At 38.3% G+C, this 127,996-nt stretch overlaps 6 protein-coding genes across 9 annotated transcripts; 2 read left to right on the top strand and 4 right to left on the bottom strand.

The window, feature by feature from the left end:
• Positions 1–2,191: 2,191 nt before the first annotated feature.
• On the bottom strand, positions 2,192–9,060 carry uckl1a (uridine-cytidine kinase 1-like 1a). The gene is given in 13 exon segments (XM_056773523.1): positions 2,192–2,256; positions 2,994–3,150; positions 3,299–3,406; positions 3,979–4,013; positions 4,364–4,436; positions 4,529–4,622; positions 5,522–5,597; positions 7,418–7,610; positions 7,729–7,800; positions 7,931–7,971; positions 7,974–8,094; positions 8,736–8,838; positions 8,969–9,060. Coding segments are annotated over 13 exon segments (1,230 nt in total).
• A 3,467-nt stretch (positions 9,061–12,527) lies between these two features.
• samd10a (sterile alpha motif domain containing 10a) lies at positions 12,528–22,919 on the bottom strand. The gene is made up of 5 exons (XM_056773402.1): positions 22,783–22,919; positions 19,640–19,813; positions 15,225–15,401; positions 14,622–14,762; positions 12,528–14,214 (listed from the first exon to the last, which is right to left on the bottom strand). The coding sequence occupies exons 1-5, from the start codon at positions 22,793–22,795 to the stop codon at positions 14,192–14,194; spliced, it is 528 nt and encodes a 175-aa protein (XP_056629380.1). The 5' UTR covers positions 22,796–22,919; the 3' UTR covers positions 12,528–14,191.
• A 15,409-nt stretch (positions 22,920–38,328) lies between these two features.
• Positions 38,329–42,137, top strand: emilin3a (elastin microfibril interfacer 3a). The gene is made up of 4 exons (XM_056773242.1): positions 38,329–38,754; positions 38,912–39,028; positions 39,146–39,951; positions 40,153–42,137. The coding sequence occupies exons 1-4, from the start codon at positions 38,624–38,626 to the stop codon at positions 42,078–42,080; spliced, it is 2,982 nt and encodes a 993-aa protein (XP_056629220.1). The 5' UTR covers positions 38,329–38,623; the 3' UTR covers positions 42,081–42,137.
• Positions 42,138–44,333: 2,196 nt separating this feature from the next.
• sypa (synaptophysin a) lies at positions 44,334–51,683 on the bottom strand. Its single transcript, XM_056773371.1, has 7 exons — positions 51,550–51,683; positions 50,053–50,118; positions 48,469–48,593; positions 47,264–47,462; positions 46,979–47,170; positions 46,462–46,772; positions 44,334–46,243 (listed from the first exon to the last, which is right to left on the bottom strand). The coding sequence occupies exons 1-6, from the start codon at positions 51,565–51,567 to the stop codon at positions 46,497–46,499; spliced, it is 876 nt and encodes a 291-aa protein (XP_056629349.1). The 5' UTR covers positions 51,568–51,683; the 3' UTR covers positions 44,334–46,243; positions 46,462–46,496.
• A 3,593-nt stretch (positions 51,684–55,276) lies between these two features.
• Positions 55,277–86,964, bottom strand: cacna1fb (calcium channel, voltage-dependent, L type, alpha 1F subunit). Its single transcript, XM_056773522.1, has 48 exons — positions 86,943–86,964; positions 83,439–83,751; positions 82,616–82,721; positions 78,075–78,214; positions 76,617–76,762; positions 74,912–75,064; positions 74,627–74,823; positions 74,230–74,333; positions 73,601–73,752; positions 72,768–72,842; positions 72,398–72,479; positions 71,158–71,184; positions 70,399–70,559; positions 69,939–70,164; positions 69,489–69,696; positions 69,114–69,234; positions 68,816–68,891; positions 68,502–68,556; positions 68,370–68,424; positions 67,950–68,052; positions 67,473–67,602; positions 67,229–67,288; positions 66,787–66,893; positions 66,133–66,220; positions 65,743–65,850; positions 65,549–65,601; positions 65,276–65,422; positions 64,989–65,190; positions 64,249–64,407; positions 63,861–63,971; positions 63,611–63,694; positions 63,035–63,163; positions 62,867–62,932; positions 62,681–62,772; positions 62,444–62,603; positions 62,194–62,321; positions 62,018–62,114; positions 61,787–61,889; positions 61,365–61,466; positions 60,526–60,653; positions 59,754–59,867; positions 58,539–58,798; positions 58,330–58,353; positions 58,000–58,122; positions 57,693–57,850; positions 57,471–57,583; positions 56,483–56,809; positions 55,277–56,016 (listed from the first exon to the last, which is right to left on the bottom strand). Exons 1-48 carry the CDS (start codon positions 86,962–86,964, stop codon positions 55,750–55,752), a joined length of 6,162 nt encoding a protein of 2,053 aa, XP_056629500.1. The 3' UTR covers positions 55,277–55,749.
• A 3,688-nt stretch (positions 86,965–90,652) lies between these two features.
• On the top strand, positions 90,653–126,877 carry magixa (MAGI family member, X-linked a). Of its 4 annotated transcripts, XM_056773149.1 has the most exons (18): positions 90,653–90,963; positions 95,352–95,641; positions 97,534–97,650; positions 100,068–100,187; positions 103,226–103,399; positions 104,256–104,433; positions 105,272–105,342; positions 106,729–106,896; positions 109,040–109,532; positions 109,622–110,135; positions 110,230–110,293; positions 110,404–110,802; positions 117,964–118,164; positions 119,236–119,309; positions 119,558–119,701; positions 120,108–120,246; positions 120,466–120,553; positions 121,636–121,778. In XM_056773149.1, the coding sequence occupies exons 2-18, from the start codon at positions 95,362–95,364 to the stop codon at positions 121,640–121,642; spliced, it is 3,231 nt and encodes a 1,076-aa protein (XP_056629127.1). In that variant the 5' UTR covers positions 90,653–90,963; positions 95,352–95,361; the 3' UTR covers positions 121,643–121,778. The 4 variants fall into 4 exon arrangements, with proteins under 4 accessions (XP_056629127.1, XP_056629124.1, XP_056629123.1 ...); XM_056773146.1 differs by lacking the exon at positions 120,466–120,553 and having other exon boundaries at positions 110,422–110,802; positions 121,636–126,877; XM_056773145.1 differs by lacking the exon at positions 120,466–120,553 and having other exon boundaries at positions 121,636–126,877.
• Positions 126,878–127,996: the final 1,119 nt, after the last annotated feature.

The following is a 127,996-nucleotide window of genomic DNA, read 5'->3' as shown; positions in this document are numbered from 1 at the left end:
AAAGAGAATTAAAAGGATAGTTCACCCAAAAATGAACATTTTGTCATTGTTTATACACACTTGTAAATTTCAGAAACACTTGTTTCTTGTATATGACTCTTGTGTGTAACACAAAAGAAGGAATTTTTAGAAATGTCTCAGTGGTTTTGCCTCCATACAATGGAAGTCAATAAGGGCCAATATTGTTTTGTCAAGTTCTTCCAAATTTCTTCTTTTGTGTTCTGCAGACAAAAAAGAAAATCACAGAGGTTTAGACTGACATGAGGGTGAGAAATGTTGAGAATTTTCTTTTTGGGCGAACTATCCCTTAAGAAATACCTTTACGAAATGACAAAAAACGTTCTATCTTTTAAAGTACTTAAGTAAAAATAGGGGTTTTAACACAACAAAACACTCAAAGGTCGAAACTCAAATATACCTTTAAAACATGATCCCATCACCCCACCAACGCACAAAAGTGTCGATTCTCTGACTTCCAAAAGAACCAGATGTGCATCTGTGTTAAATTTACATCTTGGATGTCTCAATGCAAAAGGGGACATTCCTCCTTCTAAATCTGGATGTGATTAAGCTCTGACTAAACCAGCTTTGATTGGTTATACGCTCAGGTAGATGAAGGATTGCATTAGAGTTCTTTGTTTACTCTAATAAGCCATTGAAGTTGCAGTCACATAAGCCTTTTCACTGTGGTACATGCAGTTCCTATGACAACTGCCTCACTGTCATGGTATGGTTTTGAAGAACTCCCCTCCATTGAGACAAAATCTCTTCGCATTTCACACACTACCATACAAACATATGAAGGAGGTAAGATGGGTTTCATTTCATTCAAATCCTCCACTTGAACTTGTTTACAAAAGCGTAGCCTGTTTTTTAACCTCTCGCTGTGTGTCACAATCTTGTATCTGACTTACTCTGAAAAAAAATAGGTCATCCTTAAAACAAAAAGGGCGCAGTCAACATAGCAACCGTCTGCTGTTTTTTTATTGGCTGACGTGTTTCCATGGCAACAGGTTAACCTTGAGGCTGCAGTGGCAGACCAGTTTGTTGTCTAGGCGAATCCATACAAGGAGCTTTGCTAAGTCGAGATGTCACCCACGCTTTAGAGCCACACTGACACTGGAGGAGGGTTTGACTCCTTAAATATTTTGGAAGTGACAACCCATTGAAGGTTATCAAAGCCTTTAGAAAGTACTCACCCTATATAAATTGGTCGGTATGTTGTTACATATTGTTGGGAAAATTATGTTAAAACCACAATGAAATAAGTCGTTTGATAAAGCAAAACATCATCTATTCGGTTTATGGTGCAAATATTAACCTTAAAGTGGTGGTTCACCTAAAAATGAAAATTCTGTCATCACTCATGCTCTTGTCATTTCAAACCTGTATGACTTCATTTCTTGTTGGTAGACCGAATATTGCCAGCAAGCATTATCTTCTACTGTATGGACACAAATCCAATGCAGGTCAATGGGTGGAAGTTAACAACATTTTTCAAAATAGCTTCTTTTGTGCACGAACGCTGGGGAAGTGTATCGAACACAGAAATACTACGTCCTACGTCCATCTCGTTTTTTGCGGAATCAAGAAAGTCATACATGTTTGAAATGAGAAGAAGGTGAGGAAATGATGACAGAATATAAATTTTTAGTTGAACTATCCCTTTAAATGAGTTTTTGCCAGATATCCAAAATGCAGAACTTCAGATTTTTGCATGTTAATTTGTGCCAAATAGGTAAAATATGTAAAGTACTTTTAAAGAAAAGAGTACTTTTTATGTCTGGACATTTTATTATTACAATTCAATGCTGGTACTTATGCCCATTCTATTCCAGTTGCTCAATTTGCCATGATCTTAAAAATAACCTTTTTACAGCAAGTTTTCCCCCATTGTTTATACTGGCTGCCACATCCGTCTTTGATAACCTTCCACTGCTCTTTCCTCCGAACAACTGTTATAACTAAATTTCCTCATCTCTTTCTCAGCACCTCTGCTGTTCATTATTTCATCTCAATAGAGCTTTTTTACTAAATGCAACTTGTTCCATCTACAGCCTCTCAATGAGGACTTCACCTTCACTCAGAGCTATGAACAAGTCCTTGAGCCATGAACCTGTGAAGGCTAATTTACTCTCATCTATTCTACTTCCACAATGGAACAATTCGAGATTAATCGTGTTTCCATACGTCAGTTCATGGCTAGGTCGAATTTGTCTTTGCTTAGATTGTAGAAACAGCTTGATTTCCCCTTTCCTGTTAAGAACCACATATGTGATCATGTAACATAATATTTTTTCGTTCTTAAGTTGTGTTCGATATGCTCTTATCCAACCTGCAAAAGGTGCAATTGAACAGTAGGTGTGATACACTGCCCCCTGGTGCTTGGGATATGCCAACACATATTTTATGCAAAAAATATCTTGTTTAAAGTGTATATTAAGCCATTGTAAGGGGTTTAAAGTGTTTATTTCTCACCTTATTTCAATCTGATTCATAAAGAGAAAAAAATGCATTAATAAACACATTTATAGTTTTATGTCTATATATCATATCATGGATCTTTGTTTGAATAACTGTCATAAAACTGAAGTGCTAGAGACTAGCACAATAATTTTTGTGCCTGACTGGGTTTTTTCAAGGAAATGTTGATACCTCGCCTACCACTATGTAGTACACATTTTAGTTTATGACCTTGAAATATGTTTCAAACCTCTGACCAACAGCTGAGCTCTTGCTGCAGTGCTTAGTCTTTGTCATCACTCCCAGGTCATTTTTAGATTTTGCAACAAAAATATTTAAGTTTCTGCACTGTTTTTATGTTGCAAAGTAAGAAAATGATAAAGTTTCTGACTGATAACGTTGATCCTATATCAATGTAAGGTTCAGCTTATCTGCCTTTTATTGAACCACTCAAGACATTGTAATATATCCACATTGTCTTTAACTCCTCAGTACCTCAAGCACAATAACTCTATGTCAGGATAACTCACCTATCCCTGGAATGACATGAAGGAGATCATCTAAGCTCTTGTCTACAGTAGTTGTGACGATTTTGACACGAGGGAAGGCTTAAGCTACTGAGTGAACTCACAATTCTGCCATCAAGAGATACACCAACACAATATTGTCCTCCTGGACATCATGATCCTGTTCATATACAAACAAAACATACATGCATGGAACAAATTCAGATAATATGTCATGATTACTTTTTTCCTGAGAAGAGTATCCAATGCATTTTGTGTAAAAAAGGACAGAGAATTCACTAACTGTAAAGAGGTTAGAAGCCAAATACCAGCAACACCCTTACGGCCATCATGGCTGCCGCTTCCGTGGAAATGTTGCTGTCCATCAAAATTACATGATCCTCACTGATGTCTCTGGGCAGTCGCAGGTAATGCAGCTAAATGGAACGGGAAGCAAAAGCTTCAGTTACCACGGAAACACAGTGAGGAACCACAGCCAAAAGAATTACATCGAGGAGATTGCTGTTACCACGGAGACAGAGACCAAAAGGCAAAGTGGACAAACAGAGGGGTGAGGCCGAGAGAGAAAACTGACATTGGTATTATTCAACAACAAATTTAACCGCACTATGAGTAAATCCATAAACACACGTTCATCCCTTTTTGCCAAATCCACCGTCAAAGATCACACTAAAATGTATTTAAATAGTCAAAGATTGTGCTGAACGAATTAACAAATGATTAAATGCATGAAAATCAATGTTGTCCCACTCTTATAAAATATTCTTCTTTTACACGTAACACTAAACTGGATTAACCTTTAAGCGTAGTTCTCTAATAAATTTGAGGTGGGTCATTAATCACCCTAAAACTTGTTTCATGGTTATTGATGCTGACAAATTAGTGATGCTCCTGTGGGCAACCTTACTTCAGATCTCGTTTGTGACATATCCCGTTCCTCTCACTGTCTTCCATTACTGTCCTCATTTATTTTTGTGCACTGAATTACCTCTGGTTCCGCTGAATCCAAATCCATCCCCTGATCTAAAATAAATTATATGCAGTGTTCAATAAAATAATAAGTCATTGTTGGAAATTACAATTTTTTCATAATTTACTCACCTTCGAGATGTTTCAAATCTGTTTTCAACTCTTTGTTCTGATGAAAACAGAAAAAGATATTTGAAGAATGATTGTAACCAAACGGCCACCAAAACCCAAAAGAAGATATTTTGTAGAATGTAGGGAAGCAAACAGTTCTGGGGCTTTTTTGACTACCATGGTCATGTTTCCTATTATGGTTGTCAATGGTTTGGTCTTCCAAATATCTTTCACTGTGTTCACCAGAACAAAGAAATTGACCAATTATGAACAACTTAAAGGTGAACTCTCACATGGATTTACCCCTTTCCTGCTAAATCCGCATCCTTCATACACTTGGCCCTGTGGTGTCTGTACATTGCAGGTCTGTAAAATAGACAGACCACAAATTCAGCTTTGATCTCACATTACAAATTCAAATTACACATTTCACTTACAGAGTAATATCCCGCTCACACCTCAGAGGGCAAGAAAGACAGAGCATGTTCGATATGCAACCTTATCAATCTCTTTGAATAAAAGATGAACTCATCAGGGCTGGTGTCTATGTTTCTAAAACCGAGAAAGGTACTAAAGGTGCTATGTGGACAGCTTATCTTCATTTAAAATTGTGTCTCTGTATGTCAGTTTTTTATTTAAGGGGAAGAGTGCAGTTTTCTGCTCCACGGTTCTCTGAAGGTTTTAATGGAATACAGAGACTTAGATAGAGAGATGAAAACATTGCCTGACTATCACCATATCATCAACTGGGATGAACAGCCAATGAAAAAGATATAAAGAAAAAGATAATAGCAAGAGAGATAGATATCATGCAAATAAAAAGAAATCTCTATCTGACACCAAGTTCACGCTGCCAAGAGAATGTATGGTGAAAGACAGAGATGAGTAATACAATTTATGAAAGATAAAACTGTGTAAAAGAAAGTGTAACCACGGTGAAAGAGTGAGAGAATAATAGATGTTTATCTGTTGTTGACTAAATTAAGATCAACTATATACGAGAAAAGCTGCACAACAGTTTTTCACAGCCAGAGGGCGCTGTGTTTATGCCTGAAAACGTGAAGGTGGCAGGAAGAATTGATTAGGTTAAAACACAGTTCATCAAGAAAAAAAGTAAATTCTGTCAATATTTATGACTCCAAACATAACTGTCCCTTTTTCATCAAGCACAAACAGAAAGGTTGAGTTGAATGTAAAAGAAAGGACAGCTTCAGTCACATTTAAATTTGCATTATTTGACTTACAAGTACGAGAGCATATAAACATGTTGCCATAGATAGTGAATGACAGTAACCATTCCCCTAATCTATATAGTGACAGCGTACGCTGACTAAGGCTGACTGGATACATTGTGTCAATCTCAAATTCTCTCTTTCTGTGTTACACAGAAGAAAACATGTTATTCAGGTTCATTATTCTACCTTCAATTCACTGAATACATTTTTTCTTACAAACTTTTGCTCATCTCTTCTAGTTGGCTGTGAAGATGCTGTACAATCAGGTCAATGGCTACCATGTTACCTCCACCTGTGTGTTTATTTAAAATAGAGAAAAAGAACAACATCAGTAATCATATTACAAATGCATATCATCGATTACGTTCTCAAGTACCACCTTGGTTCAAATTAGACATCCCAATTACCACTTACTTGACACCACATAAAATCACATACATACATTTATTTTTTTGTTGCTGTTATTGTATATTGTATATGTTTTGTAAAGTAAGGGAAATAATAATTTGATCCCCTGCTTTTGTAAATTTGCCTGCTTACACAGTAATTAAGGGTTTATCATTTTTATGGTAGGTTCATTTTAACTGCTAGAAACAGAATATCAACCAAAAAATCAGGGGGAAAAATGATATAAAGGTTATAAATTGATTTGAATTTCAGTCAGTGAAATAACTATTTGATTCCCTACAAACAAGAAATAATTCTGGCTCCACAGATTGGTTATGTGCCTATATGGTCAACAGATTAGTCCTGTTACTTTTTTAAGAAAGTAATCATAAATCAGCTTGTTATGTATATAAAAGAATCATATATAATCTGTATCTTCCATTTCAAACTCTCCACCACCATAGTCAATATCAAATAGGTTTCAAAGGATGTCAGGGACAAGATTGGAGAACTGCCAAACCTTGATTAGTCAACAGACAGAAGCTTGGTGAGAATGAGACAACTGTTGGCGCGATTATGTTGAAATAGAAGAAATACTTCATAACTTTCAAATGCCCTTGGTCTGGAGTTCCCTGCAAGATATCCCCAATGGGGTAAAGATGGTCATGAGAAAGGTTAAAGATCAGCCCAGAACTACACAGAAGATTGTTAATGATTTTAAGACAGTTGGGACCACAGTTGGCAAGCAAACCATTGGCAACACGCTATACCACAATATGCTGAAATCCTGAAGCACCCGCAAGGTCCTCCTGCCCGAGAAGGCCCGTCTGGCTCGTCTGAAGTTTGATCAAAATGATAAAAAAAAGTCTTTGGAGAAAGTGCTGTGAGACCAAAATTGACTCCTGTTTTTGGAGGGATAGAATTGCTGACTATGACCCCCAGAACACCATCCCTACAGAGAAGCACAGTGTTGGATACATTATGCTTTAGGGCTTTTTCTTTCCCATACTGGTGCAGGATAACTTCACCGCATTGAGGCGTACTGTAAAATCTTGGACGAGAACCTCCTTCCCTAGATCACTGAAGATGGGTCATGGATGTTCCTTTAACATGACAAAGACCCAAAACATATTGCCAAGACAACCAAAGAGTGGCTTAAGGAGAAGCACATTAAATGTCAAAGCCAGTCTCTAGACCCAAGTCCCAGAACATCTGTGAAGGAGGCTAAAACTCCAATTTGCTGAACGACAGCCAAGAAACCTTAAAGATTTACAGAGGAGTGGACTAAATTGTATCCTCCTGACATATGTGCAAATCTGGTGACCAACTATCAGAAATGTCTTACCTCTGTGCTTTCCAGCAAGGGTTTCTTCACCAAGTACAAAGTTATGTTTTGGGATAAATTACTAATTTCACTGACTAAAATGCTTATCAATTTATAACCTTTATCTAATACCCTTTCCCTGATTCTATTTTGATATTCCGTGATCGTCTCTATCAGTTAAAACAAACCTACCATAAAAATGATAGACCCTTCAATTCTTTGTAAGCAGGCAAACTTACAAAACTGGTGATCAATAAATATTTCCCTTACTTTATTTTTATACCTGACCTATTGATAACTGGGAATGCATTTGTGCTGATTTTTAATTAAACAGCCACCACCAGGTGGTGCTACATGAACCACCATTTAGGCTTCCTAAATAAATTCAATCTAAAACTCACCTCGTGGCACTACAATGTCTGCCAGTCTTATGGTGCGTTCAATGTACTGCTCAAAGGCTGGCTTAACAAACTTATCGTACTGTTTAATAATGACACCCTCAATGTCCCGGCCCCTCTCTGTGATGCCCCTCCTCAGCCTCCGTACCAGTCGACTATCCAAATCAGTATCTTCAAAAATCTTCATGTCCATGAGCTGCAGGTAAAACAAAATACTGCTTATCAACAAAAAGTTAAGTTAAAGACTAAATTCGCTTCTGTGAGCATATAATAACCATTCAGAACTTCAGAAGATGAACAGTTCACCATCATACCTGCAACAGCTCTTAGTCTGCAAACTACAGGATAGACTCAAAGATAATGACAATGGCACCATAGACGTTTTTCTGGAGGCGTTTGGAAGCGTGCGGTGAAGAGTTTTTTTTAATCTTTATTGCAAAACATGAGTGGTGTACCTGCATTCTACATATTTGTGGTAAATTTTTGACAAGTATGTGATACATCCTTCACTCTCACCCAGTCTCTTAGTCATTCATGTGAGGTGAAGTCATATACCATATACTTTTTCCTTGTTTAAGTTTCCGCAGCGTGGTCAGAAGCAGCTCAAAGTCAAACGCTCCTGGATGATCAAAGTTATAGTCATTACTGGCTGCCCGAGCTTGTTCCTCCGGAGACAGAACCTGCAGATGGGTAAAATAAAAGTGTTTGCTGATGTGGGCGACCAAAGCCCTGGAAAAATCGTGATCCTGCCCTATTATTACCATATGTGCTGTGACGGTGATGAAAAGGACTGTATGTGCTCAGCGGATGCTCACACAGGATGCATTTTTGTGTTTGATTGTGTTATTGTTAAGTTGTTTTGATCATTAACATCAGTTATTTTATTTGTCTGTATAGGAAAAAAAACTGCATAATGATTTTCCTTTTTTTAAGTGAACCGTTTCTTTAAATAATACAAACAAATAAGACAGCAGTGGAAACACCCTTACTAAACATTGAACAAACTAATCTTCTCATCAGCCATTTTGTAGTTATATGTGCAGATTGAATTTGATTAGCTGAACCATTTAGTGTGTTGATATGTGTGTGTGTGTGTGTGTGTGCGTGTGTGTGTGTGTGTGTGTGTGAGTGTGTGTGGTCATGTTTTCAAACAGGTTAATTCATACAGAGATACAGTATGTGTGGTCATGTTTTCATACAGACTGATCCATCCACACTGATAAAAGAAGGTAAGGGAGGGATTACGAAGACATTCATATTAATTTACCAGATTAACTCCACATGGTGAACTCATTCAGACATTCACCAACACACATCGCACCTTATAGAACGAGTCCATAGACAGAAGTACCACCCAGGGAACATCCGAAGCTTCAATGAATTTATTAGCTACAGTAGTTTTTCCAGAAGCACTGCCACCACAGTCCTGTAACAACATCATTGTATTAGTCATTCACTTACAACTATGCCTGTGTTTTTAAATTCAATACAATTTTAAATTTTAATATAGAGACCGAATGTTTGAGCCACTTGATGTTCTGTTTTCTATTACTCATACCGATAACAATGGCCTCTTTTAACTGGGCTCCATGTTCATTGAACCAGGGTGGTCTGCCAGCTGTGTAGATGGTCCGTGTGTGGTGCATTTACTTTTACTCAATTACTTTTTTAACACCAGTACTTTTACTTGTAATTGTTTACAAAATGGACAAACTGCCTCACAGAGTGCGTTTCGTAAATACATTATCTCCATCGGGAAAGAAGTAAAAACGTGACGACATCTATGTCACTTTGTGTGTATACACACACACAAACACACACATACACGAGAGTTGGGGGGGCTCTGATTGTCATGTATGTACGATGGGGGGGAACCAGGGATAGTTAGATAAAAAACACTTATCCTCTCTCTTTCTCTCGACAGGTATTGTTCAGGCTTTTGTTGAAACTAGTAACTTGGTATTAGCACCTATTGTATTATTTATCCTGTATGATATATCGCTTTATTGCTCCATGAACTCTCTGTAAGTGGTTTTGGCTAAAAGCATCTGCTAAATGACTAAATGTAAATGTAGTTCACTCAAAAATATAAATAATGTTGTTTATTCACTTTCCTGTTTTTAATGTCTTTTGTGTCTGTCCATACACAAAAAATATGAGATTCAATGTTTAGTGACCAACGTATATAATTTTGTTCTGTGGATAACAGGAAGTCATACAGGTTTGAAATGATATAAGCGTGAATAACTGATGAAAGAATTCATTTTTGGGTGAATCAAATTTCTTTAAAATGACTAAATTAGACTGATGTAGAAGAAAACCAATTTTGAGTGTTATATCAGCTCCCCTAAGGAAACATCTGCACATTCTACCACGTTAAAATGCATGACATTACTTGACAAACCGTTTTCTTCTCTTTTTTCTGATATATTCTTTTAAAGTCATACAGCCCGACATACAGTGTGGAAGACTTTTTCAGTTCTGATGCTAAAAGACAAGAGTTTTGTCACAGCAATGAACCATGATTGATTCCTGCTAGTCAGGCGATATTAAGGGGAGGATCTTACGTTCAACCGAGAACGTGATTGGACACAAACAAATACTTTGGTTTTATATCTGTCACCTCAACAACAAAGCGGGTGTCACAGGACTAAATAAAGGTTCCTGATTCAGTTATATTTCAACAATAGCTTTTTATTTAAGAAACAAGATTAATTCAGTAATACAACAGTTTTTTGTGTTGTTCTGTTCAAAGCAATACAATGTATTTCCTGTGTGACCTGTTTTATCCAGGATGTACTGCAAATGCCGAAGGCAAATTATTTCTGAAGCTTCACAAAACTGACTGGTTAGTCCGTGTGTACGTGCGTGTGTTTGTGTGTCAATGTCTCAGCTGTCTTCTGCATTATGTCACAAGATTGATGATCGACTGACGCAGCACCAAACTGAGACAAACAAGCTTTCAGCCCTTAAATAAATCCCTAACTGAGCTCATTTATAAACTACAAACGGCAACAACAACATCTTTCCACCATCAAATCAATGTCATGCACATCAAATGTCTCCTATCACCCTTTTAACCTAAGGCAACTAGTCACAGTACTGCAAAAGCCAGCGAGCAACATTCAAAACAGCAAAACGACACTCAAGACACAACACCTTACAAATGAAAGGCACATTAGCACCAGAAAACCAAATTAGCTCTTATCCGGTTTTAAATAATTTACTCTTTAGTTGTTCTGTTCAGATTACACTCAAAGTACTAGTGGAGAAATGGCATTAATTTAATCTTCTAGGTACTAAACATGGCATTAATAACTTACCCTCCCTCCGTCTTTGTGAAGAGCCCAGCAACCTGATACTCGGGCTCCGGAATATCCAGGCAGTGAGCTCACATCAGCCCGAGAGATAGCCTGACGACTGTCATCCATATTCACCAATAAAGGTCGCATTCTCAAACAGCCCAACACCGATAAAACAGCTAATAATCACAAGGAAATGCAAAAGGCCTGGGTCACGGAAAGGGCGGACATTGTGGCGCTGGAAAAGACCACACCTGCTTTAACCACACCAGCCTAACAGATGTGCTGTTTCATCGGCTTTAAAGTCTTAAAGTTAGATGACCACTTACATCTTCAAGAAACCTTCAATGAATAGAAACATGAGTGTCCGGTAAGTCCTCTGTCCAATGTGTGGGCTTGTTCAAGTAAGCTACAATAAGAAGATCAGATCAACAGTGGTGGTCGGCAGGGGTCTTGAGAAGGGGTGCCATAAAAACACCACACACTTTTATTTCATTACAATTCCAATACAAACCATCAACTGTTTACCATTAACACCATCACTATGTATTGTGGATTTAAGGATGTTCTACTGGTTCCAATCCACCATGTAAAATAAACAACAGTACATTCCCAGCTGGACCCACATTAAAGCCAATAAAATTTCCATTATGACCATTAAATAAAAAGAATTACTGTTGTACTGTTTTTCAGCAGATTTAACCTCAGGAAGGAGACTGTGTAACTGGGACACAAGGGTAGGGAAATTAAGCAGCGTATATTTTGTTGGGTTTTGTAAGGATTCTTTAACTTTCCATCATCGGGAATAGTGTTATAACAGCATGTTAAACAACCTACATCATGTATTAATCGCATCAATGATAAATAAACTCAAGTGGGACATTCAAAGGGGACATTCAATAACGCTTAACGTACCTAAACAGCGATCAAGGAAAACCAAATTTCTTTCAAACCTTCCTTGTACTAGACACTTGCTGCTGTCAAAAGAACGAGCTCTTGGACCGCGGATAAAGTGTATAATATCACGTTAAGCGTTTTCTCCCCCATTGAAGTCCATTGTAAGCAAACAGCTAAACTTGGCTTAACACAACGCAATTAACAGTGACCAGGGAAAATCTAATCATTAAAAAACATTTTCTTCACTGATGTCAAATATCAACCTGTTCCATGTTCTCAGCTTGTTGCTTTTAAGCCAGGTTCAGCCGTTTTCATATAATTGTTTTGTTTTTGCATTCATTTTAAAGGGCTCATCAGATCACATGTACATGTGCATCGTTTATAATGTGTGTAGTAAAATCTGTCTTTTAATATCACTAAATTCATCCATTAAACCATGTTAAGCATTTTTCTTAAAAGAATATACTTCACATAAAACTTTGCATATTGCCTTTCAACTCAGGGCTTAAAAGTTTGATTATTTAAAGAATGCCTTATTTATAAGTTATATAGTAAATTTCATCTTTTAATATCACTTCTTGTTGAAATAAGCCACATTAAGCTGTTTCCTCATAATGGACTTCTATAGGGGAGAAAACGCTTAACGGATTATTCACTTTATCCCCGGACCAAGAGCTCGTTCTTTTGTCAGCTCTAGCCGTATGAAGTCGCCGAGAACGGGATTGTGGGAAATGTCAGCGGTTGCTAGCACTCAAATTGTTCGGATTCTTGATTAACACACTCTTATTTACACATAAACAAATAGACGAAAAGCATACAATAAAGCATTTTTAGTACCTGTTTTTTATTTTTATGCTTTAAATGTAAAAAGTAAAGTAATTTAGATAAAATACAACATCAAAATCAATGAAACGTATCATTTGCAGTCTATCAGAACATATGTATTTGAATATGTATTTGAAGTGACTTTTAGTATGCCAATGCGAAAACGTGACAAAAAGCAGTCAGGGAATGTTTTATTCAAATATAACAGGACCAATGCAAAACCTCAGGTAAAACCACATTCTGTAATCCGAGCAGCGGCTGAAAAGAATTTGCATGTCACCTGAAAGCTGTGAACTGCCCGCCCCTTGAACTAGAAGAATGTACCTTTAGCATGACAGAAAACTCATCTTCAAGTCTAATTATATCCCAAACTGAGTTACAGAATTACAGTAATCCACGATAGCGTGAGAAATCGGACTCATATCATTACTTGAATCATCATGACATAATACACACTCACAAAAGTAAACATATGAAAACAGTTCTTGCATGTCTAAAACAGCTTTCAGAGTTCTCACGATGTATCATCTTAATGTTTGAAGTGGGCTATTTGAAAAGTCCCTCGGGCAAGCCCACACCTGATTCTTTTTTAAACCACAATGACGCAGCATGTCATCTGTATGTCTTGACTCAACATCTGTCATCTGCGATTCTCTGAGGCTTACAGAGCTTTGTAATTTACATGCTTTTTCTGTGGCTGAAGATACTAATCATTTCAATGTCAATGCTTTCATCCACGATTTTGCAGTGTAAGGCATGTGCCTGCGTCAAAATCTTTTGTTGGTCCTAAAAACAGCAGTCATGGCAAAATGTTCAACACAAGTTCTAACCTCATTTCTACCCCTAATTGAAACTACAGAAATATGATTTTGATTGATTGTGGATCAGAATGTTTTACTGTACAAGAGCTTAATTTTGACTTGAACATAATAGTTTCCAAAATATGATTTATGTTGACCCAGGAACATGCAGTTTCATCCTCTGTGAGCAATTGGGAACCAGTTTTGACTCATTTCAGCACTTTCGCATAAATTTTTCTGTTTCTATCCAGAGACAGAATTAAATAAATTATATTAGATTAAGGTAACTAATTGTTTAAAAAAATATCTTCAACTAACTACAACATAGCCTGTAGTCAGATACAGCCTCCCCAAGTAACGTTTTGAAATATTTTATGTGCAAATCTCTTACATAGCACAATTTCTGGAACACCTGCAGGAATTCAACAGAGAACATTTTGCTTAAGCCACTGTCTTCCGTTTGAGGCCACGTCTGGCAAGGTCACATTCCAGCATAAAAGTCAGCAAACCTGTTTTCTGTGGACAAGCGTTCAGTGTCGCTCCCATGAAACTTGTGTGATCCATAAAGATTATCAGTCACTGAGCTCATCAGAATATTCAAATTCAATTCTACTCTATCAGTCAGGTCGTTGCATCAAATTTAGGAAGCTTTGGTACATCACACTGGGTCCACTATTAGATATCTGAATTCAGGATTCCAAATGTTGAAGCAGAGTAGGGTTGATAAATCGACAGGCATATGTGAAATCTTTCTCAAGTCTCATCTGGTCCAAGTCTCTTGAAGCATAGTAAGAATGTGGGAGTTAAGCAGCATAACTGAAGGCTGTCCCCATGTCTTTTTGTCCCAGCGCATGACAGCTTCAGTCAAATGTCTTTGGCCTCAAACCCCAGACACTCTGATGCCCCTCCTAAGTGCAACCAGCCTGGAAGAACTGCCCCACGCATGGCTGAAGCTATGACGGGTTTCCAGATAGCCCTGGAGAAAGGGAGTGTGAAAAGATTGAGAGATGGATTGCATCAATGAATGAATGTAAATTCTCTGAATAGTTCTCCAATGGTTGCATACATACATGCACGCACTTCCATAAAACACAAATTTTATGTTGACAGCGCCTTGTTTTTCATCTTAATCCTTCATTTCTGTTTTACAAACTGAACACACACACAATTTAGACCATCATGAATTTCCCATCTGGTTTATGTTGGTTGTTTTCAGTTTGGTGAAAGTCTAGCTTGTTGACCAGCATGACCATGTTGTTTAGAATGGTCTTTCTAAAGAAGCTTGCTGGTTAAGCTAGGTCAACCGGATTAACTAGTTAATAAGCCTGATAAAACACTGCATTTGGTACATAGGGTTTCCTCCATTCTTAGAGACACACACACCTCGGCTAAGAAGCTGTAAGTTGCGTCCTTCCTCTTGTACTTGTAGTTGTAGAACCTGCTGGAGAAGCTCTTGTCTCAGGGTCTCTTGAACCAAACCCATCCTCTCTAACTTCTCGCCATTCAGTCTCAACAGAGCACGACCTGAGAGAGATGGAAAATGACAAGGACAGATATTTAAATAAACAGGTGCTCTTTGCCAACACGCAAGCTCTGTACCCTCTCTCTACATTATGTATGTCACAGCAATAAAGAAGTTACAACATCGCAAGTTTCCTAAATGTTGTCATCATTTTTTTAAGTGATCTCTGCATGGAGGACTTAATGTGTGTCTATTGTAACACGATTGGTGGAACTGATGCCCAGAGGCCAAAGCCACTAGGAGTTTATTTGCTCAGCCTGTGCACAAGTGCCATTCACATACTAAATACTTCAATCAAATACTTCAGTCTACAGTCGGAAAAAAACACTCTCAACTATTTACTGTGTTAATTCACTGCCTCACTGAGCCTCTCTCTGGCTCAAACTCAATGTGTTTGTGATCTTGATTTAGAGTTTTTCATGTTTCGAGAAAAGAGATGAACAGGCATTTGCATCCTTACATACCTGTAATGGCGTGGTGAGAAAACGCCTCCACGTAGGTCAAGTAGTTGTGCGGACAGTGTTTCTTTAGCCATCTGCAAACATCCTGCTGAGACCACAGAACCACCGGCCTGGAGAGACACGGCAAGGTGGGGCTGGTGTGGTAAGCGGAGTAAGATTCACCTGAACGTATCTGAAAAAAAAAGCATGAAAAAAGATGAAGAAAAACAATAGCATTGAGGAATCTGACAAAAATATAAATTCGTATTTACAAAGATGTTGAATAAAATTGTGACTGACTGCAAAATTAATGGGGTCCTCCCATGCATAAACAGTCATTCAGAAACAAATCTCTAGCATCACAAAAAGGCGGTACACATATAAACAGCACGCCTATCTCTTTACTCTTTACTCAGTCTCCCACTAGGACCTGCGGGAATTTTTTTTTTTTTTAAATAACGGCATTCCACATCATGCACTAGCTGTGATTAAGATGGATAGTTTCATCTCACACAGCTATCTGATTGGCTGGCAAACTGACACGCCCCTGATTCCCAAACTGAGCTATATAAATGAAGGCCATTCTGGAGTGATTAGTATTCGTTACATTCGCTGAGCTGGTGAAACTCAGCCCAATACCACCTGACTGACCCTCATCACACACTCTTACATATGAGCACAAATTAATAATGCGTACGTAAATCAAATTAAGAGCCATTTAGTGTAGAGTTTTGATAAGAGATAATGAAACCGAACTAAATGTGTCTGTGACCTACAATCTAATGATGTTCACAGCGACACCAAAAAGCATAAATATTTACATGGTTTAAAAGGATATCATTAAACGGGCACACAAACAGCTTTTCAAGAAGATTTCAGTTTTCCTACGTGACATCTTTAAAACAGAAAGTATGACTTTAATATTTATAGTAGTCTATGATTAAATCCATTTTTGTGGCAGAAACATAAAACAACAGTTTTCTTCTGAATTAAGCATAATAAAATTTATAGATACATAAATATCTAAAGACACCACATGGATGCAGACATTTCACTCGTCTCACACGTTTCTATTTACACCATACACACCACACACTATACAATTGCCCTTGTGAAAGACAAACAAATTCTGGTGTCTAATTAAATGGAGAAGATACTTAATAAGTCTGTTTTCACCCACAGTATTGATTTTGGTATTGATGAAGACGAGTCAGTTGAGTCTGCGGTGGTACTAGGACAAAAAAAAGACTCACAAAACATCAGCTCAGCTTTGATGTCTGTGCTATGCATATTTTCTTTACTGTTCAGATTCATCACCACAGTCATCCATCCTCGCAGAATCCCAGCCCTTCATTTTCTCTCTTCTCCCTCTATTTGTTTAGCTTTTCCAAAACATTGCCACCATCTGTACCCCATCCCTCAAGTTCATCTTCAATTTTCTTTCTCCTTCACAGTTTCGTCCCCAACTGCCTTTCTCCCTCCCTCAGGCAACTTTTCTACTTTATTTCTCTGCTGCGTTTGCCCTTGAGGGCTCGGGGGAATTCTTCCGTCTGCAACTGCAAAGAATCTCACAATACATTCTTGCACATGCACATACATGTATGCATGCATGCACACATACTGAATCGATGAACGCTCCACTCAGGACTATGTTGGAAGCACATCATCTCTTTGTTTCTGAATCTCTCTGGAGGGCATAACTGCACTGAGGTCTCTTCATGACCAGCTCTTGATGAGAACATTAAGCTATCAGGCATTGCACTGACAGCAACTCTATCTGAACTGTTAGTGCCAACCGTTGAAGATTTTTATCTACCTGCTTCCTTTAAAAACCTGAACTCAATATCGTTTGTGGATAATAAAAGGTTTTGAACAATGAGCTTTGAAGTTTATATACTTCAACAACCAGACAGACTTTTATTTAAGATTTCTCATAATTTGAGCACTGTACAACAGAGGATGGAATCACATACATGGAATGTCCCTACAGGGAGTGGTACAGACAGAGACTAGACATGGGGGAGGAAATAAATCACACCCATTGAACTAACAATATAAATTATTTATAGTGAAGTTACATTCACAATGTGAGTCAGTGTGAGTCCAAAAAAGAAAACATAAAACCCAATCCATCAAAAGTGTTCTTCAACACACAAAGGACTACAAAAAAAAGACAATAGAATAGAATAGACAAACTCTTCATATTTTTAATGGTAATTTTACTTTTCTTTTTGTCGTTTCACAGCTGTCCGCAGTGGTGCGTCTTGGCAAATTGTACAAGCAATAACACTAATGATGAAAGCGAGAAAAGATTTGTGATAAAAGTGATCCGTTTTCTTATTCTTTATCTCCTTTATTCTGGAAAGAGCGCATTGTCTGACAGGATCTCAGTGACTCTTTTATGTATAGTAGAGACAATAACTTTGTACAAACCTACATTGTTAGGGAAAATACTAACAACCGTGGACGGTATAAACAAAGGATTTGAGGATGAAACCATTAGGGGAAGATAAAACAGAGCTTAGCTGTTTCTCTTTCCTGTCACTGTGGGCTAACAAGGTTCCCCATTCATTACCGACGATTTTAATGAAGGCCAAACAGAGGGGCAGAGGTTAGCCAGAATCTCATCAACTCCCGATTGGGGTTCTTATAAGAACAAAATATTAAATAGATGTCGGATCACGGCAAGCTTTTGATCATCAATTTACTTTTAGTTCAAATCAAAGCCAAACAGTCTGTACCTTTATCAGTCTGGGGTTTAGAAAACCCCAATGATTTTAACAAGCTAAAAAGGTTTTGTGTTCTTTCTCCATTTACTTAAAAAAGCTAACATTTATTTAAGATTTTTAATTAAGGTTTTAGATAACAAAACAGTTGTCTTTTTTTTCTTTCCTTAATAATAATTAATGTTTGGTATTTAACCTTTCAAAGGGATAAATCACCCAAAAATGAAAATTCTGTTATCATTTTCTGATCCTCTTATCATTTCAATCCTTAGGCAGAATACACAAGAATATATTTTGAAGAATGTTGAATATCAAAAAACAATGTGTGTTTTGTCTTTCCATTCAATAGAATTAAATGGGTACCGCCTTTGTTTGGTTACCAGTATTCTTCAAAACATCTTCTTTTGAGTTCTGCAGAAGAAAGTCATAGGTTTCAAACAACAAGAGGGTGAACATACTAAATACTGATAGTTTTTAGAAGAAAACAAAAACAAAGCATTATGTTCAAGAAAATCTCCTTATCCTCCTAATAATCTACTAGACTAGTAACATTTTGGTATAGTAAATGAAAAATCATATTTTCCAAATGAAAAGCATCTCTTCTTATTTCATTGAGATTAAAATCTACTAATTCAAAGACCGAAAATGAAAAGGCCAGATATATTACAAACAATTACTTTTAAGTAACATTCATTTAAGACTGAACACAAACTCATTAAGATAATATTATCTATCTCAGTTTAGATAAATCAGGTTTGGGACTAATTAGCATGTGCCATCCTTTTATAAATTGTACAATGAGGTTGACTGTCGAGGCAAGTCTGACTTTGACCCACAAAGCTCCACAGACCAGCCTGGCGCTCACTTCATTAATATGCTAATGTAGATCAAATGAAGTTCAACCACACCTTACAGCCCATATCTCTGCTCTCAGAGCTCGAATCAACAAGCAGTCAGTGCTCATGTGACCGTAAGGCCGACCAAAGCTTTTTAAAGCCACTCTGTAGATCGTGGCCTCTCTTTGCTCTTCCCTCTGGCCTAACAGCATTCTGCCTATTCTTTACAAACCGTGCACCCTTTTAAATGGATTGATGGATAGATGGCTGGAGAGAGAAAGCTAGCTTTCACAGCTTTGTTTCCTCATCCGCACACTTTTAATGGATTGTGGATTGCTGAAAGGTGAGATGCATCCCAATATTAATAAAGCAACAATGGAGATCTATATAGATGACATCTACACAAACACAAATTCTCTATTGACACTTTATTATGAATAGGCTATGGAACTGAGAGCCCCCTTTGCATTCGGAGACTATAGTTTCCACAGCCTAAAAACGATTTTTCCTAGCTGAATTTCAATGTCAAGGTCTTTCTCTATTCTACCTTTTGATACATTTTAAAGTAATGTGCAAAATACTCTAAAAGAAGAAAGAAAGTTCTGCACTCAGTTTTGGGACTTTGCTTCAGTTTAATAACAAGATGGTATGAAACGTTCATCATGTGAAGCTCATGCAAGCAATACATAATAAACCACTTGGGTTCATTCTTATCTATTTATTTAAAGGAAGAGTGTGGATGTTTTCTCACACTGCAGATGTGAATTTTACTCCCATTCGACCATTTGATAAAAAGAGATTTCAATTAAATAGACTGTACGGTTGTCATGATGTTAAGACTCTGGAGTCTTCATTGGGCTATATTCTTACCTGTGGTCCTCAGTTCCGGGTTGCTGAAGCAGTTTGACCGTTCGGCCGCCTGCTGTTTTGCGGCTGTACCCCTCATGCCAGGTGAGGTTCCCACCTGTGCAGCGGCTCAGCTGGTATTTAAAGTCATCTGGAAGGGCCCTGTACTCCACCGCAGGGCGACAGAACGTAAAACTGGAGGCCGCTAACACAAAAAAAGAGAAAGACCAAGAGGTTGAGCATTTATGCATGTAGACATATTCTTTAACTACATGTTTGCCTTCATACCCCCCTTCAGAAACACACAGACCTCTGAGATGTACAGCAGTCCTGTCTTATGAGTCAGCAACCTGGGCTCTAGAGGGACTTATGAATTGTTGTGGAAGATTCAGCACATACTTAGTGTGCACTGTGCAAACATTTAAATGCCGGTCAAATATTTTTAAGATGTATACTTAAAATACTTTGCATACAAGCTTTGCATAAGAGCATGAGCCAAGTGCATAAATGTAAATTGTTTATTTGGTGGTTAAAATTAGGGTCGACTAGTTCACACATCAAATGTCTTAACAAAGCAAAACAACATTATTTATTATTTCATTGGAAACGAGTTATGTATAACAGAATGCTTTTCTTTTTCCACACAATGGTACAACACAAAGGTGAGCAGTCGAGAAAAAAGTCATTTTCGTGCGAACTACATCTCTGCAAGGATAGTTAAAAGCTAAGCCCTATCATAAAGAAATGTATGAATGACCCACAACTCCAGCGGGTGATAGGTTGGCTTGGATTCCTCCCAGAATAATATTTAAAGATGCTAGTCAGCAAAGTTAACAGGGAGAATTATGCATTAGCGTGTCAGAGGGTGATAAAACAGCAGAGCATTGGTAGCCCGTGGGGTACTCTAATGAAAAGCATATGAGGCTCCAGTTTTCCAGCAAGGAAACATTAAGTGCTGCTAAAGAGCGAACCACTTGAAAAACATCTTACAGCAACATTCTTGCTGAGCTAGACAGACAGACTTTGCAGATACGTAACAGAAAATGTAATTAACCAAGAGACCTGCGAGACCTTTATTACCTGTCTGGTAGTTACAAAACATCTGCTTGAACACACAGTAAACTGAGACTATATGCACATATAATTGTGTAAGATTCATGTGCATATTTCTAGAAGCAACGAAGCAGACCAGCTGAGTGGTTCCACATAGGGTGAGCTGATGCCACGAGGTGAGAGAAGAAAGTGCATTAACAAAGACCGTATCCTACATGCTCATTAAAACCTCAGCCAACCACCAAAGGGTTCGGCACAAAAGAGCATATTTGTGATATCTACGTATACCCCTTTTTTTTCATGTATTTTTAATGTCTACATACAAGATGTGCCTGTTGGAAGGTGCCGGGCTGGATGAGATAAAAGGATGTATTTTGCTCATTCCCTGTAGACCCACAGGCGGCTACAAAGACTGTCCTCATCAAGAGCGCATGGGGGGTGCCTGTCTGTATGAATGTATTTGGGATGGAGTTACAGATGAACAAAGTCTTTCATCACAGCGCCTATGAAGCAGACATTAGAGAGATGTCGCGCTGCTCTGGCTGGAGGGCGAAATCACGTCAACGCCTGTTAGTCCTGGATAGACATTGGCCTTCTCTTCTGTGTTCGGGCACAAAAAGACTAAATCTAGAAATAGCATCTAGGAATGGCAAACAGAAGTTTTGGAAATTCAGATATCACGGATAAATGTGGATGGTGCAATCGTGATGCACCATCCACCTATCATTTGCTGTAAGCTGATAAATCCTCATGCCTTTATCTTTTACTTGTGATAATATAAAAAGGAGGTCTTTATATTCAAAAAATCGAACCTGATCTTTTTTATAAAACAAAAATGCTTATCGATGACTGTCAAGTTCACTTGTAATTTTACTTGGTTTCATGAAAAATAAATTTGTTCAGGATTTAAAAATGTGCATTGTAAATGAATATTGCATCATCAGACTGATATGTTTTACAGTATGACCAAAACATTTTGTTCACAAATGAACACAACTCTAAAATAACATTTTATGTAAAGATTTGTCATCCACAAACCACAAATGAGATGAAATCGTATTTCTTACAGATAATTAAATCGCGGCCATGATCTCTTTCTCACCTGCTGCACCCAATGGACTTACGATGTGTTCTCTTGGGAGAACCAAGCAAGTGTGCCAGAGATCTCTGAGCAGCACGAGGGGTTTGAACTTAAGCTAGAGAGAGAAACACAACATCTGTGCAGGGTAATGAGCTACAGACAGAGAGAGCAAGAAGGAGAGAAATCTGGAGCTATCTGCCCGGACTCATTATCAATGCAGATGAATGCAAAAATGAATATGGAAACCTTCAATGAAGCAGTGTAATGACATGAACCACACAGCAGGTAACTGGTTCACTAATAAAGTGGAAATCAAAAGTTTTTCATTATGTTCTGTGATGTCACGACACAATAGGTTTAAAAGTCGCCAGAAGAGTAAAAAGCTAAGATTGGGGTTTTCTTTTGGTGTTTTTTGAAGGACATGAGTTTCGTGGGGGGTATTTGGTGTCAATGAGAAGCCACAAGTCAGCACTTTACAATTAATAGAGCTCAACCATGAGCACTAAATGTACACAGAGACAAATAGTTTCACTTTAACGGTTGGTGGGCTATTTACTGTTATATTGGCCAGCAAGAAACATAAACACACACCAACAATTCGACAATTCCTCATTACCTCCCTAACAGAACTGCTGTCGAGTCACTTTTTTGTAAGAAGATGCATTAACAGTAAATTCAAAACTCATTTAAATATATGGCATTGTACACAATGTACAAACTGTACCATTAATCCTGAAAAAAATCAATGAGCCGTCATACACACATCACACTGCATTCCCAGCTTCTCAAAAATAACCATGTTGCTGAATACAAGGCTATTTCATGCTTAAAAATGTGTAAAACACAAACTTGATGTTGCTTGATGTTTTTCAGTCAAATATGAGAAATGCGAGCACATGAATGTCAAGTGCAATTTTAACAAACAAAATACATATTATGTACATACATTTAAAACAAGCGAGTCATCGGTATAGTTCGCAATGTCTCATCTAGTTACCAATGTGAGTACGATCATCTTTGTAAATAAGTAAAACAATTACCGTCCACTGCCATGTCAACAGATTTAACAAGCTACAGGCAACAAAGCTCCTGTCAAATGAAAAGTTGTGCGTTGAAGTGCTCCATTTCCCACCGTGAGCCCCGGTAAAGATGTCGCGTTTGCAGGTACATCCAGTGTACTGATGTTTTCACACGCTTCCCAGTGTACAATGATAGTACACACAGCCTTCATTCTGAGACCTCCCCACGCGCACTCTTCACCACAACCAGATCTCATTCTTAACAGAGCTGTTACGAAGATTTTTAAACATTAAAACATTAATGATATATTAATCCCACTCTGTATAAAAAGAGCACGAATGCTTTTATCCAGCTATTTTAGTACATAATTCATATAACAGATATCTTAAACTGAATATACATTATGGCATGTGTTTATAGGCTATCTCTCTCAATCTATATTCTAAAGCACGGTTTTATTGACTAAAGCACGTGCTTTTTATCTATTTATTTTTCCAAAACGTCGACTAATAGCTTCGTGTATTAAAAGTGGTCTTTTTGTTTTCCCCTTTGGATGTTTCGTGAGAAACTCACGCTCGATTCTCTCTCACGTCCCCTTGTATTTCAGTGGCAACACACTGAGCCTTTAATTAGTCTTTAAGTGATGTCTGGAAAGTCAACATACGGTTGCGCCAAGGCACGGACGCATCTTGGCACCTTTCATATAGATTTTTTGTCTTATGGAGTATTATACGGTTTGAAATGATATATTTTTGGTTTAATTTACTTTATGTGTCATACGAAACGAAACGCCTGTATTACTGTTTATGGGTGGAACTTGTCCTCTACTGGAAAAAGGGAACACATTTCTCGGGTCGTTTATGAAACACTAGAGGGCAGCATTTTACGGTAATTCCTTCTCTCAGCAGTGCAAGGTATTACAACTACAAATATTGTTTGAATTTATCTCTGTACCTATTCTTTTCACAAAACAGCATCTAATATGTCAAAAGAAGAAAATTTTTGATGTATGTGGGGAATGAAGGTAGCCCATCTGATGCTATCACACAGATGAGCTTCCGCCTGAAGGAAATATAGATGCTGCAAGGTATCAAAACACTATGCTGTGTATGGGGCTGCAAGGTATCTAAGCATCAGGGTTGCCCACGAGGCAATAAAAAAAGTTTGCCTTAGTTGATAAATCACACATTGTTGATCACCCTATTTAAAGGAGCAATGTGGAGATTTTAGAGGCACTAGTGGTGAGGTTGCAAATTGCAACTAACAACTCACTCCGTCCCTCTCTCCTCCCTTATACGAAGCACTACATTAGCTGACACAGGACAACATCATCACAGTTCTCATTTCATTCCCGAGGGAGATAACGTATGAAACACGCTCTGTAAATCTGTTCTCCATTTAGGGCTACTCTAGAAACAACATGTTGGATTTTATGTTAAGGGACACACTGTGTATGTAGATAGAAAAAGCTTGTTCTAAGGTGATCTTCCAGCCTGGTCAAGCTAAAACCATGCAGCTTCACCAACTAAAAATGTGGCCAAACCCCCCTGAAACAAGCCTGTTTAGGCTGGTTTTATTTCAGAAGGGGATGTGAATGGCTGGGTACATAATATACACTGTACATTGCTTACCTGGAGAAGAGCTGGCAGCTGAATGCACTATGGTAAGAAGGTAGGCCGGTGGAGGCAGTTCTAAGCTCTGGACAATATATGCATAGTGATGGATATCTTTAAGTTGTATATGCCCAAATAATGTGTAACTAGGCTGTGTTTATGCTGATTGCCTTGTTTTACACCCTGTCTACCCCGGACGCGATTCAATGGAGCAGCATTCAACAAAGGTGCCATATAGTAGTATAACTGTTTGAGCATAAACAACATCTGCAAGTCTGGCAAGTCGGTGCTCAAAGTTCGCAGAAAGGAATATATTTTCTTTAACAAAAATCACTTTTGAAAGACTTAATGACTGGCTGGTTGTGACTACAACGAGATACTTCCTGCAGTAGTTACATCATGACAGCCTGCCCTGCCCCCTTGCACACAGATAGGGTAATATTGAAACACATTTTAAGCGATACACCAATCACAAAAGTCTGACTCAAGCTTGACCAATCAGAGCATTTTGAAAGGAGGGACTTCATAGAACCAGGAACTCAACAGCCTGTTTTCTGTGAATCCAGATGAGGGTATAAAACACAGGTAAAATACGTCATATATAAATCATTTTTTGAAGATCGACACATGAACACCATTTGTTTAGCACACCATAAACATAATGAAGAAGTTTCTTAAATAAAGTGGTATATCTATGATTTTCTTTTTCTTTCTTTCTAGGATTAGCCTACAAGCCAATGAACCACGTTATATTATATTATTATGAAATCAAATAATAATAAAATGACAAAGCATTTAACAAAATTGCTAAAGATATAACTAAAATGAACATGAAAAATAGATATGAAAAAATATGATCAAGATATAAATAAAACTTATTCTGCTTTAGATACATTTTTTTAGATAGATATTTGGACTGTATCCCATTAACAGGCAAGGACAACAATAGTTCATTAGCGATATCTATAAATACATCTATTTTCAGATCCGCTTAATAGGCAAAAGTTCACTCTGATGGTGCAGTAGAACCGAAGCAGAATGTTTGGCTTAGTCGCCAAGGCTTTCAGGAAGATTGGTCGCTAGTCGCTTTTCGAGTTGCGAAAGGGTTCTGAAAAGTCGCAAAATATAGCAACAAAGTCGACAAGCTGGCATCACTGGTGTGCACACCGATGCGAAAAACGGCAGGCGTAATTTTTTTAAAGGCCTCGTCTCATTTTTGTTTAGATGCGCAGGGTTAAAATCTGGCCAACCACGAACAATGAGATTGGCGCTTTTATTCACACAAACTGTCCCAGCTCATATGAAGAGGAAGTAATATGAATTCTTCTTCTGTGTCAAGCAAGTGTCAGAAGCATAGGATGCGTCCGAAATCGGGTACTGTGACAGTACGTACTGAATTTGAATAAGTTCCTATCGGCCGTCAAATACCTTCTATATAGTATGAGTGGGAGTAGTATGAATACATTTCGGACATACTGTGTCCACCATGTTTTATGGTCATTTGACCCGTGTGTTCTTTGACCTATGATGTATTAACAACAACCTATACGTGAGAGTTGATTAAAACCTAATTTAGTCAGCTTTGGAATTAACATTAAAAGCGGTCGTCCACCTTACCGCTATATTTATTTGATTTACTTTTGAATGTTTTGACCGTTGCTCAGCTCCCGTGGCATCATGGGATTGAGAAGTGTCCATCCGATCCACACTGACGAATCTCGGCGGAAGTAGTAGACCGGTCCGTGTACGTTTTATTCATTTGATATCCTATATTAAATAAATTAATGGAAACTGAAAGATGACTCGTTTTTTCATTTTTCGTTTAGTTCAACAAACGAAAAATTAGATTTCGCCCCGATTTTTCATTTTTCGTTTGTCGTTTAAAAAACGGATTTCGGACTCAATATGGGATTCGTACATGTGGGCGGTGCTGTCACGCCCCTTTCACCCGATTGGTCAAATCGCTCACCATTCTGTACGGACTTAATTCTACCCAGCAGATTAAGAGTCTGTACGAGTGCGATACTGACAAGTGTTTGCACTTTAAAATATGTTTACTTGAACCACCAGACAGCCTCGCATATCTTAGACCCGCTAGGTTAAGAGGGACGTGCTCACTGGACTTTCTCTTGTTTTCTGTGCACCTTGTCTCACAGCAGTTTAGGCATTTTTATGTTTTTTGTTATAAATCAGAAATGACAAGGATGCATTTTCCCGCAATAGAAAGTGGGTTGGATTGTTTCCCCGGTGTGGGCGTGGCCTAAATGCGCTCTCTCTTTATGCGCTAGCTCAAGTTCAAAGTCTACTCCTGATGCAAGTTGGGCCAATTTTCACTTATTTTAATGTTTATTGTTATAAAAAAGTGGATGAATAGGCTCTATATCACGAACTTTGATACAGATCATTTAGATCAAACTCCAAAAATTCCATGATGACCATAATTCTTAATGCTGTCCACAAGAGGGGGTGTCAGCCTCTTTCAATCTAATTTATCCACTCTCCATACAGATAAAGTATGATGCTATGTTGTAGCTGTATTTCTGAGAACAAACATCACACATAAGGAACATCATGAATCTGCACAGTTGGGAGCCTGCATGCAGATGTGTATGTTAGTTTGTAAAACACAAAATTTAATTCTGCAAAAAATTATTTTATTCTCACAACATCACATGTAACCAAACTAAATGTGACCTGAAATGTTTTAGAAATTTAAGTCAATTTATCACAAATAATTTTCTTTCAACAGCGACAATTTTATAGTACAAGTTTATGAACATTGCTGAACTTAAAACAGCATTCTGTAATGATGATTGGGAACATTCATCGATTCATGTTTAAGGAGAAATAGTTCACGCCATGAAAGTGAAAGTGACCGATTCGTCAGGTATGGTGACCCATACCCGAAATGTGACCTCTGCTTTTTACCCATCCAGTGATTAGTGAGCACACACACAGCAAGTGATGAACACACGTACACCCGGACCCACTGCTTCGGGTGTACGTGTGTTCACCACTTGCTGTGTGTGTGCTCACTAATCACTGGATGGGTTAAAAGCACAGGTCACATTTCGGGTATGGGTCACCATACCTGACGAATCGGTTGAATCTTATCTTATCTAGATTGACAGAGGAGTGGACTCAAATATATCCTGACACATGTTCAAACCTGGTGACCAACTATCAGAAATGTCTGACCTCTGTGCTGGCCAACAAGGGTTTCTCCACCAAGTACGAAGTTATGTTTTGCTTGGGGATCAAATTCTTATTTCACTGACTGAAATGAAAATCAATTTATAACCTTTATATAACATTTCCCCCTGATTTTTTGTTGTTGATATTCTGTCTCTATCTGTCTATCCTTCATTTCTTTGTAAGCAGGCAAACTTAAATCAGCAGGGGATCAAATAATTATTTCCCTCACTGTATGTATGATTAACAATAGTTTTAGCATTTGTCTTTTGTTTTAGTTTTTAGTTTAGGCATTGACTCTTTGTTTCCAGTTTAAAATAACAGCTTTATCTAATTGTGAGAATCTACATATCACTATGTTTTGCAAATGTTTGAGGAAGAAGTGTGTGTGTGTGTGTGTGTGTGTGTGTCTGTGTGTGTGTGTGTGTGTGTGTGTGTGTGTGTCTGTGTCTGTGTGTGTGTGTGTGTTTGTGTGTGTGTGTGTGTTTGGTGGTGGAATGACTATCTGTAGGTGACCAGATTTATAGATATGCTAACCGTGTTGTGCCTAAACTAGGGCTTCTGTTGTCTTACAGTATTGAAGATATGCTGTGAACTGGACATCCATGTGTACTGTAGATATTATCTAAATTATCTTTGGCTTATTTGTATCAGTACCTATTGTGTGATTGCTCCTGTTTGACATGTCGCTTATTGCTCCCTGACCTCTCTGTAATACTCTTTGGATAAAAGCGTCTACTAAATGACTAAATGTTAATGTAAATATATAGTTCTATCATTTTGGTTTTGTAACAATTTCTGAACCAGCTCATGCAGACCGAATGAGAAACCCAATTATAAAGCAGAGTTATATACACTGCCCGTTCAAAAACAGTCAACAACAGCATGAATTCAACTAAGCAAATAGGTAAGAGCCTCCCATTGGATTTGAGGTCTAGGTTCAACAACGTTATGTGCCCAGAGAATGAGGTCAGTTGACTGAATGATCAAGTTATGCCATCAATGGCTTCTTTCCTTCCTGATGGCACGGGCAAATTTCAACATGACAATGGCAGGATTCATCGGGCTCAAATTCTGAAAGAGTGGTTAAGGAAACATATACATCATTTTCACTCATTGGCCACCACAGAGCCCACACCTTGACCCTATTGAGAATCTTTGGGATGTGCTGAAAAAGACTTTGCGTAGCGGGTAGACTCTCCCATCAATACAATATTAGTTTTATCGTTTAGATTTTGTAACAATTTCTGAATAAACTCATGCAGACCGAATGAAAAACCCATTTATAAAGCAGATTAGTTTTTGTTGAGAAAAACCAGCACATCTAAATTTTCAGGTGAAAGTCGAGTCTGTAAAGTACCCTAGGTGTCGACAGAGACACTTACATACAGATGTCACGGTTTGTGAAGCAAACACTCAAGACAAGCAGATACTCCAAACTGGTATAATTTAATCCACAGAGACACAGGAAAAAGCACAACACCATAAACACATTCAACAGCGGACAAATAACAAGACCAAATGAATAAGACAGTAAACAAGGGGTAGACAAGTGATGGGAATAGTGTCCAGATGATGGGGATCAGAGTTATTCTGCTATTTTTTTTTATAATTGAGGAACATAAATTGCTGAATTGACGAAATGCATGCAGCAGGCAGTGAGTAGCTGGACTGATGCAACTCTGTCAAACACCCGCAATGCCCCGTGAAAAAGGATCTTTGTTAACGTTTTTACTTATGCTATTACACATGTATGTTTTCTATGTCTGCGTGTCAGCAGAGACCTTCTGTAGTACTTCGAAGAGGTCACATTTCTTATTCTTGACTGTCTGTGTCTTTTAAGTGTTTATTGTAATGGGTGACTTTTGTTGGAAAGATACTATATCATCATAAATCATCATAAATTACTGTATACAGAGGGATCTTCAACCCTGGACCTGGTGAACTACCGTCCTGCAAATTGCAGCTCCAACCCTGCTTCAGCACACCTTTCTGTAATTATCAAGCAACCCAGGTGTGTTTGATTGGGGTTAGAGCTGAAATCTTAAGGAGAGTAGCTCACCAGGAGCAGGGTTGGAGACCCCTGGTATTCAGCATACTGCATCTCTTAAATGTCATACATTGCAACAGATATGTCTGCTTAAATATCACGCACTGTTAACAATAAGCAGTGGTTCGCGCCGACATACTTGCAATAACTTAAAAATGAAGGACTAGAGGTGACTCTTATTCTGCCTGGCAGAATTAAGGCCGTACAGGATGGTGAGCGATTTGACCAATTGGGTGAAAGGGGCGTTACAGCACCGCCCACATGTACGAATCCCATATATTGAGTCCGAAATCCGTTTTTTAAACGACAAACGAAAAATGAAAAATCGGTTCGAAATCTAATTTTTCGTTTGGTGAACTAAACGAAAAATGAAAAAACGAGTCATCTTTCAGTTTCCATTAATTTATTTAATATAGGATATCAAATGAATAAAACGTACACGGACCTAGACCATCCAGGTATTTCTCGCCTACGGTTTTTTTTTTGCGTAGTGCAGGTTTCGGACATACTATTCGTGAGTCATTTTCGCTTACTATATAGTATGGAAGTAGGCAATTTCGGACGCAGCCAGAAAGGTCCGTGTACGTTTTATTCATTTGATATCCTATATTAAATAAATTAATGGAAACTGAAAGATGACTCGTTTTTTCATTTTTCGTTTAGTTCAACAAACGAAAAATTAGATTTCGCCCCGATTTTTCATTTTTCGTTTGTCGTTTAAAAAACGGATTTCGGACTCAATATGGGATTCGTACATGTGGGCGGTGCTGTCACGCCCCTTTCACCCGATTGGTCAAATCGCTCACCATTCTGTACGGACTTAATTCTACCCAGCAGATTAAGAGTCTGTACGAGTGCGATACTGACAAGTGTTTGCACTTTAAAATATGTTTACTTGAACCACCAGACAGCCTCGCATATCTTAGACCCGCTAGGTTAAGAGGGACGTGCTCACTGGACTTTCTCTTGTTTTCTGTGCACCTTGTCTCACAGCAGTTTAGGCATTGTTATGTTTTTTGTTATAAATCAGAAATGACAAGGATGCATTTTCCCGCAATAGAAAGTGGGTTGGATTGTTTCCCCGGTGTGGGCGTGGCCTAAATGCGCTCTCTCTTTATGCGCTAGCTCAAGTTCAAAGTCTACTCCTGATGCAAGTTGGGCCAATTTTCACTTATTTTAATGTTTATTGTTATAAAAAAGTGGATGAATAGGCTCTATATCACGAACTTTGATACAGATCATTTAGATCAAACTCCAAAAATTCCATGATGACCATAATTCTTAATGCTGTCCACAAGAGGGGGTGTCAGCCTCTTTCAATCTAATTTATCCACTCTCCATACAGATAAAGTATGAATATGTTGTAGCTGTATTTCTGAGAACAAACATCACACATAAGGAACATCATGAATCTGCACAGTTGGGAGCCTGCATGCAGATGTGTATGTTAGTTTGTAAAACACAAAATTTAATTCTGCAAAAAATTATTTTATTCTCACAACATCACATGTAACCAAACTAAATGTGACCTGAAATGTTTTAGAAATTTAAGTCAATTTATCACAAATAATTTTCTTTCAACAGCGACAATTTTATAGTACAAGTTTATGAACATTGCTGAACTTAAAACAGCATTCTGTAATGATGATTGGGAACATTCATCGATTCATGTTTAAGGAGAAATAGTTCACGCCATGAAAGTGAAAGTGACCGATTCGTCAGGTATGGTGACCCATACCCGAAATGTGACCTCTGCTTTTTACCCATCCAGTGATTAGTGAGCACACACACAGCAAGTGATGAACACACGTACACCCGGACCCACTGCTTCGGGTGTACGTGTGTTCACCACTTGCTGTGTGTGTGCTCACTAATCACTGGATGGGTTAAAAGCACAGGTCACATTTCGGGTATGGGTCACCATACCTGACGAATCGGTTGAATCTTATCTTATCTAGATTGACAGAGGAGTGGACTCAAATATATCCTGACACATGTTCAAACCTGGTGACCAACTATCAGAAATGTCTGACCTCTGTGCTGGCCAACAAGGGTTTCTCCACCAAGTACGAAGTTATGTTTTGCTTGGGGATCAAATTCTTATTTCACTGACTGAAATGAAAATCAATTTATAACCTTTATATAACATTTCCCCCTGATTTTTTGTTGTTGATATTCTGTCTCTATCTGTCTATCCTTCATTTCTTTGTAAGCAGGCAAACTTAAATCAGCAGGGGATCAAATAATTATTTCCCTCACTGTATGTATGATTAACAATAGTTTTAGCATTTGTCTTTTGTTTTAGTTTTTAGTTTAGGCATTGACTCTTTGTTTCCAGTTTAAAATAACAGCTTTATCTAATTGTGAGAATCTACATATCACTATGTTTTGCAAATGTTTGAGGAAGAAGTGTGTGTGTGTGTGTGTGTGTGTGTGTGTGTCTGTGTCTGTGTGTGTGTGTGTGTTTGTGTGTGTGTGTGTGTGTGTTTGGTGGTGGAATGACTATCTGTAGGTGACCAGATTTATAGATATGCTAACCGTGTTGTGCCTAAACTAGGGCTTCTGTTGTCTTACAGTATTGAAGATATGCTGTGAACTGGACATCCATGTGTACTGTAGATATTATCTAAATTATCTTTGGCTTATTTGTATCAGTACCTATTGTGTGATTGCTCCTGTTTGACATGTCGCTTATTGCTCCCTGACCTCTCTGTAATACTCTTTGGATAAAAGCGTCTACTAAATGACTAAATGTTAATGTAAATATATAGTTCTATCATTTTGGTTTTGTAACAATTTCTGAACCAGCTCATGCAGACCGAATGAGAAACCCAATTATAAAGCAGAGTTATATACACTGCCCGTTCAAAAACAGTCAACAACAGCATGAATTCAACTAAGCAAATAGGTAAGAGCCTCCCATTGGATTTGAGGTCTAGGTTCAACAACGTTATGTGCCCAGAGAATGAGGTCAGTTGACTGAATGATCAAGTTATGCCATCAATGGCTTCTTTCCTTCCTGATGGCACGGGCAAATTTCAACATGACAATGGCAGGATTCATCGGGCTCAAATTCTGAAAGAGTGGTTAAGGAAACATATACATCATTTTCACTCATTGGCCACCACAGAGCCCACACCTTGACCCTATTGAGAATCTTTGGGATGTGCTGAAAAAGACTTTGCGTAGCGGGTAGACTCTCCCATCAATACAATATTAGTTTTATCGTTTAGATTTTGTAACAATTTCTGAATAAACTCATGCAGACCGAATGAAAAACCCATTTATAAAGCAGATTAGTTTTTGTTGAGAAAAACCAGCACATCTAAATTTTCAGGTGAAAGTCGAGTCTGTAAAGTACCCTAGGTGTCGACAGAGACACTTACATACAGATGTCACGGTTTGTGAAGCAAACACTCAAGACAAGCAGATACTCCAAACTGGTATAATTTAATCCACAGAGACACAGGAAAAAGCACAACACCATAAACACATTCAACAGCGGACAAATAACAAGACCAAAGGAATAAGACAGTAAACAAGGGGTAGACAAGTGATGGGAATAGTGTCCAGATGATGGGGATCAGAGTTATTCTGCTATTTTTTTTTATAATTGAGGAACATAAATTGCTGAATTGACGAAATGCATGCAGCAGGCAGTGAGTAGCTGGACTGATGCAACTCTGTCAAACACCCGCAATGCCCCGTGAAAAAGGATCTTTGTTAACGTTTTTACTTATGCTATTACACATGTATGTTTTCTATGTCTGCGTGTCAGCAGAGACCTTCTGTAGTACTTCGAAGAGGTCACATTTCTTATTCTTGACTGTCTGTGTCTTTTAAGTGTTTATTGTAATGGGTGACTTTTGTTGGAAAGATACTATATCATCATAAATCATCATAAATTACTGTATACAGAGGGATCTTCAACCCTGGACCTGGTGAACTACCGTCCTGCAAATTGCAGCTCCAACCCTGCTTCAGCACACCTTTCTGTAATTATCAAGCAACCCAGGTGTGTTTGATTGGGGTTAGAGCTGAAATCTTAAGGAGAGTAGCTCACCAGGAGCAGGGTTGGAGACCCCTGGTATTCAGCATACTGCATCTCTTAAATGTCATACATTGCAACAGATATGTCTGCTTAAATATCACGCACTGTTAACAATAAGCAGTGGTTCGCGCCGACATACTTGCAATAACTTAAAAATGAAGGACTAGAGGTGACTCTTATTCTGCCTGGCAGAATTAAGGCCGTACAGGATGGTGAGCGATTTGACCAATTGGGTGAAAGGGGCGTTACAGCACCGCCCACATGTACGAATCCCATATATTGAGTCCGAAATCCGTTTTTTAAACGACAAACGAAAAATGAAAAATCGGTTCGAAATCTAATTTTTCGTTTGGTGAACTAAACGAAAAATGAAAAAACGAGTCATCTTTCAGTTTCCATTAATTTATTTAATATAGGATATCAAATGAATAAAACGTACACGGACCCAGAAAGTCGTGCATCGCCACCTTGTGCTGGGGCATTTCTGTTTTTCATTAAGCCCAATCTATGTCAGAGAGGGAATTTGCATGTTAATTTGACTAATCGGCAGTGAAAATCGTCTCGAAAAATGCTGCCGATAAACGCGTGCGATTATCGTCCCGGAGTAAACAAGTCTTGTGACGTGCCACTTTTGAATTGTTTTCAGTTGACAGGAACCGTTTTGTGCTTTTTTTGGCTCATACAAAAGTTTGGGGATATTTTTAACAAAGTTTGAGAAGTTGACACAAAATATTTTACAATAAACACAATACCAAAATAAATGAATAGTTGTTTCTTCAAAATGATGACAAGTGGAGCAATTGTGGGAAATACTATTATAACATTTAATTGTTTATAATTTACTGGGTAACAATTATAATTCATTTTAAGACAGACCTCCACAACTTTATTGCACTTTTTTAAAGAAGACAGTATTCCTACATTCATTATGTTACCAGCTAGATGTTACAGATGATGACAAATAAGTGAAGTCACAGTGAAACAAAGGTAAATTTGTGGTTAGTGTGGTTTTACTACAAATATATTGTTTAACTGTGGTTATAAAACCGTGGTTAAAGTTGAGAGAATTCAAAGAATTCAACCAATTGACTATTTAAATAACTTTATGCCTGTTTGTTTTTATAATTGTTGTTCACTGTTTTAAATAAAACAAGATAATTTAATATGTCAGCATATGTGACTACCCATACTTCCACTGCAAACTAATGTTGCCATTGCCTGTTGGCATTATGGACAATTACAACCTCCATTTTATAACCGTACACATAATTATTATAAAGTATCCTTTCTATTGACATCAATAAAAAATGATTTTGCTAAGATTGGAAGCTTCCCTTAAAGTGGCTTTGCCCTCTCTACATATAAAAACATACTGTAAATGACTAGGTAATTTAGCATTAGCCTGAAAGCTGAAGGTGTAATTTTTGGATCAATCAGCAAACACTATTCTTGAATACCTTGGTGGCAACCCCACTGCACAGATTCCTTTAGTGCTTATTTTTGAATAGTTGCGTATTATTATAAGAGAGTATTTAGGCAGGCAAAATCCACATCACAATGTATACTGTGCTGAGTATATCTTGCTGTAATAGCTGCAGGATAAGAAAATGATGATCACTTGTTGTGAATAGACAACACAAGATAAACAATCTTGTTTCCATAGACTGAAAAGATGGCAGGCATCAGCCACACTTCACACCAAACAGCTCTAAACAGATAAACATCTGACTTTCACCATTTCACCATCTGGTGTTGAATGTGGATGATTGGTGCTATTTTTTTAAATAGTTAGCAGAAAAATATATAAGATAGAGAGGCGCAAAAAAAGAAAGTGTTTTTCTATGTCAAATGCATTACCGAAATGTTGGCCTAGAGCACAAACATGCACACAACCCCTAGCCCGTTTTTAAGATTTTCACTCTTTAAATCATTCACTAGGCTCAGCTACTACAAAGTGCGAACTGTGTTTGAAATGAAACAAGGACCCCACCCTATTTTGATAGGCAATTACACCTGATGAACACAGGTTCTGTCCACGACTAAATACAGAACAGCATTATATGGGCAACAGAGCTCGAGGTCTGAACAGCTGCTCCATTGTGATGTCATTTTCTGTGTACTTCCTGGGTGGATATGGTTGTGAAGAATGGTGTATGTGTGCTCAGAATGGTAATGGAAAGCAAGTGCCAACAACATACTGTGCGTCTTGTCAAACAGCTGGTGAATAATATGAGGGTGTTGACACTCAGTCATACATAGATTTAACTTTTAAGAGCAATTGCTTTAGAAAGCCATTTGCCATAGCCAGAGCTATAAAATGTTTTGTAAAAGTTTTACCAAAATATTTTTTTTCACAAAAGTGCAATGTTTTCAAACAATTCAATGCAATATTAACACATGTAAACCATATTATTTCCATACATTCCTTGTGGAAAACATCATGTGTAGTTTGTGTTCCCAAAGTGAAATTCAAGGATTTTAGACCTATCGCTCTTAGCTCTAATATTAAGGAGACGCTTGAGAAATTGGTTCTTTCTCATCTAAGGCTTAAAATGTGGCCTTTTATTGACTCCCTCCAGTTTGCATACAAGCCCTACATACTAGGTGTGGATGATGCTCTTATTTACATGCTTCAGAGGGTTTATGTACATCTTGAAAACCTTGTACAACTGTCAGAATAAGATGTAGGTGGATTCATAGCTTGTCAAAAAAAGAGTTTCAGAGAGTTAGATAATAGCCTCAGAGAGTTAGATAATAAATTGGACTGGTCCAGCCACACGGAAGCTGTCTACAAAAAAGGCCAAAGTAGGCTGTACTTTTTGAGAAGGTTATGATCCTTTAATATTTGTCAACCTCTACTGCTTTTACAAGACTGTTGTGGCCAGTGGTCTCTTTTTTGGTGTGGTGTGTTGGGGGAGCACGTACATCTGATTGAAAGAGACCGAACAAACTGATTAAAAAGTTGAGGTCCATTCTTGGCATCCCACAGGACAGGGTCTAGCAGGTTGCGCAAGAAAGAATGTTAAGAAAAATAAATGCTATTATGGACAATAACTTGTATCCGTTAAATGCTGTAGAGATTTTTAGGCAGATTCAATTCAGTGGTAGAGTGGTAGAGGACTGAACGGCATTGTAAATCATTCTTGCCTGCTGCTATTAGGCTATCTTATGCACAATAATTGCATTATCTAGTTACTACATTTTTAGTCTTTATGTATGTATTTTTATATCTTATGTATTCTGTGCTGGATAGAAGTTGTTTGTGTGTTAAGAATGTATGTGGCCGCTGATGATGTAACAATTTCAATTTCCTGCGAAGGATCAATAAAGCATATTATATACTTAAAATAATGAATGATTATTCGGGGGAAATCACTGTGTAATATAGTTACTGGATTGAACAAATTTATGGTTTTTATTAGGTAAGAAGATGCAGAGTATGCAGAATGTCTCTGTCTGTTATATTTTTTATACATATAACTGACAGATAGGTGTATATAGACAGATATTTAAACCTATTCTGATAAAAAAATAAGTGTTCAATGCTTGATCATATGTTGATGATGTTACATTGACCCTTTAGTGTCTTTAAACATTATTTGATCAGAGAATGTTAATGTTTCAATGGGTGTTAAATGATACGTTGTCTACATATAAAACTGGCTAATACTGTATAGACAAAAAAAGAGACGGAATAGAATATAGAAACATGCTCCTGGATAAAATAAACCCGTCACCAGCAATGTACATGGCAGCCTGTTTGTACAGATTCCTGACCTTCCACATTACAGCAGCAAAGCTCTCAGAAACAGGGTAAACATTGACGCCCAATTAGCCACTGCAACTAAACAAAGGCATGGTGTGTTTGGCGGCTGTGTTTTTTTTGAGATGGGGTGTGTGTTTGCTTGTGGTGTTTGAGAGGTGCATTTTTGGGCCAGGCAAAGTTGAGGTCTATGAGATCTATAAAGTGTGTTTGGAATTGTCACTTTCTCATCAGACTTTTAGTTAAGGCATCTTAGCTTATCCGAGCCTATACCGCTGCCATGACGACAGTCATGGATACTGTAGACGGATGTTGCAGCAATGAAGGGAACGGAATGGTAACTTCAATAACTGTTTGTTTGCGCAGGACTACAATTAACCATATATGGGACTAACATGGTCAAACAAAGCTTTCAAGACAGCACTTCCTATAGACAGTTCTCACATTGTATATTTTTCATTAGAGCTGTTTCGCTTTTGTCAGGTAATTGTTAGTATTTACAATCTGACTCCCAATGTTTATCTGAGTAAGTCTGTATTTGTTCCATATGGCTGTTTGTGTGTGTGTGTATTTGTGTATGTGATCGCTGCGTACAGCTAGTTCAGTCCATGTGCTTTCTTATGTACAGAGTCATATGTTCATGTATAATTCAATGTTCAGAAAACAGCATCCTTATAATTATGATACAAAATGATTTTTTCATCCTTAATGAACTTTATCCTCCAATGCCTGGACATTGTTGTTGTAATATGTGGACCAGGTCTCCAAAATAGCACCTTTGTGTGAATTGTGCTGGGTGGCATTGTGGGTGGGACATGTAAATGAGGTGGTCAAGTGTTTATGAGGTGGTCAGGACTCAACAGTCTGAACAGTCTGCAGGAATCATCTAAGATCACCATCAACTGGAGCTCACAGTGTCCTTTTTAGACACCAGAAGTTTTTTTCTGTGCTTTTTCTTGAAACTGAATTATTTTATTGACTTTTTTTGTGGTGGAAGATATGACATTTGCCATTGTCATACTTTAAATTGCCTAATGCAAAGAATTAGCCACTTTTTTTAAATCTGCACTTCGAATGATATCAATAGATATTTCATTTGGAAGAGATTTTCGTCTTTTTTTTGTTGGGGAATAGAGAATTTGCCACATCTTTCTCCTTTGATAACACATCATTTTTGACAACTTTTTTGGAGATGAGATCGCAGGATTTTCTCATTCTTTGGCTTTTCCTGAGTGCTGTTGTGACTGTGACGGCAAACCGATACAGCCTTTACTCTGGATCCCAACCACAGTACAGCTCACAGAAACCTGCTGCCAGGCATAAGTAAGTATCATGAGTTTTCCTTCATCTCTTTGATGACAAAATCACTGCTGCCTGTTTCTACATAATTTGATGAGCATCTACCCTAATGAGTGAATTGTGTGTTCTCCTGGCTGTAGTTCATTTCAGTTAATGAAACTCTATTAACCTATTTCTTCAGGAACCACTGTGCTTATGTTGTGGAGAAGACTGTGTCTTACACTTTTCAGGATGGAGCCACCCCCTACATGAAAGCAGATTACAACAAATGTCCCTGGGGTCAGAAATGCCCACCTAAGTAAGACATGAGTTATTATTTGTCTAACTCGCATGCAAATTCTTTCATTTAGTTTAGGTTTACATTCATTCAACAACAAAAATTTAGTTCATTTTGATTCATGATTGTTTTTCACAGGTACCGCATGTTCTACAAACCCATGTATAAAGTAGGACATAAGACTGTAACTGAGCTGGAGTGGAAATGCTGTCCTGGATATGCAGGTGTTGCCTGTACTGCGGTCTATGGAATGAAAGCAAGACCATCTTTCAAAGGACCAATGCCTGGACAAAAGGGTCCTATGCCTTATAGAAGGGTCATGCCTGCACAGAAGGGTCCTATGCCTCCCTTTAAAGGGCCTATGCCTGCCCAGAAAGGTCCTATGCCATCTTTTAAAGGGTCAACGCCTACACAAAAAGGTCCAATGCCTCCATTTAAAGGGCCCATGCCTGCCCAGAAGGGTCCCATGCCATCTTTTAAAGGGCCCATGCCAGCACAAAAGGGCCCCATGCCTTCTTATAAAGGACCTAGACCTGCGCAGAAGGGCCCAATGCCTTCTTTTAAAGGTCCTTATCCCTCTCAAAAGGGCCCGATGACATCCTTTGAAGGCCAAATGAATCGACCTAGCTTTAATGGTGACCCTTGGTATCAACCTCAAGCACCATCTAATAGTATGAATGGGTACCCTGGTGGTAACTCTGAGTCCACTTTCCAAGCCAACTCATTTGAACCTCATCCAGACAACCAGGAGCCTGAAGTAGACCAAGCTGAACCCATGCAAGTCCCTCAAGATCCTGACCATGAGCTAACTCCAGTAGAGCACGAGCCAAGCACAGACTTCCAGGACCCTTCATCTGTTTACCATAGTACTGCAGTAGAACGCAGTGAGACAGAGCCTGTTCCTAATGCACAGGTGCCATCTGCTAGCAGTGAAACAAATCGAGGTGAGTAATCTCTTTATTTATATTCGCTTTCTGCGGTTACACTGCAAAAAAACATATGCACACGTGTGTTATTTTACTGTAGTTATGTAAATTAATTAATATACTCGTGGCAAGTGTGTAGTTGTTTTAAAATGTTTTTTTTTTACAAACAGTACTTTTTAGTGTGTCTAGAGTAACTAAATAAATAGAATTTATTCACAGATCATGTTGAATACAGTGTTGAGAATGAACGGTTGGACAGGATAGAGCAGGATGTTCAGAGACTCTCTCTTGGTCTCGAGACTCTCCGTGGTACAGTGACAGGCCTGGAGGACAGCTTACGTTCATCCCTGCGCGAAGACGCCAATCGGATGTTGAACGCCCTCATTTCTGCAGCACCCAGCCCTATCACTTCACCATCTCTGTCCAGGGACTCATCCATTGGTTTCGGAGATCTGCCTGGGGGCCTTCCGGATATAGAAGGTTCAGACGTGATGGGGCAGTATCCAAACCTGGCCGATTTGGCTGAAAAATTGTCAGAGCTACAAGCAGAGCTAGTGGTAAAGACATCTGAGCTGAAAAAGTTGAGAGGAGTAGTCTTAAATCACAACAGCACCCTTAACAGACTGTCAGATAGGTCAGTTAACCTCACTCAGATCGATTTCCAAAAAGCCTTGGAGACGCTGGTGGAATCCAAAATGAGTGAGGCTCAGGTGGCCAGTCTAGATGGCTTTGAAAAGCGCGTGGAAAGTGCCGAAGAGCGATGCAAGGGTCATGTGGCAGAGTTGCGGCTCCAGTGCAAAGAAGAACTTGTAGATGGACAGGATCAGATTGAGCAAGTCATAGATGTAAGAGCTGCAATACTGAGAGAAGAACTTCAGAAACTCCAGGCCCAACTCCATGACCTGGAGTCTGAAGAGGGTTGCTGCATTGCAGTGTCAGGTCTAACTGAAAGAATACATTATTTGGAGCATTCAGTGGATGGCTTGAACGAATCCCAAATACACATGCGTGCTGAACTCGGTGGACACAAAGACCATATCGATGGCATGTTGGAAGGTCGACTACGTTATGTCGAAGCAAAACTAAACATTGAAACATTTAATCAAGAGGAAGCGAATGCAAGCAAAAGAGAGATTGCCAGCCTGGAAATACAAATCGAAGAAAAGCTTAAGGCTCTTGAAAGTCGTCTCTTGGCTTCTGTGGAGGAGCTGGGTAACCTCACCGCACCAGCTTTGCTAGAAGGTCAGGCTGTGCCCACGCTTGAGACAGAGGTAGAATTGCTTCGAAAAAGAGTGGAGGAGGATTTGAGCCGTGTTCAGAATGATCTCAAATCCATAGAGGTTGTCTGTACTAGATCTTGTGCTCCACATCCTGTCCTTACAGGATATGTAGCTCCTTTGGAAACTACGGAGAAGAGATGTGAAGAGAGTCACGAGGATCTGAATGAGAAATTTGAGTTTCAAGCAGAAAGACTAAATCGTCTCAACACCACTCTGTACAATCTCCTTGTCCAGTTGGCAGAGAAACAGGAGGAAGCCGGTTTGCAGGCTGAGGTCACCCTACTGAAAGTCAGTGTGAACTCTGTTAATAAATCTCTTTGTGGATTGCAAGAGTCAGTTGGTTCCGTGATCAAAGATGTGGGCCACACCAACCTCACCTGGCAAGAGAGAGAGGAGAGGCTTGCACAGCAGGTGAAGGGTATGGTTCAGCTGGTTGGGCGACAAGCATCCATGTTGGGTACCGGGGAGCGAAAGTTGACCCGTCTGAAAGGGGAACTCCAGGATCTACGCCGCAGAGTGACTGGAGAGCTCCAGGGTTGCCGCTCAACTGCCCTGGATGTGCAGAAAGAGGTGACCGAAGTTGGGGGCCGTGTTGCCCGTGTGGAAGGTCAGTGCGGAGGTCTTGCACACTTGGCTGATGACCTGGAGAGAATTCGTGGAGAATTGGAGAGGCACTCTGATGGCTCTCTGTCGCAATTTAATAGTACCCTTGTTCGCCATTCCCAACAGCTGTCCGAGCTTAGAGGGAGCCTCCAAAACTGCACTGGACCATGTGGGCTTAACAGGATAGCAGAGGACAGTGTGTTAGAACCGACCTATCCACGAGGAGACCAATTTGCAGTTCCCACACAGCACAGGGGTGACTAGTAAATCAAACTTTATAATGTGAAGAGTGCTCTCTTATATAGACCGACCTATAATAAAGTTTATTTTCATTCAAGACCTGTACTATTATATAGTATCAGTGTTTCTCATGAGACTTGTCTATTCTTCCAACATATATTGTATTATCAAAGTTGTTTAATTTTTATCTTTACTGTTCTGTGGTGCTGTTTTGTATTTTTTAAGGTGTCTTTTTTATCCTTCCTTTGTAAAATGTTGTACTTGTTTCGTCTTTGTATGTTTTAAGATTGATTAAAGGTGTTTTTGGTTTCTAACTGTGTAATTGTGAATATGATAACTGAGAGCTTGTCTCTTGTCTCTTTCACCTGAACACGTCACCTCAACGTAAGTAAAATTTATCTTGTTTACACATAAATAAGGCAATGTCTCTTTTGAGACTTTTTTATCTAGTGTGTTTGTTATTTGATGCTGGTGTCTTCAAGAATATTCACTTCATGCAGTAAACTGTAACGCTAACAAAAATGTAACATTACATTAAAAATGCTTTATTTTCCTTTCGAACGAAGTTTGAGGACATTATATGGACTAGACCACTTTGCACAATGTTAACAGATGGTCCAGAATCCCTGAAAAAAAACAGAAGACGTAGAGCAGTTATATATGACATATCTCCTTTTGACCCTCAATTGTGCTAGGGTTGTGCTATTTTTCATTGAAATTAATTAAACTACTACTTTTAACTAATGAGGGAAATGTTGCCCGCATAAGACATTGTATTGTGCAAGTGCACTGGTGTATACTGTAACTGTCAGTTAAACTATTAAAATAAGACAACACAAACATTTAATCAAAAATGAACACAGACAACTTTAATGTCATTTTTAGTTCAAATTCAGACCTCAGAATCTATATTATAAGTAAACAGTACATGCTGTTGCATGCTACTTACCCAGATCAACACCCTGCTGAATGTTTTTAATAGTGACAATGGTGTCGTATCCAAACACCACTGCTGCAAACAAACTAAAAACAATCAAACATGGAATCCTTCAAATATCAAAAACAGAGCAATTTCTTAAAACAAGTGTTTCATTTAGGAGGGAAATGTCTTCATAACTACTTTAACTTAAACACGGTTTTATTAATCTACTCACATTCCCAGCAACCAGTCCATGTTCTGCCCATCCCCCTGTCACACAGAGTAATGAAGTGATGAAAAGGAAAAGTGAGCCTGTGATCGCTCTAAAGAAGTCCTGCAGGCCGAAGAACAAATGTCATTCTCATGATTTGTCAGTTCATAACTTACATAAAGAGGTTCAATCCAAATCAAATTCAGAACAAATTTTACCATCCATAGGAAAAATCTTAAGGCTAAGTCCAAATCCAGGGCATATTCAATAAATGTGATCACAGCCCAAACCAACTCTACAACGGCGCTCCACGAGTTGCATTCGATAGATGATGCAAATAATCACAAGACACAGGGCCTAAAACAATAGAAAATGACATACAGTGGTCAATAAGATGATCTGAGGCCGAGAGTTAAAACCGCATCAATATTAGGCTAAAACATAACGGCTCTTCTACCTAAAACTTGGGTTCAGTTCCAGCAAACATGGCAGTATGACAGATATGAGACAGAATGTCACATTAAGTAACAAAGAATTACAATACTTTACAATAGACATTTTCCTGTACACATTTACACAGTAAACATGAGAAACACAAGTGTTTAACCATAGTATAATGAATGACACATTATTTACATAGGATAAAATCGAACTTTTTTATGCCATCAAACACACCACATGAACAATGCAACAAATTCAGTATCTACATAATCTTGTCATTCTAGTTAGATTCACCATTTCAGCAGTTAAAATTGTTCCCATTTGGTGTCAGGAGGAATTTTGTTATCTTCTCCGTTGAAAAAAGTGGCTGCTTAACTTCGTTTAAGTTTGCCATTTTTATTTTATGGTATCTTGCTCAAAAAGTGTTTTAAAATGAGCGTTTAATATCAACCATGTGCATCCAAAGTGAAAGAGGAAGGATGTAACATTTGTGAGAGGAAGTGTTGAGGTGTTGTATCGCCACAAAAACATTTGTTTTTCATTAAATCATGACTCACCTTTTTTGATAATACACACACATGTTTTCTTCAGAAACCCAAAAAGAAAAGAAAACAAACAGAGAAAAGCTTTTTTCCACGTATTATTTATTGAATTTTTCCTGGATTCCATAGAACAATACAACAGAATTTCTGGATAATTTTGGTGATTGAGTTTTCAGCATGGTCATAACCATTTTTATCAATATCTTCATAAATGCTAAGAATATATCGTACACATTAAATACAGCACAACCCAAAGGCATCGAGAGTTTCACAAGACAAATCAAACACCACTAACAACGGAGAAGTTGAGTAGCATATTCATTTGGAAGAGAAGAGTGGGCCAGAGCAGAGAATGTGAGAGGGAGAGAGGACGAGAAAGAGAGAGAGAGAGAGAGGGAGAGAGAGAGAGAAAGAGAAAGTCGCTAACACATTTACCAGGCTGATAGCCTTCTACCCAAAAGCGAACCTGATTTTCCTCAAATTTTACTACCAAATTATAGAGGCTGAAATAATATTAGACAGTCAGTTATATGTTGGGTTAGCTTGCACTATGAGCATCCGATCATGCAATAATATAAATAATCTCATCATAACAACATCGGATGCATCGGCTCTAAATCAACCGAATAAACTATGATCAACTGATGGGAGAAACAAATCAGCTGGTTTACTATATTAATAATATGATTACTCAGCTTCCTCACATAAAGTGTCAGTCTTTGATATATAGTTTATTGTTTGAATACTCTACAAAACAATAACTTTAGGACTTTATTGCACCGGATACAGTAACCTGTCACAAAAGCTGCTGTGAATTTGATTGCTTATTTAAATGACTCCCATCGGGTGATCCAATTCCATGTATTCCACCTGGGAGGTCTAGCTGACGTATACCAGATATACATTTGGCATCTGCAATTTGAGTGATCATTCAAGCAGACAAAAAGAATCTATGCTGGCATTCACATGATGTTTGATGCAAATCACTACAGCATTTCATGATCATCGGTTAAAGAATGTGCAGGTACTTATATATATTTTATATGTACAATTGAAAACATACTCAACTCAATATCACAGGCTTAAATCCAGCGATAGTGTTTTTGACAGAGGGAAAGGAAATAGTGATCAAATCGAAACCGGCACATATACTGTATCTACACTACTGACATCTCAACACACAGGATAGATTCTCTCTGGCTGGTGCTCACACAACACAAACAAAACCCCAGTTCATATATATATTTATATCTATTTGAAACATCCTCTAACTGAAACGTCACTACATCAATACAGCACTCAGAGGAGGCGTTGTGTCATGAACAACCATGCTAATTCTTAAATTAGAAAGCATGTGCTTTTCATAATGCAGAGATTTTAGAAAAAAAACATTATTTTTCCTTTCAGCGTTTTCTTGCTGGTTGAAGTAATGTGGTCCCTTCATGAGTTTAGGAATGATTCTGCCAACGGATGCCACATCAGTGCTCCATCCCACCCGTGAAGAAATAAATAAAACAATATACAAAACAAGAGAAAGGTAAACGTATCATTTGATGAGATGTCTGTAAATTCCGGCTTTGTAAATATTTTCACAAGATCATCTCATTTTAGGGAACGGAACTAGACTACAGTGGAATAATCCCTTACACATCTTTAGGAAATATCTATATATATATATATTAGTATATATATAATCATATCTATACAGCACAGACAAATACATTCTCTCATGTTTAGCATTACTATTGTCAATATCATCCGTTCAAAATTCATATCGCAAAACAATGTCTATCATTTTTCCAGACCTTTTCATGTTTTGGTACAGTGTTCAAGTGTTTCTTCGAATTCGATCGGTCGTAAGATTTTATAGTTTTATACATCACAATAATACACAACACATTAAAATCCCTCTGCTCTATCCCACCCCCTCTATCTTTAACGTTAGATTAGACCCCTCCCATCCCCCCCTCTTATCGTTCACAGACGTAAGCACAGACGCACAAACAGGAAGAAATTCTGGGTTTGTGGGAAGGGTTCAGGCACCACACAGCTAGAGTCACACGGTCACCTCTTTCTGTGGAAAAACAGAAATAGCGTCTGAAATTTATATTAAAAAGTGATATCAAAATCACATTTTTTCCCCAAAACTCATTAAAAATGCAAGATAAAAATGGCATGTAGCAATGGAAACTGTTTTACTTTCTATTTTTTCATTGTTGGCAGTGTGCTGTATATACTGTACAGTTAAGAGTAAGCTATTATTCCGTTTATACACGCATCTCCAAAAATTACCTTCAACTCCCCTGCTTCCTCAATTATTCCTTCTCTCACATCTGGTTGGAAAAAGAGGTGGGTGCCGCCTGCTGGTCATAGCCACCCTGACCGTATTCTCCACCCTGATTGTAGCCCTGCTGGCTGTATTCGGGCTGGTAACCTCCCTGAGGAGCGGCATATGGGTCCTGCTGCCCATAACCTGGTTGTCCGAATTGTGGCTGCTTCTCCTGGGCAGGCGGCTGGCGCATGAATGGTGCAACAATTCCGGTCTCCTTGAATACAAACCACAAGTTACCGGCCCACAAGATCAGATTCAGGAACCCAAAGACCTGGAGGAAAAAAAGAGCAGTGCTTAAGCAAAGAGCATCTATCAATATTTACGGCTGTTCTGTGTAATCGTTTTTATCTGTTTCAGAGTTTATACTAATACTGTTAAATTTAAGAATGAATAATTTAAATGTATAATTAATAAATCAATGTTTTAAATCACGGGACAGTTCCTAGTAAAGTGTGATTTCCTGTGTGACTGACTCACCACAGAAGTGTTAAGGCCAGACATGACCGGATCGTGAACTTCACGGCAGCGATTGCCCTCTTGCTCGCATGCGGGGATCAGTTCCAGAACCTTCTCGGGATCTGTGGCGGTCTTCACGTCTGACAAACCTTTCGCCCATGCCGCCGAGCTCACCAGCCACATGAAGGTGAACACGCAAGTCACCCCGAAATCCTGCAATGATTTAATTTATTATATTTTAATAAGACCTTTAGAGCCAAGATAAAATGCTCCATTAATAGTTATGTATTGTGGATGGTGACTCACAATCAGTGGCCCCTTGTTGTTCTCGCGGTACTTCTCAAAAGCAAATACGTAGACGCTAAGAGCTGCCATGGAATACAGGAATGCAAAAACGGCTATGGTGACGAAGAACTCTGCTGAAGACGAGTAATCACCAACCAGGAAGAAACGATCAGTTAGGCTATTCTTGCAGGTAGGGGCATTGAAATATACTTGATGGAGCCTGAAAGACATACAGCAGAAAAAAAACAACGGGTTAGGGTGGAATAAAAGTGAACTGGTGAATGTTAATTCAAAATGGTTGTGAATCTGAATATACTTTATATCACATTTATCCAAAGTGAGTCACATATATTCCATCACAAGCAATTTGTCATGAGCAAATAATAAATAATCTGTGTTATAAACAAAGACGAACACAACTAAGAGTAATACAAGCTAGAGCAGTCATGTAGGCATTATCTAGCGTGACTAACAATTGAAGAGCTCTTTTCCAAAATGCTATAAATCAATTTTAATAGTTTTCATGAAAATTTAATTTTTTGACCTAGACCCATACATTTTGTTAATATTCAATTTATCCTGTTAAAATGGTCTCAAATTCAAAATTTATTTTTTTCAAAACGCTACAAATCCATCCTTTTTTCTCAAAAAATGTTGGTTTATTACTTTTTAAAAACAAACAAACAAGAGAACATGAAACCTATGACATCAGGGACTCATACTATAAATTAATATAAATCAAATAAATGCAAATGCATGAAATAAATAACAGCCAAATAAAATAAATTGTAACAAACTAAATAGTAAAATAAAATAAATATTTTCAATTTCATGTTTCAATATTTTCCACCACATTCAACAAATAATTAAAAAATAACGCATACAAATACCACTAACAAGCGAATTCTGATTGGTCCAGAGGACATATCTAATTTAGGCTAAAAATAGGTTCGGCACTTATAGCATTTTGGAAAGAAACTTCATCTTGCAGTACATTTTAAACATGGAAAATAGCGATTTGGCATGAAACATTTTTTTGGAACAGTGAATAGGGTTAGTACACAGTAAAATGGCATCAAAAACTCATTTTTTATTTATTTGGCCTTTAATGAGTTTTGGAAAAGAGCTCTTCAATTGTTCCTGAGAAAGTAAATACCAGAACTGCACACAAACAAATCAGCAGCGCTAAACAGTGACACGGCCCCATAAGCCTCAAGATGTCGTACCTGAAGGGATACTCAAAACCCACGTCTAATTTCAGGTCACTCTCTGATCTGTTCTTGCATTCGACGCTCATCCTGAAGGAGCCTGAGTAACTCCCACAGGTGGAGAACGCAAAAATGGCAAAGACCTGGAAAACAGAGAAAGCATAGATGGTCACCTGCTTACGCTTTGGAGTTTTGGAGCAGAAAATAGAGCATTTTAGTTCTTTAAACACATTAAATAGCATCTCTCACTACAAGGCTCTCCTGTTAGCTTCTGTGGGGTCTGTGCAGTGAAGGAGTAGCTATTTAACCTGACCAAATGACTAGTAGAATGTTGAAGCAACAGCATGAAGGCCATTGTCGACACTAGAGGACTTACACAGCACAGCTGTTCTACAAACAGTGTAAAATAATGCAAATCTCATTTTTCTTTTTAAAAAATATGAAAAAACACATGGATTTGGTATTAGCCTGCGTAGAGGGATGCAAAAGTTACAAAATGTGTACAATATGTTATACTGTAAAATGTTTGTATCAAAGCATTGTGATTGAAATACAGACCAAAGGAAACCATCATTCACCGTCAAGTGGATATAAATAAATTTTATTTCCTTTGTGGATTTTAATCTGAGAGATTGAGTCATTCATAGAGATTACATGTGGACTGCGGTTGAGGGAGGTCTATATGGAGAATGAAGCTATTAAATTTCACTGAGATACTCTGCCATCTGTCTTTTCGCTGAGTGGGGATATATTGTAAAGCCAAGCATCACCACCGGACACAAAAACAAAAGACACATCATGCCAAAGTAAACCAAACAACACAATGGCATGACATATAATATAATATATATAATACAGATAATTTAGGTAATTGAATCATAGTAAGTCTTTCTGTACTATTGCAGTCTTTGTAAAAAAAATATGTTAAAAAGGTCATCACAAGACCAGAATAATTACAAAAACTATAGGTCCCACTATACTGTACGGCAGCCAAACTAGACCAGACCGAACTAAAGTGAAACATTAGATCAAATCTAACATAATCAAATCAAGACGAATTTAACTAACCCAGAAGACACTGAACAGTGAATTGGGTTGTTTAACTGTGAACTAATTTTAATTTTTTTATAATTAAGTGAATTTATTTATTCAGAATGACTAAAAAATAAAGACTTCAAAAATACATTTTTTTAAATGACTTTCAATTTTTTTTTATAAATGCAGAATATTTCACCAAATTGAATTATAATGAACATACTGAGGTACACAATGAAGCGCCACACCAAGATGATTCTTGTTGTTTATTTTCTAGTCTAATTTCGTGTCATTTTCCGTCAAAAAGAGAGTAAAGTGCACTGGCGTTTTATAACCACTAGATGTCACCGTACTACTCTGTTCTTCCCACGTGCGCCTTTCCAAACGTAGTGCATCTGTGCGTGACGTGTGCAATCGGACACAGTCACTAAGCATTCAATCTGCAGCTCTTCAATTTGCGTTTTGTGCTCACCAAAAAAGTCAATGGTATTTACATACTGTATATAAAAAACTGGGTTATTTTTATTAATGGAACAGCCGTAAAACACCAATTAAACGAAAACTTACCCATTGTAAGATTTTGATGAAGCCCAATGGAACTTTCAGCACCCTGAATTGCCCTTGGGCAACCAACTGTCAAAAGAAAACATGAAACGCATTAGATTAGGATAGATAGATAGATAGATAGATAGATAGATAGATAGATAGATAGATAGATAGATAGATAGATAGATAGATAGATAGATAGAAAGATAGCATTATCAAATCAATTACATGAAATTATGTTTTAAATGTCATAAATGCTTTATGTTGTCGCCAACGCAAACCTTTGTGAATATGACTAAAGCCATAAACAAAGAAACAGAACGGTGAGTGGGGTGGACCTTGAACCATGGCCAGACCGCGCGCGCGCGTCTTTGGCATCTCCGTGCCAAGGGGGCTGTTAAGCACAGTGGGCGACACAGAATCGAGATGTATTCAAACCGAACCGAATGTACAGTAAAAGAGTGACGGTGCTCCTCCCGATTAATCTTGAAAATTGAGGGGTTGTATCAAGGCCCTTCAGTGAGGGCGAAATGCCCCGATCTAAACGTTCATGCGGTGCACAGATGCGACCGATTTTCGTCGTACGCACGGCGGCGTTATTATGGCATTTACAATATTTTCTCATCGTACCTGCGGGAGCACAATACCGATTTATCCAGACAGAGTGACGTAGGAAGGTGCGGTTTCACACGACACCATTGTGCGAGGATGCTTTAAACACTAGGCTATATGCACAAAAATCAATGCATCTATTTAAGACTTATTATGCAATTTAATTATTCAGAAGCACGCAACACATTTGCCTACAAACGAATACCGTTACATTGCAAATAAGTGTATCCAATCATGTCAATGTGAGAATAAATAATCTGTTTGACTAAATCTTTAATGTGTCATATTGAGCATGCACATATTTCTAAATCCTTGCGTATAAATCCCAATATTCGGTAATGGAGATAACGGATGGAACTGGGCTCGGTGTTGAAAGTCACAGTCACAATGTTGGGATGGCAGTGAGCTGCCATTTTAAAGAGCATCTCTACAAGCGCCTCTGCTTGAGGTAAAGGGCCTTTTGCATTCGATTTGAAGAAATGTTTTTCTACACATCAAAATGTACGGTTACTTAAAACCCAACATGACCATTTCATTTAATGATCTACCTATTGATGTCCATTAAATATTTGTTTACACGCCAGCTAACGTTAAATTCCATCCCTATGTGAATGCGTAAATCATCCGATCAGATTTAAATACAACAGGAAAATCATAAAGTCAGCGATTTCTTCAGAACGAAACCATTCACGGAAGAAAACATTTTGGATATTGTTTCATTGAACAGACGGACAGCATCAGCAGGCATCTCTCCCTATTAGAATATTCCACCACAATTTCTACGCGCATCCTCATCGCCTGTAACGAGCCTCTGGTCGAAAGACAAACCAAACAGTGGACATAATAAATACTGCATTAACATCCAAAACATCATCCGTTATTTTTTCAGTGTCCAAAATGCCTTACCTGATTTGCAACATCCATGTTAGTCGCCCGTTCGTAGATGGGAGAAATAGCTATAATCGGGGGGAGGCGGGTATTGGAGGAGGAACGGCACGCGGAGGGGTGAAAGGAACGTCAACAGAACAGCGCTGGTTTCGTCACGCGCCTGAAGAAGGCGTTCTAGTATGGAAGGCCGTTTTTGCAAATATTTATTTAGACGTGACGTGTACAGCCTAAATATGTTATTTCGTGTTCAGACGTTAGATGTGTCGACGCGTAATTGCGTGTAGAGGCATAAACCCAAGACTTTAGATGCCAAAATAAAATTCACATCAAGCAATAAAGTGCCCTTACCATTTTTTATTTTAGCAAGTCTTTCCTTGTTTACTATTATGATTAAATTAAGGATTTGCCTAGCACTTAATGCCCGTTTAAATTATAGCATGTTGCTTTATAACATGATCACTTTTAATACATTTTGAGATTCAGAAAAGAGATTCAAAACCTGTTAAAAATAATGCATCTATCAGTTCACAATATTTAACACAACATAAAGAATACCGCAATACATTTACGCATTTGGCAGATGCTTTAATCCAAAGCGACTTACATTGCAGTAACCTACACATTTATACTTAGGTATGTGCAATCCCCTTGGATCGAACCCACATCCTTGTGTTGTTAACACAATGCTCTTACCACTGAGCTACAGGAAAGCTGCAATATTCATGAAGAAATATTCTTTCAATAATACAGCCAACTACTGCTTTTAATATCACTATATACATTACTACCCTGATAGCACACGTACATCTTGCAGACATCTACAGTATTTGATGCCTGCATTTTCATCTGCAAGACATCTGGCAGATGCTGTTTCCTCATCTGACCTACATCTCCCAGAAGACTGCTGTCAGGAGTCATAGAGACCTCTAGAAGATGTCTGTAAGATGTTTATGACTTAGAATGGATGTACAACAGCTCTTTCTAAGATGTTAGTTGCTTTTACAGAGCAGATGTTTTCCAGATCTCCAGATCTTTAGCAGACATCTTACATATGTACCTGTGCTTTCTGGGTATATAGGCTACTATAGTAAATACTAGAGTGCATTGCAGTATTTTTATTATGTGCAAGTGAACGTTTTTAAGAATGTGTCTGCAGTTTTAAAGCCACGATTTCCCTTCCTCTTGTATTTTGAAATGCCCTCTTCCTTGTCTATGACGTGTATTTAGATAGTGCTTACCTTTATGGAAAAACGAATGACATAGGATAACGTGCAATGTCACAAATAAATGACACTTGGTTTCGTAAAGGATGACATCACAATTATATGTGTGTGCAAATTTTCCCGTTTTGGGACCTGCCATCGGCTAAAACAAATACTTCTGTCCACAAAATGACGTCTTTTGGCGCAATAACACGTACACCCGTTATATAGACACGTTACGTCTAAAGACATTTTTGACAAAATGGCCTGCTATATGGTACGTGTAGAACAGAGGGGGTGAATCGACGGAAGCTGATCGCGATGGAGGTGTAGTGAGCTTGTCATAGTTTACATCACGTGGGACAGTGATGCTAAGTCTTGAGGAATGCTCTCGAATATTAGTGTTTTCAATTTATGAGTTGTTTTAGTCGCCGGGGTCCTCCTACTGCAGAGGCCGTAAATTATAAATGTTATAAACCTCACGGTCAACTAGAGCCGACTTAGATCTTTTTATCTTGTAGTGGACCGGTTTTTATTTGTGAAATCATAACTCACCTCAAGAATATTTAACAGTATAACTAAGCAATAACGAATAAATAATTTTTATAATATAATAAAGCATTTTCATTGCCGGCTTAATTTCTGGAGAGATGGAAATAAACTGTTTGCATTGGGGATGCAACTTTTCAGAGATGGACCGATGACTCATAGAACGTTACTATTTTTAGTGAAGAAAAACACATTTCTGAAATGCTCGAAGACGCAAATAATCTAACAAATTTAATGAATGAAGAGATATGTATTTGCAAACGAACACTTCATTTCTTTGTATTTGCTGCCGTAAGTATAATTATTTGGGAGATTTCATCATTCATATTGACAAGAATAAAGACTTTTTCATGACAAAGGACTGTTTGTCTTTATTGGAATGTTGTTTTGATCTGAAGCAGCTTGTTCACTGGGCTCCACACAAAAGCTGCTTTGATCAACTTACATTAGATTTGATCATCTCAAATTGTGCAGTTTGCCTCTTCAGACTTAGGGTTGTATGACCACTTGGCCATCTTTTTTCATTTGGAATTTGTACAAACTATTGAATCTGCCACTTAATCTGAATTATCATAAATGGAAGGCCATGACAAAGTTTTTGGCTTTTATTGAGTCAGCATTACATTATTTTCTCCGACTGACCCTTTGTTTGGAGGCCAACATTTCTTTGCTAAATGCATTGCTTATAACTCATTTGCACCCTTGACAGTTCTGTGACCTTGGTTCGCCCTGCTCCCTGGTATGATGAGCCGCACTTAATATCTCAATGTCTCAATATTTCTCTCAGATAATTGTCAGTAATCAAAGCAATCCTAGAAAATTGTTCGATACCATTAATAAGTTGCTTAATGGAAACATTTCCTCAAATGAAACTACACTACACAAAATAAAGGTGCTTTGAAGGTTCTTTACAGCGATGCTATTTTGGTTCCACAAAGATCCATTCAGTCACAGGTTCTTAAAAATCATCTCTTTCTTACCTTTTTATAATCTAAAGTACCTTTTATCAGCAATAGTTCCATTTTGATATGTTATCAGTAGTTCGCAAAATAACAAACATAATTATTCAATTTTAACACATGTACCAATTAAGAATAGAGCTCAATGGGCATGCAGACACTTCTCTTTTTTAAATTAACCAAGTCTATACAATTTTCTGACAAGCTCATGTGCACCAGCCATGTTAAGTATTTATTAACAAGTTTAATTTTTCGTCAAGCAAGCTAGACCCAGCTGGGACTCGAACCCTCAATCTCCTTAGGCTGATGCCTTAAACATTAGGACACGTGTCCACACTACACTGGGGAGAAATGGCCAAAATGCCCCTGCTAAAAGAAACAAACAAATAATGAAATGTGAATAATAACTAAAGACACTAAAAAGAAAGACAGATTGCAAGAAGTGGAAATATTTACATATTTATATTTCAGTTTACAAACATTATTCAAAATTTGAAAAACTCTATTTAATTACCACATTATTTCATGTAAAGTCATTATATTCGTTATAATAACATTAATATGCTATATATATATACACTAATGGACATGGATGGGAGTATTACATTTGATGGTATGGCATACAGTCTGTAAGGATATTTGCATTGCTTGTAATTTCATTGAATGTTCAGTTGTTTTTACAGCATTAAAGAGATGGCAATAGAAATAGAGCACTGAATACGGCACTGTCCTCTTTTTAGTAGGTCTCTCTTCTATGGGTTTTTAGACCAGATTAATTTATTTATAAATTTGAGTAGATTCAGTTATTAATAAAGGAAATTGGCAAAACTATAACAGGAATATAGTGACTAGTTATATAGTACATAATAGGCATAATAGACATAGAGTAAAATAGGCAAATGGAGTTTATAAAAACAGATTTAAAAAATAATAAAATACAAAATAATTTTTTTTTTCAAAAAGACATTATTTATTAAGGTGTTTAAAAAAGTTTTATTTTAAATTGAATATTTAAGTATCCACAACTGTGCCCTTTTATTTCACTCAGAAAAATTCAGCCTACATACCAATGAGGATGAATCAATACACTAAATTCTGCACTACTGTAGTAAAATAAACATACAGTATACACAGAATGCAAAACAATGCCGGAGCCCCATAAAACATAATGATAATATATGCTGATGCAAATAATTATCAAACTGAATACGGATAGGACCATCTCTTTGTATATTAAGTTTAAAATTAAACAGGAAGAGATAGACGAGAATGAGGGGAAAAATCTCATTTGCATGATATCCTTATAAAAAAAGATTCTATGGAGCATGTGAACCTTTATGCTGACAGAGCAAATGCTTGTTGGTCAGTATGAACCGTGTATCTGAGCAAATAAAACACATGCAAGTGTCCACCATCTCTCTCAGATAGATAAAACTCATGCTGCTTGAACAATTTGCCTTTCTTTTGCTCCTCCCGCTAACATCCTGATTGGTTCTCTATTCTGTCATTCAGAAAGAAGTAACGCAAGTCATTTCATCAGCCAGGTCTTCCTCCTCCTGGTTCCTGATGGGCTCCTCATCGCTGTAAACGGGTCCCATGTCTGTGTGATTCAGGAATCCTTGGCTCTCCCCAGAGCCTCCAAGGGTCAGGAGATCACTGGCAGCGCTTTCCATCTCATCTATGGTCATCTGACAGGCATCTGCGATCTCGCGCTTGGCAAAGGCCACAAACTTTGGATCCTTGGCGTATAAGCCCAAACCTTCGGAGATCAAGACCTATCGAGGAGAAAAAGAGCTGTGATAAATGACAGTGACATCACTTCACACCGATATAACAATAATACTGAAAAGAAACTTTAAAGGTAAAAAACTGAGCGCAGAAGGAACCGAGATAACAAAATGACTTAATATTTTTATCTTAAAGCTGGTTGGTTTTTGTTTGGAACCAAAGTTGTTAAATATTGGCGGTTAGTCACCCAATGTAAATAAAAATGGCATCTAGCACTTTTAGTGGTGATCATCTTGGACTTTATTCCTCTTGGACTTGTGTCTGTAGGAAGCATCAATCATTTAATAAAAAGATCCTGTGGTATCTTCTATGATGCTATTATGCTGCTGTCAAACTTCTGTAACGTTCCCTTGACAATGCTTTAGCGTTATTTTAGCTTCAGTATGCTATTAAGTTACAATAATGTTGATGTTGTTAAGCTACAATGCGTCTGTAGTGTTTCTGCACTTATACCGCTTCAACCAGACTGTCAGCGCTGCCTCTCTTCTCGCTGTAATGAGGACTAAGTTGGGTGGGGACTCTTAGAGTGGTGTAGGCTCTGTACGGCTGTGCCCCTATACCAGCAGAGGATTCCGAATACCATCCCTGCCGGACAGTCCCGGGCGGGCTCTTTTCGTCCCAGTGGCCCACATTAGCAGCACCAGCTGAACTCTCTTCTTCTACCAGGATGAGGGGAGCATAAAGGAGTCGACCACGGCGCGGACCAGTGTTTGCCCAGGATGCTGTTGAATCTGTGGATGATCGAGCGCTGCTTCGACGAGAATCGTAAACATTGAATCCCTGCGTGGGAAAGAACATGAGAGATCAAAAGAGAAAGGGCCAGTAACAGCTTCATTGACAACAAAAAAATAAAGTCACTTCAGTTACATAATGCGTCAACTTTCAGAATCTTTCATAATAATTTCCCTAGTGACTTTTATTTTGTTATCCAGGTCACTTTCCAGATCTATACAGAATAATCAGAATACTAATGCATTATTGGACAATTATAAGGGCTGTCAAATGATTAATCGTGATTCAGAATAAAAGTAACTGTTGATATAATAAATGTCTGTGTACTGTGCATACTATTTTGTATTTATAAACATACATACACATACGTGCATATGTTTAAGAAAAATATTACAATTATTAAACTTTTATATATAACTTACATTGTGGTAAATAAAAATAAACCAAGTAAATATTTCCTTCATACAGTACGTATACGTATATCGGTAAGTGTTTATAAATACAGATATATATTATGTAAACACTTAACTTTTATTCTGGATGCAATTAATCATGATTAATCGTTTGACTGCACTAAAAAGTATATAAACAATTTCATTTTATGTTTAACATTTTGTACATGTTGGTTCAACGCCAGGGTGTGTATGAGATGTACTGTAAATTGTGATTTTTTTATATATTGTGCTTTGCTTTGCATGTAGACAAGTACCTCTGCACGTGCTCTGCAGGGAGGAGAGTTCTGATGGTACGTTCCTGGGATGGGCAGGTCATCATTGCTACCTTGCCTTCTCAAACACTGAATTTTAAATGAAGCTTTTCTCCCTGAGATTAAAATGAGACGCACGAGGAAAACCGTGAAATACATTACATTTATTGAAGTACATAAAAAAAATTGTGATCAAAATAGATCTCAATTGATAGATTATGTAACCGGTAGGTGTTGCTGGCAGCAGGCGTCTTCGAGCTGTCCTCCTGGCGTCTACGTAACTGTTTCCACAATGATTACCGTATGCATGAGGTCTCAAAGAGTGTCCATCAAACCTGTCTCGATGACCCAGGATTATTGGGTTGTCATCTAGATAACCGTGCCTGAAGAGGACAAAAGATATAGATTGTTGTATTGAAAATATATAAATACGAATGTACACTGCTGAAGTATTTTACATCGCATCATTACATTTTATTTTTACATACGTTAATAATTGGTTCATGTGGCAGAGGCATCATTTTTAAAGTACCTTTCTCTTGAGATGATGCTCTCGCTGTCTTCATCTTTTCCATAGAAGCGCTGTTCTCCAGGGTACACACCGCCTTCCTCTCTCCGAGAGAGAGGAGACGAGAATCTGTCCCTGGAGTCTCTCCTGAGAACAAGAGAGGAAAGCAGCAGTCAGAAGGAGAAGGAGGACAGCACACAGGAACAGAACACAGACACTAACAGAAAGTAGCAGTGAGACCACAGACAGAATGGCAGACAATAGACAGATCACCTGGAGGACAGAAAGAAAGAAACATAAAAACTGACCCGCAGACAAGAAATACTGAAACTCCAGGATGTGATGATTGCTTACCTTGAGTTTTTAGAATATGACGACCTTCAATGCAAACAAGAAAAAAGTATCAGAAAATATGTACGTATATTATAAACGGAAAAACAACTTACAAGCACTTTAATAATACGATAATGCCTATTCCAACTTTTGTAAGATTTTTTTCTTGTGGAAACAAAACGATATTTGACATTACAAACATATAGCATCATTAAAATATCTCAGTGTACCTCCTAGGCAGCTGGTCAATCAGACCATTCTTGTGTTGGTTATGGAAGGAGGAACGTGTACTGTCTCTTCTCCTGAAGTTGTCACACTCCAGAGCACCATTCCCATTTTGTGTTTTTGCTAGAGAGCTCCTACGTCCCGGTCCCCCGTTCAGGATGCCGTCTCCTGTGAGAGCAACCGAAGTGCCGGTCGCAGTCGTGGCCAGAGAGGAGCGGCGGCTTTTGTTTGAGTGCTCGGCGTGGCCTGCATAACCATTTTCTGTCTAAAAGTCAAGCAATATCACAGACAAATGTGTGAGAATGTATTAGAATACACAGAATATTTATATGCATTATACAATGAAGTCCGATCATGGATCGTCTGGTTGTTGAATGAATTGTAATATTTGCTTCCTATTGGCAAAACAAGTACTGTACCTAAAGATAGCAATAATAATCAATTATTAATTATAATAATCATACATTTTTGACAAAAGTGTAAATAAGTAACAAGCATAAATATAAACAATGAAATCTGACAGCTTGAGCAACCCAAGGAACACAATTATTTATATAATAATTACCTTTAACCAAACCAGCCACAATACCCACACCAAACCCTTCAGCCCAAATCTCATTCATTACCCATGTAAGCCCGTTTCCACCAGGGTTGGGAGTTTTTGATTATATAATTCATGACTTAGTTTCTTAAAATAATGACAAACTAGGTCGAAATTTCAGCTTAGTAAGTGATAATAATGAGAAGCTTGCTCATCATAATGGCTTAGTATCTCATAAGAATGAGAAACTAAGTCGAAATTTGGAGTTAGTAACTCATAATGATTTAGTATCTCATCATAATTAGAAAGTTACTCGTAATAATAAGAAACTTTCTCACTATAATGACTTAAATATTTCATTTTTATGAGTTACTAAATCGAAAATTATGATTTAAAAATGACTTATAAAATCGTTAAAAAATTCCCAAACCTGGCAGAAACGGGCATCCATAATTACCCGATATCTGCTGCTGTCAGAATTAAACAGGCACTCAACTGACCATCTGTCTCAACAGACCAGGTGCTTCATCACTCCGAATAATGATCTAATCCTTTTGACTATTGGTTTACAGTGGATTATTTTCTATAAAGCAACTCTGCACGACGAATTCAATGTGTTACACAAATTCAGCTTAATTGATTAAAAAAATGTGAAGAGTAATTAAATGATCTGAGGCACCTTGTAACAGGCGTCCTCTGTATCCTGCTCCTCCTCCAGGCCTTCCTCATCCAGGTCGTCGTTCATGGCCAGTCTCATTTCTGGCCCCAGGTCTTGTAGAGTTCTCAGCCCGGCCTGACACAGATGCACGCAGAAAAAAGAGGGGCTACTGTATATATGCAGCTCACAGTACAGTTGAATTAAAAAATACACCATCAGTGGCCTAATGGATAAGGCATCTGCCTCCGTAGCTGGGGATTGTGGGTTCGAGTCCCATCTGGGTCGTAAATTACAAACCTTGTGACAAAAGTTGAAGGATGAACCTTTAAAAGTGTCCAGTGAGTGAGTTCTTACATTGGTGGATTGTGGAAAAGCTACATAGGTCACATAAAAAATGATTTGGCCTGTTGGAATGATTATCTGAATGCTGGGTGAACCTCAATCGGCCAATGAAAGAACACCATTCCAGCCATGAAGATGGTCAGGGCAAAAGCTCAAATAAGACGTGCGTAAATCTAATCTGCATCAGTGGAACTCTCTTTATGTGAACCAACCTTTGTTATTTAATTTTTGCAAGAGAGCAATGGTTTTGCCACATTACAATGGGAGCTTCATGGGAATTCTATGAATTATTTATTCAAACTAATTCAGAGAGTGATCTTCCTTATTCATAGGGTGAAGGGGAACACATTTTGTTCTTTCCTATACTGATCCACCATACTTCACCATATAAAAATCGTATTTCTATGGTAATGAGATAAAAGATATAATAGAAACTGGGGAAGACATCTACCTGTAGAGCTGAGGGGTTATCAGACTCAGATTCTCCCAGACCCACTTTCTCTTTCCTCTTTCGGAATTTCCTGAAGTAATCCTGGATCAGGAATGTAGCGTAGAATTTCCCAACAGTCACTTCTTCCTCTGAAAACAAACAGTATGGAGACAACAGCAATCAGAAAAGTTAGTTTCTTGTGATGTATTGTTAGTTTTTGTGTCTTTATTTACCACCTTGGTCAAAATCTTTAAACTTATGCAATCATTAGGACTGCATGAAGCATTTTGTCAAGAGGATTGTAGATGCCATGTTGAGTTTGTAGAAAAACTTTAGGAACTTAACACAGCCGCGGAAAAAATTGAGAGATTTTCTGATTTTCAAATGCACCATTTATAGGTATGTGTTTAGGTAAATGATAATTTTTGTTTAATTCTGTGAACTACTAACAATAATGTCTACCGAATTTCAAATAAAAAATATTCTTTCTTTTTGCATATATATGCAGAAAATGAATACTGGAGAAGAGTTCAAAAGAACAGAGATGTTCTTTATTATAGACCTCAAATACTGCAAAGAAGAGTTCATATTCACTTTTAAGTCATATTTGTACATGTATTTAGAAAAATTCAAAAATGATTTTTTTTCACAGTTTTCATGTGTCTTGTCATGCTGTCCGTTTTTCAGATTGCTGATGTATAACTTCATGTCACTCCTGAGGTATGATTTTGTTAATGTTCAACCAACAGTGGACTGAAATGGCCATTATACATATAGAAATGCTCATTAAAGAAAAAATTCTGAATGGTCTCTTGATTTGTTCCACAGCTGTAGTTCTGAAGTGTTATGCTCTAACTCACCAGTAGGGGGTGGAATAACCTCATCTAAGATGTTAGGTTTCATCCGCTTCCAGATCTTCTTAATAATTATTCTCAATTCCTCATTCTCGTGATCGGGGTTCCCTATAAACAATAAGTAAAAGTCACATTAACTCACACAGCTGTGATTCTACCCATATGACATACACACAGTCTTGATACAAGTATCAATCACTAAATATCTCATTCTCCAGCACTTAACTACACTTTAAGGCAAGGCAGGGCAAAAAATTGCATACAGTCACACATTGAATGTAAGTGATTAAATTCAGTGTAACATGCACTAAAATAGAAATTCAATGAATGCTCACAGTGACACAAATTATTCCAGTTCTAGAATTTATATGCAAAGCACAGCTTCAAACTGCATGAGAATGAGAATGTGTGTGTTAGCTTGTACTGACCGTCAGTTTTAATTTTCAGGGCAGTTCTGACCAGGGCAAACAGGGTGGCGTTGAAGGTCACTGTACCGTCGCTATTAAGGGGCATGTTCATGGCAACCAGCCTCTGCCAGACAGAGAAAGAAAAAAATACAATAAGTGAAATATGGAAGAGAACACACCTAAGATGTGTGTGTGTGTGTGTGTGTGTGTGTGTGTGTGTGTGTGTGTGTGTGCGTGCGTGCATGTGTGTACCTTGCAGGCCACACGGTGAGGACAAAGCTTCCCAAATCCCAGAGGAGGTTGGATCCTCCGGAGTAAAGCCACCACATCCAAGTGCTTAATCCGACCTCTGCAGAAGCAAATGAAGTCAAAATGAATTATCTTATTCATATAAAATGAAAGAGCAATAGAGAGAAGGGGAATCTTACTTAGCTTCAGAATCGTACTCTGCCCAGATTCTTTTGAATTCATCCAGGTGATGGGGTCCAAGAATTGACCAATCACGGGTCAGATAGTCAAAATTGTCCATGATGACGGCAACAAACAAATTAATGATCTAAAAAAGAAGAAAATAAAGACAATCACTTGCATTCAGATTTATATGTGGCAACATTGGGTTATCCTATAATCAAGGACAAAATCGGATTTATATAACCCACAAAAATCAGACGGAGTTACCAGGAAGGCGCAGAGCATGAAGAAACTGATAAAGTAGATGATGGCAAAGTTGCTGCCACAGGCGAACTCTTCACCAGGTTCATAGTCTGATTCTGGATCACAGCGCTTTCCTGGAAGGCTGGCTAACATGATCTCCTGCCACGCCTCACCTGTGGCACACCTGCACACAAGCACACATAACATCACATTCACAGGATGACTGACACACTCTTTTTTGGCCTCTGTTGTGTTTCTTACCTGAAGAGAAGAAGCACAGCCTGTGGAAAGGTCTGAAAGTTGTTGTTTCTATTAATCTGCGTGTGGTCCTGCATGGCGATCTTTCCGAATGTCTGACAAAGCAAGATATATTGGACTGATTATTTCAATATGGAATATTAACTTATACACAAAAGCAAGAAACAGTGGCAGACGTGCCACACTCACCTGCATTCCAATCACAGCATAGATGAAGAAGATCATAGCAATAAGAAGAGCAACATACGGCAGGGCCTGAGGGACAAAAAGACACAATACAAATTACACTGATGGTGAATAGATTAAAACGATTTATTCAAGATTTGAATTTTTTTTTGTTTTTCATTGTCCTCTGACCTGAAGAGATTTCACAAAAGTCCAGAGAAGCGTACGAATACCCTCTCCTTTGCTTAGCAGTTTGACCAGTCGCATTACACGAAATAGACGGAAGAACGTAATTGACACGCGTGAGCTGTCCTCTGAGCTCTAAAGAGAAAGATTAGAATCTAATATGATTCATATTTTCCCTATATATTGTTTTAAAGCAAATTCTAATAGAACTCAAGTTAAAGGGAAAGTTCACCCAAAAATGAAAATTCTGTCATAATTTACCCCTTGTCATCTCAAACTTGTATGACTTTCTTTTTTCTGTATAACACAAAAGAAGATATTTTGAAGAAAGTTGTTAACCAAAACAGCACACGCACCATTCACAACAATTTTACAGACGCAAAACCAATGCAAGTGAATGGGTGCCGGTTAACAACATTCTTCAATATATTTTGTTTTGAGGTTTCTGTAGATACCAAAGTAAGTCATAGAAGTTTGAAATGACAAGAGGGTGAGTATATGATCACACATTTTTCACTTTTGGGTGAACTGTCAGTTGGGCTAACTTGTTGCTGCTAAAGTTTTGGAGAAAGAAGGACTCACGCTGAACTCTGTAACCACGATGTCCACTACACTTCCTACTACAATCAGAGCATCAAAGGAATTCCAAGCGTCAACAAAGTAATGCTACAGAAAGAAAAGAGTTCATATAAAGTTCCAGAATACTTTGGCAGACTTTTAAATAAATGCTTTGTGGGAGAAATGTTTGCATACATGAAACTTTTTCAACACTATATTACTAAAGTAGCGCACATACAAACATCAAATGTATTTATGCAATAAGGAGACTGACCCTGAGTCTGAGAGCCATTAGTTTTATGATCATTTCCACAGTGAAAAGGCCTGTGAAAACCATATTGAGGATGTCCATCACGTAGCTGAAGAACTTTGACTGTTCATAATGCTGTGAAAGCAAGAATAACAAAAAACCCAGAAAATATGTGTGTCTACATGCAGTATTTGGACGATTGTTCATGTAAGCTCACTGCATTCATTAATGTTAATACATGCAATGTTTGATTTTAAATATGTATTATTGAAATTAATATACACTAAGATTAATAAATGCTGTAGAAGTATTATTCATTGTTAGTTCATTGAGCTATTACATTGAACAAATAAAGTCTATATATAACATAGTTTTTGATTGCTAATATATAACAGTAGCCTCAGTTGTTTACCTGCACTGCAAGAGTCACCGTGTTGAGAAGAATCAGCACAAACATGATGTACTCAAACCCTGTGGAGTTGATTATAGACCAGAACTTGTACTGCACAGGGTTTTTGGGGATGTAGAGCTTCAGCGGTTGGGCCTTCAGAGCATACTCCACACACTGTCTCTGTGTGAGACAAATAGACAACAAACTGTGAGGAAGGAAAAAATACACACGAGAGTCTAGATATCGAATGCATTAGTAACAACAACACGCAGTGTTCCCATTCCAAGCCAATTGTCAAATTCCCTGACTTTCACAAAAAAGCTGAATTTTCATGACCTATCATGAACGAAACCAAGTCTTTGAAGTGGTCATTTTTTAACCAAAGCTCTTGAAATGTATATTTTCCTGGCATTTTGCCTTAGTTACGAGCTACAGGTGACTGCATTTGACTGAAGTGATTGCCAGGTGACAAGCGGGAAGGGAATAAAATGGAGCTAAAGATAACCATAACAATACACAAAAATATGTAAAAAAAATGCAGTGTAGAGAAATTACGTTTGATAAATGGAAACTAAAATTTAAAGTGACAAACAAAATCCTTGATATTCCATGACTTCAACAGCAAAAAAAATAAATTTCCAATACTTTCAATGTCGGAAAAAGACCTTTTAACATTCCAGGATATTCCAGAAATTCTGACCCATGGGAACCCTGAACACAGCACCATTTGTTCATTTCTTAATGCGAGACATTCATCCTACCTGATTTTTGTCCAGCTCACAGTTCTTGAACTCAGCCTCTCCCTGCTCACGAAAAGTGATGATGACGAAACCCACGAAGATGTTCATCATGAAGAAGGCGATGATGATGATATAGACGATGAAGAATATCGATATCCCCACACGATAGTTGTAGATGGGTCCGTGGTTCTCCGCGTTGGCGTCAATGGCTTTGTAGAGCAGCCTGAAGGATGACAAACAGGATGTTGTTGTTTGAACACGATCAAGGTGACCTTTCTTGACCTCTGGAGGAAGTTAGAGGGACTCACGCTGGCCAGCCCTCGAAAGTGGAGACGGTGAACAGGGCCATCATTCCCATGAGAACATTATCGAAGTTGAAGTCACTGTTAATCCAGATTCTCTCCCTCACCATTGGATGACTCACATCTCCGTCCTTGTATATCACAAATGTGCCCCTGTGTCGTTCGCACACACAAACCAAATCACACGTACTGTATGTGTATTCACATTGCCCACAGGCACACTCATGATTTCCATGTAAGAATGGCATTGAATGTGACAGATGCTGAAAAATGACTTACTTGCACTGTTCCGGAGTGCTTTTGGCTTCATCGGTACATCGATAAAATTTCCCCTGTATTGAACAGGTTGTTTTTATACTTAAAGTTAACTAGACAATATCCATCAATTTATACAATTAATCATTTTAAAATATAGCACAAAAAACATACTGTTTTTCCTGTTAGTGTTTGTGTTTATTTGTGTTTGTGGATACCTTGAAGAGTTGAACGCCGATACAGGCGAACATGAACTGCAGGAGGGTGGTGACTATCATGATGTTCCCGATTGTCTTTATAGCCACAAACACACACTGCACAACATGCTACAGACAAACACACAGTCATCAATTTGTGAATGCAACAGTATCACACAGAACATTCAAAGTATTTCATGGTTTGATGGAGTTTCTATGCTCATAAAAAGTACAAGTGGGAAACTGAAAAAGGCTGACAGGTACCTAATGGAGCCTTGTTTCTCCAAATAAAAAAAGACATCCTGTCATCATTTATGTATGACTTTTCCTAAAAAAAAATAACTTTGTGCTCCACAGAACTAAATAAGGCATATAATGATGGTAAATAATGACTATTTTTTTTAGCTGTACCTTGAGTCCTTTGGCTCTGTTGATCGCACGAAGAGGTCTGAGTACCCTGAGCACTCTGAAAATCTTTACTACAGAGATCGCACTCGAACTGGGAGAAAGAAGGAGAGGTTAAGACCATCTCTGCTCCAGGTTTTGAACATGTAATCTTTCTTTGAACATCCCTAATATTGAGAGTATTTTCATAAACAGTATAATATATTATATTTCTCCAATCACATTACAAGAGCAAGATGAAGACATTGTCTATTCTACTACACTCATGCAGTTATTCAATCATGTATACAAAATTACATTCAAAATGTAATTCTCTTCATATTACAATAGGTTAACATGAATGAAAAATCATGTCCTTCTACAGATATTTATAATAGACTATTAAAGGCTTTTCAGAGCCAGACACAGTGTTAAATTATATTAGCATTACACTTACTCAAATATATGTGTTATTGAGGTTCCAAATTTTCCTGTTCATCTTGATGAACATGTAATTTCGGTCATAATTTCGGCCATATTTTCTGCTATTTCCAATTAAAATCATTACAAGAATATAAATGACAAAACACGACCCCCTTGATCCACCAGGGGGTGGTATACACACTGCCACATCAACATATACTGTAACATGTCTTTGATGTGCGAGAACATCAAACTTACTGTAAGAAGAAGGAGACCAAAGACACACTGACCACCAAAAGATCCAACAGATTAAACCAGTTTCTACAGAAGGAACCCTGATGCAGGAAAGCACCATGCACTGTCATCTGCAATTAAAAAGAGAGAGATGCATGCGAGTCTGTTGCATCATCAGAAAGCAATCATCATGTTTACTAGCATTAATATGTTTTATTCTGCGCTTTTAACCAAAAGTATTTAGTTTGCTTAAACTGTATAATTATTGAAATAATATTTGATTTATCTCTTAAAACCCTCCTTGGTAACTTACAATTTTTTTTTCAAAAAGACAAGAGCAATACATAGTAAGCGGATAAAATTCCTAACCTGTATCCTATTTATAACAGTGTATGTCCATCTCTACAACCTACAGTACATCCGATATAACAAACTAGGCTGATTAATTGACAGGAAGGGGCGGTACCTTTAGCAGGATCTCCACAGTAAATATAGAAGTGAAAGCATAATCAGCATAACCCAGCACCTGTGAAGAGAGAGAGCGAGAGATAGATGGCCAAAGGCTGTGTATGTGTTTAATGGTCAGACTGATTGAAGGATGGCATTCCCAAGCTGGCACTAAAAAGCTGTTCCAACATGCCAATCAGGACATCTGCAGTAAATAACTGTTTATGCTTGTGTGTGCGTGTATGCGCGCGTAGGAAACTCACATTGTTCCTGAAGGAGTGAGCTCTGATAGGATCCTCTGCAGCCAGAGAGATGCTACTGAGAATGATGAAGAGCAGGATGAGATTGGTGAAGATGTGATGATGGATCAGGATGTGACAGCCCACTCTTATCCTGCAGTGAGACACACACAACACAACACTGTGACCTACAGAGCTTTATATATATATATATATTTGTATGAACATGTACTAAAAAAATATTTATATACAATATAAATGTCAACAATTCAGTGCTTTTTTAAGTGTTTTTGTTTTTTCGAAAAAATACCACAGAGTATTTTTTAAAGTATTGTTTACGTATTTGAATTGTTTGTTGTATTGTAGTTTATTAAATTGAGGCTGGGTGACAAGGGTGTTTGACTCAAACATCCGGGGATGGAGAGCCCACACATGAAAGGTCACCCCAAGCACTGTGGTCATGTTTTGTGAAAGTGTGTGTGGTTTAAAGTGCATTCTCACGGGTTGGTCTTGCTGAGGCAGAAGAACGCACTGCCCTCTGGGATTGGCTGAACCTTCTCTTTAGGAGGTGCAAAGTCAGCAACATTCAGCTCTGCTTTCCCTTCTTCCATGGACAAGTGAAAAAGAAAGAGAGAAGAGTTAGTCTTAAAGAAAGCAGGGACTTATAAACAATACTTCACCCTTGACTAGCCAACACCTTATGTAAGGATATTCCAAAAAAACTAATAAAAAACATTTTAAAATTAAAAACACAGTTTAGAATGAATGTAACATTTAAAAGAGGCTGTGAGGTATAAGCTTAACATTTTGGATAATAGATTAAAAATGAAACATGTTTTTTAAAGATGTTTTCTTTAAACATCTTTTCAGTAGTACAAGGAGAGCATTTAGACCTGAAAAGTGCCGGTCTATATACTTTACCTTCATCATCTGCCCCCTCGGGCTGCTCCTCCTCTTCATACTCATCCATGTCCACCTGTTTAAACAAAACAGAGAAACTCAATGTGTTTTACGCACAGTTATTCAAACCGACAAGAAAAGAGTTTGAGATACCTTCACCTCTCCGTTCTCTTCTTCAGCCTCAACTTGCTCGACTTCCTTTTTATCTCTGTCAGGAACATCAGATCATATGATAATACATATGATGTCTTTGTTTGATTTTCTACACATACGCACACACATGCAACAAATATTCCGTGAAAGACACAGAGTCAAAAAAATGTACCCCAGTGATGTCATTATTATAGAGACACTTTATTCAAAAACATTTTTCAATTGGTCTGTACTTGGGACGAGAAGTTAATTTGATACCTCATTGTGAATCAAAAATATTGTTTGATAATAAATTGTAATAATCAGAAACGCACACTTTCTTTTTATCGTCTCCATCGGCTCCAGCTAAATTGTCGACAGCGATGGCCAAGAAGACGTTTAGCAGGATATCTGAGACAGCAGAGCTTAAGACCCAATAAACAGCTTGAACAAAGACCCTGCTGACAGGATAGTGATGTCAACTGTGTTAAATTGAAATCACTTCAGGAAACAATATTAAAATATTTGAAAATAAAATAGTAATATATTCTTTTATACTTAATTTAGTGTATAATAATAAAATATGAATATAAATAAAGAATGTGGAAAAATGGATTCAGACGGGAAGGATACAGTTACCACAGATGAACAAAATCACAAAATAAAGACACACAATCATCCCAGGGAAAACAGGGCCTCCGTAAGCCATGATGCCATCATACATCACCACATTCCAGTCTTCACCGGTTAATATCTGCAGAGAAACTTTGACTGGTTAAAAATGTATTTCAAGATGTATTTGTGATGAGTATGTGTTGTCCTGTATCTACAATCCTTTCAATGGTAGGGTCAACATCTTTAAAAGAGCTTTAAACATACTCCTTGTGCACTACGCATTATATGAAACTACTAGTCAAGTTTTTCTTTTTTTTGTTGAATAATGAAATCATAATTATTGATACATTATTCCATAACATTGTTTCCTCTGTTCTCCAGTGTACGTGTTACCTGAAAGCAGGTGAGTAGGGCCTGAGGGAAAGTATCAAAAGTGCTTCTCTTGGTCTGTGTCTCATCGAAGTTAAACTTCCCCCCGAAAAGCTGCATGCCAAGCAGAGCGAAGATGATGAGGAAAAGGAAGAGCAACAGCAAGAGGGATGCAATGGACTTCATTGAATTCAGGAGCGAGGCCACCAGATTAGACAGAGCCGTCCAATGGCTGAGAAGGAAGACCAGGCAAAGAACCAAGAGTGCAAAATGCAGAGAAGAAATAATAAAGAAGATCAGAATTGGCCCCCGAAAAAAAGAGGTCAATACAACCTATAAAAGACAACTCGGTCCTTGCTAATTCTAGTTGCATGAAACGAAATCAGTAAATTCTCTCCAGAATTTGGAATGACATGAACGCGTGTCAATGCAGACATTTATTAAGTGGACTGTGTCTTTAAGAGGCCTGAATACCGTGTGACTTTGAAGATCCGAAGCAGTCGTACACAGCGCAACACTGAGATGCCCAGAGGGGGCATGATCTCCAGCTCCACCAGCACTGTCTCCAGAATCCCACCACATACCACGAAGCAGTCGAAACGATTGAAAAACGCCACAAAATACCCCTGCAACCCCAGACTGTACATCTTCAACAACATCTCCACCGTGAACAGTGAGAGGAGAACCTTATTGGCAATGTCTAAAAAAAAACAGAGATCAAAAATACATAATCACTACATAAACTTCTTGGTGTGGGGCAATAGTGACGCTGACATCATGATGGTAACATGTTCAGATAGTCAGGGCAGTTAGAAAACATTATCTATCAGAGGTCTATAAATAAAAGAGGCCGATGCTTTGGGGCAGCACATATGTTTGGTCAATAAGGTTATGCACGATGTCCTGAAAGGCCAGAACAGCTAGAGCATCTTACCCTGAACATCGGTGAGCCACTCTGGTTGGTTGTAGTGTTCGGAGGCACTCAGAGCTGTGTTGAGGAAGACCAGAAGCAGAACCACCCAATAGAACGTCACTGATTTAACAGCCGTGCGACAGTTTCTCCTAATGCAACGGTTCCAGCGGCGCAGCGCACGACTGAGATAAAAAACACACAAGTACGAAAAGTTTCAAATATACAACATAATCATGCACTTTGTGATCAACTCAAATTCTTAAAATATATTTTCTAAATGTCAAAAAAGTTTATTTTAACCCAATAGAATTTTTTTAGCTGACCTTTTTAATTTATGATGAAAGATGCAAAACACCCATATACTTACTTCACAACATTTCAAGAGTCTTATTTCCTTATGCAATTTTGCATCTAAAGTAAAGTATTTTAAGAATGGAGAGAGTTCAACTGGATAACAACACTTAATACTGGAAAATTATTTTATTATGTATGGACTTTAACCCGGTTTCACAGACGCGGCATAGTTAGAGCCAGGACTATGCCTTAGTTGAATTAAGATATTTATATCGCTTTTAATATAAGAATACATTACTGGTGTGCGTCTCGAGACAAAACAATGGCATTGATTTATTTTAGATATTTCTGGCCAAGTTATATTCAGTTAAGACAGGTCGAACATTCATTTTAGTCTGGGACTAGCCTTAGTCTGTGAAACCGGCCCAACAGGTTTAACTTTCTATTGGTGGATACTAAAGCACAAGTTTCCACACAAAAACTCACCAGCAGGAAATCTTCATGATGCTAGCCCTGAAGTCAATGAACATGGAAAAAAATAAAATAAAACAACAATGAGCTCATAGAAAACAAAAAAAACATTGCTGCACTGTTCACTCTGGTAAGTGTGTCTGACAAAGATGACATTCAACACTGAAACAGACATCCAAAGAAGTCTGGAGTAATGAACTGACTCGCAAGACAAAGAGAAACAACATAATGAGCCGAAACTGAAAAATTAAGCGATGACAACCCATTATGACAGATAATAACCTCCATTAGAGAGCCAGCAGGACAACGGTGTGTGTAATAGTGTAGCAATAGTGTAATTTGATATTTTAAAGTTTTGTATATAGCAGGGGTTCTTGAATATTTTCATATTTTCCACAACATTTAAGTTAAACAACTATTAATTTAGATACTACAGAAGCCCTGAACCGCAATGTAAAAAATCTTTAAATTCCCTCCTGTAACATATAAAATTCACTCCAAAAAAGTGTTTCTCTTCATAATTTACCAACAAAATGATTTCTTTTGAAGAGAACCAAAAAAGACGACGACATAATCATCATTTTTTTTATGAAAAAAAAGTTTTCTCTTCAAAAGCTGTGAGATGGTGGTCTAGTGGGTTAAACCACTGAACTGGTAATTCAAGGTTGCTGGTTCGATCCCAGCAGCCACCACCAGTGTGTCCTTGAGCAAGACACTTTACTCCATGTTGCTCCAGGGGGATTGTCCCTGTAATAAGTGCACTGTAAGTCGCTTTGGATAAAAGCGTCTGCCAAATGACTAAAATAAAATTAAATTAAATATTCAAAAGTTTTTATCTCTCAAAAAATTTGATTTTCAAACATTTATTTTTGAAGATAATTTTTTTAAGGTAACATTTTAAAGAGATTTTAAACAATAATAATGTCGTAATTAACTATTTGTGTAAAATAAAAATTAAGAGAATTATTTCTTGAAAAGAAAAAAAACATTTTACGTTGCGGTTCAGGGCTTTCATAGCTTTATAACTGAATTAAGCTGGTAAATTTTCTTCCAAAGAACAATTTTTTTTTAGATTTCTTTACTCTTTAGCCAATTTCATTATTAGGCTATGCTATTACTCTTATTATTTCTTAATATTCTCTTGCATCTGCATTTGCATTTCTAGCGAGAATGTGGAGATGCCAACCCAGTTTTAAGCTCTTGTATATTGTGTCACCTGTCTGTACGTAGTATGTATGTATATTGTATGTATTACCAGCAAGCAGCACAACAATCTGTATGTTCTTCATCTATATTTTCAGTAGTCTCAGAACCCGTTTCACTGGCAGGAAGACTTGCTATAGCAGTAAAAACAGATACACAGAAGCAGAGAAAAAGAAAGAGAAGAACAGTTAAAGAAGACATAGACACAAAGAAAGAACAATGTCAGCCACACACTGACACAGTTTTGAAAAAAAGCAATCTCTCTGAAATAGGGTCAAACCACTTAATATGAGTGCAACCAAGATGTGATTTCCAGCCCCAGATGTAAATTACACAATTAGACCAGACAAAGTTGAGAGGGGATATAAATAGAACGGCGAGGGGAGCGAAGCGGTCACGCGACTCCTTCTGATTGGCCGTACCATGGGTTTCGTTCGAGTGGCTGAACCAGCCGAATTTTCCCCTCTTCTTATCAGCTAGGTCACGCAAGGTCACACCTAGCGGATGGAAAGATTAAGAGAAAAAAATGAGTAAGGGAACAAAAGGTGCAGAATAATAGATTTGAAGTAAAAGAATGAAAAAGCTAATTCAGACACTTGTAATATTACACAAAAACACTCATATTATACAGAAGTGTGGGACTTTATGTACAGTGTTTTAGTATTCTGTCGATAGTGAAGCGAATGTGAACTAGTGTGTAATTTCTGCTTCTATGGAAAAGAACAGGAAAAACCAGGATGAATTCCAAACTGGTTTATGCTGGTCAATTTGGTGAAATATTTTGGTGGCATTTTAAAAATGAATAAGAATAAGAGTTGATATTTTAATAATAATTACAATTTTCAAATAACACACTTCCCTTTTAACTCGGTGTTTGTTTTTCTCTCTTTTGAGCTGTGCATTTACTGAATGAGCACTGTGTCTTGTCAGAACTGGCTGCATTATATTTCATGTATAATCAGTTTATTCTAAACTGTTTTAATTGACTTTAAACCTTTTTATTAAATAATTGTTAAGGTTTTTAAATTCCTTGTTTTATTGTTTTGATTATTTTAGATGATTATTTTATTTATTTTTATGTAAAGCACTTTGAATTACCATTGTAAATGAAATGTGCTTTATAAATGCCTTGCCTTGCCTTGCCTTTCTTAATGTCGTTTCAATATGTTGTATAACGAACAGGTCAGATCACAAAAAAACAGGGTAGATGATTGAAGTGAAAGTAGGGGATTGGGAATCTCAGTGTTAATCTCACGTCTATTCCCGTCCTCATCGAATTCATCAATGTCCTCAGCCTGAGTGATCCAGTCCATATATCCACACAGATCTTCCTCCATCTGCTGCTTCTCACGGAGCTTCTGAAAGTCTCCTCGAGCTTTCGCCTTCTCTCTCTCCTTAGAGAATTCCCTACAGACACAAATACAGCCTGTTAGACATGCAGACAAGCGCGCACACACATCATCGAGACAACACACTCCGTGGACTATGGCGAAGGGGTAAACAGCAGGAGGAGGAATCTTTCGGGAATTCAACACGCTTTGGAAAGCTGCGGGAAATCTGGTTCTATTAGCATCTGTAAACTGTTCCATTCAGGTGAGTAAGATAATTAACATCAGATATCCTCTTTTCACTTGCTTTCCTCTGTAAAACAATCACTCAAACTGACACGCACACAAATACACAAAAACAAACTTTTCCACATACAGATAGAGCCAGAAACACAGTTCGGATTCAATATTAGATTTGGCTGTTTTCTTGTAATTGTTCTCTTGCAAACTTTAAGTTTTTATTTCACTTTTAGTGTCAACGAAAACACTTTTCACCATTTTGTTTCATCTTTGTAATATTTCTCATTAGCAGCAATAACCTCTCCTAAAGACTCACCCGCTCAACACACCCAACACAAGGTTAAGCACAAAGAAGGACCCAAAGATGACCAGGCTGACAAAGTAAACCCACGGCAGCTCGAAACCAATCGCATCGTTCATCTGGAAAGATAGCCATCAGTGTCATATGACATCACTTCCTTAAAAGCTTTCAATTCTACAGATGGCTTATGCTGCCTTCACATGCTCTCGGAAATTCGATGACACAGAAATAATTTATGAAACGGCACTCTTTTAATGTTAGAGGATACTTGTAATGTTTTAATGCTACTAAATCATTGGTAACATTAACCTTTTAATTAAATACTTTTAATGCTACTAAATCCAGATGTTACTTCCGGGTAGAAGTAGGAATTATCGAATTTACGACTGCACTTGAAGACAGCATTAGTTACCCAGTACAGGACATCTGTCCAGCCCTCCATCGTGATGCACTGGAACACTGTCAACATGGCGAAGAAGAAGTTATCAAAGTTAGTGATGCCACCATTTGGCCCGTCCCACCTTCCTCTGCACTCTGAGCCATTGATGATGCACTGGCGACCGTGACCCGCAAATGCACAGGGAAGCGGGTCATCGTCTGCATGATAATCTGAGAAAAGAGACAGATATGTAGACAGAGCATCAGAAACTTAACAATGCACAAAAACATTTTACATTGTTGTCTGCATGGGAGTCACCTGAGCCTGTAAAAAAGCAGGTGCGATGCATTCGGCCGATGAAGAGCTCCAGTCCGATGATGGCGTAGATGATGATGACAAAGAGGACAAGCAGAGAGATATGCAACAAGGGAACCATTGCCTTCATAATGGAGTTTAACACAATCTGCAGGCCTAAACACAGATACACACACAGCAAAATAATAACTGACTTTGAAATGTGACATCCTCTTCAATCCAAAACCTCCAATCAGAACTTTAAATAGGTATAATTCAGGCAGGTGGGTAAAAACGACCAGTTCATCCCACCTGACCACATCATGAAATGTATTCTCATTTACAGTAATGCAGACTCATTTAATGACTCTCTATGCTTTCAGGCAGAGATGTGTAGAAGAACATTCCCCGTCCAAATGAATCTGATGTTCACCTTGACTGTTCATATCAGTATAGACAGTTGCCTAATACCTTCATTTATTTTCATGCTTTCAATGGCATGTAGTCGGAGTCTGCAATATGGCTATAGTATTGGATACATGAATGAGAGGCAGTGTCCTTGTTCTGAAGAACTTCCACTACTAGAGATGGTGCCACTGATCACCCTAATGGTGGCAAGCAGGAAGATCTCCACCCGCGCTTCTAATGATACTAAGGTAAAATAAGCCATTGGCTATTTCCACAGCTCACTGGGCAAAAATTGAACTGTCCAAATCCCTGTTTAATGTCATAAATAAAGTGAATAGTGTGGCCTACCAAATCGATTTAAAGGTCTTCTCATTAATTGAAATGTATTTTCAGCACCAAGGACAGCGCTCCTCAAACTTTCCTACTTTGACATAACTAGAAATATGTACTGTATATTCATTATAAAAATAACCAAACATTAAAGATGTATATTTGTTATAAAAAATTACCAAACATCAAATATGTATTTAGCTTTCAGAACTAAAATTAGAAAACTTGTACTGTCTTTGTTGGTAATTATTTTAAGTAATCTTGTCCTGTTAAAAGTTTTTTGAAACAGAGGGTTCTGATATAGGCATGTGGTATATGGGTTTTCAGAGGATCCCGAATGTCAATGGTTTTCATCTGTTGTTTTGAAAACATCTTAGTATTTTAAACATATTTCCAATAAATTAAACTAATGCTGTCAAAATACAGCCACAACATCCTCCATTTTCTGTACTTACAACGTCTATAATGTATTAAATCATTAGTACATTTCTGCAGGTGGCATGAGCTTGTTCTAAATTTAAAGCTTGCTTGAAGTTTTCTATAATTCAGGACTATGCAGATGGTCAATCTCCAGAAATCCCCTCGGTTGAAGGGTCAAAAAGAGGTGAAAATGTTAGAAAAGTAATTACTGCAAAAGCACAGCCTTGGGTCACAGAGATGAGTCAAGATTTCTGGTGGAAAAGCTGAACAATTATCATGATTCTAGAGACGTTGAGCTAACCCTCCCCTTCGGATCTTCCCATAAATGTCGAAACTATTCAAAACACAGCTGCATCACACAAGCACATCACTTCACAACAAAATCACTTTGACTGCTTTCTGCCTGAGAACAGTTTAGGCAAAATTTTACCTTTAGAAGAATTTAACCATTGTATGTGTGAAGTACTATTGGAGAATAACCGGCAGCATATTAACGCAGACATCAAATTGACTTTGATTGTTCCTAGTCTAAATGTAATTTATTTCCTATAATTCACACACACAAACTCACTGGGCACTCCTGAAACCAGTCGGAGGGGTCGTAGGACCCTGAAGGCTCTGAGGGCTTTGACGTCCAGACCGCCAGGCTTTCCCGGCGTGTGGGAAGTTGTTTCACCTGATTTATGAGTAACAGTTTCTAAGACCACACTAAACAGCCTGCAAAACAAAAACACACACATACATGTGGTTAACCAAATACTAATATATAGACGGTTTCATCAGACACACACGCCAGGCCCAAAGTTTATTTCCGGTCTGTGTTTGGTTATCAGTCTGGCTAGTGGCTATAATATAACAATTTATCTTATATTTAATTTATATTAATTTATATTCATATTTTGTTGTATATTAACTTTATTTAACTAAATTTTGTGTGAACTATCACTTTGTTTGTCTATCTCAAGTTTGGGCCATATAACATCTGTTTATGTTGTTGCCACTGAAACCTGATAGCATGTCTAATATATCTTTAGGAATCATGAATTAATAAGTAATATTCACATTTTCCCAACAACATTATAACACTTATCCAAAAAAAGCAAACAACTGTTAAAATGTGGTGTTTGTTGGTATTCACTGCTGTGCGACAGAACACTATAAACTGGCCTTTAGAGACTGGTGTTGTGAAACACAAGCCAGATGGGTCATAATATTCATGTTTCCTACCCCGGTCATCAATGTGCAATCATGTACACACATGTACACAGAGACAAATACTCTTAGGAAGATGAATTAAGCTTCAGTATGTGGATGTTTAATACCATGAGTTTGGATACCATCCACCCGTCCATTAGCAGTTCTGTGAGCTTAATGGAATCGCTAATCGATAGAAAAAAAGCTCTGCAAATAATACTCCAAAAGATGCTAAACGCTTGGCAGTCATCTTGCTTTAGATAATTAACCATCACTCTGACCAACTGGACGTTAATGACCCCAGAACAGCTGTTTCGTCCCATTTTAGCAGGACAGAAAACGCTTAAGGGATTGTCTTTCTTTAAACACATTCTATGATGTTTGACAGAGAAACTGTGGCGTGCTTACTGATTACATTTTAGAATTAAACTATTAAAATTAAAAGTAAATTATATTATTACACTTTCCACACATGCACCAAAGTCTTGCAGTCTTGTAAAAGACAAAGAGATGAGAACGAGACGGACAGTGAGACAAAGAGAGTGTGTCGACTGACAGCCAGATCGGACCAGATAATCCGAGAGTGAGAGCAAAAGTGAGAGGTGGAGGATGAGAGGGAAAATGGGTAAAGAGAACAGAACAGCATGACAAAAGGACAATTGCAAATAAAAGGGCCGTTGCTGGGCATTATGCAACTCATTTTTTTTTTTTAAATCAACTGTGTAAATTAATATGCAAGTGAATCATGGGAAAACAGCTGTGATGTCAGCTTTGTATGAATCATGTGAAAAATTACACACAAGAGTACAAATGGATATACAAAGGTGGTCCGTACCCTACAATGACGATGACAAAGTCAAGTAAATTCCAGCCGTTGCGGATGTAAGAGCTAGGGTGCATGACAAGACCGTATGCCAGTATCTTCATAAAGGTCTCAATGGTGAAGATAACCAGAAACACATATTCGACCTGTTCCTAAAGATACAGAGAAAAGGAGTTGGTCAGAACAAATACATTACATACTGTAAAACATGAATTACAAATGCACAGATATGAACTATTGAACTCGTGTATTTGATGAGTGTTCATAAAGTTCACCCAGAAACGAAATTCTGTCATCATTTACTTGTTCAACTTGTTCAAAGTCGCTTTGGATAAAAGCGTCTGCTAAATGACTAAATGTAAATGTAATGTAGAATTTTTGAGTGAACAGAAAGAAAATAATGGAAACATAACATGTAAAGTATTTTTGAAAGCAAAAACTTTGAAAATGTAGATTTTTCAGAATATAACTTTCCTAATTTAACCTTGTGTTAATTAAACCTTACAAGAATGCACAGAACTGTCACTAGAGTTCACAGGACCTGGGACAAAACTCAAACACTTGGCAACAACCTCAGAGTGTGAAGACACATTGAGCCTTTTATTAAAAGGCCTGGAACAATGATGGACCCTAAAACCTGTGACATACAAATCAATATTTTAATCCTGCTTAACAGAAATGCATTTCCAAAAGTTCCCAATAAAACCGATTTATACAGTCAGAGAGTTAGAATAAATGTGAATGAAAACAAACAAATATATGTACACATGGAAGTCTATGTTATTTACAGTGACGCAAGTGTGTGCTGGTATGACCCTGTGACATGTTCGCTCCACCAGCGAGTGTGTCAAATTAAGAGAGAGATAGAGGGAACGGTCTTGAGTGGACACACTGGACTTCAAAATGGGGAATTTGCAAGCGTTTTAAAAGATTACTAATCTCTCATCCTCTCTTTCATCGCTGCCGGCGAACAACACACAGACACAGACGCACAAACACACACACTCCCTCCAAATATATACTGAGAACCACAAAAGAACCCCACACCATCTGTGTTAGTTTATAGCCTCTGACAGAAGTGTAAGGACAATTCCATATGTGCAAAAGCAACCGCACACACACATTGCAGTTTTTGATATAATGGAAAGTGGCATTCAGCACAATCTTCCATTTTCAAAGCCGTATGTTTCTGTCTGAGGTATGTGGATGGTCTTTGCACACCATGAGCTATTTTTGGAGCTTTCAGTTGCTTCTTTAAATGAGCAGATAGATTGTGGTATCGTGTGTAACCTTTCCTTAGCATAATGTTTTACCCGAATGACTGATGTTAGTACACATGTAAGCTCATAGTGCTGGATGTTGAATGAGTACCGAAACCGACAGTCAGTTCATGATATTAATATTTAAACTCAAACACTGATAGAAATTCTCAATTGCACTCACACACAGACCCACACACACTTAATGTAGTAACATTAAATGCAAACCTTTTTGCACCTGGTATCCAGGTTGTGGCTTTAAGCATCTTAACAAAGATACAAGACTAGTGAGACAGACACACAATTAGAGTCAGAGAGAGAGAGAAATGGGGTGATGGGGGGAGGGTGATGGGATACAGGGGAGGAAGAGTAAGCTGCTTATCAGGACCAAAAGCATTCACAGCAGCCAAGCGAACAGGCAGCGACGATCTCCCCTGGACACCACTCTCTCTCTCTCTTCATTCCTATTCTCTCCCTCTATCTATCATCATTCTCCAAATTCTCAATCTCTCTCACTTCCTCTTTATATCCTTACTTTCTCATCAAACTCCTTGTCTCTTTCTCTCTGAAATCATTTTGTTGTCTTGTTATTCTCCAAAAAAGCCCAACAGGAGGAAGCCACCGCAGTCCTTTCGTCCGCATGCAGTTTCTTCTACTTCTATAAAAAGAAAGTGACACTCGTATGGGACTGGCAAGAGGCAAAGCCTGAGGGGGGTCATGTTCATGGTCGTAATCACACACAACTCTCTCTCTCTAATTTCCTCTCTATCTCTTTCTGTTTCTCTCACACAAGCCTTAGGGAAAGATCCCCTCCTCTAGAGAACCTAACAGCACGCCCTGCTTGGTTTCGCTCGGCATTCAAGTACAAAAACGTTCCGCAGTCACAAACTCTTGTGTGCTCAGAATGACAGCGGGACAAACTCTGAAGCTCACGTGGAAGATTCCATAAACTCCAGTGCAACACTAGTGGGTAGAGAGAAATGTAGCGAAGGAACGTAGATTAGAGCCTGATTAGATGAAAGGTGTTTTATTTTGGTCAGGCCCCCACTGAGAAACAACAGCAAGGGGCTCCTCTCTTTTTTTACGATTTCTTTCGCTACTCAGTGACCTTTCCAAGTTGAGGTAAAGCCGTGGCGTGCACAAGCTCATGCAGCCTCACATTGTCGCATGCTTCACTGCAGAGACGAAGAAAACTTCATCACTAGCAAATTAAAGCCCTATAGTTTTGTGGACGAAACGGGCCACAATTTTGCTGTCCGAGACCATTTTAGAGAATCATAAAATCTTAGACGTTCGTCTCATAGGCGCTGGTGTAGCCAGCTTAAAGTGACTGTTTAGTGGATCATACGGTAGGGCTATTCAATTGGCGGTATGCGGGCCGGGATGTCATTTATTTCGGCCCTTCAAGCATAGTGTAGAATTATAAAAGAATATCTATAATAAATTAGTTCAGTCGGGAAGTAACCCTATATTTATGAAGTGACGCGCGTCTGTTCAATTCTGCACGCACCGCCGCAGAACAGTTTGGTGCGAGTAAATTACATACATAGTTCATTCAAAGACGCGCAAAGACGCGAACTCGCGGCAGGTATGAAATCACGCGAAATCGCGGAATCCAGGCATGGTTGCTGTATAACCCGGAATGGCACAGAATCTGGCAAATGTATTATTTTTCAAACAACCATACGTTGAACGAACTTCAAATTCAAATTGTGCATTTACTGTACAAACATTCAAATGGTGTTTAAATATGTAATTGTCTTGCGTGTACTCGTGGAGCTTTCAGAGAAGTCGCGCACATGAACTGTTCCTGTTTCATGTGAGAATTGAAAAAGCAACTGTCAAACACCATTTGCGGCGACCTGTCAAAATAAAAGTCCGGTTTACCACAACATCACTCTTGATTTTTTACTGAGTATATTATTTAGTTTAGTAAACGTTACAAAAATAACTGAACGGAATTTTGGAAAAATAAAACGGCTTTCTTATTGTTGTTATTATCCCTTATATTGCAACCCATAACCCTCTTGCCTGTCATTTGGGATGTTTTTCATGAACTGGCCCCCATGACAAACTAATTGAATAGCCCTGCAGTAGGCTATTTGAAACTCTCTGAGGGAATAGAAGCAGAGGTTGTGGGAGGTGAAGGTATTTGGTGAGCGCCAAGGAAACAGATTAAAGAGTAATATCATGTCCTCCAAAAGCAAAAAAAGAGGGATTTTCACCTCAAAATGGTATCTGATGTTCAAATCCGAAGTATTAAACATCCAGAAATTTCAGACACTAGGACAGCAGAAGGACTTAAAATAGAGTGTTTTGGCTACAGTGAGTCACATGATATAACTCTCCTGCTTGAGGCCAACGGCGATCTCATTTGTATGTGTGAGATTTTATGTTTTTGCTTGTTTTTATATACTGGGAAAACAAAAATGTACATTTTAAATACACCTTGAAGAAAGAATATGTTTATGAATTTGATTTACATATAACTATTGAAAATAACCAACAGAAATTGAAGCATCTCACTTTCTCTGAAATGATAAACCAGTTTTCACTTATATTGCAGTAGAATAAACATGTAAAGCATTATAAAACATTTCAAATCAGACTATCAAATTCCACTGAGCTCTAGAAAGAGAAAAGATTGCAGATAAGCATCTCTTTGCAATGTTCGCTCATGCAAAATAATACAATATTTAGCCTGAAAACTGTTTAGCAGAATAGACTTTTCTTGTTACTGACAGCACTACAGCGAAACTACTCAGCCGGCAACCGAATTGGCACTTACTGGCATAACAGGATTTCTTTAGATAACCTAAAAAGCGTGTAAATACTTTTTAACTGGTGGTAAAAATATCCAACTGGTTAAATAGCCGAAAAAGCAGGCCATTGGAAAATTATTTACATCACATAAACACAAACACATACAGTCCAGTGTGTGTTACTGGTTACACCTGAGATCTGTAACATCTCCCATAAGGGTCATCAGAAATTTGCTTAGCGATCTGTTCCTGGGCACCATCTCAATACACATGATTACCAAACACCTGGGATGAGATAAACCTGTACTGTTTTCCTTATAACTCACCCAGTTTTTCTGCTTTTCCAACCAAACCATCATGTTACAAATGCAACATATCTCAGGTCTATTAAAAAGACATCTGAACGATGTTTAGAAAACCATAAGTTCATAAAAATAGTATAACATACGGAATATGTAGAAACTCTAATTTCCCTCATAAAAAAAACTTTAAAAGTCAATATAACATTTTCTCTATTGAGAGAAACACTTACTAGGTCATGGTTGGTGGCGTTTGAGTCGTCTTCAGGAAATGGCTTAGAGACCCCCAATGCCACACAATTAGCAAAGATGGCCAGAAGAATGAAGATATCAAATGGTCTGGAGTCAGGCGTTGAGGTAAAATGTAACTTCACAAATGATTAATTATGTTGTTATGTTAACATTATGTGCTTTTCTAATTTGTTCATGATTTGTGACCCTGGACAACAAAACCAGTCATAAGTAACACAGGTATATTTGTAGCAATAGCCAACAATTGAATGAGTCAAAATTATTGATTTTTCTTTTACGCCAAAAAGCATTAGGATAATAAGTAAAGATCATGTTCTATGACGATATTTTGTACATTTCCTACCGTCATTATATCAACACTTTATTTTTGTGAGTGGATGCAACAAAATCACGAACTAAAATGGCGTGAAACATGCCTAAAAACTTCGCTCGCTGCTGTCTGCTGTTTGGGAATTCCCCAGTTTAGTATCTATGTTAAGCTTAGAATTTCTGCTTTTTGATTCATCTACTTTCCTCAACATCTTTACCACAGCGCCAACAATGGACAACTTTAAAGGCGATTTCTTCATTATTTAGATTTTTTTGCACCCTCAGATTCCAGAATTTCAAATAGTTGTAACTCAACCAAATATTGAAAAACAAACCACATATCTTTGGAAAGCTTATTTATTCATCTTTACGATTACGTATAAATCTCAGTTTAAAATAATTGACCCTTACGACTGCTTTTGTGGTCCAGGATCACATTTTATTTATTTCTTATTATCGACTTATTTTCACTTAATGACTGAATTGACTGGATACTTCCATTCCACAAGGTGCAGAGCGGCCCTGCGAATGGGGTTGTTTAGTTTAAGGCAGAAGAGAGCTCTGGGTGCCCGTTGCACTTGGTTGGAGCCCTGGATCTGTTTCTTCATGTGTTGACTTCTCTTCTTCTGCGTTGCAGTGGAGCTGGTGGTAGAGTTGAGCGTTTCCGTGCGGTTCATCTTCGGACGAAAATTATCCTCCTCTTCATCCCTCTCTTCCTCTGTGTCCTCGTCAGCTTCCCCTCTTCCTCCCTCCTCCTCTTCTTCCGCTTCACCACCACCCTCCTCCTCCTCATTGGAGTATCCATTTCCTGAAGAGAGAGAGAGAGGTTTAGTCACCTAATGATGGGCCATATGTACAGATGACACAGAGAAAAACCAGCTGCTGATGTTTCAGAGCTAAAATTAACAAATGAATTCAAATGCATGTGATGTCAATATAAACTGTAGCCATTTTCAGGTTTTCTATTGATATCAGTTGTATCTTAAAACCATTGGTGTGGGACCTAAGCATTTTGTGTTGATAGAACTAAATTTAGTATCCAAGGCAGGTTTTACTTCCTCTGGACATGCAGATGGCACGCCAAAGTGACTAGATACTACAAAAGTCTAATTACTCAGGTCATATTAAAGAGACTGGAGAAGATAAAGAAGCCAAAGCTCTCTAATCTGTCACAGTCTCTGATGAACATGAGGACTCTGCACTAGGTGAGGAAAACCACACAGTAACAGCTGTGACCTACTTCCTGTGAGCAAAATGAGGGGGGTGCAGAACAGGATTCTGGGCCAGCGGTTTCATGTGAGTACCTGTGGACTCGTCATGCTAGCCTCTAGCACAGCTAGCTGACAGAAAAAATCATGGGGAGGGGTGAGAGAGAGAGGACACTTTGCTGATGGCAAATTATAACTTAATTATAAGCATGAGGCCTCAGTGAGACTGTAGGGAATTCTATCAGCCAGAGACAATGACAATCACTACTTTTATTTACCATTTAAAACGAGTGGGCAGGAAAGAGAAATAAACTTCTGTGTACAGGGATTCGTAAAATGAGTTACCATGACTGCTGCTGTGTGCTGATAAAGGCCTGTTCTAATTTGAAATTGAAGGCCAATTTAGCATGTCATTAAAAGAAGGCATTATGGAAAACAGTGGGATTTTTTAAGACTACAGCTCTTAATACTCTAACCCTGGAATGGCTATAGAGTGGATAGATCGTAAGATCTGAATTTCTTAAAAGCAACCTGTTTGTGTTTGTGTGTATTTCCTAAAGATGATGAAATTCTGACTTCAGAGTACAAACATACATTTTGTATTGTTCTTAATTTAATATTAATAATAATTTAAAACACACATATATATAGCAAGGCACAGGCTCCCCGTGACCCGCGGTAGTTCGGATAAGCGGTAGAAAATGGAATGGAATATATATAGCACTTTTCTGGGTAATCAAAGCGCTTTACATCAAAGAGGTGAATCTCCTCAACAACCACCAATGTGTAGCATCCATCTGGATAATCAGACGGCAGCCATATTGCACCAGAACGCCCACCACACACCATCTTATTTGTTAATGACCACAGAGAGTCATGACCTCGGTTTAACGAAATGTCTTATTTCCTTTACTTTTAATTCTTTACTATTATTCTTTATTTTGCTATATATTTACTGTTATATTTCTATCTAGTTATTATTTTTTATATTCTTTTTTTTAATGCTATATTCTACGTTCTATTGGATGCTGCATTTTTATTGTCTTCACAAGTAGATATGAGTTTGCAGTGGTCTCATTCTCAAGGTTCATAATATTGTCACAAGACAATGTTGTGAAGCAGTAATTTTCCACTGTCTATGTTGGTATAAAAACACCTGCTCAATGTGTTTCTAGTCAGACAAAGTCGGACAAAGTTAAGGAGAAAGAGTGTACAAGAGTTTCAGGCAGAGTTAGAATGGGCATCTGAATGCAACTATATTTTCTCTCTAAAATAAACTTTGTTCATTTTACTATAACATCACTTTACATAACATAACATCACCTGATGTTCTTCCCCACTAACATCCACGTCTGCAGGATAGTTATAGATCTATCATTTTTTGCGAATGAACAAGATGGAACAAGACTACGGTATCATTTTGGATCAATAACAAGATAGTAGAATCTATCAGATTTGTAAGAGGCATACATTAAGGATAAGTGTATATGATTTAAAAAATTGTGAAATTGTGTATCATCAATAAAAAGTCATTTATGTTACTTAAGACTATCTGGTGAGATGTTTAATTTCATACTGGCGTAAAATTAATCTGAGCGTCTGTCTGTGAAAAACAAAATTTATGTTTTAATCTAAAACAACACTTGATTAAATAATTGACTTAATTGTTTCACAATTTGACCCTGCCGGTGAAATCCAGGCTTAAGTCGCTTAAACTTAGTATGAGAACAAGCATCAAAGTTTGATTTCAAACATTAACTTTACTATGATTTCAATCTTTGACGTCACCTTGTTCGGTCAATAGTAAAGATATCAAGGTTATATTTTCACAGAATGACAATATGTTTTAAACAGTAAATAATAATTAAAAAATACTAAAGACATATTCTCCTGCACATTTAACATTTTCTATTGAACTTTTTAGAGAAATATCAAACTCACTGGATTGAGTGCTGTTTCAGGTTTCTATAATGCGGTTTCCTACATATAGGCTAGACATTTATGTTAACAACATACTGTAAATAAATATGATTCCTCAAGGGGTACAAACTGGAACACAGTTTGGAGTACAAACAGATTTCTATTAGAATAATATTGGATATTCATTATTATAAGATGTTAAGAAGTTTACTTATTTGTTTTTAATGCTGATGGGATAATAAATTATAAAAATAATTTTAAAAAGTCATAATAATAATAAATTAATAAAAACATGTCTGTCTTAATGTGCTTTACACACCACAAGACACAAAACATGACAGGCAGACAGACTTGTCTCTAAAGGAAAGGGATTTGGCCCCTCAGCTAGTTAGGGATCAAAGATTATAGAGCCCCATTTAATTAACCTTACTATTAGAATATTAATTTGGAAGGCCCAGAAAAACATTTCAATTTTTGCATTGACCTGCACTGCTGGTCATTTTAGGCCTATGACAGACTGCAAAAAGTATTTCTACATTTTCAGGATGCCCGCATTAAGACATCAGAAAGCACGTGCTTGTTGTGTTCTGAAAATGACCCTGCGGCAGTGTAACATCTGCTACTGTGAACGAGAAAATAAATTGGAAAATTAATTCATAATTTCATCGCAACACAGCTCGAGGCTTAAAACGTTCATCTTTCATTATAATTACCATTTAGAAAAATTGTACAGTTGGCACAATTAGATAGCATAGATAGAAGAGGTTTCATTTTTAAGCACAACTAATACATTTCGGCTGTGCATAAAAAAAGTTGACAGTACAGAACATAATAATAAACAGTAATACAAATATTATTTAAGAAAACTTACTTTTTCTGTTCTCCTCATACATGTCGGAGATGGTCACTTTCACCTCATTGGAGCAGAATGCATGGTCCTCGTGACGCTTTCTTTAGTCACATTTACGAGACATGTTTCCAAATGTTGCTTTTTCCACGAAAGTGGCAAATTGCAGTGTTGCAATCCTGCGAGGTATCCAAAAGTGTTGTCCTCCTATAGGATTTTCATCCTGAACCGATGCAAATACAGATGCGTTAAAAAAACAGAAGCGTTAATTTATTTCCCGTCTTCTAAGATGAACTTTGAGGCCAGTGGAGAAAATAAAAATATAACGTTAGCCGTTGATAAATATAATGCACCCTCTGTTCTGTCTATCTCCGCTTTTAAGCCATCAATTCTGGATTAAAGAAAAATGAGTCGTTTAAAGGGACAGGCAGCCTAGAAACTTATTAAAGGCAGGGATATTGGGCAAACGAATTTATGGAGCGTCGACAGAAAATGTGGGCGAGTCTTTTCCATCCCGAAGCTGGATAAATTTACTCGCGCTCAAGAGCGCGAGGACACGCGCGTCGCACGCTTGTGCGCTGATGCATGTAAGCATAGCAAAATAACCATTTCAGTCTTGTCTACCTTCTTACTTGAATGCAAATTTCATAATAAAAATTAAAATAAAGGTATGATACATATATTTTGGAAAGAAAGAGAAAAGCCTATTTTAACGATTGGATAACAAATCAGGATCAATAAAACTCGACCCACCTGAAGTTGTTTGAGCTGTGACTATCCCAAACCTTCTATATCTCTTGCAAAGACAAGTGGGAACAGAGGTGTGCTTATCGACTCAAGTTACCCCTGGGAAGAGTTTACCTGCATTTGACGTACATTAAAATCAGATCGGAGCTTTTATCTGTAAATTAATTCCTCCTGACATTCCCATGACTCAGAGTATTAAGTCTTGGTAATCCCTGCACAAATGTTCTGCTTAGTTTGAACATGTCGGATTCAATGTCAGATCAAGCTCGTTTTATACACAACTGTATTTTCATGGTTAAATGAACTCAGGGATGGGGAAACTATGGGGTTACTCTCACCTTATGACATCTATTTTTCTATGAATCGATGCAAATGTATACATTTCTTCCTAATTTACGCAGTGCAGCGTTTGAGTGTTTTCCCAAAAGCTATGTTTAGGAGGAGACATGCATTCATAAAAGAAAAAATGCACTAAACTGTAATAATATAGGTCTACAGGCTACACATAACAAATGACCATATAGGAAATAAAAGGACAATACATTACACGGACATGAAAGTACACAAGGAGAATAAAAATGAAGCAGCTCTCATTCTGGAGTGTAGGAAATGACAGCGAACGTTCGTATCGTTTTTTCCATCACTTGACTGTTATTGTATGATGATGACCTGTTATTTTAGACAAAATTCAGAAGACACGGCTATAACCAAAAGAGACATAATGCACAATAATTTACAGAGATATCTCTCTGAACCCCGTCCAAATTCACTTTTGATGTCGAAGTGCAAATTACCTCACTTCCCATGTATTGCGCTTTTTCAGCAGGTGTCACTAACAAAGTTCATTAGAATACCGAATGGAAACATAGCTTACGTATAATGCCACAATAACGCAACCTACCATATTTTATCAGATTATCAAAAAGTGTTCTTGGCATTATATACATATATACAGTCCACTATATAATGCAATAGACTAATAATTAAACAAACGGCCGTTGAAATCTTTAGAACGTAAAATGGACACTTGACGCCCTCTTGTGTCTACAGATGAGAAGCATTCTTTGTAGATGACATCATAGGAAAAAATGTAATGAACCATGCAGGTGACTTTTGAGATTTCCTTACTCCTAATAAATATGTAAATAAAACGTGTGCTCAGCTGAATAAAAATGTACATTTTTATGAGAATTATATTTTATAATGTTTGATGGAGCTTCCTTTATGTTTATTCTGATGGGAAATCCTGACATATCATACATACAGGCCTAATATCATATTTCTCAAATGAAAAGCTTCACATGCTCGAGCATATTTATCTGCTATCACGTTCCAAAGAGATGAATTACTTGAGATGATTTATCTTACTGCCATAGTCTCCCACTCGTTTGCTCTTTTCTCTCTCTCTCTCTTTCAGTGTCATGTGTGCTCTGCAGATTAGAGTTTATCTGAAATTAATATGTGTCACTTTAAAGCAATGGGTTAGATTTTGCCTTTTAATCTCTGGTGCTCAGTGATTTCACCTGCTAATTATAACATGTCTTTCATCCACATCTGACAAGTTAAATGACAGTTTGTATGCATATGAAATAAGAACACCACAGAAGCGGTTAGACTCACTGACCTGGTCCAGAGAATATTAGCAAGTTAATGTCAGCTCTAACGGGGTTTTGAAATGCGAGATGCGTTTGTGGGGCTGGCTGTGTCTATACTCTGGTGTAGGAAACTGGGAATGCAGTAGGCCTATGCACTTTACTAAAACCTAGGCATAGTCAGCACTTTCTTAGGTACCTCATTGACTTTAACTCCCAGCCAAACACATACACTCTCTCACACACCAGCACACACAACTATGGCATTGCAACAGGCATTCCATCACCCCCCCTCGTCCCCTCTGTAATGAAGAGAATGTCTTGTTAATTGCCCTTTGTTATTTATGACACCGAAGGGCCGTATGCATTATTGAAGAAATACTCTTCACTGTTTTTTAACGAACAGCTCGCGACTGTTAACGAGTTTACATCATATAATCTATTTTATAAGAAAATTGCACGCATTGAAAATTATTCTAGCCAAAGACGATGTCTTGCTTGGGGTGGGTGGTGCTTGCCGGTTGCATGATGCGCTACTGGCACTCTATCCAAGATACCCACACAGTTTCCTTGGCAACGGGAGAGAGCACATGGATAAAGTGTGCGCATTAGTTAATGACGCTTACGACACTTCTTCCCCCCAAAACAGTAGCGTAATAATAGAAAACGAATCTTAGAGTTGCAGTGCTGTTTATGCAGCATTCTAGAACACATACGTCATAATACAACAGAAAGTGTAACGTCACGCGGCGGGGTGGTGTATCGTGATTGTTAGTTGACCGCAAAGTTGCAAACCTTTCTACTGAGGACTCTCGCGACGTCATAGAGAACCGTAAACAATGAATATATTCTGCTGGTGTCAGCTTAAATGGACCCATTAGATCAACGAGGCGCTGCTGCAGCGCACAGACCACCCAAAGTGTCACCCACATACGACTGTAATGGTGGGGGGGGCATCATATTTGATAATAAGTTGAGCCGTTTTTATTGTACTGCACCTGTGATCATTTTATGACCGAGAAAATCCCCAATATACTAGAATTCACAGAAATTTGAATTATAAATATTTAATCAATTTACGTCGTTTGCACGAGCCTGGATGTTGAATTCCCCCCAAAAGTCTAAGCAAAATACAAAGAGTGTGTTCTTTAAGTTTGGAGTACTTGAGCGTATTTTGCACCGTGGGAAATGACAATCGCAAACTAGTCATTATCAATTCAAATGTGTCCCTTGAAGTATTTGGGTAAGGAGTCACGGCGCGTTCATGTAGTCTCGCCCCGCGCTGTCCAATCGCTTCCCACCATAGGCGGTCCGATCCGTCCCTGTTATACACGGCGTTTCCTCCCCATCCCTGCCTCCTTCTCTCCTCCCCTCCGCTTGGCTGCCTTATCATCGCTTCCTTGTTGCCAAACCTGCAAAGACAGGGCTGTACTGAATGCAGCGTAATTTTGACCCATGTTCCATTAGCAGAGCAGCCCTGAGGGCAAGAGACAACGGCGCTGGGCTGTAATGCAACGCTGTCCTCCAATTCATCCTCAACCGCTATGGATCTGTAATGGATCCGTAACGCTGCTACCGCCTCATCCAACAGAGCATAATCTGCAGTCACCTGCGACTCCGATAGGCAATCAATATTGATAGAGTATTTATAAGGATTACGGCCATACGGCAATACGTCGCGGGGGGGAAAGGCTGGAATTATGAAGGTAAGTCACGGACCGTCGCATTGTTGCTTGGTTGACCATCTGATACTACTGCCATATGGTTTTGTCCATTCATTTCCACCGCCTGTCACAACGGACTGTAGGTACGGCGCAAATTCCATTTTGTCCTTGTTTAGACTCTGTGCGGCGATTGAAGCCACTTTGCCTTTGCAGCATTTAACAGCGCTCTCTTTGTCAGTTGGTTTGTTTTTGTCAACTACTATTACCGCAGTTTTAGAACGGTCTGATACGCGATCTGTACGGGATTTAAAGTCAGCGTGCGATAGAAGATATTCGCGTAAAAGCGCGTCTCCCCGAGTGGCTCGGGACCGCATGAGTGAACTGTTTGTCCGCGTAGTAAAACATGGGCCTCGCGTGCTTTGGTTAGGCTATCAGGTTTAAATGAATGTGGGTGTATTGTGTGAAATTCTAGAGAGCAAGAAACGAGAAATGTGTCTGAGTTGTGACTCCGTTCAGTCTAAAGTAGATTCTGGGATTTTGCAGTGATATGACAGCGCGTGGGATTCATAGTCCACTCTGCTGGTAAATAATGACCATTGCAGTCATTGGTTAGCAGCATGCAGACCCTCTCTCCTTAAACCACACATCATAACCCTCCACAGCATTAATGGCCACACGCGTGCACATCAAATGTTTCATTCATCCAGTGTTTCTGTTGAAAACTTAAAACGGTAAAGGCAGATGTCATTTGGTGCATGAGAATTTGGCAGAAGATGTGTTCTACAATAAACAGTTCAATGTTTTTTGAGGGTCATCTTTTACCATGTCCTCAGAGTCAGCATTCCAACACACCGTAGGCGTCACACACTTATGCTCTCCAACTCATTTCAAAGGTTTATTGGCATGATAAGATTGCATCTATGAAATGGTTTGATACACAATCACTGACCACAACACTTTTCAGAACACTTCTTCTGCAGAGCAGTCTCCATCTATCACATTTTGTTTCTCCCTAAAGGGTATACAGTTTCATATCTTATCTTTTCTCATTCCTGTACATTTACTTGTTACTCTCCTAAAAGCTACTAGCATCAAGATCGGGACTTAAATCATCAGCCAATAGGTTCTGTATGCAAATTAGCATATGCAGGTGTGCATCATGTTTATTCATGTATGAGCATGTGTGCAGGTACCATAAAGTTTCATCTCCAGAATACATATTGGCCGTTTCATCTTACCAACATACAAACTCAGTCCGTGGTGAAAAAAATCACTACATCACTAACAAATCTAAAATAGAATCTATAGTCAGTCCATGTCCTTGTATGCATGCATTGCAAGTTCCAGATTTAAAATATAACAGGTGAAACAAACCAGCATTGAAATGTTTTTGTTTTTAATCCGTGAGGAGGACCCTCGCTGGCTCTTTAATGCCCTGAACGGTTTAATGGTTCAGTACATAACGACATACTGATATACCTGAGCGTCTTTTCACAGTAGCGATCCGCAGTGATGGTGCAGAGAGATCTTACACATGTGATTACATCTTACTGGGCTTTGATTTGCAAATGGTAGAGTTTTGGATTCCTGTAGAAGTGTCCCATCTAATTTTGAAATGAGATGACGCTTATACAGACATGTTCTGACAGAGTTATGATGTTTCTGTATAGTTTCTCTAATTTGGAGCTGAAGTTAGTGTTCAGTTCTACGGTACAAGATCAATACACCGTTTGTAATCATTAGTTTCAAAGAGAAAAGAAAGAATAGTACACTAATCTCATTCTTCTTCGAGCAATTTTAGATAACATTTGATCTTGTTCCACAGCATGAACAGTAATTGATGTTAAAGTTGCTGCATTAGGATTCTCAGTATTTCTCTCTAACAATCAGTAGACGTCATCGCAGTTGGTGCAAGCGGGCAAATTTTCCTCCTTGGAAAGTCATACTATACAGACCAAAGCTCTGATCTGCCTCTCTCCCTTTGGCCCAGTGACATCTGGAACTTTAATTTTCAATTAAAACGGTTCTCGATTCGAGTCTGTTCATCAACTTACCTGAAGGTCCGGCAGGATTTATCTTCTCCGCACTTCATCTCTGGTGGCATAGAGTCCCTCCGAGTTAATGAGAATAGCCGTCAGAAAACAGTCCTGACTCTGAATGTATTCGAGCATGGTTAGCACTCCTCGTAATCACTTTGAGAATCTGTAAAATTGGAAGACACGTCACATAATGACTCTGAATACTTTTGACAAAATTATTGGTAATGTTGTTTTGTAGTAGGCGAAATAATTATGTCCTAGCTGTTTGACTGACTTCGAAACGCTACCATTTTATTTACTAGAACATTAATGCTTTGAACATTAGTAACATCTTAAATGCTCTTGAACAGCAGGAAAACACAAACTGTTCTTTGTTCCGGGTTATGAGTTCTTTCTTCATTAGTAGGATGGGGTGGCAGTTTTGGGCATCTTTCCAAAATACTTAATCAATTATTCTCAACATCCCAGCAGTTCGTGAAAACTCAGCATGCATATGTAATGCGGAGGATGCAAGCAGGATTTAATGAAAGAGGGGAAGGACAGGGCTTAGATCTCGGTAGTACATGCAGATTTGATATCTGAAGAAACTTGAAGGTGCAAGTGCGTAGGGATAGTTCACACAAAAATGAAAATTCTGTCAACATTTACTCCTGTCATTTCAAACCTCTTTAACTTTCTTTCTTCCACATATTTTGACAGAAGTTGGTAACCAAATAGCTCTGGCACTCATTCACTTCTATTGTATGGACGCTAAACCAATGCAAGTGAATTGGTGCCAGTTGACAAAATTCTTCAAAATATCTTCCTTTGTGTTGTGCAGCAGAAACAAAGTCATACAGGTTTGAAGAGACATGAGAGTGAGTAAATGATGACAGAATTTCGTATTTTTGTGATTTTTGGGTTTCTTTGTCTCAAGGAAAGAGTAACAGGGCACTGTGAGTAGTTCTGTGTACAACTCCTTACACACAAAACATAATTTCAAAGGAGTTCCAGAACTGCATTGAACGAAATTAATTACAAATATAGTTTTATTAAAATTTTGTATGCTATTGTTCTCTATTGGTGAAGCATAGACTTATACAGCACTCACAATCTACCATGTGTGTGTGCGCTCAAGTGAGGTGTGAACACACTGCGGCAGGTTGGATGGACTTTGATACTAAGCTTTTGAAGTGGTCACGCCTCTGTTTGCTTTTAGTTTTTAAGGTGACTCGCTCCATTATTTGTCCATAGCTTCAGGCCGACTCTATACAACCTGGAGTTATAACTTTCTCTCTGTCTCTGTGAGGTAATGGAAAAGCCCTGCAGAGCCGGAATGCACAGTCTCTATCTTTCCTCTCCCCCCTCTGACTTTACTGCAATAGTGTAGCTGTAACTATGTGACTGTTGTCCAGTTAAACACTCTCACCCCCCCCCCCCCCGGCTGCTTTTTATTAGACACATTTGATCTTTGCACTGCAGGGTTGTATTTAAAAATGTAGGTGTGTGTTGATCAGAGACAGTTATGTAATGTTATACATTTTCACACAGGATTTTTTTTATTGTCTCTATAAGGCAACCTAACAGGAACACAAACATACTGTACACCGAGGGGGCCTTCTGCAGCCAAACCTGACACATAATTTGGCAAAATCACTACAGAGATACCGATTACTTTTTTCTGCCTATTTAAACATGAAACCCCAAAAGGAAGATCGGTTGAAAATGTGTAAATTCTTTACGGCAGAATCGTTGACACCTGAAATAGATCCATGCATTTTTAATGAGCTCATGTAAATTGTGTTTGTGGATAGAACCACCCCCCACTGCATTATGACCATCTGTTTGCTTGTTTTGTTTCAATTTAGAGACTCGTATCATGTGTTTAGCTTGTGGAATACCACCGGGACTTTTGGAAATGTGTTTGCAAAGGCACTTTTGTGCCTATTAGAAGAGTAATGGGTATATATATATTAATTTGGATGAATTATATATTTATTTGACTTCTTGCCATGTTTCAGTCTTGTTATTGCATTCAAAGCAGACTTCGTCTTCAACTTTAATCCAGCGTGACATATTGTGTATACAAATTCATACAAGCTTAGATGAAAGTATCATCAAATATATCTCGTTTACACCACAAGTTTGGAAATATGTCTGAAAAGCATTTTTACGTTACTTATGACACAATAACCACTAAGAAGGCATTATGATAGATGCATGATCTTTGAGTTTATTTTAATATAATTTTGCCATTTTGTATGTATCAGTGTGCAAAATGTCATTTCTAAATGATCCAAAGTGCTTTATATTCATTCACGCTATTTTCAAAGCACTTTTAGAAATGTGCAATATATTGATGTACTGATGGTTTTTAATGTTTACCCCTTTATTTTATCTACTTTCCTCCAGCGCTGTCAACATGTCTAAGGCCACTGTTAAGAAGCTGCACTGGCGCTCAAAAGTGCAGGAGAGCTTCGTCCCACTGGGCGGAGCCTCGGGAGAGCTTGGCGTGGCCATTGGAGGCGGAGCAGATTATGGAGAGTTCCCATTCGTTACAGCAGCACCTGGAGGTGGAGCCACAGTTGGTGACATCATTCTAGAAATCGGGGGTACACCTGTCCTGGGATTAACCTTGGGGGATGTAAGAGGGGTTCTGAATTCATGTCCACATCCCATCCGGATCAAAACAGTCTCACCAGGTACTTGAATTACTAACGATGAGGGAACTGGGTGGTGTGGATAAGAACCATATGCTGGATAACCCCAGATCAAATAACTTCTGGTTTTGCTGTTTCTGTATGCAGTCGTATTAACCCTGCTGGGGTTAAACCAGCAAGCTTTGGAGAGTTATCCCAGATCTTTAGTCACAAACCCCTTATTGTTTGCATGCTATGTTATGTAATTGTCTATATTGCATTAATTACTTGGTTTATATAAGAACTCTGTGCCCACTGACAATATATCCCAATTAGATCAGGGTTTTGACATGCTTCAGCATACTGTCATTGTCCCTGAGGAATCTATTATGCTAATCTAACCTGCCCGAAAATGTCAGTGTATAATGCTCCACAGGGATTTAATTTACTCTTCATGTCACGCTTCTGTATGATATGGTGTCAAGAATCTCTTTTTGTGAAGTTATTGCTTAATGGAGTAATTTTCACTCTCAATTGTCAACAGTGTCTTAAATTAACAACGAAATGTAAATTTTTTATATTTCCTTAATGAATTGCAGCAGCTTTGATAAACTAAATGTGTGTTACCGACCGGGTTTTTGTAAGACCTCTGTGATGCTCATATCTGGCAGGCATCTTTTTTATCGCCGTTTCTCAATCGGAAGGCGGCAAATCTAGGCTGACGCGTGACGTCATCAATCGCCATAGAAAATCGTATCGAGAATTCTTTAAAGGCAGTTTGCGTTTCACGTCCTTCCTTATGGATATTATAAAGCATGCATCTGCTGTATTCACCCATAACCATTTGCAAACATATAAAGTAACCAAAACACGGTGCAAAACAAATCGCTGATGTTTGACCCCAGAGTTTGCCTCATGTTTAGTTAGGTTCGGTGATCGATGCAAGCACCGGTGCGCAGACCAATCGTCAATATGACAGTGCGTATGACATAATAGTACCGGGAGAACACACTGCTCCGCATGCTTTTAAATAGCTCTCGCGGTACTATTATGTCATACGCCGATTGCTTTGCGCAGCACTGCACGAAGTTAACCACATACTATCGCTTGTCGCTTGGTTGAACGGCCTAGTTAGGACAACCTGTTTATTTGTACAGCTCTGTTAATTACACGGTGTTTGTCACAACAGCATGTAAAGTAGACGCGGTATACTGTAGCCACAGTCAGACGTTAAGTGAACGTGATATCCCTAACTCAATTATTTAACCTCGCCGGAACTCTGCCCTAGCCGGCCGGATTGATCGCTGTCTCTGTGGGGTGAGGAGTCGAGTGAAGCTGGGCCTCGTCGAATAACATGGCGGGGAATCCCCATCCACCGTGTAAAAGACCATCAATATCCCGCAAGCTGGCTGTCATCTAAGGTCATAATGCACTTTAAAAAATTAATAGATCAGAAGGAAATGCTTCGTCCTACCTTTCCCACGAGTCCGTATGATTCAAATGGGGTTTTATAACGTGTTTTGTGCGGGAAAAGGACCACCGGCTTATATTAAGCGCAAAAATCAATAGCGATACACGGGGCAGGGAGAACAGGTCGTGGTTAGGTGCTCTGCAGTACTTGTTTGTGACAGTAGCACTGACCTTAGAGACTTCTGCAGTCTCAATGTGTTTGGAACAGTGGAAGCGAGTGGAGGTCTAGATCTTACTGTGGTATCCTACGGTGTGTGAAATTAGGGATGGATGAAAAATCCAACTGTTTAACATTTTGTTGCATTTTAAGGTGCCTTCCAGTTTGTTTATTTTTAGAACAGTGTTGTTGACAGTATAACTTGGTTGTAAATTGGCAGCAGTGGGGTTGTATATCTTTTTTTTACTTTTTTATCTAATATAGCAGATGTGTGTATATTGTGTGTTTATCTGTATATAATGTATGCATTTCTGTTTGTCATCTGTAGGTTCAGCTCTCTGTAAAGACTTGAGGCTTTACCTAAGCAAGTGTTTTACACCTGGATCCATGGACAGTCAACTCCAACAGGTTATACGAGAAAACCTCTACCTGCGGGCCGTGCCCTGTAAGTGACACACATACATACTGTATACAGACACAACAGAAGTGTACAACATCTGTGGTGGCACTGTGGGGTGTCCTGAAAAATGCTGTTTGACTTCAATAATATGTCAATATTTCCTGCCCACATTAACACATATTAAGGAAAACAATTTGAAGCAGTGTGCATCGCTTTTATCATTTTATGTAATGCTTATACATACATTTTTTATTATTATTATTTTATTACACAGCACTTTGTGAGTACACAATAGGTTTATGTATTGCTTTTAAGTGCAGGCTTCATATATGTAATGTCAATAACATATGTAAATTCATTAATATTGGTAATAGGCCAGGCTTAAAATGCAATTGCTATATACAATAGATCCACAATTCATCTCTCTCTCTTTCTCTCTCTCATCCAACGGCTTGCTGGCCTGAAAAAAGTTGAAGACCCTTGCAGGAAAGAACAGCAGTCAAAACACAAACAGAGATATGCATAATGACACAATAAGGACACAATAAGGACAAAAACCTAACAGAAAAGAGATACAAAATGCTTCAGCCAGCGAAAACACATGTGCAGTCAACTCATGCTATAATGCACGACTGTAAACATATCCACTTTACATTCATGTCAAACATCATGTGGAGTCAAAGGTTCAGTCACTATGAGGCAAAGTAATGCACTTTAACCGTCACCATGGCAACTGTCATCAAATGTCACAGCAGTGTGCTCATTGTGAACGGCACCGCTCCATATCTTGCCTTGGCAACAAAACAGCCACTATTTTAAGAAATGATTGCATGCATTTATTAACATATAGCTCCTGCTGGCTCCTTTAAAACATCAGGCTCTCTTCACCGTTACAGCTGATGCATTAAATCGGTTCTGCATGATTCACAATTTGCCTATTTCCTGCTCTTGAATCCAGTAGCAGCACATTTGTCTTTGTCTACAGCCTGAGATTTCCTGCTGTGCCTTTCAGCACTCCTGAGCGTGCACACACACACACACAAACACACAGATATGTAAGCAGGCACCCAAACACACACCCATTCATGCGTGCTTATGAATGCACACACGAGAACACACACCCATTCACATCATGTTTTATCTCAAACTAACTGGATTTTCCAAATGTGAAGCACTTCATTATTTTGACACCAAAGAGCGGCTTATCTTTCTGTCTCATCCCTGAACTGATTACAGGCAATTAGAATATTGTGAACTGCTGAAGATGCTCCTGTGTTTTCATGAGAAGAAATAGTACAGGTGTTCTAGTATAAAGGCATACAGGTGCCCTTAACCAGGTTCAGAGTGTCATACTAAATAGTGAACATGCTTTTGCTATAGGGCGTTTTGAATGAACACAAAAACAGATTTCACTCCTTATCTCATTTGAAATTTGTATTTCCGTTGTTCATATTCCAAAGAAGGAATGATTTAACTTTGTATGGATTTTCACGCTGTATAATGTCATAAATTGTATAATATCTAGGGACAATGCAGTGTTTTCTTAATAATGGAATGATTTATTGTATAGGTGGCTGAAGGCTTTTAAGTCATTAGAGGCTCGCTGTGTGCATAGTGTGCAGAGTGTCTGTGTGTTAGGTGCACTACCTCATAAAACCATGTTCACCTCTAATTGAGGACTTGTGCTTCAGAGCCATTTGTTTTGTTGGCAAGGCGAATTGATCAAAGCACACGGGTTACTCTGTGAGTGTATATACCGTATCCGTTATGAACGTTGGAGAGGAGCGTTCAGTTTAAAATTCACGTATGCATTGATAATCTTCCTCGGGAAGAGGCACTTTGTCCAAATTTTTATTTGAGATGGAAAGCTGGGAGGGAGTTCTGTAATCTCATCATTGAAGTATTATAACAGGGAGTGTTCTGAGGTGTCTGGAATCATGATCGGGTGTCACCTCACACTGTGTAAATCATATGCACGAATCCATGTCCTCACAGCAGACTCCCATATGAGACGCTGAACCCCGCCTTTTTGTCTTATCAAAGCCAATCAACTTACTATTAGTGTTGTGTACAAGCGTAACAGCTGTGACTCTTGATTTCTCTGTGGTTCCGAATGTGAAACATCAAAGCGACAGAAAGGGGTCCTGATGGTGATGTCATCTGGAGGTTTTTCAAAGATGCATTAGATTTTTAGCAAAGAGAAAATGCAACTTTATGAAAAAATAATGGGCAAACTCTTAAAATACAGCTGTATAGCTATTGGCCTCACTATTTTTAGATTCTGACTTTGGATGTTTGAGGGCTTGTCGTCTTCGCTCAATTAACCAAACAGTTTGTTACTTCTGACATTTTTCTGATATATTACATCAAATGTTTTTACACAGTATGTTAAAGAGACACAAAAAGTATTTTTTAATATTTCAGTACATTCTAATGTTTGCTGTCCCCTGACCCTCACCCAGGTACAACAAGGCAACCACGGGATGGAGAAATCTCAGGGGTGGACTATAACTTTGTTTCCATTGAGGAATTCTTTTCCCTGGAGGAATCTGGAGCCCTGCTGGAAAGTGGGAAGTTCAAAGGTCAGTCTGTAATCTGCCTTCATGTTAAGTGCACTTTAACGTCTTGTCAGTTATCATTGTATTGCTTGGTACCATATGTAAAAATGAAACTGTTTTCAAAATGTATTGATGTTATGTTAAGGAAACATTAATTGAGCAGATAATTATTAAGTGAACTGCATTATTAAAACATAAACACATCTAAACAACACCTTATTTTTTATGTACGCATTCTTGTATGTGATAGTCTGCTTTTGACCACGTAGTGAGGGTCAGGGCGACATGCCAAAGCTCCAAATGCTCAAGCCAATCAGAATGAAGAGAAGCATCCTCCAAGACTGCGGAGAAAAGTGCCGTGCTGGCTTAGTTCTGTCCTCCGACATTATTAGTCGAAAGAGCTGAAAAGAGCCGTAATGGAGAGAGAACAAGCATGTGATGCAGCCTGAGCGATGGCTTTGTTAGGGCTCCCACACACACAGCTGCAGAATTAAAATCAAACGTTGACATCTTTTAAAGATGCTGCTCTTGGATTCATGAATTCAGTTTTGCTGACGTGTGTTTTGCTGCGTCACTTTACTTCTGTCTTTGGAAAGTAAGATGTTGTTTATGTTATCTCTACATCTTTGTGTGCTTGGGAACTTGATGTTTAATACAAATATTTTGGGGGGACTCCATGAGTGAGAAGGCAGATTATTGGTGTAATATCTTTTACCTTTGGTTGGTTGTGTCACTACAGAACAGTTTTTCTGATGGCCCAGTCAGGCCTGTAGTTTAGATTTTCACTGGCCAAAAAAAGATGAATTGTGTTTCAGAAATACTTTGAGTAAATGTTTGTTTGCAAAAAAAATGTTTTTCAAACACACTTGAGCAGTGATGCACCGCAGAAGCTTGACCGCACTCCTTTTCTATCACTCGGTGCAGGAGAAAAGAAGCTTTTCTCAGTAATCCCGGTTTCAGTTTTCCTGTCTCCATTCCCTCCCTCCCTGTTCTCCCTCTTTCTTGCATCCCTTTTTATAGCTGTAAATAAGACAGCAGAGAGGAAGGTTTGCTTCCGTTAAATATATGTAAAAGTGGCAAACATTTGTGTATGGTGCATCAAAGCTCTTAGCTGAGAGAGGATTGAATGCCCAAAGTTGTCTTAAAGGGATAGTTGTCCCAAAAATCTTAATTTTTAAGAAATCAAATATAATAAAAATACAAAATTTGGTTTTGGGACCTATCCTACTTGGTAAAGATGAGTTATATCTGTTTAGAATACTGAGAATAACAGCTCTTAAAGCAATACGCCCTTCTCACCATGACGTAACTTAACCTCCGCCATTTCGCAAAGCAGTGTATCATAACATCCGGCTTGCAACAAACGAGAAGAAGAACTTCCATTTTGCCGTCCCACTGGAATTTAACAACAGTGAAAAAAAAGCGGACAGAACACTTATTCAAGTACTTATCCTAGCACCTTCGCTAACACAAAAAGAAAACAAAACAATTACCTTCATAATCAAACAGGTACTGTTCCACGAAGAATTTGTATCCTTTATCTAGATCTTGTTGTATAAGCGGAAATTTGTCTGCAAGATGTTGTACATCATCTAGCCGTATTTGTGGCAGCTGTGCAAGGGACTTGGTAAAGTCCATTCTGAGGCACAAGCGGAAGTAACGCTACACTGCTTCTCTTGGTTATACTTACTTTCTAAAGTACACTCTATGGAGATGATCACATATGAACTTCGAAATAAAAGGAAATATTTTGAAAAGATATGGACACCTCTAAAATCAAGATATATATTATGAAATAAAGGGATACTTTTTTTATAAATACTTTTGACATAAAGTTGCCTCACTTGTATGTAAATATGTAGAATATTATAAATATATATATATATATATATATATCTGTATGTGTGTATTTTTCGTAAATATGAACATAGGTCTACGTTTAGATGTATAGAATGTTTTTTCGCAATTTTTTTTATATATATACATATGTATATTGTTAATTATCGAAAAAAATTGTGCCTTTATAAGAGTTTGAAGCAAACGTAAGAATGTTTCTAATGTTACAAGGTGCTTATGAATGTAGGTATTCTATCCTTATTTATTATTATACATTTATTTTTCTGCCTTTTTCTCTTTCGTTTTGGGTGGAGGGTAATTGTAATCTATATGTTTTGAAATTAGAGGCATAATAAAGTGTAAAAATAATTCATCATTTACTCATCCTCTTTTCATTTCAACCCTATATTACTTTCTTTCTTCTGCAGAACACAAAATAAGATAATTTGAAGAATGTTGGGTGACAGAATAAGGGGCGATTCACATTTAGAGGCAGTTGCACGTGCACCGCGGGTATTAGACCAGAGAAAGCGTTTTGGCTGGCGTTTTCTGTGTGGTTTTATACGCAAAATGGGTATCGCCCTTAACAGTGTTGTTCGGTTACCAACATTCTTCAAAATATCTTCTTTTTTGTTCTGCAGGATAGAGAAAAGGACAAATTATGACAAAAAAATTATTTGTGGGTGAACTGTTGCCTTAAATCATGAATAATAGTTTAGTTCTGTTCACCTAATAATAAATAATAGGATTTCTTTTTGTTGAAAAAATGTTATCCAGTCTGATCTTATTGCTGAGAGAGTTCTGGAACATCCTGTCTTAATAGTTCAGAAGAGATGTGATTAAGGGTTTAAAGATAGCAGGATCTGAAGCAGTGACAGCCAGTAGCAGCAATAATTATAAAAGTTCGGAACTAAAGTGATTTAAACCTACAATTTAATCAAAAATTTTAAGATTTCAAAGGATGTAGAGAAAAAAAAATCAGTTTCAAGCCATAATGACCCAAGCTGTTCAGATTATCGTTTTCTAGTGTTCTTGCCCACAACTGAAGAAGACACAGCTCGGTCAATTCTATACACTGTAGCTTTAAGGTTGAAGACGGATGATCTTGTCAAGGACTGCTTCTGTTACCGCATATTTTGCATTGTGTCTAAAGGGTTTGCTTTGTGCATTTTTTTTGGGTGGAGAGCACAATGAATTGTGGCTTTAAATATCTCTTGTCTTTACAGGGAACTATTACGGCACTCCTCGGCCTGTCCACATTGGTCCAGAAAGCCCCCCCATTACATACCAGGAACATCGAAACGTTCTGCGGAACTTCCGTACACGCAGCAAATCGCTCAGCAACCTGGAGAAAGCTGTGGAGGAAGGCGAAAACAGTGAGGAAGACTCTGGTCTGTCAGGTATGGCTTTATGAGATGAGACCTGACAAAAACCATGTTGACTCAGCTCTTGGCTCCAACTTAAATTAAATCAATAAAACTTTTTTAAACGAGTTCCTTGAGATTGCAAGCATTTCAGATATCTACTGGTACATTCATATATTCACAAACATTATTTGTTTAGATCCTCCTCAGGATTTCTTATCTTCTGTGTGCCGTAAGCTCTGGTTTCTTAAGACCTATTTGCTTTTACGTAATGTGCAGTGCAGTCAATTTGGCAAAATAATTAGACTAAAGGATATTTTGTCATTCTAAAGTGTTTTGTTTTGCAATAATAACCGACTGTACATTATTGTGGTTTTGAAATGCCTTCTTACTGCATAAAAAAATAAGTGAACGTAAATGGAAAAACAAAATATTGATTGAAAATCACATTGACTTTATTATTATTATTTCATATTATGAGATATGACTGTAGCTACCAGATTGCTTCTTATTGATTTTCGAGAGCACCAGACAGATAAACAGTTCAATGGCCATTATAAAAAATGGAAACTGCAATTGACCAATCCGAATATTTCAAAATGCAAAATAATGTGACTATATTTCTAGGCTATTATATTGTGGATAAAATGTCAAGATCTCTTTATTTGATTGACTTCACATATTTACCATTTTGTAGTAAACATATTATATTTTGTATACATTTCACATTAAACATCATACAGCAATGTTTGATGCCGTTTTCATGTAAGCGATGGCAACATGAGAATAACACGAACAGTGTGACCTCTTTACTGGCCCGAGGTTGCCCAAGAATATACGGGATGGCCACATCTCGCGTCATGTTCACTGAAATCCACTTTCTACTTCCCAGCGGGGTCTGCAGGAGCCAGCAGCGCCCCTCCCACCACAATTGTCTCACCTAATCAGACTTGGGACTCATGCGGTGGGCGGGATGGAGGGGTTGCCATGGAGAACGGTGCGCGTGGAGGGGTGCTGCCTGAAAACTGGGAGCTGGCATTCAGCGAGACGGGCGAACCCTATTACATCAAGTGAGTCAGCAGGAGGAAGAAAATTGAAGGATTACGGGAAAAGTGGTAGGGGTGGAGAGCAAAAACAGAAGAAATAGAGTGTGTGAAAATAGACGTGGAAGGTCATTTCCTTCCTCAAGTGATGAAAGATTTTACTCATAGTTGACGTGTCGCTTTGATGTTTAACACGTGAAAGCCACATTTGAACTTGGGAATCTTTAAGTGGAACCTGTAAGTTTCTTCCACAACAGCATTCTTTCACTTTTCTGAATGAAATTGACAAGCGTGTGCATTTGGTTTAATATCATCACAATTTCACAAAAAAAGGTGTAAAGCATAGTAATAAGTATTGTTTTCCAATCATTGTCCATTTTTTGTCCCTTAAAGCAATAGTTCACTATAAAAAAAACAAACGGTATTAAATATTCACCCTCTTATCATTTCAAACTTGTATGACTTTATTTCTTCTGGGCGACACAAAAGAAGGTATTTTGATAATAAAAGTTGGTAAGCGAACAGTGGCGGCACCTTTTCACTTCTATTGTATGGGCACAAAACCAATGCAAGTGAGTGGGTGCCGTTAAAATGACAAGAGTAAAGAAGACAGAATTTTCATTTTTGGGTGAACTATCATTTAAAAAAAGAATCATTAATGGAATCAGAAAGTTAGAATACAGCCCAAAATCATACAAATTCCTTCCACAAATAAGATGCCCATCCCTATATTAAATGCAGATTAATCTTTGCCTTAATCCATGAAAATGAAGTCCCCTTAATGCTGATTACTCTGTTTTATTTCATCTTAAAGTTGCTTATGAAACTCAGTGAAAAATTGTCATAAATTTCTCTCATTTTTAAGCCATAACTCAAAGACCACAAGCTGGCTGGACCCAAGAACTCAGGGCAAAGAGATTTTCAGCAAGACCGAGTGTGAGTATACATGTGTGTGTGCCTGTCTTCACTTTTGCCCCTCAAGCGCACACCCACTCTCTCTCCCCAGTCCTCACACAAAGATTAATGACAAACCTTCCTGAAGCCATTTACTCTTTCTCTCACGCCTTCATCTTATTCCTTGTTTCCTTTGCCTTTCAACCCTTGTCCTCTATTCTCCTGTTCTTGCCTCTCATCTTTCCTTAATGTTCTCTATCACTCAGTGCATACTCTCTTATATTTAAGAAGTCTTTTTTTTAGCTAAGCAATTCATTGTCTGCACGTGTACACGTGTGCAAATATGTATATGCCAAAATTTACTGGGGTGTCCAATAGAATAAAAACATATTAATAACCTGGGAACTCATTAATCAACAGTGTGTAAAAAAGGGACTATATTTTGTTCTTCAAATTAAATTTACGAATGTCTAAGTACCCAAAAAATCTTCAAATGTCACAAACAGGCAATATGGTTTAATCATTTGTAAATATAATACATATAAAGGACACGGGAAACACACGGTGCCACTTTCTTTTTGTAGTATCACTGTTCTACCACTACATTTTCTGCATGAGCAAGCTCAGAGGTGTGCTTATATTTACACACAATTCTACTTATAAGTACAATTTGGAAAATCTAACACTTTGAGTGAAAGTGTTCTTACGCACACACTACGAACAAATTTGTGTTGATAAATGAGACCCAATAATCCAGGATTTATAATGCAATATTAATTTGGAAATTAAAGTGTGATTTTTTTTTTTTTTTTAGACTGCTTCTAAAGGTTTTTCACAGTGATGCCATACAATAATTATTTTTGGCTCCTCAGACATCCATTTACTGAAATATTCTTTGAAGAACCATTACATTCTTATAATCTAAGGAATGTTTTTCCACTGCAAAGAACCTTTTGTTAAACAGAAGTGTTCTTTAGATGCACAACATCACCGCTGTAATTTATATGTGAATGAATTGTAGTTGCTGTACACCCCTCAACCAGCAGATGGCACAATTGTTCGACACGTCCGTGAACATGTATCCTAAAGCAGTGGTTCTCAAACTGGGGACACCAAGATGGATCCAGAGGGCCACAGATTTTGTTGCATTTTATTAAGTTAAGAAAAGTATCATAAATTTGATTTAATCAAACGTCAGGTCAAAGTAAAACCACCAACCAAAATCATTGATGTTCTAGCTTTGTATAACCAAATATATGTTGCTTTAATTTAAAGTTTAAGATTATAAATCTTTATTTGGGGGGGCTTACATTGAAAAAAGTTTGAGAACCACTCTCCTAAAGGCTTTGTAGGAACTTTGTGGTTTTAGCATTCCATGTTTTTTGTACCCTAAAGGTAACTCGGCATGTTTGTGTGTTTGTGAATCAGTACCTGCATTCACAGAGCAACCATCCGAACTGAAGGGCTATTCCATACACACCCGCCTGTCGAAAGGGCCTCGTGGGTTTGGCTTTAACATCGTGGGTGGCAGCAGACCTAGAGAGTTCCTGCAGGTGTACAGTGTTACACCTGGAGGTCCATCTGCACTCAAAACAGGTGAGGCTCTAAGAGTTTATTTGACCGATAGCACTTGAAAAAAACCTTTGCAGCTGTAACTGTGTGGTATACTGATCAGACAAATCATAATATTTATGAGGATTGGAGGGATTCATTTGTTATTTATTGTTATGTCTGGTTGTAGGGGGCTGTAGCCATTTTTCAGAAAGGCTAAAAATATATTTTTAAGGTCAAGTGTGCAACAAAAATAGTACATACTTTTAGTTCACAGTATAAGTAGGTGAATTGGAATGCAGCAACACAGTAAAACCAAAGTGTCTTCCCGTTAAAAGTCCCGTTAACTTGAAAGAACACTCAGACGGGAATTGCTAAAGGACATTGTAGTACCCTTGTAGTAAATGGATAATATGTAGAAAACACTGTATAGTAAGGTTCAAAAACCCTATAGTATCTAGGAATTAACTGCAATTTGCTATAGTAAATATACCACTATTGTATAAAAGAAAAAAAAATACACAGAACAAATTTAGATCACTTAAAATGATATGGCCCTCATTTATGCTTCTGTATGTAACATTATTGTCATTTGTCAATTACCTGCCTATTCATGTGATGAACAGCTCTTGCATATTTTTTAATGATGACAACATATATTTTATACTTGTGCTACATCTTTTTGGCTTTGCTACAAAACTTTAAAGCCTAAAAAGTGCATAAAAAGTGAACATACAACCCTGCCTTTGTTCTATAGCAATCATGGAGAGTATTAACAAATTTAGGCAGTGGACACGAGGTAAAACACTTATAAGCAATCATGACCAATCAGGATCCTAAACAATTATATTGACATTAAATATCATTTTTTATCTTCGGACAAGTAATATTTGTACTCGGACAAGTAATTGACAAAATTACTTGTCCAAAGGACAATCACATGACAAAGCTTAATGTCAAGCAAAATGTCAAAATATAATTTTGTGGCCAACAATTTTTACTTTATTTTTTGTTTTATTTGATAATTTTTTGCATTCATGTTTAAACAGGCTTCCATGTTTAGGTTCATGCTTACAATTGTTCATTGGCAATAAATTGAGAGAACTACAATAAAAAAATTCTTTATTTACACAATTTAAAAATGCTGCTACACCGCAAGACAAAAATAGCCTACTGATGCAAAGAAAATCTGTGAAGAGATATAAAATGGTTTTACCCTCAACAACAACAAAAAATTGTTTTTCTCTATGGACATTGTGGTCAAATTTAAACTAGTGTGAGGACATTCAGCACATTTAAGGAGAGACAAAATCCTTATAGATCTGGATTTATAGTCAAACCCGGAGATATTGATGAAAGATTGATTTTCCCAGGGGAACGTGAGCTGTTTGATTTCCTCCCAATCTTCTAATAAATCTCTCTATCCCTCCAATCCTCAATTTTTATTTTTAAGATATGAATCCCTCCCATTTCCGGATTAGTTTAGAATTCCTGTGTGCGTGTTAAGTTATTGAAAGGGTCTCGTGGTTTGAATCTCCTGATCTGCTCTTAATCCAGACGGGCCTGTGGGTTTTAATCTGACAGTCTTTCACATCAGCATTCACTCACGTGTGTAGTCAAACCATCATACAAACACACACTTCTTAAAGGGACAGTTCACCCAAAAGTGAAAATGTCCTACTACCATAGTGGGAATAAAAATGCTTTATAAATTTCTTTGTTCTGTTGAAAAGAAGGTATTTTGCAGAATCTGTGAAACCAAACAGTTTTGACTAGCATTGTCATTTTCCTACTATGGTAGTCAATGGTGGCCAAGAACTGTTAGGTTACAAGCATTCTTCCAAATATCTTTCGCTTTATTCATCAGATTTTTTTTTTTACCGATTTAGAACAACTCAAGGGTGAGTAAATGATGATTTGAATTTTCATTTTTGGCTGAGCTGTTTCTTTAAAGGGGCCTTATCGTTTTGTATTTCTTTAGCAGTTCGAGAAGCATCAATAATTTGTGAAAGTTTGTGAAACTTTTTAGACTTATGAAAGTTGTGGGTTTAAGTAGTGAAGGAGTTGTTCAAACCAGTCTGGAAAATGTCATGATACAATTCTTCATGATATGATTCAGAGCTCATGGTTTATACAATGGAATACCAAATAAAATACATTTTCCTTTGTTGTTTTCTCTGCCTCTCAGCTGACATCCTGGCATACATCAATGACACCTGCGTGCTTGGTCTGTCCCATAAAGAAGTGGTAGAAATGCTGAAATCCGTTCCCATGGGTCACAGCGTAGACGTTGTTCTTCGTCGAGGTTACCCCATGCTTTACAACCCCGATGGCTGCCCCAAAACCAGCCTGTCTTCTCCCTCTGATCCCCAAAAAAATAGCCCTGCTGTCCCCCCCTATGCTCAAACCCAGCCACAACATCCCGATGGACACCAGCCTGTCATCCTAAACCTCAGCCGCTCCATGTCCCACCACAACAACTTTTATCCCCGCATGCAGAAAGAGTCTCTGGATGCTAACGGCAACTCGGCACCCCAAAATTCCTATTCGATGGCTAACGGTAACGGAGTTGGGGGGACTTCAGGGTTGGGGGCAGTGCCTTCGTCAAACGGCCCTCCCCTTTCGGACAGAATGAGCTCTAGTCACAGCGATACAGAGGTCAGCTCTGTCGTCACACGCAGGTAGGTAACATGGCGGGTTTAGATAATGTCAAATAAGTTGTTCCTGAAGTCTTTGTGAGTGATATGTAAACCCATTTTTCTCCTCCCAGAGCCTCCCTGGTCCGAAGCTACAACCACAACTCTCTTCCAGCTCCCTCTCACGGCAATCACAGTTCCAAGTCTTCCGAGAGCGATATCTCCTCCACCACGTTACCCCTACCCCAGCCTGAGGTGGGTCAGACCATCCCACCACCAGGGGCGCCAAACACCCAGCGACCTCTCATGCCCCAAACATCTCTTGCCGTTGCACCTCCACCCGAGCTCCCACCCTGCGGTTTCAATGGGTGTCCAGCCAACAACCCCCCGCGACCTCATCCGGGTGGCCAAGGGTCACCCGGAGCCCCTATTGGGGTAGGCTGCGGGGTAGGGGGTGAGCTGGTACCCGTGGCCTTGGGCAGGAGCGACGGAGGGGGTATGGGTTTCAGTGTGACGGCTGGGGGGCAGGGGGGGCAGCTTGCGGTAGTAAAGAGAGTCTGGGACAGGAGGCAATGCCCCTCCTTACAGCAAGGAGACGCTATTATTAAAATCAATGGCGCGGATGTGCAGAGCCTCAGCTTTGCGCAGGTAATTCTTGGTCTGTAGGTTTGCCAGTTCTGTTTAGCTTTGGGATTTCTAAAATGAATTGTAATCTTTTTTTCTATGATAATTATTTGCTCAGGTGCAGCGGGTGCTACAAGAACATACCAAACAGGGTGAGGTGGTATTACTGGTTTACAGAGGAGGTGAGTAAGAAATTAGGATATATATTCAGTAGAATACATTGAATGCAATCGTTGTATGTCGTTTCATATTTACTATCTCTGTCAATTAGCAGTGTCCTGCTCTCTTTCAGGTCCTCTTTGTTCACCAGGTTCTCCAAATGCCTATAAGAGAACTCCTCCCTCATTGGGCACCCCTGATCTGACCTCTCCCTCCTCCGATGGCGCTGTGCCCAGCCAGAGCACCCTCTCACCCTCCTCTCCCTCTGGTGACCTCCCCAACCTGGTCCAGAGCACCAGCTTCCTGGACTCGGTGCCCGTGACGTTGACCCTAGAGCCCCGGGACTGGCTAGGGATCGAGGACGGAAATGGACAGTGGGGCCGAACCGCTGCCTCGAACTTAGGAGCTGTTTCCAAAAGTCATGCAGACGGCAGGACGGCAGCCTCTTCCAGAGCGATGGAGGTGGAGCTGAGACGGAGACCAGGAGAAGGGTTCGGGTTTGTCATCGCCTCCCAAGATGTAGTGAATGGATGTAAGTATAGATTGATTAAACATGATTTGTTAATTTTGTTACTTTCAATCACGTTTTGTAAGCAGTGACAGTAGACTTCATACCATTTTATCTCTTAAACTTGTAAATGTACTTATTGTGCCTTTAAATGCAGTCAAATAATTCACATTTGAAAGTTTTCATTTACTGCAACACAAATATCTGGTTTAGATTCAGATGTTAATTGCAGTGACCTGCAGAAATATTATTTTCTAAAGAATATAGTTGAATGGTTTATTTATTTGGTGGAGAGAAATATTCTGTCAGTATTGTATTTCTGTTTTGCTGATTTGTTAATGCAAAGGTGACCTTTTGTCTGTAAACAGAAGCAATAAAATGGTGGATTTTATTACCACATCACTTTTGTTACATGAAGGGCAACCTCCTTGAAGAATCATGCTTTCCGGAAGCATACAGCAATTACCATAGTGAATAAAAATAAAACAATTTAAAAAAAGGGCATTTTTCCCCTCAAAGCAAAATGCTCATCTGAGTCATGCCATTATGCAATAAGCATTTGCACAGAAATGCCATTTTTAGCAGACTAATAACAATTTCACTTGATTTGAGGCTTTGCTGAGATGTGTTATAAAACTATGCTGTGTTTTTATTAGTTATAAATGTACTTTTTTTGGATTTTCACCTCACTGCTTGAGGAAAGTGTCTGTAATTGTAAGATAAGTTAAGGTCTTTCTGAGGTCATGGTTTGTGTCCAGCAGTGCTTGTACTGTAGTTCTACTTCAGATGACTGGAGGTTTTCTGTGAGAGCAGTTTTTACTGTTCTTTTTTCTAGTGAGTTGTGTTTAGTAGTTTTATAGTTCAGTTTTTGTTTGCCTGCCTTTGTTCATTGTTCTGTAGACATAAATCTTAGTAAATTCAGAGATTTCACTAAAAGGTTTCTGTGTTTAAAACAAAAAAATCACAGTGTTGACTTTTCAATATTTAAGACCGAAATCCTCTCATGAATATACCGTAATTCTGACTTGACTTTAGTTGTAAAATGCATCTTACAGTAAAGGTACATAATAAAAGGGTTATATACAAATGTAACAAGCATTCATTGTGGGGAAATGGTAACCAACCACAGAATCGACTTAATTTTTTACACTTTTACAATTTATGGAAGTCAGATTATTCCACATTTTTCACTTAATGAGCATTGCTTTTAACTTTAACTTCCAGAGGTAATATAACAAGCGCAGAGTATTCATTTTTAAGGGATGTTTCTGTTACGAAATTACCTCTGTTCTTGTTTGAGTGTAAAACAGACAGTCCCTGAATTATTTTGACTAATATACAGCTGTGGAAAACATTAAAAGATAGGTTCACATCAAAATTGTGTTTAATTTTGTACTCACCCAAATGACGTTCAACATGTTTTAACACCTCCCGGCGTCTTTGGAACACAAATAGGTATTTTAGGTGACGTCCGAGAGATTTCCAGGCCTCCTCATAGACTTCATGGTTGTTGTCAAGGTGCGACTTTTTTTGTTCCGATGACATCACGTTGTTATATTTACATATATTTCTCAATCGATTTGAATCGCTAGAAGATTGAATCGCGATTCATATGTGAATTGATTTTTTTTCTCCCACCCAGTGTAGAATTCAGTGTAGTATTAAATCACTTTTATTTTTCACATATTTTCCCTCATACTTTCACTCACTGTCCCTCCTGCCAGCTCTCTCTCTCTCTCTCTCTCGCTCTGTCTCTCTTTGCACTCATTCCCTCTCTCCTCCTTTTTCTCAGTTCAGTTCAACAGTTTTTCCTCTGAGGAGAAACACCTTTTCAGTCCTCTCTTGTTGAGTTGTTGAGTAATATCATATGTACTTGTAGATCAGGAATTATTGGAATTTAAACCGGTCAACATGCTAGAATGGCTTCATTCTGCACTGAGAACGATGAAGGACTCCAAACGTAAATACTTTTCTGACATTCTGAAAACTATTGACCCAGTTACTGTTTGTCAGTTTTACTAACATTTATATTGCAGCTGAATCACTGTTTCTGGTGTTTTAAAGTGATTTTAATCATGTATTGGGTGGTTGTAAAGCTTTGTGATTTGTTAGCTCGAGCTGTGAGGGTTTTCAGGTGCATGAGAATAGTCTGTTGGTTTGAGAGAAAACAGGATGTGTGTTTGTGTATGTTGCATTGTATCTTAAGTCTTTGAGCTCTCCGGGGCAGATCTTTTGAAGATTGCCTTATGTGAACTCTTCCTACCTTGTGCTCACATAAACCTGGACACTCTCACATACCTTAAATATTTCATCTGGTCCAGGGTGGGCAGTGCCAAGGGAATTAACTCTTCTGCTACATTGTTCCAGGCCCTTGGACAAACACGGCCCTCTAAAGTCGAGTAACAACCCTGGCTGTTAGTTTCATGGAGTATGTTTGTAAGGAGCGGCTCACACTGGAAATCTTATCATGTCTGCATGAAGTCATTTGGAGGGAATGTTTTGTGTGTGTATGAGAGTGCAAGAAACACTGCATTCCCTCTAATCCTGTCAAATATAAGATTGTCTTATCTCTATCTTCTCTATTTTGTAATATCCTTAAGGCTGTGTTTTTAAGCTGGGGTTTGCGAGGAATTTATTGTTCTGCTTCGGCTGACGCAGTGATGCTGTTTTTTGACGCTTATTCATGTTAACAGAAACCACAGGTTCTGGATCATTGGTTGAGCACGTTTTCTCTGTCATGTGAGATTTTGCATTGTTCATTTTAATGCGCATTTACATGGCAAAACTAATAAAATGGATAAGATTAAATATTAATCACAGTTGGTTTCGCCTGTTTATGCCCAAGGGAATGCGAAATTGCTTGTTAATGTTATGTTAGAATGTGTGTGTGTGTGTAACGTTTTTTGGATGCATGTTTTGTTGGATGTGTATTGCGTATCTGCTCATGTAGGATGTGTTTTCTAGCATAATGTGTGAAAAAGCATCCACTTCTGTGGCTCATTTCAGATTTTTTGTATCTGCAGGGTCAGTCTGATGTAAATTCTGAGTGTTGTCGGTTTGATACTCAGTCACCATTAGTTTCAGTGCCACAATCTGCGTCTGTGTTTTGTTCTCCGTTACATAAGTGGTGTGAAAATGTACATTTTCAAGCAATGGGCGCAACAACAATTTGTATGTTGTATGTTAAGTTTTCGCATAATTGGGTTTGTTTATAACATTACTTTTATATATCTGTGTGAGTACAAAGTTAAGAGACATTATTCTCGGTGGTAACACCTTAGTTTACCTAATAGGCATGTGTTTAGGTAAAATGATCATTTTCGATTCATTATGTAAACTACTAATAATATATGTCCCGAATCTTAAGAAAAATGTTGTTTCTATTTCTTTCTTTTTGCATTTATTTGCAAACTGGAGAAAGTAGCAGACCTCAAATACTGCAAAGAAAACAAGTTCATATTCACTTTTAATAATATAACAGTAGGCACTATTTATTTAGAAGTTTAAATTTTTGTTATGTGATATCCAGGTTTCACCTTGCTGTTAGATAACTTTGAGTATCTCTCCTGAGGTTTGGTTTTAAAATATAACAGACACTGGACTGGAATGTCCCCAATACAGCTATAATTGGGAATTATTTTTTATATTTAATATTTCAATATCTGATCAATCATATACTGGAGTCTGTTTACAATTGTGTTTTACACAATAATTATTTTGCGGTCAAATTTGTTGGAAAATGTCTTCAGTATTCAAGGTTAAAGTTATTTTCTCACAATTAAAGTGTATACAATTAAAGAATAGTAAAAGTTAACAAGTCCCTGTTTGTGTGTGGTCCTGGTAAACCCATAATTTTTGACCTTGTGGGGACATTTTTGGTCTCCATGAGACAAAAGGCTTCAAAATCGAAATGATGTTCGTTAAAACTTTTTTTTTTGTGATGGTTAGGTTTAGGGATAAGATAAGGTGATAAGAGTATACAGTTTGTACAGTATAAAAGCCACTGCGTCTATAGAAAGTCCCTATTAAACATGGAAACACATCATGTGTGTGTGTCAGCTTCTCTTTATTAGTTCTGCTGTTCTCCTCTCTACATGAAGCGTTTTATTAGAATGATAGCAGTCATCCGCTCTCAACCCCAGTATGAACTCTGCTTCCAAAACACTCAAATCCTCTGGAGCTCGTGGCATGTGAGAACTCTGCTCATATGTGGTTCATTGATCTGCAGTTCATAGGACATCTGCCCAGACGGGAAAATAACTGAGGCTTGTGAATAAAGTAAAGGTTAACAGAAACACAAAGCTGTGCAAAAGCTATGAAGCTTGACACCGTTTTTTGTTACTAACTAGTTCAAGTTTGACTCATGCGTGTGTTTTGCTTCTGTTTCTGTTTACCTGTGTGTTTCAGTGAACTTTATTTAAGTTCACTGATGTTAATGTTGTCCTCTTGTCAAGATCTCAAGCACAAACAGTGCGGGACAAGTTACGTATCAAAGTTTCATGACTTACTTTGGTTTTTATTATAATGAGTGAAACTAAAGCTGTGTTCAAACCAAACACAAATAAAGTATTTTCTCTCATACATCACATACAAATTCAATGAAAAGATGTAAATAGATGCGAATTCTCGACATAAATCAGTCAGCCCAGTTGCCGCAAAAGCAACTTGAGCAAGAAATTTGTGCACAGATCTCATAGACACGTAAAGTGTGTCCAGACGCATGAAGACTGCGAGTAATAAAGAGCGAGGAACGCGATGGTTTGTGTTTGGTGTGAACACAGTAAAAATACTGTTATGCTGTGTTCACACCTCATGCGAAGCATTGCATTTCTTGCTCTTTATTATTTTCGGGAATAGTTTGTTATTTTCGCGCGAGTGAAACAAAAAACATTGCATGACGGGGAGTGTCTTTATGCGTCCGGTCGTGTCAAACAGAAGGCATCAATGAGCAATTGCATTTACTTTGTTTGTCATTTACTTGTGCAAATCGCTTAATTCGCATTTGGTGTGAACGCAGTATAACTGTATTAAAGTATACTGTGCATTACGTGTTATATTATGGACATGTGCAAACATGTGCGCTTCTCTCTGTTCTGTCAGTCATGAGAGTAATGTTTTGTAGGATTATATGAAGTGTTTGATAATGGTTTTGCAACAGTCACCATGCTTTCACAAAGCCAAAATACTCATGTTCAATAAATTCCACAGAGCACCTCGCTCTCACTCTCTTTTGGGCAGCTGGGTCACGGACAGCTGTGTCCCTTCATCTATTTATCTCTCCGTTTTCACGATGGAGGCATTTATGAAATTACAAAACCCCTGTATTGAGTTTATTAAATACAAACCCACAAACACAATAACCATTTTAATCTTTTGCCCTGTATTATCACCTCTATGAATAACCTATGGTAGGAAACATTGTAGTGTTTAACAAAGATGTTTTACATGGTATAAATTATGCATGACTGTGCAATAAATAATAGACAGAAGCATGAAAAATGCAGATTGGGTAATAATTGGCAGCACTTAGGAACATAGTTGTGGAGAAGTGGGATATTTGGGAGATGTGGAGAGGTGAGAGAACATCTTTTCCACCTCAGCACGCTTCAGAAGACACTGAACACATTCACCTGCGCTCTACTGATTTTCTCTGTTTAAACCATGTAGACACACACTGGGTTATTTCATTACTCACAGCCAAAAGTTGCCAATTTATTTAGGGCATAATATTGTCCTTTTCCCCTCTGTGGATATTCTTCTGTGATTTGTCTCGGGTAGATAGATTTGTTACTTGAAGCATATGGTCTGCTACAAATTGCAGCTTTATTTTGGCCAAAAAGTCACTCCGTAAGGAAAAGGTCATCCGACCAAAGTGACCAACCACCGTTCATTTTATTTCTTGGTGATTGGGGAAGGTTTACCAGAAATAGATTATAAACAAATATGAGAATATGAGTGAGTCTTTAAACTTGACTTAAGTTCAAGAAAAAACATTAAGGGACGAAGGGATAGTTCACCCAAAAATGTATATTCTGTCATGTCAAACCTGTATGACTTTCTTTCTTCTGCAGAAGAAATAAGAGTTTTTGAGGAAAGTTGTAAACCAAACAGCGCCGGTCATTGTATGGACAGAACAAAATGCATGTGAATGGGTGCCAGTTAACAACATTTTTTCAAAATATCTTCTTTTGTGATCCATGGAAGAAAGAAAGTCATACAGGCTGAAATGACAAGAGGGTGAGTAAATGATGGCAGACGTTTATTGTTGGGTCGTAAAAGGTGTTTCCTTATAAGCACACAGTGTGATGACACACAAAAGTCTGTTTCGATTTGCTTTGTTTCTGTTACATCACACCCTTCACGAACCCAAAAAGAACTTTCATGTTGTGGCGAGGGAGAGTGTTTGAAGAGTGTCTCTTGGCTTATGTTCGAAAACACAGCAGGCTGTAAATGATCAGAACATTTCCAACATGTTTCTTGTTTTCTGATGCTTTTGAACTGTTTATTCAGATTGTGTCATAGCTTATTTGTTTCCTGCGGCATTTTCTCTTTGTTTCTGTTAACATCCTGTCAGAGCCTCTGCAGGCGGACACAGGTGGAATGCCAGAATTAGAACAATTATTTAGTAGGGTGAAATGTACCACTTTGTATGTACATTGCAGCTGATGGGAGGGTCTATATTTTTGTTATCTACCAGGCACGACAGGACAGTCAATACAATCAGATCGATTGATGGGCCGATGTGCAAGACTGGGCCAGTTTAGAACAGGAGTGTATTGAGCATGTGTGTAGAAATGTGTGTTTCTGCTTTCTGTTGCTAATGTCTGACGCGACTTCTTTAACGATTACTACTCTGGCTAACTGAGCTTAGATCTTTAAGAATATAAAGTAAAAAAGTAGTACAAAAGGTCCTTAAACCTAAGAAGGACAGTCGGAGAAGAACAAAACAAGGAACTCTTAACTGTGACCATTGTAGTGGATTTCGGTTCAAAAAGGCTCCAAAAATTGGCCAGTTTATTATTATAACAGCTTTGTTCTTTTAAGTTTGTCCGAAAACTCCCTGTTCTGGAATGGGAAAATATGTGGAACAATGTTTCTATCTTTCTATGGTTTGAGGGGGCTCAACAAAAACATTTTGAACAATAGCACGCTTTGATGAGGTTTATTTCTCTTTCTCTCCCGTAGCCTCGTCTCTGGTGTGTCACAGGTTTGTGACAGTACGTAGAGGGAGCCCAGCAGCCCGAAGTGGTCAGATCCAGCCGGGGGATCAGTTAGAGGCTGTGGAGGGCCGATCAGTGGTCACCCTACCACACAGAGACCTGGCACAGATCCTGCGCAGAGCCGGAAACACGCTCAGACTCACTATTATACCACGCTCAAACACTAGTACGCAAACACATAACTACACACTAATATACACACTTATGACTTCATCTGTATGAATTATAAGAGAAATGCAACATTTCCATCTGATCATCATGTATTGTTTGTTATATCATTTTGAGATGATACTCTTTTTGTATTCACAGTAACGGCCAAAAGTGATGTCTGAAGGTCATATTTATGTATTTTGAAATTAAAGGCCATGATGTAGGAGATTACTTTTGGCCACTACTGTATACATCATGATACACTACTGTGCATATTAAAGGGATAGTTCAGCCAAAAACTCCAATTTGCTGTTTAATTACTCACTCTCAGGCCATCCAAGATGTAGTTGACATTTTTTCTTGAGTAGAACCATAAAGAAGATTGTTTGGTAAATATGCATCCCTCACTGCTTCATATAATGGGAGTATATGGGGTCCGCCGCTCTGATGGTTCCTAAAGCACATAATTCCAAAAAGTGTCTCCTGGCGCCATGTTGACATTTCGTAAAGAGACTCGCTCGATATTTTCATAAATTTCAATGTCTTTTTTAATAATATTAGCCATACTGCACAGCCTTAACACTCCCTTTCTGCAGATGGCGCTAAACGTACCAGACGCTGGTATGCCATCCGCCACCAAATACTAAAAGAAGAATATTGCGATTGTGTGCAGAGGTTGCACATTATGGCTAATAATATTAAAGAGAAGTTCAGTTTTATGATTTTTTTAAATGATTCGCTTCACGAAACGTCAACGTTGCAAGGAGCCGATTTTTGGAATTAAGTGCTTTAGGAACTCTTAGACAGGTGGACCCCATAGATTCCCATTATATGAAGCAGAAAGGGCTGCGGATTAACCAAACAATCTTCTTTATGGTTCTCCTCAAGAAAAAATGTCACCTACATCTCGGATGGCCTGAGGGTGAGTAAATAAATGGCAATTTGGAGTTTTTGGCTGAACTATCCCTTTAAGATGTGTATGTTCCACAAACACCACACGAGGGTGCTGGTGTTTAAACCTTGTGGTGTGAATAGAGAGTTTATTTAAGTCAATGTGATTGATTGTGTTTCTCTGTATTTCTGTCAGATAATAATCTGCCTGAGTACACTGACTTTGATCCTGAGAGCCGATCGAGAAAAGGCCATCGATCCAAACAGAAGGTGAAGTTGCATACGTGCACACAGAAAGCATCAGATGATGAATTAGATGTCATTGAAATAAAAATTTAATTGGATGTACATCAAAAGATCTAAAGGCTGCATGCATTAAAATAAAATAAATACTTTTAAAATCATTTTACATGCAGTATATTATATTACAATGAAGGCCATATTCATTTTCCATTGCCCCACATACAATTTACACCATATGAAGTTAAAAATGAAAAGATGTGTTTCTTTATATCCAGGATTCCCAGTACTACACCCTGGATCTAGATAGGGGCCCAACGGGGTTTGGTTTTAGCCTGAGAGGTGGGAGTGAGTATAACATGGGTCTGTATGTACTTGGCCTGATGGAGGGCGGCCCAGCCTCTCGAAGTCAGAAAATACAGGTCAGTAAACACACAGGGACTACAAAACTGACACTTTGATGTTTTCAGGGATGTTTTGTTGGACACATAAAACTTATAAAAAGTTTATGCCCTATCAGTTGTTTTGGAAAAAGAAGTCTGTTAAATCAGTGATTCTCAACAGGGGAGCCGTGGCCAGCTGACTTCTAATGGGGCCTCAAGATGACCAAGATTTTAAAATTAAACAAAATGAGAACGATATTTATTTTATAAGGTTTTTTGAGTTGGTGGGGGGCCTTTGAATATTGTTGAATACAGTGGGGGGCTTAGGAGTCAAACATTTAGAGAACCCCTGAGTTAAATGAATAAATGTAATGCGAAAGTGCTTTAGAGTTACGATGTGGGTATTATACCGAGGCATGATGGGATTGTGGTTGTGGTTGTGCAGGTGAGTGATCAGCTCGTTGAGATTAATGGAGACAGCACATCTGGAATGACACACAGCCAGGCCGTTGAACAGATCCGGAAGGGTGGAACCCGGATACACCTCGTACTGAAGAAAGGCAACGGATACGTACCCGATTACGGTGAGGAGGGAAATCAAATTGTATAGTAGCTTTGGATCATGATGATGGTGGATAGATTTCGCTTGTTCTATGAATATTCAGTTTTGGGTAGATGTGTTTTTTTCTATTTTGTTCGTTCTCTTATGAAAACTTCTCCATTTTGGCCTTCTAATCTCTTCCTCCTGATGTTTTTCTTATTCTTTTGTTTTACGACCTCTTCGATCTTTTTCCCTCCTCCAGTGGAGCTTTCCAGCTTATCTCTTTGTATGACTAACTCCAAGCAGGGTGAGCCTTGCTTCTATGTCATCGGCCGGACAGAAAACTCGCGGTTGGTAACCGTTCCTTAACCGTTGGTTGTCTTTGCACCTCTTATAAGTCAATTCTGCGTTGTCTTTTTCCATAATTTGTTCTTTTTTTCTTCCATCACATTGTCCTTGGTGTCATCATCTAATGGTCAGTATATCCTGTGATGCATTCAACTGTGATGCTCTTGCATACGCCAAGAATTTGAAATGCGACTAATCTCCATTTTTATTTCTCTCTGTCTTTCTATTCATCATTCTCTGTCATTTTCCTTCAAGTCATAATAACCGACAAGATAAGGAATATCATAAATTCCACAATACGTTATTATAAGAGACATTTTAGATGATAGCAACATTTTTATTAGTTTGATTGGTTGGCTAACACATTAATGCTGTTTTGGGAAACAAAAAACTCAAACTTTCGAAAACGGGTCAAGTTTATGAAAATGGCCCTATTATCGTCTCCATCTAAACTGCAAGACGGAACTTTCTGAAAACGATGACGTCACGCGCATGTGTTTACATGTTCAGTAGTAGTACAAGTACATCCAAAACAATATGCCGGCCTTGGGTACAGTTTACTTGTGACACCCGACATATGTATGAACATCTCCATGAAAAAAAATATTTGCTGCACCACTATGAGCAGCGGAGACACAATATTTACATTTGTCAGACCTTAAATGCACAAAACCATCGACCAAAGGTATTAAAAAGCACTTTTGGCTAATAACTGTGTATGTGCTCAGCCACGTTGTTTTTTTTTCAAACCCACCATCGCCTTCAACTGGCCTGGCATGCATGAAACAGCGTTTTAATTCATTTTCACACATCCCTGTAAATGCAGATCATTTTGTTAATGCTGTTGTCTGTACGTGTAATAAAAAAACCGCAAAGGAAAAACGTTTCAGTTTTTATCGTGTAAACGTGGTCTAAATCCTCAATGATCTCAGAACAGTCACTGGTGTGTCTCCTGGTTGCACTGTCAGTCATCCACCTAGTGTACTCTTCCATCATCCAAACCATATGTGACAACTCCGTTTGTAATTTTACATGAACGATAACATTTTATAATGTAACTCTCCTTTATCTCTCTGAATGTCAGACCGTGAAGCTGGGGCAACCTCCCCCTCCTCCCTCTGCTCTGAAGGGCCGAACGCATCTGCACCATATCACCCGAGGAGCAGCGGACGGGTGGATGACAGTGGACGAGAGAGGAGGGGGAAGGGAAGGAGAGAGTCAGGAGGAAGGAGCAGAGGAGCATCTGATAGTGAGCAGGCATTGGCGGATGTGAGCGCGGCAGGTGGCTCCCGGAAAACAGGAACGAGGATAGAGCAACAGATACGATCACGGAGTTTACCCAGCACACTAAGGGGCCGAGAGGGAGCGCGGAGAGATGAAGACGACAATGGAGCACGAGAGGAACGACGAAGAGCGAGACGGAAAGCGAAATATTTTACTTCACTGAGGGACAACAGCCTCCCAGCCGAGGGTGAGATGGAGGGAGGAAGAGTTGGAAAATCAAAGCGAGATAGCAGAAAGTCCAGCACTCCGGGGGTTGCGCCGTTTTCTTTCCTTATGCCTTTAGACAATGACGACGATGGGACGGATGCAGAATCAGCTGTCAGCTTCTCTGAAGTCAGCGTTTCTGCAGCCAGCATCTCATTCTCGGGGACCCAGTGGCCCCGGGTGCATGTCAGGCCTCTACTGGCCCCTGGATCTCCAACTACAGCTCCGGGACCCTGGCTTGTCCCTCGCCCTCACAAACTCACTCAGGTTTTAGAGGGAAAATGGATGAGCCGGAATAAGGGAGGACTGCGGTCCTAATGCTATTTCCCTTAAAGTGATAGTTCACCCAAAAAGGTCCTCATTTACTCACCCTCTTGACATTTCAAACCTGTGTGGCTTTCTTTCTTCTGCAGAACACGGAAGAAGAAATTTTGAATAATGTTGGTAATCGAACAACGGCGGTACCCATTGACTTAGGTAGGCTTTGTGTCTATACAATAGAAGTAAATGGGTAGCGTCGTTGTCTGGTTATCAATATTCTTCAAAAAATCTTGTTTTGCGTTCTGCAGAAGATAGAAAGTCATACAGGTTTGGAACAACATGATACTGAGTAAATTATGACATATTTAAATTTTGGGTTGAACTATTCCTTTACTTCTCTCCTCTCTCTCACAAATGCACGCATGCACACGTGTGCCCACACAGCCTGTGTCTCATTTATACATGAGCTATGTCTCTATAACTGTGGTCTTCATTACACCAGAACCATCCCATCCTAAATCCGTCTCTATGTAGTATTGGTGTTGCTGAGAGACCAAAAGAAACTCTAGATACTGCAGAGGTCTCCCATCCAGGTTCATCAAAACTTTTTTATCTCCACGTGGGGGCCAAGGAGAGAAAACGCTGCCGTCACGTTTTTGGCTAGCGTCACTTTAACTGCAAGGTCAGTTAGTAGGCGTCGTATGTCCATAGCGTCCCTCATAGCATGTAGTCTCCACATCATTTTATTTTGATACTTTCCATTTATTTTCTTAAGAATGCAACCAAATTCTATTATAAAAAGAATTTATTTAAGAAAGGGTCGCTCAATTCTGCTTGAGATCCATCTTTCTGGTATGGAACTTGGAACATGTGCGGGACAGAGCGACTCTTGATTTAAGAGATTTTATTAGCTGCTTGCTGTTTGAGAATGGACTGTAACCCCTCCCCTCCTGTGAGCGGTGGTCTTGCGGTTGAAAGAGGAGGGAAGGACGATAACAGAACTAGAGTTTTATTATAAGGCCAGCGAGCCGTATCAAACCTCTCCAGGTGCCTTCTGCTTCTTTAGCCAGTGTTTACCAAAAAAAATTCAGATAAACAAGTTAAAGAACATAAGACGTAGCATAGTAGGAAATGTGCAACACAATACTGTTCTGCCTCTTTAACATCTATATCTTTGCAAGACTTGGTTCACAAGTTGGGAAATATTCTGCACACGCTTCAGCTAAGTGAGTCAAAGCGAAAGAGAGCCATTACAAGTGCCTCATGCGATATTCCTTTATACGAGACATAGACTTCCCTTGAGCTCAGAATCAGGACCCAAAGTTTTGATTTTCCATGTGTTCGTTTGCTTTCCGATTTAATACTCCAGACCCATTTCATTGCCCACTACATTTCAGAGAAAACAATTATGAAAATGACACAAAGTGAAGGCCAATCGGCCCTCACGCTCTCCGCCAATCAGCACTGAGCATCATGCGGAATCTTCATTTCAGGAGACGAACAAACAAAAAAGGACAAAAGATTAAAGGGCATTTTGATACATGCTTCTATGCATTTTGTAAGACTAAATGGTCAAAAATTGTGGTAGGATTTTTCTACCTAAGATATGAGATTCGTAATTTTGTGTACTATTAAATACACAGGCAGGTTGGCGAGTCGAAACAGAACACTAAAGGGAAGGCTTTCTGAGATCCGGCGATAATCAGACATGCTGTACCACCAGCTTATGCATTGATCTTTACCTCAGAACTGCCTGAGCAATAAGTGCTATCTCTTTCTGTTTCACACCCAGCAAAGCTCTAGAAAGGCTCATTGGAAAGCCGTGCATGCACAGTAAAATCTTTTGTGATAAATTACCAGGGATGAAAAGCTTTGAAACGCAGAAATCTTTAAAAGTTAGTTCAGCGTTATCCTTTGGTAGGGTTAGTTTATCACCGGGCGATCTTACTGTGCTGCAACATATCAATGAATGCTTACGTAGAAAATCACACATACTGTAAATTATTTTGCCATACGCAGCCTGTAAGCATTTAGCAATTTGCAATTTGGAAAAGTGATATGTGTTTGTACACGTTAAATCAGGTTTCTTAAATGCGTATTACACAGCGTTCAGCTGTGCATCTGAGGTTTAATCTTAATTTCATTGCTCTCAGAATCCTCAACCAGCCTGGATCTTAATGTTGACTTGGTACCTGATTATCCCTTCACTTTAGAATGACCCCTTGTTTTTTTTTCAGTTTGTTGTTTTTAATGACGGGGGATGGTTTTCTTTCATGTTAATACTGTAGCATTGCCCTTACTGTAGCAGATTTTGTGAAGGAAGCTTATTGTAAATAATGATAGACCCTGCACATTTTTTTAACTGAAGTGTATTCTCGAACCCCAAATGTGTCACATATCAGAAATCAGGCACTGTCAGCCGATTCACAGTATTTCCTCTGTGTTCCTGACACATGTGCTGCATTTTAAAACAAGGTGCCCACTGGCTTGGCAAGAAGCTTGATTATATAAAACAATTCTTATAATAATTGAATCTTGCATGTTTGTAGTGAGTATACTATTTTAATAGCACTGGCCCTTACCATACATTCAACCCCTCGATGGCATGATTCTTTATTCCACAAGTCCAGACACAAACAAAATAGCCTGCGGTCATGTTTTACAGAACATCTGTTGCCACTTTCTTATTAATGAAATAATGGCATCTGATCTGACCGTTTTACTGCCCCCTAGTTCCCATTTCACATACAGTGGGTTAGCTAGTATGCTAATGGTACTCTTTTAGCTGATATAACTACACCAGGTTAGAAGACAGATTTAGAGACACACTATGTAGTCCACAAAGATAACAGCATGCCAACCAAATATGCCCCCCCCATAGGTTTCCTTAACTGGAGACAGTGTAGACCCGTAGATGATCAATAGGCGAATAAAGGAGAAGTCTCAAAAATGAGCCATACTCTGAGCCAACCGATATATTAACACAACGATGCAAGTTTTTTTTTATAACAGTGTAAGGTTGCTAGCAGTGCTAATGTGCCATTTAAATGCTAATCAATGATGTCATACTCTTTCCCTCTGCTGAGAAAAATACAGATGGGTCTTTGTCCCGCTGAGTTTGACACTTTTGAAATGTCAGAACGTGAATGGACTGTTTCAGCTTTGAATTTTCAACTTGAATTTGCTATATTGGCCTTGTTAGGAGTCAGCCATTGCATAGAGCAAGAACAATTTTATTGTGAAAAGGAATGATGAGAATGTTGAAGGCGTAGTTCACCCAAATATGAAAATTGTTACAATTTATTCAGCCTCGTAGGACCTTCCTTCTTTCGTGGAGCATGATTATAGCAGAATATCCAGGCTGATTTTGTTCATGTAGTGGAAGTGAAAGGTGACTACAGCTGTCAAGCTAGATTATTAGTGAATAACTACTTTACACAAGGTTATCATATTGAGACTTTAAAATCAGTGCACAAATCGCATGGACTGTATTTATGATGTGTTACTGTATGGATTTTTTGGGAAGGAGGGCTTTAGTTGACTGCAACAGGCCCCATCTACTTCCATTGTATGAAAAAGAGCTGATGGACCATTTTGCTTATTAGTGAATAACTACTTAAATTTTACACAAGATAAGGGGACTTGGAATTCATGCACGGATCATATGGAGTAAACATTTATATATTTCTGATGTTTTAACTGTATGGTTCTTTTTTGGAGGTTTGACAGTCTCTAGTCCCCATCTACTTCCATTGTATTAATGAGAGCTGATGGGACATTCTGTATGACTCCTCCTTTAGTGTTCCACTGAAGAACGAAACACGTACATGTTTGGAATAACATGAGGGTGAGTAAATACTGACAGACTTGTCATTTTTGGGTGAACTGTGCCTTTAAAGTAAATCTTTATATTGGTCTTCAAGCTCAGCCCATGGTAATGAAAGCAGAGGACATTCTGTCGTGTAAAGGAAGTAACCGGTGCACCAGGAGATAACAGAGTTTTACCTCAATGAGACAGCAGTCCAATCTGAATTCTCCCCCCCCCCCCCCCCCCCCCCCATTGGTCCTGATCCTCCAACTGGCTTGAAGCATTCATTTTGCTTTCCTCCATCCAATTGACATGGAGATCAACACAAGGCAGCGTTTGTTAAAACACCGCAAGTGTTCAGATGGGGCTAAAAAATCATCTGTCAACTCCTGTGTAAGGTTCCACCACCTTTACAACATAATCGTCCTCTTCTTCATTTTGACCTGGTAGCGTAGAACAGACGAGGAGGAAGCAGGCAGCGGTGTGTTGCAGGATTTTTACCCGCTGGATCTAAAAGCGATCTTCCCGAGACCTCGGGCCGCACGAGTAGCCGTTATTTTAGTGGCGCCCTCTGCAGGGAAGATGCTGAGTGTGTAAATAGCAGTCCATAAGGGGACACCTTAAACACAGATGTACAGGTTTTTAATTGTTACTCTTGATATGTATGAAGATACTGTATTGTTTTTGAATGCATCAACAGGGAGTTTTGAATTATGAATAATGACATGCAGTTAAAGAAATTAAAACAAATAAAATTGATTCAAAGATGCGTTTCTTTATTTTCACTGTCTTGATGAACCCCACAGCACAGATCTATATATATTTATGTACCATTGAATATGGTTTCCAATGATCATTTTATTTCCATATTCCAAGCGGTTGAATGGAACCTGATTATCTTTAGATTCTTTAAGGTAAAATAACCTTTTTGTAGGAGATGCTAGCATAAACCATGCTAATCATCTTGGAAATTCAAGCTTTTTCTTTTTCACACATGCACATCACCAAACCACTTGGGGATAAACTCCTACGTGTACAATATACAGCATCCTACATATTCACCACGTCCAGTACGGCAGGGAAAATTATCACACTGATCTCTCTTGTGTTTAAAATCACACAACATTTGGTGCTACAACGCACCAAAGGCTTTTAAAACGAAGCAGGCAACCTCTCTGTCTAATGTTTGCCTAAGGACATACATCGAAATAGAACCTAATAAGTGGCTCATTTAGATCTCTCTTTATAGGCACAAACACACAGGGATGGCAAAGTCACTTGCATGTGGTGCACAAAAGATACTGTGGTGAAATAGGTTACATTCATCCAAGTGATGCTCAAACAGACTGTTTCGCAGAATGTAAACAACATGGTTCATAAACACTTGCTGTTTCAGTTTGTTAGTTTACCTATTTCACAAAATTAAGGCTTAAATCTGTTTATTTAACATTTCGATTCAGTTCTAAATGTTCTATTTGTTGTAATGTTTGCGGGATGATCAAACTGAGAAAACTGAAAGAGCGTCTAGATACCGTACATCTAGCAAAATGGTCTATAGACACAAAACATTTACAACACACACAATTACTGGATGAAATAATCACATAACTTTTACAATAGAGCACATTTTATACTTTTTAGTTTTATTTTCAATACTGTGTTTTTAGCACAAACCGTTTACAAAATTACTCTAACTGCACCGTTTGAGCAAATAGTTACTATATTTGCTCACCTCACAAACTCATTCAATACTGGCATAAATTAAAATGAATTTGTACTATGATCATCACACTTTCCCCTTCTAGATGCGTGAGCAGAAAAACAGGAGAAGGCTTCTCTGGCTCCTTTCTTTTCTAATTGCTCTCATTAATTACACACTGTCTTACTC

Source organism: Triplophysa dalaica, chromosome 18 (assembly GCF_015846415.1).
Source record: "Triplophysa dalaica isolate WHDGS20190420 chromosome 18, ASM1584641v1, whole genome shotgun sequence".
NCBI classification, from domain to species: Eukaryota; Metazoa; Chordata; class Actinopteri; order Cypriniformes; family Nemacheilidae; genus Triplophysa; species Triplophysa dalaica.
This window is presented reverse-complemented; position numbering and strand designations above follow the sequence as displayed.

What these genes read in the sequence shown, in the direction of transcription:
- samd10a (XM_056773402.1), bottom strand. An exon ending in TTCTCACCACGCCATTACAG is followed by an intron (nt 14,763 to 15,224) that starts GTATGTAAGGAT and finishes CATCTCTCTCAG; the next exon opens with GTCGTGCTCTGTTGAGACTG. An exon ending in CTTACAGCTTCTTAGCCGAG is followed by an intron (nt 14,215 to 14,621) that starts GTGTGTGTGTCT and finishes CCCTTTCTCCAG; the next exon opens with GGCTATCTGGAAACCCGTCA.
- emilin3a (XM_056773242.1), top strand. Translation starts at nt 38,624, where the DNA reads ATGAGATCGCAGGATTTTCTCATTCTTTGGCTTTTCCTGAGTGCTGTT. An exon ending in AAACCTGCTGCCAGGCATAA is followed by an intron (nt 38,755 to 38,911) that starts GTAAGTATCATG and finishes CTATTTCTTCAG; the next exon opens with GAACCACTGTGCTTATGTTG. An exon ending in GGTCAGAAATGCCCACCTAA is followed by an intron (nt 39,029 to 39,145) that starts GTAAGACATGAG and finishes TGTTTTTCACAG; the next exon opens with GTACCGCATGTTCTACAAAC.
- sypa (XM_056773371.1), bottom strand. An exon ending in TCATCAAAATCTTACAATGG is followed by an intron (nt 48,594 to 50,052) that starts GTAAGTTTTCGT and finishes TCTGTTTTCCAG; the next exon opens with GTCTTTGCCATTTTTGCGTT. An exon ending in GGTTTTGAGTATCCCTTCAG is followed by an intron (nt 47,463 to 48,468) that starts GTACGACATCTT and finishes TATGTCTTTCAG; the next exon opens with GCTCCATCAAGTATATTTCA.
- cacna1fb (XM_056773522.1), bottom strand. Translation starts at nt 86,964, where the DNA reads ATGTATGAGGAGAACAGAAAAA. An exon ending in TTGGTCTCCTTCTTCTTACA is followed by an intron (nt 66,221 to 66,786) that starts GTAAGTTTGATG and finishes TCTTTCTCCCAG; the next exon opens with TTCGAGTGCGATCTCTGTAG. An exon ending in TAATGGCTCTCAGACTCAGG is followed by an intron (nt 63,695 to 63,860) that starts GTCAGTCTCCTT and finishes TTCTTTCTGTAG; the next exon opens with CATTACTTTGTTGACGCTTG.
- magixa (XM_056773145.1), top strand. Translation starts at nt 95,362, where the DNA reads ATGTCTAAGGCCACTGTTAAGAAGCTGCACTGGCGCTCAAAAGTGCAG. An exon ending in AGAGCCTCAGCTTTGCGCAG is followed by an intron (nt 110,136 to 110,229) that starts GTAATTCTTGGT and finishes TTATTTGCTCAG; the next exon opens with GTGCAGCGGGTGCTACAAGA. An exon ending in TATACCACGCTCAAACACTA is followed by an intron (nt 118,165 to 119,235) that starts GTACGCAAACAC and finishes TATTTCTGTCAG; the next exon opens with ATAATAATCTGCCTGAGTAC.